At 42.8% G+C, this 143262-nt stretch overlaps 7 protein-coding genes across 13 annotated transcripts; 5 read left to right on the top strand and 2 right to left on the bottom strand.

Annotated features, from left to right (window-relative positions):
* Positions 1-11079: 11079 nt before the first annotated feature.
* onecutl (one cut domain, family member, like) lies at positions 11080-22438 on the top strand. Its single transcript, XM_046399613.1, has 3 exons — positions 11080-12402; positions 12845-14236; positions 21009-22438. The coding sequence occupies exons 2-3, from the start codon at positions 13195-13197 to the stop codon at positions 21317-21319; spliced, it is 1353 nt and encodes a 450-aa protein (XP_046255569.1). The 5' UTR covers positions 11080-12402; positions 12845-13194; the 3' UTR covers positions 21320-22438.
* Positions 22439-26337: 3899 nt separating this feature from the next.
* Positions 26338-36537, bottom strand: LOC124064821 (cathepsin S-like). The gene is made up of 8 exons (XM_046399614.1): positions 36387-36537; positions 33901-34025; positions 33658-33780; positions 31134-31286; positions 29823-30047; positions 28324-28489; positions 28041-28143; positions 26338-27267 (listed from the first exon to the last, which is right to left on the bottom strand). The coding sequence occupies exons 1-8, from the start codon at positions 36403-36405 to the stop codon at positions 27168-27170; spliced, it is 1014 nt and encodes a 337-aa protein (XP_046255570.1). The 5' UTR covers positions 36406-36537; the 3' UTR covers positions 26338-27167.
* A 1631-nt stretch (positions 36538-38168) lies between these two features.
* On the bottom strand, positions 38169-52318 carry ctsk (cathepsin K). The gene is made up of 8 exons (XM_046399841.1): positions 52162-52318; positions 50903-51026; positions 47851-47973; positions 45812-45964; positions 42188-42406; positions 40099-40264; positions 39215-39323; positions 38169-38997 (listed from the first exon to the last, which is right to left on the bottom strand). The coding sequence occupies exons 2-8, from the start codon at positions 51023-51025 to the stop codon at positions 38898-38900; spliced, it is 993 nt and encodes a 330-aa protein (XP_046255797.1). The 5' UTR covers position 51026; positions 52162-52318; the 3' UTR covers positions 38169-38897.
* Positions 52319-65665: 13347 nt separating this feature from the next.
* On the top strand, positions 65666-81179 carry lingo4b (leucine rich repeat and Ig domain containing 4b). Of its 2 annotated transcripts, none has more exons than XM_046398827.1 (3): positions 65666-66338; positions 77795-77910; positions 78047-81179. In XM_046398827.1, the coding sequence occupies exon 3, from the start codon at positions 78059-78061 to the stop codon at positions 79871-79873; it is 1815 nt and encodes a 604-aa protein (XP_046254783.1). In that variant the 5' UTR covers positions 65666-66338; positions 77795-77910; positions 78047-78058; the 3' UTR covers positions 79874-81179. The 2 variants fall into 2 exon arrangements, with proteins under 2 accessions (XP_046254783.1, XP_046254784.1); XM_046398828.1 differs by lacking the exon at positions 65666-66338 and adding an exon at positions 75701-76139.
* A 4240-nt stretch (positions 81180-85419) lies between these two features.
* On the top strand, positions 85420-117248 carry si:ch211-113g11.6 (uncharacterized protein LOC559008 homolog). 2 transcript variants are annotated; one of them, XM_046398825.1, is made up of 14 exons: positions 85420-85740; positions 91939-92078; positions 94106-94168; positions 96394-96489; positions 96811-96916; positions 99430-99537; positions 99886-100025; positions 100438-100616; positions 101511-101619; positions 101864-102071; positions 109832-109947; positions 110646-110818; positions 111359-111414; positions 112800-117248. In XM_046398825.1, the coding sequence occupies exons 1-14, from the start codon at positions 85662-85664 to the stop codon at positions 113144-113146; spliced, it is 1920 nt and encodes a 639-aa protein (XP_046254781.1). In that variant the 5' UTR covers positions 85420-85661; the 3' UTR covers positions 113147-117248. The 2 variants fall into 2 exon arrangements, with proteins under 2 accessions (XP_046254781.1, XP_046254782.1); XM_046398826.1 differs by lacking the exon at positions 85420-85740 and having other exon boundaries at positions 92024-92078; positions 94106-94298.
* A 2837-nt stretch (positions 117249-120085) lies between these two features.
* tlr18 (toll-like receptor 18) lies at positions 120086-135402 on the top strand. 5 transcript variants are annotated; one of them, XM_046398821.1, is made up of 5 exons: positions 120086-120829; positions 124147-124189; positions 130269-131265; positions 131583-132765; positions 133085-135402. In XM_046398821.1, exons 3-5 carry the CDS (start codon positions 130274-130276, stop codon positions 133526-133528), a joined length of 2619 nt encoding a protein of 872 aa, XP_046254777.1. In that variant the 5' UTR covers positions 120086-120829; positions 124147-124189; positions 130269-130273; the 3' UTR covers positions 133529-135402. The 5 variants fall into 5 exon arrangements, with proteins under 5 accessions (XP_046254777.1, XP_046254780.1, XP_046254779.1 ...); XM_046398823.1 differs by lacking the exon at positions 120086-120829 and adding an exon at positions 122145-123487; XM_046398824.1 differs by lacking the exon at positions 124147-124189 and having other exon boundaries at positions 130271-131265.
* A 2260-nt stretch (positions 135403-137662) lies between these two features.
* On the top strand, positions 137663-140740 carry LOC124064399 (protein S100-A1-like). The gene is made up of 3 exons (XM_046398829.1): positions 137663-137753; positions 139560-139725; positions 140436-140740. Exons 2-3 carry the CDS (start codon positions 139585-139587, stop codon positions 140616-140618), a joined length of 324 nt encoding a protein of 107 aa, XP_046254785.1. The 5' UTR covers positions 137663-137753; positions 139560-139584; the 3' UTR covers positions 140619-140740.
* The last annotated feature ends 2522 nt before the right edge of the window (positions 140741-143262 follow it).

A 143262-nucleotide genomic window follows, 5' to 3' on the forward strand; every position in this document is an offset into this window, starting at 1 on the left:
GTTGTTGGGTTTTTTTAGATTGGGCTTATAATTATTTTCAAACTGGGAGGTGCACTCCCCAGGAAGAATGGAAGTGAAAAACTATGACATTAGTTATCAAGAGACCAAATAAAATAGCCTAATCTGCATGATTTGGTTAAAGATAATCAGGAACTACTGATATAGCATATATAAATAGCATAATAATGGTCCCTTAGGTATCCAGGAATTGAGCGAAACAAAGAAAGTGAGTCTATGAGGGGATGTCCAAGCTTTCTCTGAGGGGAGGCCTCTCGGTCTCAGACTAATCTGTAGAAAATCTGATTTTCTCACAGTTTACAGGGACATCTTCAGGTGGCTTGTTTTGTCCAACCACAGTTCATTTACAATGATTTCAAAAAGACAAGCAACAAAATCCCACATTTGAAAACTCTCAGAGTGACTGGCAGTTTTGTATGACAGATGATGAAAACTGTTTTTCTGCCAGTCTGAATCAAATTGTTTACTTGACTAATCCTGGCTGCATTAGATCTGAAAATGCAAAAATAAGATGGCTGTAGTTTAATGTCTGTTGGACTTTACCACTGAAGTGGAATCCCTAAGAGGTTAAAGGTGTTTGTAAACAGAATTTCTCCTGTAAAGTGCAGAAGAGCACAGCAGGGTCACTCAGCAGTCCAGATGGACCACCAGATTCTCTTTCAGCTGAGCCGTTCAGTTTGATGGCTCTGATCGGAGAACAGATTAGCGCTGGTTTGTTGTCAGTGCTAACCTCACCCCTCCTTCTCCTCCTCCTCCTCCTCCTCCTCCTCCTCCTACTTACCCTCTTTCTTCTTCCTCCACCTTCTATCCTCCCCCATCCTTTCATCAGCCTCTGCTTCTCCCCGAGCCTTCTGTCTTAAACTGTTTAAGGTGATCAAATTTTGCCCATCCTCCCGATGTGGTCGGAGGGGATCAAAGGTTGCCGACCCCAGCCTGATTGTAAAGGTTGCAGAGGGGGACCTCCGTAATAAAAAGAGGTCCTGCTAAGCAGATCTGACCTTCGAGATGTTTCTATGGGCTTAAAAAAACCCCTCTGTCTTTATTTTTGGCGATTCTGTAATCCCTTTAACATGTATCATTGTTCTGCTAATGAAAGTGATCTTTGCGTCTATGTCTGATAGGTTTCTAATTAGATTCACATAGACCCATGTGGAAATAGTCCAAAGGATGAGCCAGGGGAGGACTGGAGAGGGGAAGTTATTGCTCTCAGAAATGCTCCAATGTGCTGAAAGAAATTCATAAATGTGGTGGAGGGATGGAGTGGGGTGGGCTGCAATCGCGCACCAGCGCAATCTTTGGTCAGCACTTCTTCATGGCCGATACCGTGATAGAAAAGAAATCCTCTTCTGAAATTTGATTAATTGCTGTCTCTCCGCCTCTCAATCCAAACATTGGTGAAAATGGAGGCCAGTTGACAGGACAGATACATCAGCCTGGAGCGCTGCAAGCCCCTGGCAAGCAGAGGCATTTCTTATCCTGTAACAGGATATCCACATACAGCGAGGTGTGGAAAAGTGAGAACTGCATCGTCTTCATTTGGCCATAACAAGGGAGAGGGGGAAGAGGAGTGTAAGGGGGATGGACGGGGAGGGGAGGAGGGGAGTCAGCCAGCCAGCCAGCCAGGCAGGCAGCTCGCTAGGTTGGGCCGAGGCGTATCGATTGATTTCCCAATAGCCTCTGGTCCATGAACGGCGAACCCTGGCCCTGGTTGCTAGGTGACCACACCATCCAAGATGGAGAGTGGGGTGATGAAGGGTGACAGCAGCTCTGAGGGTCAGCGGGGCCACTGGTCATTCTGCAGCCCCTCTGGGACACTCCGGACATGCAGATACTGCAATGAAACCGGACCTCAGCGTGCAGGGGAAGACAAGCGAAGCAGGAATACAGGAAGACAGTATCAGAGAGCAGAGTGTTTACCACCATCTTTGTTCTGCTCGGCTGAAATCAGTGCAGTCTGTGAATCTCGTTGTAGCTGTCTCTTTACGACATACATTATAGCAAAATGCAATTGGAAAGCAGCAGTTATATCAGTTTTATGGAGATCATGTGAGGCTTCAGGTCTCACATCGTCAACTTTTCTGCAAAACACAGATTCCTTGACAAATATTTATGACACCCGTGTGATTTCAAAGGGGCCGTTGACCATATATGAAAATATTGATTTGACAAACAAAGGGCTATTCAGTTAGTCACCGGCCAAAACATATTGCCTAAATTTGAAAATGAAGGATATTGTCTTTTCACAGCCACAGTAAAAAACACGCTGCTGGTTTCATCACGCGACCAAAGCAATTTACTCAAATGTGCAATTTACCAAATCGTAAAAAAGAGGTACACGAAATAAGTTCTGTCAAAATAAATATGCAGCACTGAGTTGTTGTGGTTCATAGCACAGAGAGAAAATGCCCATTGAAGTACTGTCACGTAAAATTAAATGCAGCGTATGAAATGAAGTGTTTGTAAATGAGATATCTACACATTTATAGAAATGGGTTACAAGCTGACTACAGCGATGTAAGCAGAACATTTTACAGCTTATGACTCATGACAAGATATCTCCTCATATTTATTTATATATACATATATTTCCTTATACAATCTTCTCTTTTAAATCATCAGCCAATGAAACCCGCGAATCCAAAAGCAGAATAAATGCAGGCTCGTCACAAACGAACAAAAGAAAAATACTGTAAACATGAACTGGCCATAATCTATATCACATATTCCACAATGATACATGATACCGTAGCGCTTTTCTACATATCGATTGTTCCAGTGTGCGAGTGAAAAATGATACGGATGGCAAAAGAGAAGAAGAAGAAGAAGCAGGAGGTGGAGGAGGAGGAGGAGGAAAGGAAGAAGAGGGGAGGGGAGTGGGTATAAACTGGGAGACAAATGTAAAAAGATCTACATCACACTGTAAGCTCTGCACTGAGAGGGAAGTTACCAGAAGGCAAAAGCAGTGCAGAAGGGGGTGGGAGGTTGTGTGTGTGTGTGTGTGTGTGTGTGTGCGAGCGTTGGGTGGAGGGTCACGGGGAGAAACCCATCCAGTCAGCCCTGAAAGGCCACCTTGCATTCTGGCTGTTGCCTGTGTTCTTCCTGTATGAAGGATTTCCCTTCATCCTGTGCCATGCCTCTCATGTCCTCCTCAGAAGGAGCCCGAGTGTTTTCATGTCTGTTGGAGTTCCATATCCCGAGGAGGGAGGACTTATGTGTCTCTGTGTGTGTGCGCTTGTGTATTTTCCTCCATTCCATCTATTAATAATATTGTCGAGAGAGAGAGAGACAGGGAGATAGAAGTGGATGTTTGCTTTGGTACAAGGCAAGATGTATCACTGTTTGCAGCCCTAAGCTGTGAGTATTCAGCTCTTAAATATTCCCTTTCCCCTGTGACTGCAAACTATCTCTTGCCCTAAAGGGCCGTATGGACCTCCCTGGCCAAACATCCATATACCTTTAACAGCAACTGGCAACCAAAATTTTCAAATGGGAGGATTTAGGGCCTGGATGGCTGGACAAAGAGTGAAAGAGGAGAAAGTGAACTGTGTCCCAGACATTTGGGAAAAGGTCATTTGGTACAAAAAATTACCATCTTTGGCCCACAAAACGCAAGCAGCTGAGTAACTAAAATCCTTGACAAGTTGGCTGAGTGTGTTAAAGGTTCTGCCAAAAATCTGTTGTCCTTTCTGATTCTGATCTCAACTTTGAGAAACAAATTGATTGTGATGGATCCAGTGTCCTTCAGCGGTGGAGAATTCCAAAATCAAGTCTTTCCTCTCCGCCCACAATCTGGAGAAAGTAATGCACACCAGTCCGTCTTATGGCCAAGAGTACTGCAGTAGTATTACAGTATATGTGGTGTTCCTTATATGTTGCTATTGGTCAGTCTTCCTTACTGCTACGCCTTGGTTTCTCCATGACCAAAAGGATAGCCTGCATTTCTTCTGTGCTGCCTTCATTTGCTCCCAGTTGGCTTGTTTTATATCAGTTTTTATATCTCTGATCTTCTGAACCTCTGAATTTCGTTTGGGTTTTGTCTTCGGATCTAAAACTGTTGGACGTTCAAGACTGAAACCAGAAAGTCCTTAATGAAACAAAACGAACAAAACTCGTCTGTCATTCCCTTTTAAAACTGCCGCAAATTAACTGAGCAAAACATTGATTCATAAGATCTGCTGGCTAAAAAACTACTCAGTTAAGGATGTGGACATGACACCAGCAGTCTCCAGCGTCAAAGCTTCGACTTCGACTCATCCGTCCACACCGAGTTCCCTGTTACAAGGTTTTGTGCCACCATGCTCACTTTGACCTTTGCTTCTGCCATAATTTGCATGGTCACAAGATGTCCTTGTCTGAAAAAGTCTTTTCAGGCGTTTGAACGAGCGATCGATGCTGTTGTTTCACTCTTGAGGACAGTCGAGCCTTTGCTGTCTCCTCGCCTGTTAGGCCCCACCAGCCGAAACCCGCCTCAAAGGCCTCTCTGAGTTTGGACCTGTGTCACTGTTTGAATCTCTGGATGCTTGGTTTGCTTGCTCTCAGATTTTCAATCTTACCTTGAAAATTGTTGGAAATTTTAGGTCACCCTGGTCGTGTTTTTGCTGCCTTAAATGTGCTTTCTAAATGAAGTGACTTGACTAAATTACCACCGAGGGCCCCTGAACCCAACACAGTCCTCCAGCTGTGTATTAGTGTGTGTGTGAGAGTGTGTCAGTCTGTATGCGTGTGTGTGTTTAAGCAGCAGAGAGCGAGGGGGAGGTGGACGGAGATGGTATCAATCGCCAAGCCAGGCCATTGAATGTATTGATTAGTTACCTTTCTTATTAACATGCTGATTAAAGAGAGACGGGAGAGAGAGAGAGAGAGCAGGGAGAGGGAGTGAAAGAGAGGCTGCACACACACACACACTCCTCACCTCGCCTCGGACGGACGGACGGAGAGGAAGCAGCAGCCGCCGCCAAGAACCAGGAAAAGATGCAGAGTGGATTTAACAGCCGAGCGGGGAAGGAAAATCAGGGAATAATTGGGAAGAGGAGGAGAGAAGGAAGCGAGACGCAAGTGGATGAGGAAGAAGAAGAAGAGGAGGAGGAGGAGCAGGAGGTGGTGTGTGTGTATGTGTGTGTGTGTGTGTGTGGGGGGGGGGAGTGATGCACAGGGGGGAGGGCAGGGAGCGAGGGGGGCAACTTGACTGGAAAACCAAGGAAGGAAAAGAGAGAAACCCTGCTGCCTTTGATCCCCCACCGAGTTATACTGGATGGAGAGACTGACACACACTTTTCGGCTGTGAGACATTTGCACACACTCACGAGCTCACACACACACACACCTGCACCCTCACTTAAGCACACACACACACGCACACACACGCACGCTGTGAGGCTGTCAGGCCGAGGCAACAGCATGCATTACCGTAGCAGAAAATAGCTCAGTGCTTGCCTGATCAATATGTAGCTTTTTAAACTGTATTTTTACCAGCAAGTGACCGTGTTAAGCAGCGTGCGTTGAGGGATCTCTTAAGATGCACGCCAAGGTTTTCCCAGAAAGGCGTCGTTTTTATTCTGAGATGGACCGGAAGGTGTGGAGGGCAGGATGGAAGGAGGGAGGGAGGGAGGGAGGGAGGAAGGGAGGCGAGAGCAGAGGATGCAGGAAGATGCAGACGTGTTGATTTGTGTGTTTGTGTCGAAGCGTTTTCAGTGGGTGTGTCTGCATGTTTGTCAGTGTTTTTTGCATGGAAGAAGAGGCGGGAAGTCGGAGTATTTCATGATCAGAATCACACCAGAAACTGACATGGCGTCTCGTCTGAGCAGAGGCAGCTTTCCCAGTCTGCTGTGGGGTTTGGTAGCAGTTGCAGTGGATCCTGCTGTGTTTGCTGAGACGATGAGGGAGTGTGAAGCCTGCAGGCCTGAGTGTGTGTGAGTGTGTGAGTGTGTGTGTGTGTGTGTGTGTTGCAGAGGCCTTGACTTGCTCGTGTTTATGGTTTTGTTGTGTGTTTTTAAATGTGAACTCTCCTTAAAACCGGCTCACTGGATGTCACTCTGCATGTTCACAGTCTTAAATTAGAAAACAGGAGAAAAGCCACAAAAATCCTCTTATTCATACAGAAAAAAGCTGCTTTCTCACTTTCTGTCCTGTTTATTTGTTTGCTCATTAGACGCACAATTTTTTATTTGAAATGAATAATCTTTCAAAATGACGTGGAAAGGCGACATGTCAGACTAATTTTCCTTTTAGAAGGACTCAAACAGGACATCATTTGGTAGACTGATGGGCTACGTGTTAACACCAAATTACACCAAAAATAAAATAGATTTATTACCACAAATTATTGAGCTTTCATCCGGCAGGGTGTTAAAACTGAAATCAATGAAAAATAAGACAAAAATGTATAAAACACCCTTCAGGGAAACAGCAGAATTCCTTTTGGCCCAGCAGAGTGGAAAACTTGCAGAAAATGTGTGACTGTGAGGAAGTGACGTCCGGATTTTCACATTAAAATCCCCTGTCAGAAGTTCTCCACCTGAAGCAAAACATCAGGACTTCACTTCACTTCAGCTAATTGTTTAACTTGTTTAAAAAACCTCCTAATGAGCGCTGACTCCGAGCTGAAAGAGAGAGCGAAAAGAAAAGAAACTCTGAGAAGTTGCAACTTATCGACCTTTGAGCCCCCTTGAGCTGCATTTTGCATAAATTAAACACTTTTCCTTCCCGCGCGGCTCGGGCCACCAGATAATTTCATTTGCATAAAGAAAGCGGAGCCAATTACACAAGCAGACATTTACATTTTATATGAAAAACAGTTGTAGGGCAAATAGGAGGCTCTTTAAAAATGCATGGATCGATGCTGGCCGGCCGCGCGCTCACACACACGCACACACACACACACACACACACACGCACGCAGGCATTTGTAAACGAAGAACTTCTTAAGAATAAAAAGCTTTTGTTTTTATAAAAGGCGAAAGATCCCCGCAGCGATATTTTACTCAATTTAATTTATTCCAAAGAAAACTATCACGGAGCAAATGAACAGCCATCACCTAAATATTCAGAAAGATTTCCCCTCGCGTGCTCCGGTTTGACTCTTGCAGGTGAAACTGGTTTCGAGTCGTTTCTCTGGCTGCTCTGTGGCGCATTATTGGCTCATCCGCACAGGAGGCGAATTAAACGAGTGAATTTGCATTAATCCACATATGATCGATAATAACATTATTCACGCTGCGAAGTCGAGTTCCACATCACGGCGTACACGATCATTACTGCAACTAAAGCTGACAATAAAAAGTTTTTATTTTTCTTTCCAGGGTGGAGCTGATGGGTTCAGAGTGTGTCGTTTTATTTCACATGCTCATCTTAACATGAGCGAATAATCGATTGTCCGCCACATGTGGAATATTCAGACAGAATATATGTTTGCTTTATGTCGTTTATGTTGCTATAATGTGAAGCTTGAAGCAAGCCTTTCAGTATTCAGGTGTGTGTGTGTGTGTGTGTGTGTGTGTGTGTGTGTGTGCAGCAGGCCACACGCTGTTCTTGCACACAAACTGACTGAACTGCAGGCCTTAACTGCAGACTCTTGGCTGCAGGTTTTTCCTGTTTGTGTGAAGTCCATTACGACAAGAGTTTTGAGGAAAAAGATGCGTTTGGGTCCTGCTGGTGGCTGTGATTTGTGTGTTTCCTGTCAGGTGAGAGCAGACTGATGAAGGACACATTTTAACCTCCTCCTCATCATCATCAGAGCTGCTGTTCACACTGATGTCACATGTGTCGGCTGCTCATTTCTGTTATTATTATTATTATTATTATTATTAATCATTCAGATCTAATCTCGTCAAATTAATTCACTTATTGATTATTCACATGGTGATCTGAGTAACGCCTCGCCTCGTGGTAATCATTGATTTTATCGATTGGTTAGAGGTGAGAGAGAAATAAACAAAAAGGGAGCTGACACCAAGCAAAGGAAGAGAAAAACAGCATCACAGTGTGAAGCTGGAAAAAGATTTATTTCAAATTTGATTTTTTTTTTAAATGTCAACAGGCTGCTTTCGATTCGTAATAAAATAATTCAAGGACACATTTTGTTTTTTTTCTATGAAAGCAGATTTTTAAAAATTCAAATTTTCTGATTTTTAAATTTTGTATTCATCACTTTAGTCTCTGCTGCAATAAAACGTACACACAACAGCCACAAAATGTTCAGAAAATATTATTTACATGAAGGCACGAGCTGTTCTTATTATTATTAATAAAATACTGTTTAATAACGACTAAATATGGATTTTAATGCTGAGCCATTTTCAGTAATGTGTAGCTGAAGAGCACTTAAATAAAAATAATTCCATTAATATCATGAAGTGTACAGATGTTGATAACATTTCAGGAGCAGATTTGCTGAGTTAAACTTCACGTCTGTAAAAATGAATTTTAAAGATTTAAAGCTTTAAATTTTCAAAAAAAATCCTTTTTGCCGTAAAACTTTTGTTTTTTAAACACACACACATCCACACACTCTGAACCCCAAAGCGAAGTCTACTTCATCAAATGAAAATAAATAAATCAAAGCTGGCAGATTTCAGATTTACTTAAATAAATAAAGCAGTTTCTGAGAGCTAAATTAATAAAAAGCACAATGATTATTTCACAGCAAACAAAAACGAGAAGGACACTTGAAAACTAGAACAAGAAGGCAGCGCGCGTGTTCTGAAAGGTGTGATCTGAAATCTGCAGCCCGCAGAAAACCAATTGGACCTGCTGAATACGAGTCAATCCCCACAACAAACAGGACACGAGCTCCAACAGGTGAGGCTCGCCGGAAGCCTGACGGCAGTAAAATTAAGAGCTCAGCAGTGGATGAACGTCAGTCATGAAGTCGTCATGAAAACCACATCGTGACTCAGGCTTCTCAGCGTGTGTGTTTGTGAAGACTTTGTCACAAAATAAAAACTTCTAGTCATTGATTTTAAACAGCATCAGCGTTCCTTTTCAAAATAAAAGACGGTCCAAAATTATTGTATGTTTTATTATTACATGACAATAAATAACCTGGTGAATTAACTGATGTTGTTTTGTGCATTATTTACTGTATGAGTGTGTGTGTGTGTGTGTGAGTGTGTGTGTGTAGTTAATACTACATAATGTTTACACACATACACACACATTGCAGTGACAGGCAGAGTGAACACACACGATTTTAGTTTCAGATATCACCTTTGCAGTGTGTGTGTGTGTGTGTGTGTGTGTGTGTGTGTGTGTGTGTGTGTGATTAATTCATGCATGTGATATCCAGGCTGGATGAAAACAAAACGACCCAGTAGGAGTGAGAATCAAAACCACACGATGATTTTTATTTTGTTTTGAAATGTAAAAATAATCAGACACATCTGGATGATTATGCACAGCTGGATTTTCTCCTTCTCATTTTAAACCATCAGAAAAAAGAAGGAAGCTCCTTTTAATCCCTCAGATTTGATTCTTCTGCTCCGGTGCGTAAAAACCGTCTTTTAGATTCTGTTTTTTTCCACGCTGCTGCAAACAGGAAGTCAATACTTCATTCAAAACTGGAGCCCCGCGCGTGCGTCCCATCTATTATCATTTACCAATAAATGATCACGTTTACTCGGTGATTAAACAGCAGATCTGGGGGGCGTAAAGTGGTCTAAAGTCCACGATGAAGAATGTTGTGTTTTTCTCTCCCATCCTGCGGACCAGCAGATCAACACCACGCACCTCTTTGATTTTTCATTTTTCTTTGAATAAAATATGGAATGTGAATTTTGACTCAGCCCTGCCTCACCTCGTGCACTGCGACACAAAACGACCCGTTCTCCTCGTCTCTTTTGGCCGATTCTGTTTTTCTGAATGGTCATTTTGAGGTCACAGCAGTGTCCCCTGACCCCCTGGCCTCGTTGCTATTGGCTGCTTGTAAGACCGGTGATGCAGGATTTGATGCAGCCACACACGTCCCTCAGGATGAGAGCATCAGCTAAGTGGTTAAAATCTAAACACGCTCAATATTGGCTTTAGATTAAAAGCTTATTCTGCTGCCACCATATTGAAAGTCACTCTGGATGAGAGCTGCGGCTAAATGGCTAACATGCGAGTATTCCTCAGCATATTTATGGCCTGTGCTGGTAATGGAGGGTTTGAAGCTCCCACTGTCGCTCTCACTGTAAGCCCCTCTGAGAGCATCAGCTAAATGTAAATGTTTCTGGCTGTAATGTCGCTGCTGCTCTCGCTGTGGGGAAAATGACTGTGGATGAGAGCAGAAGCTAAATGCTTGAGATGGAAATGACCTCCCCTGCGCTGATCGCGCAGTCGGAGCTTGTTGCGCAGTTAAATTCATCAGTTAGAGGTGGAATGTGAATGCATTTCCCTACGCAGGAAGATGTTTTTCTTTCCAGCGTTAGGTTATAAGCGGCTCTGGCGGGATGCAGAGCCCAGACCCCGCACACCCCGCCGGGTGTCAGTTTCCCCTCAGGTCCGCAGTGCACAAAAAGTTTGGGGGGGCCCTGCGGCTCGGGTGTCGGCCCTGCTTCTCGGATTCTCCAGCCCCAGAAGGTGAACTTTCACCCCGACTTCCAAAAGGGCCTTTTATTTTCGCTCTGTAGCCGTTGACCATTTTTACCTCCAGCTCGCCATCCATACGCGCATCCCTCCGTGCCGGCAGCGCGCGGGGCGGATCGATAGGGCAGCATCTGCTCCGGGAAGCCGGCGGTCCCACACCGCGCACCGCTCCGCTGTTTCCAAACGCCAGAACTGCTCATCTCTGAAAATTAAACTGACAGACAGATATGATTAGTATGCGCTCTGCCTCCCTGCTTCTGTCTCTCTGCGTGTTTCTCTCCGAGGCCAGCGCGCGCGCACGCACGCACGCACGCACAGGCCGAAGCCATGCAGGCCAGATGTATGTTCATGCTGCCAGTGCACGTGAATGGACGCCAATCTCGTGTGAACACGCGCACATACAAGCACGCACTCAAGAAAAAGTGCACACAAGTGCAGGGCCGCGTGCGCGCGCACACGCACGACAACACTGTGAAGTCTCATACACACACACACAAATTAGACACAAATTTAAGCACACGCGTGGCTGAGTGTCCACAGAATGACATTCAGGGGACGCAGGCGCACCGCAGTAGTTGCTCGGTGCTGCAGCAGGAGGTCGTGAGGGTCTTCTGGAAAAAAGGGGGTCACATTGATCCTGTTGAGGGACTTTCCAGACTGAAGTGTTGTCGGTTTGAGTGAACGAGCCGCGAGCTGAGAGCTGATTAAGAGCTAAAACACGAGCGTCACTTGACAGCGTTTATGCCTGAAAGGTTAAACAAGAGGAGTCAGAAAATAACACGAATGGGAAAACATTCTGTTTAGCACTTGAAAGGAAAACTAAAGGATGTGGCCTGGCGTGGAGACGGAGAGCGGAGTGTGAATGCATAGATTTTTTCTTCCTGGAGTCAATAACTTAGTGACTCCATTTACATAACTGAATATTCATCCTTAATTCGCCTTTTTTAATCATCTCAGGGTTTTCTGATCCAGTCCTGCGCTGATGGTAGAAATTAAAAATAAAACCAAAAGTCTTTATAAAATTATCATAATAATAAAATCACAAAAGAGTAAAATAAAAACCTGAAATATCTGAGTATTTTCCGGTTTTATTCCATTCTATCTCCAGATTGCAGATCTTTTTATTTCACACTGACAACAGCAGCAACAGCATCACTTGTTACATAAAAAAAAGACTAAACGACATTAGCTGCAGCTTGTGAACACCCACTGATCACATACAATAAACAGCCGAGCGCTGCAGGACGAGCAGGATGTGCGCACATAATTCATAAGTTGTGCATGCATCCAGCTGAAGAAGCCTTAACCTGTGGGGTTATGAGAAAGGGAGCATCTCCACCCCCCCGGAGAGAAAGGAAGGGTTAATTGGAGTAGGAATTTCATCGCACATCTGTCAGATTTTTAAGGCCGTGACGCACTGAAAGCAGAGAGTCAATGTGAGCAAGGGGGGAGGAGGAGGAGGAGGAGGAGGAGAAGGAGAAAGAGTTGGTGGTGAGATCGATGAAGTGGCAGGCAGAGGGAGGAGGAAAATCTCACGAGATAATGAAAGAAAAAGAGGAGAGCTGCTAGTGTAGAGAAAAAACGAGGCTGGACCCGGAGACTTTCCGGAGTGGCAAAACAAAGACTGAGAAACGGGAAGGAAGAGAGCGAGAGAGAGACTGGGCTTTAACCGCAGATGGGGTTTGCACTCTGGTTTTGGTGAATGTAGCACCCCGGGGCGCAGCGGACCAATTGTGTGAATCTGCAGGGCTGCTCGGCGACAGTCGGAGACATGCACAGGACGGACAACAGCCGCGGACGCGCTCTGAGACGTGGATGAGAAAGGTATGATTGTGGAGCTCTAGAAACGTGCACATGTCCATTATTTGTGTCTCTCAGTCGCCATCAGCTTTGGCAGTTTGTTAGCGCGGCGCTCAGATTGATTACATGTGATGCAAATATGCAAACGCGCCCGTTAATGTTGAGCGCCTCGCATGCGCGTTACGCCTGCATTTCTAACTTTGCATAAGGAGGAAAAATCCCACATTCCGTGATGAAATTTGGTTGAAGTGATTAAGACAGATATCGGTGTTTTTTTTACTGTATATTCCGCGTGATGTGTGACAAAAATATATTCAGATCTCTTAATTATTGCTATGTATGAGATGTACGAGAGTGAATTAGTGTCGAGCACCGAGGAGACGAGCGTTATTCGGTTGTTTTGCTTCTCTGTAACGATGAAAGTTTAAACACAGCGGAGTAACAGCGCCCGTCTTGTCTCACGCAGGCACAAAAGCGTCTGTCTTCTGCCGAGGAACACGGCTGAGTACCAAAGAGACAAGAGAGCCGAGTGCTGATGCTCAAGTGAGAATAAAATCACAGTTAAAGCTCCTGGTGCTGTTGCTGCCTCGTTTTCCGGGAGTTTGAGGGAGTTTGAAGACAGTACTTAACGTTATCAGATAATTAATTAGACACCCCATAAGCCCCGAAATCAATTAATTCACCAATCAATAAATCCATAGTCTGGTGTAACAAGAGACCGTCCAGACTGCTAGTCCGGCTGTGGAGCAACAATAACAAGAGAAGAGCAACAACACACAGGGACAAGAAATACAGATTTGTTTGCTGAAATTGAAGATGGATGGGGGTCTAGAGGAGATGTCCCTCCACAGCCACTCTGATCTGGCTCACAACCAGGACGGCAGGGCCATGCTGCACTCGCGGGACCTTTCAGCTGCTTTCCCCAGGCCTTCCCTTGGGGGTCCCTCCATGTCTCTGGAGCCCGAGCCCCGTCCGCCAGGCTTCGACCACTCCATGTCGGCACTGGGCTACAGCGGCGACTCCCCGTCCAGCTCCGGCAGCACCTACACCACCCTGACCCCCCTGCAGCCCTTCGACGACAAGTTCCACCACCACCATCACCATCACCACCCCTGCCTCCCCGTCAGCAACGTCATCGGCAGCTTCACCCTCATGCGTGAGGACCGAGCACACCTCAGCACCAATTTCTACAACCCCTATGGCAAGGACCTGGCCATGTCCCAGAGCCTGTCGCCCCCCTGCACGGGTTCAGGCCTGGGTTCCTCCATGCATGGCTATGGCAGCTTGGGCAGTAGCCCAAATGGCAATGGCGGCCAGATGCTTCACGGTGGCTATGACGTCCATGGGGGGAGCCTCTTCTGCCGGACATCGGATTTTGGCCGTGAGATGTCGCCGCCAGGCCTAGGAGGAGCCGATGTGTCAGTGGGGCATCAGCTGAACAAAATGGAGGCTCACCAGCATGGCCCCAGCCACCACCCTCACATCTACAGCCAGCACTACCAGCCCCACCATCACCCAAACCAGCAGGCCTCCAAGATGCCCGACCACCTGCACTCCTCGGCGTCCGCTTCGTCCTCGCCCGGCGAGGGCAAGCTGCCGGGCGGTGGAGGTGGTGCCGGGGAGGAAATCAACACAAGGGACGTGGCCCAGAGGATCATCACCGAGCTGAAGAGGTACAGCATCCCCCAGGCCATCTTCGCAGAGAGGGTTCTGTGTAGGTCACAGGGCACACTGTCTGACCTCCTGAGGAACCCCAAGCCCTGGGGCAAGCTCAAGTCTGGCCGCGAGACCTTTAAGAGGATGTCCCGCTGGCTCCAGGAGCCCGAGTTTCAAAGAATGGCCTCGCTCCGGCTGGAGGGTAAGATCTGGCTTTGCTCTCTATCTGCCTCACACACACACACACACACACACACACACACACATGCTCATGCAGAAACCTCCACAACAAACAGACACACTCTCTCCCTTGTTTTCCCCAAACACCTTCCTTTTCCATGTCTTCCAAAAAAAAAAATTCTCCTCTCCAGCCATCAGTATGCAGCTCAGGTTGAGACACGAGGAAAAGCAAAAGCATCACACTGATGTTTCCGTTCCTCACACGGCTGTGAATGTACTGCTGCTCTATTGTCTCAACAGCCTGGATAAGAAGAACTTAGCGGCACATTTAGGGCAGTTTGAGAAAGAAAGGGCCATATGTGCCGTTCCTTTGTTTACTTTGCTCCCAAACAGCTCCTATTGATTTGTACAGTAGCTACAATAAAAAAAGCCACAGACATTTGCCCTCCTCTTAAATGAACCATGAAGATCAGCGTGAGCAGCAGTTGGCAATTTAATCGCTTTTGAGCCCACAAAATAATTTGTGCAGATATGCCACTCTGGAGCGATTGATTAATTCGAGCAGTGATTTATATCTGCTCGCCGCGCGGCTGAAGTTGAGTTGGCAAGGTAGCTGATGCAAATTAGACTTGAGCTTTAGCCAGACGTCTTTTATCAAAGTCGTCAGCGAGGCAATTACTGCGAGACTAAATACAAATGTTGTTGTGCTCACAGGCAGCCGCTTTCGGGTTTCTGAGATTCTTCATATCTGAGAAACAAGAGGTTGCTACCTCACTGGAGGTGCATGTAGTCCTTAGTGCTGAATCGACTAGTCGATCAATAGAAAATTAATTGATATCTATTTTATAATCTGTTGATAAAATTCACCCAAAAATTCTAAACATTAACTGGTTCGAGATGTCTGATGTTTTTTCTTTAAATGTAAATTCAATTAATTCAATCATTTTTTGTGTTTTGGTCTCAGACAAGACAAGCAATGTGAAGATGTCAGTTTGGGCTTTTCATTTTTCACGATCTTCTGATGTTTTACTAAAAATTGATAAAGAAATCACAGTGAAAAAATGTTTATTGTAGGCTTAGTTGTGCCTATCCAGATTTCACAGGGTAAAGATTTTTTTTTTTGAAAGGCACACTGTAATCTGCTGCTTGACATTTAATATTCTTTGGGGATGTGGATTGAAGACACGACAGCATGCTGTACAGTGCCGTGTTACAGTGTTGTCCCTCCACAGGGACCGAGGGCCCATCTGATACACGGAGCACAGAGACAGATCCAAGTGAACACAGTAATATGAGACGAGCGTGGACGAGTGTGTGTGTGTGTGAGTGTGTGTGTGTGTGTGTGTGTGTGTGTGTGTGTGTGTGAGTGGCCTGCTCACTGCGGGGGTCTGTGAGCTGTACGTGTGTGTGAGCCTGCCCAGTTGATCACTGCTTTTCGCTCTCTGTCAGCACCTCGACTGATTAAGCCCAACAACACAATAGGGTTCATAGGTAATGATTGTGCACTCTTGCAATCCCTTCACAATTATTGATCTTTGATTGTTCGGCTCTGAGAGCACATGTGTACATCTTCCATTCAGCAAAACGTTACAGCAATCACACCCAAACCTCTTGTCTGAAGACGAGGCCTCCCCGGGTTTGTTCTGTAATTTGACAGAATTGTTGTTTGATGAATCCAATCCTGCGGCGTTTGAGTGCTTTGTATGCAAAACGCCTCTTCCTGTCACACCAAAACCTAATCCTCCTCGTGATAAAGCGGCCCTTTGTTCGTCTGAGCAGATTTCTTATCACCGATCATTCACTCCTTCTTTATTTCCAGCATCCTTCATCTTTACAAACAAACATTATTTTAACGAGTCGGTCCTCCAAGACAGAGCGGCCGATCAATCGGACTCATAAAAAATTTAAAGTCCCTTACACAGAGAAGTGTGCTAATGTCTGACAGTGTTCCTCCCTCTCTCTCTGCTCCCACACACTCTCATATTGCATATTTAGTTCTTGGCAAAGCCACAGTTTGGACAGCTCGGCACTTTTCTACATAACCTACTTTCTGAAGGGGGTTGTTGTCCCCCAGCCCAGCCCCCCACCTCTACCCCACCCAGCCAACCCCCTTTTGTTTAATTACAAGCCTCTATTGATTTCCATGGGAAAGAGCAGCACGCCTTGCCCACACACACCTCGGCCGCATCGGCGAATCGAGACTGGAATTAGAATGCGCGGTGCCCTGTGCTCCCCAGTCTGAAGATAGCTCAAGTGCTCTCTGCTTCACGCCTCAAGTTTTAAGATGATCCTCCTTAATGCAGCACTCGCTTAAATACATAGAAGGCCCTTCAGTGTCAGCCAGCAGCACTGTGTTATTTCCATAACTGTGTCTCTTGTATGTGGAGGGCTGCAGAGCTCTCTGCGAGTCTGGACGCACAGTAATCATGGAATGTAGTTGCTGCCATTTTGTCTTTTCAAATAATTGTCTTTCTGCAGAGACATTTTGCTAAACACGGAGGAGGTGATCCCTGGGATTTATCCGCAGTATCTTTGTGTGTGTGTGTGTGTGTGTGTGTGTATACTCTATGGATTACTGCGCTGTATATGAGATGCATCTCTAGCCCAACCTCAGCCTGTGGAGGAGGCAATCAGGATTTAGTCAGAGAAGAAGGCAGGATGAAGACTACACAGCCATGCTCTGACACTTAAAGTCGAGAAGGGGGGGATCAGAGACTATAACTTTAAAGATGATGGCCGAAGCCCTTGACTAAAGGTCTAAATGAATAAGAAAGGTCAATGCGGTTTACGTGTCGGCTCCAGTGCCTGCACCACCCCCACAGTACTGAAAGCCACAAAGCCTCGTCCACCTCTCGCTGCGTACAGTTCGCTTTCCACCAGCGAGGCTCAAAGGTCAGAGCCGATTCCATTTGCATATCAGGAATTGTAAACAGGCCGACGTGGCCTTAGCTGCGCAGCACCTAACAAACAGGGTTGTTTTTGTTTTTTTTCTTTTTTTTATCTGGCTCTTGCAGCTCCCCCCACTCTGGCGCTGAAGGGGTTAACCAGCCTCTGTGGGTCGAGGAGTCTGAGCTGCACAGATTTAATCAATAATTTCTATCAGCCCCTGGCCCAAGAAATCAGCAGGGGGTGGGCTGGGGGAGCTGGGGGTGGTGGGGGTGGTGGTGGTGGTGGGGGTGTGTTTTCTGGCTGGGAGGGGGGGTGTAGGCTGAGACGCCGGGGGGTAGGGAAAGGGCTTTCGATCACGTTTCAGCAACACGAGACAGGGGCATACATCATGATTAGGGGCTGTTCCCACGATCATAAGAAGCCTATAGGGGAATATTTATGTCTGCAGGAGTAGCCCCAGCATCGGGGATTTATAGCATGGTAATTGTGAGCCTTTTACACATGATTACAGCATAAGGAAGCATTTACTTAATGGTCGGCGTTATGATCGTCAGTGAGGGAGAGAGCTGAGGACGGGATGGAGGCGAGGAGGAGGAGGAGGAGGAGGAGGAGAGCAGCAGGACACCCTGACTCCTCCAACAAGCCATAAATCCGCGCTACAAGCAAGCTGGCCAGCACTATCATGTCATTTCTTTCATTACTACATGAGCTGAGAGTGCACCACTGTATATACCCCTCTATAGCTGCATCCCACCCCCCAGCCCCCTGCCCCCAGCCCCCAACCGTGAAATATCGATGGCAGGGATGGTGTGAAAAATGGAGCATTTCTTAAAAAAAATTATTTCACTTGTAGTGATATTGACGTGCTGCTGACATCTCGGCCTGTTCAGATTTTAATGAGACGTGGTTCGATAACTCTCAGAAATGCAAACGAGCTCTGGATGCCTAAAAGCTAACAGGCACCTGTAATCTCAAGCTGACAAGAGTGCATCCCCGAGTCAAAACATTTCCTTCTGATAATGACTGTAGAGGAGGATCAGGGCGAGATTTATTCATGTCCAGTCAAGTGCTTAAGTTTCACAAACTCAGCTGGACGTCAGAGCAATCACACACACACACACACACACACACACACACACACTGCCCTCATCATCCTGCTCTGTTGTGATGGCACTCGTGTGGAAAAGACAGCAGTAAGGTCACACTTATTTCTCAAGCGCTCCGCTAATGAGAGAAATTTGCCGCTGTGAGTGTGAGGTGTGAAGAGGCGGTCATACAGTAAACATCAGCAGCAGCCCTCGCTGTGTGAGATGCTTCTCAATGGGAACATGTAAGCCAATCAATTGGGCTTGTCAGCGCTGTTTTGAGAGCAAAAGGCAGCATCTGTGGTGTATATAATGTATGTTTGTAGCATGTGTGAGTCTGATTGCGTCTCTCTGTGTGTTAGGGTTTAAAATATTGGATTCCAAGGTTATTGCTGGCTGATATCTTCATCTAATCAAGTCATTTCTGTCAATGATAGAGTTCCACAAAGCCTGTTATCTTAAAACAAGGGAAGAAATTGTCCAGTGCCGCGAGATTATTGAAACCAGTCCTCACTAGAAAGCAGCTCATTTCAGGATTTTTTTCTCAAATGAGGTGTTATTTTTCTCAGTTGTTTTGCTCCTCTTTTTCCCGTCGTTTTCTTGTTTTTTTTGTTTTTTTTTAAGACATTAATTTCTGGAACATTTCTTAAACATATTTCAGTAGGAAACGTGTTCAGACTTATTATGACTTATTCACATTAAGTGCTTTGTGTGTGAAAGCTTCTGAAACAACACATGGACCTTGGAAGTCCTAATTTAACTCTTAATAACTAAATACTAAATAAAAGAATAGTTTTAATATTGAAAACATTATTAATTATGAAAAGAGAAACAAGCTTCTAGTCATCAAGGCCAGCATTCAGTCAGCAGCTCAGCCAGCGATCCACTGCTGCTCCATTAGTGTGTGTGTGTGTGTGTGTGTGTGTGTTTATTTGTGTGTGCATGCTTGTTGTGTTGTGTGCAGTGCTTACACTCTGAAATGCATTTGATACCATCAGCAAAACAGTCGCTCAACCACACAGTGCTGATTGAAACCTCTTAAAAGTGTGCATTTAGGTAATTGCACGACTCTCCCAAATATGTTTTAGTCCACTTAAGGCTTCTAAACACCCTGGGCAATGCCGACTCTGCTTGTTTCACTCACCCCTGACGTAACCCGCCTTTAATAGAAAATAAATTAGTTCCCCCTAAAGTGATTATTACTCACTCACTGCCGCCACATGTAAATGACTTTTATGTGAAACTAATGATGTTGAAGTGTCCACTAAGGGAAAGGGAAGAGATGAAGTGGAGGGAGATGGACGGAGAAAGAGAGGGAGCGAGAGAGAGAGAGAGGAGGGTGGGGTGAGGTGGGGTGAGGTGGGGTGGGGCGGTGGGGTGATGGGAAGTTGGCTCGGTACTCAACGGCAGAGGTTGGTGTTGTGTTTCCTGTAAACACAGAATTACAGCGTGTTTGAGGTGAAAGGTTCAGCGATGGATATGCAGAGGAACATGCAGCCTGAATTCAAAATGCTCGTCTGATTCTCCAAATGGATCTGAGCTCAGCCCACGCACAACAAGCTATTTTTCCTCTTCACTGAACAAAACAGGGGAATTTTTTATTTTTTTAAATTTCAGACTTTTCGTGAGGAAATATTGATTATATAATTGGGCTGGCTGCCGCAGTTACGGTGGTGTTTAACCCAGACACTTTTTATTTTGTGGTTGTTGTAAACAAGACATTAAAAAACAAAATGCCAGAAGACTTCATCACCTCCATCACCACTTAAAAGGTCTGAATACAGCCAGACATGGAACTAATTCAGCAAGGAATAATGACTGTTTATCTTTACTTTAGCTTTAGAAGAAGAAGAATCAGATTTATTGACAGTATATATATTTTTACATACACATACTGAATTTGACTACTGCATTTATCCCATCCTTAGTTGAACACACACATGCAACACCCGGCAAATTACATGCAGTGAAACACACACAGGAGCAGTGGGCAGCATCAAGCACCCGGGGAGCATATTGGGGGGTTAAATGCCGGCTAATGAAGGGGGGGAGCATTTTTTTGCATTAGTTTTTTATGCCCGTCCGGTGGGCAGTGTGATTAAATGTGGCAACTTCAGCAACCTCATTATTTCGGAAAACGGTTAAAAAACCTTTTAAAGTTTATGTTTTGAGTTTTGATGTTGTCGCCTTTCATGCCTCTGAATGTGGATTTCAGTCTAAATATGTAAAAAAGACATGGACAAGTTCTATCCAGTCTAATAAATTTAACTACCACCGAATTGCAGAATTTCCATTGTAGAAAAGAAGGTGAACGATTTTGGCTGAAAATGATGACCGTTTGGGTTCGTTCGACCTTTTGCAAAACAAATGTTTTACTGTGCGTCATGTCGTGTGTACGATTTGGACTGTGATTAATTTTCTGGAAGGCAGCCATCATCAGTGAATGACGACACCAGATTGTGCACTCTGTCTGGCCACATACATGTGAAAATGAACACGGTTTTCCGAACTGGAATGAGCATAATGAAAACCATGATGGGTTTTGGCCTGGATGTAGTTATCTGTTTCATCCCTGCAGCCTGCAGCAGCTCGCTGGCAGTAAGATGTGATGGGTTGAACATCTTGATTCCTTTACTGCACAATGAACAAGTTGCTGATTCATCTCTTTTAACTAATCAAAGTTGCTTAGCTAATCTGTTTTCTTTCAGCAAATCCACTTTCTCTCAGCTTAATCCATTTGTCCTAGTTAGTCAGCCGGTCTGTTAGCTAACCTGTTTTCCCTTTCCTTTTTTAATTTATCTTTTATCCGTCTGCCTGCAGCCTGTAAGCGGAAGGAGCAGGAGCAGAACAAGCTGGAGCGCAACCAGGGCCCGAAGCGCACCAGACTTGTGTTCACGGACCTGCAGCGGCGTACGCTCCTGGCCATCTTCAGGGAGAACCACCGCCCGACCAAAGAGCTGCAGGTCACCATCTCCCAGCAGCTGGGCCTTGAGCTCTCCACTGTCAGCAACTTCTTCATGAACGCACGCCGACGCAATCTCAACAAGTGGGCAGACGAGGGCCGTCCCTCCTCCACGGGTTCCTCGGGCTCCAGCGTTTCCTCCTCCGCAGTGTCCTGCAGCACAGCATGATGATGGACCGCTGAGGAGGTGCGGTGGGGAGGGCACTGAGGGAGCAAGGGGGCACATAGAGTGGTCTAGGCAGAGATCACGGTAATAAATGTCCTCCTCGTTATCAGAAGGAGTGACGGAGCCAGCTATTACAGATGATTTTATGAAGATGAAGCATTTTCCCAAACCAAAGTTGATCGCTCCCTTGAAATAGAAGGGGGCGATACCCAGAGTGATATGATCGCAGGACGTGAGGTCCTGCTTGTATAGTCAAGGGTGCAGAGATGATTTGACTTAAAGAAGAGTCACACCCTCACATAGACACCATCTCATTGTATTATTTTGATTAACTAGATTAGAGATAATGAGGGTATTGCAAATCAGGAGAAAGCATATTTTGGTGTACCTTCAAATCTATAGTCATCTCTCCAAACGTGAAGAATCAAGAGGTGCCGTTTGCTCACATCTGGAGAGCTCCATCGTGTAACTTCTTAATCAAAAGTGTTCGCCATCATCATCCAAAGACGTTAATCCTCCCCCGAGGTTCTGATGATCCTGTTTTTCCTCAAGAATCAAGGTGAAAGAGGAAGAAAAGGCTTTTTTTTTTAAAAAAATCCCCTCTCTTAGCATGTGTTTCCATGGTGATAGTTCCCAGGACTGTATGGCGTTGAGCCTGGAATTATCAAGAGGGCTCTGTAGCGTCCGTGACTCCCAGCTGTCAATCATAAACCCTCAACAGGAGCCTTTCCTGTATTTTGTGAAGATGGTGCTGCCTTGAATGAATCAGAGCTTTCAAGGGGGAACCGCAGCGCATCTCGCCAGTACGCCAGGACAGAATCAATAAACACAAGCAGGACGCAGAAACAGACTCGCTGGTGCAAATGTCTAGCTTTAAGACTCTCACTGAGCTTCCAAATGAAAGCTCCACAGCCATTTTTTTGACTCGAAATCATGCCAAAAAAAAAAAGGAAAAAAAAAGAAAAACATGAAAAACACCGTTTGAACACAAAGGCTCCATGGGGAAGGGATACAACTGACACAATGTATAGTGACATTGTAGTATTTTTTCCCACTCATTTCCAAACACGTGTACTCACCTCTGCTCCATTAGGAAATCTTTTCTTGTTTTTTTTGTTTTGTTTTTTTTGGGGTTTTTTTACAGATGTCTACAAAATGGAGGAATGTGATTCTTTCAACCCTTTTTGTACAGATTTCAAGCACATCGCTCTATTTATAGAAACACGTTGGAAGTGCGGGGCAGTTTGTTTCAGCCCTGCTGACGTACAAGGTCATTTTTTTGGTCCACAAAGGAAAGGCTTTAAGATGCCTCCTTATAGCCAATAGTTCAATCAAACCAAGAACATTTCAAATGCAATTGCTGATCTGATCAATGTATTTATTACTGCATTTGTGTATTTATTGTTTTATCTTTTTCTGTTCTCTCTCTATTTATTTGGTTATTTATTTATGCTATCTATAAGCTGTAAGTATTTATTTAACAATGCTCTGTATGTCTGTGTGAAACTGAAGACTTTTTCTGATGGGCACTTTTAGCTGTAGAATCCCATCGTAATACCAAAGATTTACATTGCCTCCCTGAATGTACGGCCTGAGTCCCCAAACCCAGTACCCGATCCCAACCCGATTCCAGCCCGATCCAGCCCAACCCACCCAGTGATGTTACGTATCTCTCTCCACCTTTAAGGCCTGGCCTTTGTTTTGTTTTTTGTTTGTTTTTATTTTTTGTAGAATGGGGATTTCTTTATTCTTGCAAATGTCTCTGCGGTCAGCTCTTAACGCCAAGGCCAAAGCTTGTTTGAATGTTGTGATAATATTTATAATTAATAACACTATGAATAATAACAATATTAATAATGATAATAATAGCGATTATGATGTGACATCCCATCGGTTCACAGGTTGCTTTTAAAGTTGTGTTCAGACCAATGCCATCTGGCCGAGTGTGTAAAGTGTCTGGGGACCCACTTAAAGCGCCATCTGAAGGCCCCATAGAGTGCGAGTCCTTCAGGGTCACATGCAAACATGCGTACTGTGTGTCTGCCTGGGGAAATGCATGGTTGTGAACCCCCCCACCCCACCCTTATCTCTGTCTCTTTTCCTCCTCCCCAGTGCAGTGCAGACACTCCTGTCTATGTCCAACTCAGTGTGATCTCACCATCATCCACATGCCAAGCCCCTCTGCCAGTTGTCTCAGTTCCAAGAGGATTCTTAGGGTTTGATCCTGAACCTTTTAAGGTTCCACAATTTCTAGGGATCTTGTGTCTTTGTTCCATTGGTTCTGAAGGTTTGTTCCTGGACTTCTGGGGTTGTTGAGGTGTGTTGGTCCTTTTCTGGGGATCTTGGGTTTATGTGCCCAGGGTTCTAAAGGTCTTGATGATTTGTTCCTGGCCTCTTAGGGTCTTAAGGTTTGTCCCTAGCCTTCTGTGTTTCTTGTGGATTATTCCTTGTCTTCTAAGGATCTCTGAAGTTTGTTGGCTTTGTCCCTGAACTTCTAAGAGTCTACAAGTTTGTTCCTCATTTTCATTATCTATTTATTTATTTATTTGCAAGACTTCTGGGGTTTGTGATTCGTGATCCTTTGGGGTTCTTGGATTTTGTTCCTGATCCTCTGTAGTTCTTAGGGTTCCCCAAACAGTGATTTGATTTGCCTACGTGATGCAAAAAAAGTCACCTTACATCTGATTCTCTGACCCCTGTGTAAGTGCTGCCAAAGAGTGGCAAGGATTGCTTGGCCATGTTCCACCCTCTCTCTTTTTCTCTCTCTTTCTGTCTTTAACGTTGGAAGGGGCGGATTGCCGGGGCCCCTTCACAGCGTGCACTTGAAAGACGGGCGGTCATGAAAGAGGCCATCGACTTTTTTACGGACTTCAAAGGGGAGGCTTTTTTCATCCCGTCTCCTCTCTGGGTATCTGGTCTGGGGTCCGCTCTTGGCCAGACCTGTGGGCTTTAGGGGGCATTCAAAGGGGGCGGAGTGGGGGGAGAGATCAGAGAGGAGGCTGAATCATCCAGAATGAGGATTGTGGTAGTGCTGTGTGTGTGTGTGTGGAGGAAAGGTCGGAGGGGGTTGTTAGAGGAGTAGGAGGTGTTGGAGTAGTGGGGCATGGAGCTGAATTAAACTTTAATGAGCAACAATTGTAAGCATGCTGAGAGTGAAGGGGGGCGATGGTGGGGTTGAGTTTGTACAGGGGAGAAAAAAAATAAAAAATAAAAGAGGTTGGAGGCTTCTCTGCCGACCCCTGCTCACTGCTGTCGTTGTATCAAAGCTGAGGTGACACCTTTCAGGTTTCTCTTTGTCTCTCTGACCAGGAGCCCAAAATGGAGACAGAGTTATTTGTATTGAGCCACCTTCTGCTCCGGTCAGGCAGGGAAGCTCTTCCCTCTCTGTACAGAGGTGAGGCGCGAAGGAGGGAGGAGTGAATCCAGTTGGCTGCTGCAGGTGATACGCATTTCCATCTTAGCCTGCGGCGCCCCCTAGTGGCTTTTCTAGAAACTTGACCCTGACATAAGCCTGGCAGTAAAGGCTGTTGCAGAGCAATTCTGAGGGCAGCGGAAATAATGACATAGTATGACTAAAAGCTAATATGTACTTTCAGAATAATAATTTTAAAAAAGTCCACAAAAAACTTCATTTTTTGATAGTGTTTAAACCATAAAAACAACCAAAGATTGATGGGCAACTGCTGAATCATTATGTATCATGGGTAGTTTTAGCAGTTCCCCATCAGAGCTACTGTAGCACTCAGAGGATTCAAAAAAGCACCAGTGGGATTCCGCGTGCTGATTATTTATGTTGCATTAAACAGTATTATGTTGAGCTGGAACTGAGAAACTGACATGAGGCAGTGTCTTCAGATGGAAGTCTTTTGACTCTGTAAACCCAGTGTCCCTCTGTCTGTCCCTGCCCTCTCCCTTGTGTGTACATGAAGACTTTACCCATCTACCTCAACTGTGTGAGATGTTGTGTGGCAACGATATTCCTTAACCAAAGAATCCATCCTGTCAGGGTGTCTGTCTCTCTATCTATCTATCTATCTTGTCCGTCCATCCGTCTCTTCTTCATGCCTTTTACTCCAAACCAAATGTGCTGGAATCAATCCGTAACAGGAGCCGAACGAGGCCCCCGTCCAGCCCAAGCTTAGATCCAGTATGCTAGAGTGGCCCATTGATCCATGTTCTGTATAGAAATAAAAATCATTCTCAAGACCAAAAAAGAAGGAGGTGACAATCCAAGCAAGGAGGATCTTGCTGTAATCAACGTTGCCTATTCCTTGTTTTCCGAAATCTAGAATCATGTGACTTGCTGTTACAGAAAAGCCCAAGAATCAAGCACTCATCCCCAACAAAAAAAAAAGGTCGGAGGAGACAGAAGCTATTTTTCCACATTTGTAAGCCACCCCTCCCACCCCTGTTTTTTCCAAAATGTTTAGTGTAGTTGAAATACTGTTTGATCCCACTGTTGTAAGTAGGAATTAAAGAAATCCATACAAAAAGCTTTAATCGAGGAAGAGCTGAGGGAAATATTATATTTGACTGAGTCTGACTTTCCTCAGCTTGGACTCGACCCACCATGCTTTATCGTGCCATTCTTGTCCATGTGTTAGACTTACTAATGAATGTGGCTAACCAACCAAAGGCTTTTAAAAAAAAAGATACACAACACTTTAAACGTCAATCATGGTGGGACATTTTGTATCAACAACTAAAGAAAATCCCTTTGAATACCTCATGTGAAAATTGTTTGTTGTGATGTTGCACTAAAAAAAAAAAATAAAAATGACTCATTTGTAACCCAGCTCTGTAATCTGTTGACTTTGTTCTGACCTTGTTGGGGGTGTGAGCAGAAAAGCTCTCTGGGTTTTTAAAGGCCAATATTTTATTTTATTTTTTTGTGATAATGCTGTTATTTAATGCACGGCGGCCGTATACTGTACTCTGAACTGAATTATATTCAAATTACCCTCATGATCCCTGATACTTACACTAAAGTTATCCCAAGGAAAACCCTGAAAATCTTGAAATTCTTGACACATTTTCATTTTTTTTATTTGTTCAACATTTTATTCAAATGAAAATGCCAATGTTCCGTATCCTGATCAATCAACTGACTGAAAAACATGCATCCATATCACTGACAGTCTTTGGTTAGCAGCTTTTCAAAATATAGTTCAAAATTCGCTTTCTTGCTGGGAAAGTCTGTTCTCTAAATATGAAATCACAGCAAACATCCAGTTAGCATAAAGGCTAGAAACAACAAAACACCTAAAATGGCCGCACCCAATGGTTAAAAAAAAAGTCACCCACCAGGCTTCTCTTTTTGATTAAAACGTCACTTGCCTGCAGGCATCTGGAACAGGATATGTTCTCACGTCAGCATGCACACAGAACAGAGATCTTTACCAGAGACACGAGTATTGATTTGGACGTTCCTTCTGTCCTAACACGTAAAAGCTAAATTGACCAACAAGAGATCATCACTTAACCTGAAACTGGTGATGCAAAATCAGATCTTCATTTTCATTGCATCGATGGCACAGAATTTACTGAAAGGCCGACACTGGACTGATCGATAAACTGATATATTGATCCAGAATTGGTATGTCCCACTGAAACTGAGCCTCAGTGAGGAGGTCATCGTCTTTTTTTGTTATAGTTTCAAACACACACACACACACACACACACACGCACACACACTCAAGACAAGATCTGTCCATCAGGTGAGTTAAAAGAAACTTCTAGAACAAATCAGAATGTTCTAATCAGTGTAGAATTTAAGTGTAAAAATATTTTATACATTTAAAAAAAGAGAGAGAAGTAGGGATGACAGATTCAATTCGATTGTATATGCAGCTACATGATGGGGTAGCAGGCGTACAGAGCAATGCCACACTGGTCGCCCTTGTTGCGTGCCATCCGGATGTAGCCCTGGTCGCCAAAACGGGTTCCCCAGCTGGACAAAAGAGCAGAAAAGCAGGTGAACATAACTAAAGGGGTACGTGATGCTGTGTAGTGGTGTGTACCACACCTGAATATTATATTGTGTGATTGTGTGTCACTCTTAAACTAATTCAACATCTCCAAATACTTTGACTTTATTTTTTCCAACACTTGTGTGACTGAAGGAGTGTAGACGTTAAGTCCTCGAGTCAGTCCCAACCCGTCTGTATTTATATGGCTGACCCCGCCCACCCTTTCACAGCTGCATGTCCTCAGTCATCAGGTGAGATTAAAGAAACTGCTGAGGTCAAGACTGCATCACAGCCGTTCCATTAAAGCATGGATGTTTTATGTTGTCATCACTTAACCTCTTAATTAAAACATTTATGCCCCAAACACTCACAGAATAAAATCGTTATGAAATGCAGAGTGGGGAGACCCACAGAGGGAGGATTATAACAATGACTGGAAGGCTGTCACGCTTTTCATGAAAAAAAGTGATAAGAAACGAAACTCTGTGAGCAAACAGACAAATGATTTCGTGACTCTGCCCAACTTATACTTTAAATCTATCACACCACTTCACTCATGTCAGCAAAAAAAACCGAATACTTAAACAGCTTGTCTTAGTCACAGCATACCTTCCTGCAGAACCCTGACTTCCCTGTTTCACTTCCTCTGTGTCAGCCAATGAGCAGCACACAGAAGACCAGATGGGAGAGGAACATTCACCACACATGAGCTCAGTATGTAAGCATGTTTGTCGGGACAGTCGAAATGTCTCACCTGTTCTTCACCAGCCAATAGTCTTGTCCGTTCAGTGTGCCGTAGCCCACAGCTAACACCCCATGGTTTACGTCCTGGCTGCAGGACGGGTCGTCATACACACCTGAAGTGTCAAAATAATGACAAAATTAGAAGAAATTATTCTCATATTCATGAAACATTGTTATTATTATCATGTTATTTTGATTCGCATGTTCTATCATCATTAGTGTATACAGACAGAGATACAGCTGCAGATATAGACAGAGATATAGATAGTTTAGAGTTAATTTTCAGAACATACCGCTCCTGTAGAAAGTAAATCTGGGCCGTGTGGCATCGATCGCCACTGAAATGGGTCCGACGGTGGCGAGCGCCTGCTTCAGAGCCCCTTCGTTCCCCTCAGGCAGGAAGCTGTAGCTCGAGCAGTTGGCGGCACGATACGCAGGGTTGTAGCGGCACGTTCCTGTCTGAAGTTAGAAGATAAACTGGTGTTAAAACTGTTGATTTACAAAGAATCTGTGCACTTATTGGTTTAGGGTGTTGGTATTAAACAGAAACACCAAAAAATGTGTTCCTGTGTTCTGTTATGGCACGAAGTTGGCCTGAGGCACAACTGAACTAACCAACAAGAGAGACGTCCACGCATCAAAAACATTAACTTATCATTCATTTTCTGAGCAGCTGATTTTTATATTTTGTAGCTCTTAGCATTTCACACACAGATGCTAATGGCTCTGAGAATATTGAAAGAATATTAAGAGAATATTTCCCATCGCAGATAGAGTTTTTGTTTATTTTTCCAGGTGAACTGGAGCAACAACATCTCTGCGAGGCTGGAACAGTCTGCTGGATCCACACAAACTGCCCTCCTCCTCCTCCACACCAACAACAGCGAATCAGATGAAGCCTGGAGGACAAACATGTTGTCCGCTCCGATTAATTTATTGTTGCTCCAAAGAGACATTAAGAGCAGACCACAGACAAGTGAGAAGAGTGTTGCTGTCTACAGCCCGAGGGATCGGACTTAACTTCCTGTACACCCACACAGTTGCCTCATACGGGAATCTCTTAACTGTAAACCTGAGCTTGCAACATGTTTTAATTTCTTGTAAGTAAGTAAATCCAATTCCCGATTTACTTAAGAAAACAACAATCTTCCTTTGATTAATCTGTCAGTAATTTTCTCGATTAACTGATTGTTTGTTCTTTAAATATCAGCAAATAGTGACAAAAATTCATCAGTTCATTCGTTTTGAACTTGAACACGTGAACTTTGACATTTTTGCTGAAACAATCATGGTACGTTAAAGCCTGGTGAGTGTTTCCGAGTTTGAGCAGTATTTGGCAGCCTGGGAGTGAGGCCAGGCTCAAAGAGGACATTCAAACACCTGTGAACACCTGTTGGTCGTTGAGGTCAGAGCCTCCCCTACACACCTGGGGCTCATTGTTTAATCAAAGGAAGATGGTGTCTGTCTGAGGTGCTCTGGTGGTGGCTTGTTTCTCTGAAAAAGGCAAACTGAGGCTGGAGAACTAAGATTTCATTCTTCTGAAGTGCTGTTGTTCAGACTTTCAGATTTAACTGTTAACTTACAACGACACACAGCTTTTTGGGTTGCAGATACAGAAACATGGGTGCTAAAGCTGACCTTTCATTGTTGTTTTTTACCAATTGTTTGCACAGCTCCAAGCTCAAAGTGGTCAAATTTGTTTCCCGCATATCCTGAACAGACTCTAGTCTTAGTTGGATGGATTTTTCCTTTCCGTCCCTTTGTTGCCTCTTGGATCGGCAGCATTACTCACCCGTCCTACGTAGGGGTACCCAACATTAGAGTCGATGCCCTGGTTGTCGATGACATACTGGAAGGCGTGGTGCATTAAGCCCCCATTGCAGCCGTGGTTGCCATATTTGGACGAACAGTCCACCAGGTTCTGGGGGCTGAGGTCCACCAGCTTCCCTGTTTTCTTGGCCAGCTGGCCCTCCAAGGCCCCTACAGCACTGAAGGCCCAGCAGGAGCCACAGGAGCCCTGGATTCAAACGAGCAGTGTTACTCTAAAGTCACATACATAATGCAAAACCACATTCTTCATAGGTCCACTGAAAAGCTGTTCACATTTCCATGTTTGGCAGCACAAATGAGTTTGCAGAGACAAAACAAGAGGAAGTCCTGCACAGTTTAAAAGGTTGGAGAACTTGACTGACTCTTTGGGAATCTTTCTTGTTTGTCAATTATATTTAACATGTTGCACAGAACAAAATCAATACTGTGTGTCTCCGGTTGAATGATACCCATCAGCACAACATGAGTTTGTGATAAACTGAAAATCTCTTTGAAAATCTTTTGTCCTCTCAAAACTCGGGAAGAAATCTGCCCTAAGAGTTTTTCATTCTGATGGTAAATAACCTTTACAACTCTGAAGAGTCTGAATTTTTGCAACAAGAACTTATACTGCAGGCCTAATTGAATTATATTGGTCCAAAAAATAGCTCTTTAAGTTTCTCATTTTTTTCTATTAAAGAAAAAATTTAACAAGTCATTTCTTCAGGATCAAACTATGAAAGCAGACCAGATATCACGTGAAAATGAAAGGTGTAAAGACAAACACAATAAAAAGTCAGACGGGCGCCAAAGCCTCTCCTACAAAAGTCCAGCTACGTTCATATAAAATGCATGTAACAGAGTAAAAAAGATAAAACTATCTAACTGAGTTGTGTGCTGGGTGTCAGAAATGTACTTTGTAATTACAGCTTAGAAACATGTAACCCTCAGTTCTGAAGAAGCATACGATGAGATGAATTCAACAGCAGTGGATATTTGTTGTTTAAGATGTCACCAAGGCTGCATACGCGTCCATCTTAGAAATGTAAGCACAGAAAAAGGTATTTAAACTGAAACTCTTTGGCGCTAATGCAGTGACGTCGCACTTCACACGAACAGATTTGATGAATGAGGAAGAGGAGGACTGAGACTGGTGAGCTGTTGACCGCGTTGATGTCTTCACTCTGAGGCGCCACTTACTTCTGCTTTCACTAACAGCTGTGACTGTGTTTTCACACCGACTTCTGCGAGTCACTGATGGAAACAGAACCACTCTGACTGTTTTCATTTCTACCTGCATCTTGACGCTGGTGACGCAGCCCTTGTCCCTCCAGTCCACGGTGTCGGGCGCATCAGCTCCTGTTGCCCCAGCGAAGGGGGATGGTGCCCTCTGGATGTCGGTGGGAGGAGCGAGTGTGGCGTACAGCTGCAGGATCTCCTCTGTTGTCTGAAAAGAAGCAGATTAAAAACTGTTGAAATGAGCCGCAATGAGTTCAGTTTCATTTAGCAGGTCGTAAATATAGCTTTTAAAGAACAATCTGTTTCTGATTCGGTCTGGAGTCTCATCCTTATTTACTGAAGTGACGTCTTCAGATGTGTTTTTTCTGTTCAATCAACAGTCCAAAACAAAAGATTATGACTTCATCTTTACAGTACGTTACATTATATATGGCATAACATAATTACATTTTCACTTTTGAAAGGATGGGAGGATTCAAACTGAATTGAACTGAATTGAAACAGAGAGAGATGATAACATTTGCAGACTCATTTTCTGCCAGTTCACACCTGACATACTCTGAAATCAGAATCAAAATCAATTTCACATTCTAGTAATCAGCTGTAAAACTGATTATTCTGCTTAATAAATTTGAATTTTCTAATGTGTATATGTGTATATATGTGTGTATGTAAAAATATATATACTGTCAACAAAGCTGATTCTTCTTCTTCTTCTTCTTCTTTTTCTCTTACTTTAGTTTTTTGGAAAGGGAAAAAGGGTTTGATGTCAAGGTTTATAGCAAATAAAAGACTTGGAAAGTGAAAATGGATCAAACACTCGCTCACAGAGCATCACCACCAAATGTGGAGTCTTTTAGCATCTTTCAGCTCAGCGTTTCGGTTTTGCAGCCTGTAACTTTACTGTGTTGCTTCATTTTCCTGTTACTGTGTCCCTTCAAGCTGCAGCGAGCATCTGTTTTCAAAGAGAAGCTACCTAGCAGGCACAAACATCAACCACTGAAGAAAAGGAGCTGAGGAGTTTGAACGTACGTGGACTCTAACCTGTGGGATCATAATGATGATGAGTTCATATCTAATGAGCCCTCTGGGGTAATAACAAACATGTAATATAACAGGAACAACAGGAAAAACATCAAACTTTTATGAGCACACATTTTATTGTCTCAGATAAGATCAGTACACAGAATAAAGCCAGTAAGTCGACCTGGTCTTTCATTCTGTACTTTATTGACTTTTTGATGTCACTGTGACACAGTTCAGGCACAGCAAGCAGCTGTTGTTGCTGTAAAAGCTCTAAAAACCCACCGAACACCACCTGCTCATCACAAAATGGCAGACAGACTCAGCTAGCAACTAACTGGCGAACACAGCGGCACATGTGGCGGCAAAAGAGGCGGATTTTTCCCTCAGGATTTGGTAGAAGCCCAAAACAGAGACAAAAGAATATTGGACAAAAAACATTTTTGGCTTCTTGCAGCTTGTGTTGGCATTTGTTGACTAAATAACGTGTCATTTTATTTGTTTAATATTCTTAGAGGCTGACTGTAACAAGTTGGGCTGCAGATATTAGCCTTTTTGGCTACGTGAAACATTTGCAGCAATGTGAAAGAATCCAGCAAACATTTAATTTTCTAAAATTGTGTGTTTTATGTGGCATCGCGCAAGTACAAAGTTTCAGATATTTTTTAAACCCGTCAGCTTTATTTCACCGGCAGTTGTTAAAAATTAGTTAGCTTACTTTCTTATTTTCTCTGTGCTGGTAAATTTGTTGTTATTAAGTTTCCTGGACTAAAAGATGATCAGAACACTGAAACTGATAACAATGAAAAGCCTGAAACTGACAAAACAAAGCTGTTCTTCACACCAGCTGCTGGTGTCAGCTGAACATGAATAAGAGTCGTAAAAGTCATAAAATCAACCAAGTCAGAAATGTGACTACATTACAGTATACAAAGACATATAAACCTTTCTAGACCTTCTCTGACCTCCAATCGGGTAGTAAAAAAAGCAAAAAAATCCTCTATTTTGATCCTTTCACACTAACCATTTGCTGAACCGTGTGTGTGTGTTTGTGTGTGTGTGTGTGTGTGTGCTGTCATAGCAACTAACGGCGACAAGCAAATGCTAACAACGTTGAAGACTTTAGTCCTTAAAAATGGGTCACACAAGCGTAGTTTCACTAAAGGTTTCTGAGGAGGGAGGAGTGACTGAGGGATTATTTCAGGATGCAGATTAAAACAGATGTGGTGCTCAAGTTAGTATTTACTGCCAGCTTTGGCCCACAAGTTAATACTGTACTGTAATGTTTCACATCCCCACACAAATCTGCACCACAGAGCCTTTGGGGCCTCTCGGGGGTCCAGTTGCCTGCAACCTTGTCAGCACTCCAGCATTTATAAAAATATACCCAACTAAACTTCATTACAGCGATTAGCTGTTGAGCTACAAAGTTCAGAGTAGTCGTACGATATCTCTGACCTTCCACCGTCATTAAGTCTGTGGTCATTAAAGAGAAAAAGTGATAATCATAAGTCAATAGTTTCTTCATTATAAAACAGTGCTGGAAGTGAGCTCACCAGGTCTCCCATGTGGTTCATGCCCAGTTCGTAGCTGTGAAGTCCCATTGAGGCCTCCAGGTTGTGCATGTTAATGAGCATCAGGTTTTTCTCCCACAATTCCCTGCGGCTCGCATCCTCCACCTCAAGACAAACAGACAGAGAGCACAAGGTCAACTACTGTATAACTTGCTGATACTGATGCATATGGAACAGAAAAGAAAACTTTTACATATTTACATCCACGCATTTCTCATCACGTACCTCACTTTGGTATTTCCTCTTGTGTGTCTTCTTCCACAGGTCCCAGTGGACATCCAGCCTGTTGTCAAACATGGCTGCTGCCCCGACACACAGGCTGAGGAGCAACAGGCTCCCCAACACCACACCTGTGAACACACACACAGAAACACGGACCACTTGACAAGTCAGGACCTCTGATGAGACGGCTGCTCGCCACACGCCGAGAAAGCCAAGCCTCGTGTCAGAAACATGCAAAACCACGCGCGACGGATCAGCGTCTCAGAGGCTGGTGGGCTGCCGGTGCCGCAATGTTTCCACGCTGCCTGATATGAACTTAGCGACTAAATTTAATGGGCAACCAGAGCAGGTCAAACACAAACTTCTCCAAACACAAGTCAGGTGACTGCAGAGCAACTGAACATGATGTTACTGATATATTATGACATTACTGTCGTGTTGTTGAAGTGGTTTCCATAAGTTGGCTGCAGGTACGTGCCTCTGCCCGTCTGCACACGAGAAATCAGCAGAAACTCAACAACAACAACTGATTTCAGACTGCGGGTTCGTGTGCAGCTTGTGCGTCGAGGGCCATGACACAAAGCCAGGACCCACAGTTAAAGGTGAAGACGCAAAGATGTCATAACTGCACTTGAGTTTTCACTTTTATGGCTTTAATTGAGTCTTTTCAGTGCAATCAAAATGGGAACCACAGAACTTTGTTTTTTAACCTGGAAACAAAGCCTACAGCAGTTCATGATATGCTGCAGAAATACACTAAATACAACAACCACCCAGCACACAAAACTCAGACATGCTCACAAATAACAAATGAGCACGCAGACACCAAACGGCTGTGAAGGTACAAGACTGTTTCAACACACCTGTACTCATTCTTACTGAGTCTACTTCCGTTGTGACATTTTTTGCCTGTTTTTCTGGTTTGTGTTTGGGCAACTCAAAGTGCTTGTTTTAAGACTTGGGAAAGATGTTGGCTTTGGTACATAAATGTGTTGTATCTTATCATCAACCTTCAGCTGAATCTTATCAACATGGTTTTGATTATTTGCGTGTTGTGGCCGTGTTATGACAACCACGTATGTCCAACATGTCAACTTCTCAACACGCGTTTCAGCTGCAGCTTCCACTCGTCCATCTCGACCTCGTCTGACAGAACAGACGCACCTGTCACCATTCGCAGTGGCACATTTTCAAGGTTCAATAGTTTAGGTTCATAATTTGAATCATGTGAATTACGCTGCTATTCTGCGAACTGCTCTGTGTGCACATGTGGTGCATTCAAGTGCCATTTTTCTACATGTACATACACTCATATCAATAATGGGAAATGTGCTTATCAGTTAATATTGTGCTCAGGCTTTCCCCGCTCTGTGTCTTACAGGTTTTTATCTTCTTACACCTGTCAGATCACACTGAGCAGTCTTAAGCATCACTTCCACAAACGCTATTGAAGTGCACATAAACACCCAAGTGAGGCAACTGTCACAAGACCAGAACCGAAACTAATGAACAAGCAAGAAATTTGTCGAAACACATCAACATCAACATGACTTACTGTTTAAGGACAAAGAACAGAGATGACCACTGCAGTGATTAAAATGTCAGGCCTTCTTGGGGAACACAGGAAATGAAAACGACAAAAACAAGGGAGCAAGAAACTCTAGAAACTCCACATGCAAAAGGCTGTCACAACAGTGAGGAGACTTAAAAATACTCTCATGTTTGGAGTGCCTGGATTGCCTTCTTGTTCTTAATTATGGCGTTCAAACAGCTTGAAGCGACTGGAGTGTTGCCAGGCAGAGAGGAGGAGCAGGACATAATGAAGGTTTAACATGAAAGGTGAGTCGTGTTTCAGCTGATCAGCACCCTCAGAGGATGAAAACACGAGACAAACGTCAGAACTGTGTGGATAAACACTCAAGGTTTCACTCTCCAGTTAACCCACATTTACTCTCTCACTTCAACACGAGTACGTGAACTTTTACCAGAACCTGAAAGCCCCTGATGCAAAGTGAGTCACCGGCCGAGGAAAACCGGACTTTACATTACAACATTTAACGGTCTCTTTGGTTATTATTATTTGGTCATTTGGCTTATTTCAGAAACACTCATGAAAATGAATTAAATCGGACAAATACCAAATGTTTTAAAGGCTTAAATGGCCCTACAGGCGCGTTTTCAGCTCCACAGAGTGACCGGATAAAATAGTAAAATACACTGAGATAAAGTCCTCACTGAGCAGCACAGGAACACCACACCGCAGTGGAACAGTGTCACAGAATAACAACGTTATTTTCCGTCTGTTGGGTAACTACACCTGAAGCGCAGGACCACAAAAGAGCCCCACAGTGAACACAGAAAAAACGAAACTAAAAGCGAGCACACTGCGAGTTAAAGCTTTTCTCTGACGGACTCTCCCTTCACGAATGTCCTGACATGAATATAAAATAAGAAAAGATTGAACTTGTGATGAAAAGACTTGAACTTGCCTTGATCTGCCGGACTCATCGTTGCCTCTGCGTTAAAAGCACACTGAGCTGCGTTTTCCTGCTTGATATTTAAGAAGGAAATGTCACATGATGTGTCGCACTTCTTCCTCTTTAGAAACAGAAAGCTAATGTGTTTGGTTATCACCTGAGCAGCGTTAACTAAATGTGTGGAAGAAAATAAGTCGACAAAAGTTGATCATTTATCCACTTTTAAGGCCTGATAGTCTAAAAACTGAACCAGAGAATCCGAGGTCACTTCCTGAGAGTAAGAGACACAGTATATTGTCTTATTTTAAGGTGTAAACACTTTAAAATAAGACGTTTTTGAATTAAGCCCCTAGTGGCTGTGATACGAATTGCACCGCCACCAAGTACTTTTCCAGCTGCCCATCACACCAACAGGGACTTTAATGACGTCTCATTGTAAACACTCAGACAGCTCAGCAGCTCTAACAGCTTCCACTCTTCTGTGAAGGCTTTCCACAACATGTTGGAGTGTTTCTGTGGGAATTTGTGCCCATTCATGCAGTAGAGCATTTGTGAGGTCACACACTGATGTTGGACCAAAAGGCCTGGCTCACAATCTCCGTTCCAGTTCATCCCAAAGGTGTTGGATGGGGTTGAGGTCAGGGCTCTGTGTGGGCCAGTCAAGTTCTTCCACACCAAACTCATCCAACCATGTCTTTATGGAGCTTTGCTTTGTGCACTGGGGCACAGTCATGCTGGAATAGAAAAGGGCCTTCAACAAACTGTTGCCACAAAGTTGGAAGCATAGCATTGTCCAAAATGTCTTGGTGTGCCGAAGCATTAAGGTTTCCCTTCACTGGAGGTCAGGGGCTGAGCCCAAATCCTTAACAACAGCCCAGTCCCAAAACTTTTTTTCTATTCTGTGTATTTGGATGAAGCCAACAGGAAATGGTTCATCATCAAAATCAAAGTCTCATCACTTTGGAAGCTTCGGTGTTTGGTTAATGCCGTGGCACCACAGAGAGATTATGAGATATCCTGTGTGCAAAGCTGACAATTTGTCCTGAGGCTGAAAAAACAAAAACAAAATGAAAAACATTCTTCAACTGGGGAGAATGAAAACGTTCAATAAATTTCATGACAAGCTCCTTTATAGATTTAGATATTTCCAGTGTAAAAGTGAAATTTTTGATATAATGGTGTCATAATAAGCGAAGGTCATGGAGGTTGCTAAAAAATGGTAGGATTCAGTGTCTGGGGACAATGAATGCAAATGTCTTGGAAGTGCAGCCAGTAGTTGCAGGGAGATGTGAGTTCTGGACCAAAGTGTGGGTCAAGGCGTAGTTTGACCAGTCATGAAGGGAGAGATGAGAGGTCAGGAGGTCACCATGTTTCATGGCAGGCTGCCAGATGTGTTCGAGGTCTCCGGACCAAAGTGTTGGATGGACGGATGGATGAACTCGTTCTCCTACTGGAGGGGCTCAGATCAATAAGATTCATATGAAATGTCTCTCAGCGACCTGTCCTACATGTTAAGTTAGAGTCTGTTACAGAAGTGATGTTCACACACAGACTTTATTAATTGGATTTTACAGGAATAAACATTGTGCTCTTTAAGTAGAAAAGCATTTTGTTGGCTGGTAGTGTGAAAAGGCTTGGTATCGTATCATGGCTGGTATCGAACCACTCACGTGTGCGGTATCAGTGTCACGCTGCAGTGAACACACAGTAAAGATCCAACAAAAGTGACTGAGCGCTCAACTTTGCAGCAGCTGTGCTCTTCTCACCTCGAGGATAAAGAATCCAAATGACACATTCCAAATGAAACCTTTATTCAGTTTTAATAGAAAACATCACTTTGCAGTTTGATCATCAGAAAAGTGCAGAACAACAACAAGAGTCGACATGATCAAGAGAAACGCTGATTACCATTTTAAAGGAAGTGACTGACAGGAGAGGACGAGCTCCCATTGCCCAGCAATGTTTCCCGTCACATTCGATTCAAACTTTACACAAACAGTATTAAAAATCTAAAACCAGGGACTAAAACCGTCACAGACTACTTGCAAAATACTGTGAAATGTTGATTGTACCTGGTGGCTTATTAACTTGCCCCAGACCGTCTGGGATTAGCGTCACCTGCACCAGGTCCTGGAGGTACTAAATGTGTGTGTGTGTTTCTGTACGGAGCAGAGCTCAGCTGAGGTCTGCTGGTGTGGAGATAAAACAGAAATAATTTCAGGGGTTCAAAGTGCTTCAGAAAATGCAAGTTAAACAAACACCCTCATCGCATGTGTTTAAGGACATCAGTCACACCCCACTGAGCCTTCTTCATTTTGGACAGTTTGCTCCCAAACACCACAAGTCCAACTGGACTTTCTTTTTATTGTACAGGAAATCAAAAATATGTTTGCTGTTTGAAAAATCTCAGTAAACAAAGTAAAACAATTTTTTTTTGTAGTGGTTGCTGACATGCTTGAATTTTTGTGAGTAGTAGTCTAAGCAAAGCCCCGTCGTCCTCCCTCGTCTTCCTCTGAGCTCTCTTCACATGATGGGGTAGCTGGCGAGGTTGGCGATGCCGCAGAGGTTGCCACGGTTGCGTGCCATCAGGATGTAGCCACCTTTGCCCCAGCTCTCGCCCCAGCTGTTGGGGAAAGAGACAAAAGATGACGACAGAGTTGGAAAGAATGAGAGTCGTAGAGCGTCGCCAGGAGTCAAACAGCATTTCAACCCATCAGGTTGTCACCAGCGCGGCCGACAGGAAGCATCAAATCAACGCCACACCAGCAAACAACCTCGCCTTTTCATTTTGGCGGCCTTATGAGCCACCTGATGCCATTCAGACAGCTGACGTGACCCACCTGTTCTTGACAATCCAGTACTTCTTCCCCCTGACACTCACTCCATATCCCACCGCCAGCACGGCGTGATTGATGTCGTCTTTGTTACAGCTGGGGTCGTAGTAAACACCTGGAGACACAGCAGAGAGGAAGAGCGAGTGAGGAGGAGATTGGCGAGGTGGAAGTCCATCAGTGAAGCAGCTAACAGCAAGCATTTCACTGTTAATGTCATCAGGTCAAAGCTCTCTGTGGTGATGAGTTCAGGGTGCGGCTGCGATTTGTGAGTTTTATTCATTTTTTACATTTAGGAGCTATCACTTAACGCTGTGTCAGAGCTGTATTAAGTTACTGCTAATACAAAGTGAACATCCTACTGCTGCTGTCAGATCAGTCCTTTTCCTGTCTCAGTGGCTCATCAGGGAGCAACAGAACAAGTTGAAGCCCCACAGTGATCAGCTGATCTGTTTTTTGATGAGGAACTGCAGGAGGCAGGCTGCACTGCTGTCACCAAATCAACCACTGAAATCTTCAGGATTATCATTATGTGTAATACGCAGGTTCTTAGACTGTACAACAAAAAGTTGCTGAAATCTTTGGATGCCTGATTTCTTCTACATTCTCTCTACAATTCCCTCTACAAGTTCACTGCAATGAAGCATTTCATTCGTGAACAAGTTTTTCTGAAAATCAAACTGACGAGACAAACAATAAGAAAGAAAAGGACATTAAGTTTGCTGCGTCAGCGAGGCTCCATGAACGCACCATCCACAGTCCCTGCTCGTCACAATGTGAAAATAACGCTGACCAAATGTTTGAAAAGTGAGTCATTAAAGTCTCCACAGTCACGGGGCTAAAGAGGAATAACATCAGTACATTTAGTGTCACATTCGACGCGGTTCTCTGACCTTTGCTGTAGAACTGAAAGCTGCTCAGTGTGGCGTCGATGCCCACAGAAACCGGACCCACTTTATAGAGCGCGACGGCCAGCGCGTGCTCGTCGCCCTCTGGGACCTCCTTGTAGCCTCTGCACTGGGCTGCCATGCCTGATGAATTGTAGCGGCACGTCTGGTCCTGCACGCAAACAAGGCATTTTTGAACTGTGATGGAAATTTTACTCGGTTTTGTTTGTTTTTCAGACCAAAGATTAATAAACTTACAAAAATAAAATGTCTGGATAAATAGTTCGTGGAATCATTATTGGCTGCATGCTGTGGTTGTGTTGCATTGCACACATTTCACATGACAGGTTGATTACAGCTGCAGTACATTCCCAGTGTACGAACAATGAGGAAATCACAGCTTTTAATAACTAACAAGCAGCTGAACTTCCTTGTTGGCCTAAAGAGGAAACTATTTCAGTATGACAATGGTTGCTGGAGTTTCTGCTGAGTCATTTATGCGAAATCACCTTCATTCAGTTACAGATTTGCTTCTGCTTTAAGGATAAAACAAACGATAACAGCTTATTTTTCTTTCTGTATGACATGTGACAGAAGCAAGTGTGACAGCCTGGCAGCCAAGTGAGGAAACACCAAACGCTTTGGTTTCAGTATGTGTTTGCAGCTCTGTTGTGGTAAGCGGCCATTTTCCAAAGGTTGCTCTCATTTAGATTTTTTGAGAGATTGCTGAGTATCAGCAGCTCTCTCATGCATGTAAACTGGGGCCAGAACAGCTTAGCTTAGCATAAAGACTGGAAACGGGGGGAAATAGCCAACCTGGCTCTCCAAAGGTTTGCAGAATTTTACAGGCAAAGCAATTCCAGTTGCATAAGTAATTTTAAGGACAATTTTTTTTACTTCCTTTTAGGTCAGGACGTTCGCATGTCAACCTACAGTGGAGGTCAGCATCAGACTTCACTGATTCTGGCATGAGAACAACATGGCAGGTCCTGACTGGTTCTCGGAACCAATGAACTCCTTCAGATCCAGATTCATGTTGAAATCTCAGTTTCAGTTCTTCTATCTTACTGTCACAAGTTATGTTACAGCGACAGGATTAATGCTGTGCTATAGTTGAAGTAGTTTGTAGCACTGCAATTTGTGGTAGACAAATAAGACTTGTGTAAAAGTTTGAGAGCTCTAAAACAAAAATCTGTGCTGAGTGCTGAGACACAAAGTGTGACAACACTAAGCTTTAAAGGTGCAGGGTTGGCCTTTCTGGCATTTTCTGCTTTGGGTTTGACCGTTCTGTGTTAAAGAAAATTGGTTTTAGTCGGATACTGAATTGCCGGAGAGTCCAGATCATCGTCACATGTAGTTGTTCACAGATTTATTCATCAGTAAGAATGTTGTCCAGTTATTTGTCCTAAATGACATGACAAACCTCTTTATATAAGTTTCTTGGCTTGGTTGAAAAACTTTATAATGCATTTAAAATGGGAGTGAACAACAAAAACAATTGAAATTTATATTTATTTTCACATTGCATGGGAGGCCCACAGCATCAGACTTTGAAAACCCAGAGGTTCTAGCTGTGGTTTAAAATCGGATGACACATCAACACTACAGAAACAAGTGCTAACACGTGACAGGAAAGAAAAACAAAATGTTGAAAAATGTGGTAACCTCGGTCAGCCCTGTTCATTAAGGCACTAAAACACTTGGTTAGGGTGAAGAAAAATTCATGTTTTGCTTTAAAGTATATGGTTTTGTCACTCTTAACGTGGTTAGAAACGCTCTGGTCTGGTCTGGTTGAAAATATCTGCTTTACTTGACACAAACACGAATGGAAAATTTCCAAAATGTCAAATTATTCACTGCTGGTGCCACGAAGACGGCAACAAAATGGACCAACAGTCACTAAAATGAGCCGGTTTGTCAAGGACGACCACCAACACCCTCCACATCCCAGTGACAAACTGAGCTCATACCCATGTGATCAGAGAGTGTTACAACACGTGTGTGAAATGTGTTCTAACCAACATTTCCTGGTTTGCAGAAACGTGCAGTTCTAGCATTTAATTACAGCTCAGAGGCGTGGCTCAGGTGTTCTTACCTCTCCGACGTACGGGTAGGCCACCTCAGAGTCGATGCCTCCGTTCATCTGCACGTACTTGAAGGCGTTGGTCATGTATCCTCCTCCGCAGCCGTCGTTCTCTGTGACGCAGTCCACCAGGTTCTGGGGACTGAGGTCCACCAGCTGACCTGTACTCTTGGCCAACTGGCCCTCCAGGGCCCCGGCTGAGCTGAAGGCCCAACAGGAGCCACAGGAACCCTGAGTGAATGAAAGACGGTACAGTGAGGGTTCAGCCTTCTCTTAAAGCCCTACTGACAGCAGGACCAAGCTGAGCAGACGAGTAAGAGATCTGATAAACGGAATGTGGGAAAAACCAGAGAAAATTGTTCCGAGTTTAAACGAGAAGGTTCACACGGTTGTTTAGAAGGTAGAAATAAACACCAATATGTACATACAGGTGTGCGTTTACCTAAAGAGAAGAAGAAAAAGAAGAGAAACAGGGATCTGAATGAGAAGGAAACCATAAAGGCCACAAATTAATCTGCAATTATTTCAATAATTCATCATTTTTCCCCAGAATTCCTGGATTTGGTGCTTTTACTCGGCTGATGTGACATTAAAGTGAGTGTCTTTCGGTTTTGAATTGTTCTTCAAAGCAAGCAACATGCAGTTTTTGTAATTTTTTTGTTAAACATTTTATAGACCAAACGATTGACTGATTAAACAAGAAAATAACTGGCAGACGAATCACTAATGCAAATCATCATGTTTACAGCCCACTGGCACCTCATCAGCTGATGAGGTTCTCTTGTTTGTCCACTGAGAGGCAGCATTTGGCAACTTTGATTCAAAAGACATGTCTGTTATTTTGAGAGGCATTTTGAGACGAGGAGGAGGAGGAGGAGGAGGAGGAGGAGGAGGAGTGTGTTTATGTGACACACTGAGAAATTCAGTGTTTTAATTGAACTTCCCTAAAATCTTTGCCTTTGTTCTTGCGAAATACTGGACAACACTGTGATGACCACGGGCTTGTCCTCTCTCTCTGTGTTTCAGGGTGCCTACAGGCCGAGCGAAGGCCTCACTTGTTAGGCGAGATGTGGCACACCTGTAACACCTGTATTTAAGATGGCTGCAGGCTTGTGCTCTGCTTCTCAATCTCTGTGTCCATGTCCCACTTCAGTTCTATGTTCTTAGTTCTTACTTTTGCACTCAGATGGAGAATCTTTCTACTTGTGCTTGTGTCAACTTCCTCTTTTGTTTTTAGACAAAGCCAACTCGTAACCTCTTGTATCTGGTTATGTTTAGCTGGACTGGTCTCAACCAGCAGCCTTTCGCAACCAGCAAAGGCAAACGACGAGTGCAGAGTCCACTTTGTTGTAAGCAGTCTTTGTTGGACACCAGTCAACAGTTTGAGGAAAGCTCTTTGCTGTTTCAACATGACGATTCCAGCTCCGTAAAGAAATAGCTTTAGCACGTTTATGTGTGCTATGAGAACTTGACTGGTCTGCACAAAGCCTGACCACAACCCTCGCTGGGATCAACTGGAATGTGAGGCCTTACTAAAGCTGTTGTGGCTGAATGGGAGAAAAATCCCAGTGAGCCAGGTTCAACCTCAATAATCACATGTCATGTGATGTCCAAGTGTTCACACACATTCAGCCATGAAGTCTGACACAAAGTGTCTCAGAGCAATATTTCAGCCCAGTTATTAGCAGCTATGAGCCTCATAAAAAAAACTCTGATCTAATTTCACATCTGATAAAAGGGGAGAAATCCTGTCCTTTTTAAGAACTGCATCCTGTGAACAGAGCTGCTGCGTTCAGGCTCTCCGTCATGAGGCTCCATCAGAGCTGTCGGCTGAATAAAAGCTCCTGCATGCCTTTGAACACCTCTGCTGTTCCTCCTCAAGGAAAACAGTCTGACAGCAGCTCTGCTGCTCCGAGTTGCTCCAATTAAAATCTTTGTAAATGTGTAATCACATCAGTTCACTGTGGGATGAACTGAATGTGGCTTTGAGATCTGGCTTGACTGAAATTTGCCTCAAACAAACAAAACATCAAAACACTATTCAGTCATCCTAAAAGGAGCAGGGGAGGAAGCAGCAGAGCTGTTGGTATGCAGAGAGTGCAGTCAGCCTGCTGCATAATTCATGAAGGGCGCAGAGCACAAGCTCAATAAATCAGTTTATAGCTGCAGGTTGAGTTTCATCCACCAGAGGGCGACAACAACTTCCTTATAAAGTGGGAACGTCTTCACAGGCATTAAATGAAAGTGAAAATCATTATTTAATTTTTCTGTGTACTTCTAAAACCATCTGAAATGAAAATGTTCTAAAGGTTAGAGTTCTCATGTGTGCACATGAGAAACAGAAAATTAATTTTAGTTTTTTAAATTTTTTTTAGATTTGACTAATTAGAGTGAATAAATCTTCCAAAGAATGTATGTATTAGTATTGGCATCATATTTTAGAACATATGACATATATGTCCTAAAATAACTCACTGTCCACAAACTATTGATAGAAATATAGAAAATAATGCATGTACTTACATCATGAGACTAAACAAATGAAAAATGACATAGAAAAGTAAGTTTTAACCCTGCTGAGGCTGCAGTGTGTCACTACTGGCTCTGATGTTCATTAGATTACATCAAATGGTTCTAATCTGCCTGTTGGCACAAAGCACAGATGTACGGCAGCTTTCAGACTTCCTGTTCTGCTCTTGTTTCCATAAACAAGGCCCGGCTGTCCGATCCACTCTTAATGACTAATTACATTTAATAATCAAACCATTGTTTTGCTTTCATCAGCACTCAGACTGGGATTGTTTGCTTTCTTTACTTTTGTGGAGCGAGAAGGAAGTTTGGGCCTAAAGCTAGTAAAGTTTAAATAAATGTTAAGTTTGAACATTTAAATAAAAAATGTATGTGAATTCAGATAGAATTTCTTTCTCTTTTCCCAGCTGATCATTGTTTTTATTGTGCCTGCAACAGCCACATCTCCCCACAGAAATCAATGAAGTTTTGTGTTTCCTTCTCAACATCCTGCCTGAAAACAGCCTGAGGAACTTGTTCTCTGTTTTCTCCAAACCCTCAAACAAACTGCATCACCTGCATAATCTTGTATCTCTCTTACCTGGAAAACGAAAAAGAATACGAGAAAAACACCCGCAGGTTCTCTCGTGGTTTTCGGTCGAGGTGTGGGATTCCAGCTAACATTAATCAGCGTGTGAAATTTCTTATCGTGGCTTTTTGTTTACAAATTCCTCCTTTTTACTGAGACAGAACAGCTGAAAACCTCTGAAATGCTCTTTGTGGAAGGAAACAGTCGTGCATTCAGCAAACCGAGTTTGTCTTCACCTCAGAAATGTTTTCTCTTGGAAAACCAGAACATGCTGTATGAAAATTGTATGAAACGTCTCAGCAATGCTTTCATCTCACTCTGCATTGTCTCACTTTGTTTCACTTGTCCAAGTATGATTTTTCACTTTTCATTCCGGCCTTGTGCTCAGAATGAGCTCCTTCCTCTCAGAAAAGCAGACTTGTGTGTGCGTCAAAGCCGACTGAACCCTAACCTCCCCTGAACTGGACACACACATAAGAAGAATCACTGCTGTGTGTGTGTTTTTACTACACATGCGACGGGTGGAGATGATCTCTGACCTGGTTCTTCACTGAGGTCACCATCCCCTTCTTGCGGTAGTCGACAGCTTTGGGAAGCCTGGACACGCTGTCGTCCAGAGCCATGGTGAAGCTGCGCTCGTGGGTCATGGGGACCTGCAGGCCGGTCATCTTCTCGGACACTTCCTCTGACGTCTGCACGAGCAGGGACACAGATGACGTTATGAGTGTAGCAGCGTTTCTGTTGCTCTCAGTCAGATGACGCAGTTTTTGGATTACTTCACTTTTACTCATGTTTAACTTAACGCTGCTCATGTGCACTCAGTGGTAATGAAAGTGCACAGCTTCACAATTTCCTGTCACTCAAACAGGTCTGCTCTGCTGAAGGCATAGCAACAAATTGCATCTCGAGTGCACGCAGAAACATTTTGTGTGGTGTTCAGTGTAGTGAATATACTTGTTTTCCCTCTATGAGGATCTGTCATTACAGGTTGTGTCAAAAAGACGGTATGAAACTTTCTTGGTTCCTGGTATAATTGTGAGAGATAAAAATCTTTTGGGACAGAGAAGAGAGGCAGAGAGGATGTATTTTTAGACTTAAGACAAGAACAAGTAAAAGAATATGTGAGAGATCGAGGATTTGCTTCAGCGGGGTGACAGAGGGTGAAAAGTATTTCATGAAGAGATGGATTTAGCAGAGTTTACTCCAAAGTGAAATGTCATTTTTCTGTCAAAAGGTGACGCTACAGAAGGGTCATAAAAGTGCACATTACAGGAATGAAAATGTAATTAAAATAAGTGACTTCTGTGCTGTCTGCTGCCTGTCACAAAGAAATTGCCAGGTATATGATATTTAGCATTTATTTTAAAAAATATGCTGCTGTTTACTGTTAGAATTCCCAGTGCAAGCAGGAAGATCATTAACAGAAGAAACACCGACCATCTGTTAGTTTCTTTCATTTCACCTAAGTGCTTCCAGTCAAAATGGAAAAAACGGAAACACATCCTTCATTTCCTGACCACCTGTTCCTACATAAACATCAAATTGGCAGTTTATCCAGAATTGGGATGAGTGTACATGATTTTGTCACTAATAAATGAGCCCGAGCTCTGGCGTGTGGTGTCTGATGCGTCTTTCCTTCCATTTTTGATGTACAGCTTGTTACAGCCAACATCTTAATGCAACAGCAGCCATCAGTCAGGACCTGCGTGTCAAGGATGCAGCTGATTTAAGGACACCAAACCCCCATCTTGGTTCACCTCAGCGGGCTGCAGCACTCATGAGTGAAGTAAAACAAGAGATGACAGGAGCTAAAAGCCAGAAGTGTTGATAAAATATGAATCTTTGTCCCTGACGAGCTGGTGGGAAAAAGAGCTTTCCACTAATGAATGCACTTAGCAGACAGATCAATTACCACAGAATACAGCTGCTCATGTGCATCCAGAGGGCAGCCAGACGGCTCAGAAACAGAAAGAAAGTGGCTCAGTGTTGACTGAGGAGAGCTGTAACAACAAACTAAGAGAAAATTAAATGGCAGCTACTTTACTCAGTTAGTTGTCGTAGTCATTTTTCAATCAAGATCGCTAAACGTTTGCTGGTTCCAGCATCTCACAGTGTAGTTTTGATGTTTTCTTTGTCAGAAACAGAAATTGACATGAGGGGTGCAGCTTAGGCCTGATCCATTTGACAAAATAACATGAATCATTTTCTGTCCACTGTGACTTAGCATTTTTATTGTTTCCCGAGAGGAGGTGAATTAACACCATCCCATCTCCCCAAAACCAGGACTCCCTCGAAAGCCAAAGAGTAATTCAGACACTGAATGTCAACCAATCACAGCTATTGGCTTTTCCCCAACTTGTAACGGTGAAAAGATAGGAGAGACTGAGAGCAGAAATGTCAGAGTACATAAGGGAAGGCAGCTTAACTAAAGCATTAGTCTCTCTGTTAGAGCCAGGACCTTTTGTCCTCCACGATGAGAACAGGATAAAACAAGCTAAGAAATGTGTCTGCTGGGTTGGGACGTTACTGGGCTGATATCATGATGTCTGGCGTCGCATGTGGTCGGCCTCAGACTCACCATGTCTCCCAGGTGGTTCATTGCCAGCTCGTAGGAGTGCATGCCCAGCGCGGCCTCCTGGTTGTGGGCTTCAATCATACGCATGTTCTTCTCCCAGACGGCCCTGCGAATCCCTTCTTCATCCTGAGAGGAACAAGTGCATGTGTCACTATGAGTCAAAACACCAGCAGTCACCAGACGTTTCACCAGACACTGATGGGCCTCATAACGAGGCCATAACAAACGTAGCTTCCTTCCTGCATTAAAACACCTGACAGCTAAAAGAAATGAATCTGGGCAAATAGGACGAATGAATGTTTTAATTATCTAAGACAAAAGCTTCTCTGTGTTACAGCCCCACTTCATTAATTAGGCCAATTAAACCAGTTCACATGATGTTCCCCAGCACAGCTAATAAAGCAACATAACTGTGCTATTAGCCGTGTTGTAGTTCGTGTTGAAATCTTACTTCATCCAAAATATCCAAAATGTGCGTCTCATCACAGCTCGGTGTGCCTTTTATGGAGCCTGACTTTCATTTATATGCAAGCTGTTGACGACTGTCACAAAATGGGGATAAGATACAGCAAAAACATCCCGTTCTACTTGGTATTCGAGGTCTTAACAAGCATTAGCATAAATATAATCACTATTTCTATCTTGATACCAACTGCAATAATGGAAAATGCAAATGATTCAAGGAGACTTTGATTCTGTTACACTGATGTCAGTTCAAGGAGGGTTGAATTAGAGGAACTGTTGGAGGAATACTGATTAAAATCACTGTGGGAGAGAGAGAGAGATGCACTCTTTCTGCTGACTACACACGAATGTAAATAACACAGCACTAATGATCATATGAATACACACACGCACGCACACACGCACACACACAGCTGTGGTGACCTCTAGCCGGAGGTGAAGTGCGGAGGGATAACAGATGCTAAGCGAGTCTGCGGTCGGATCTGATTTAACACCAACTAAACTGCATTTCCTCCTTTCCTCACAGCCAGGAACTAGAACAACAACAACAACAACAACAACAACAGAAACAAATAAATAGATAGAAGAAGGCTGGGAATTTTAGTGACATGCAAACCGAAAGACAAGACAGGAGTTTCCGCTGTTGGAAATTTCTGACACCTGCTAACTGGCTTCAGTGTCGACTTAACCTCAGCTGAACACTGAAATAGCATAAAGGATGAGACGTTTTGGTGATGTGATTTCAGTTGGTTAAATGTTTGCCCCACTGAACTGAAGTAAATAAAAGGACAGCTGGGGCAGAAGTGGGTCTGCAGCCTTTTGAAAATGAACTTTTTTGAATTACTGGCTGAGGATGAGAAAAGATTAAGTCGCTGTAAATTCTCATTGTGCATGTCCTGCTTTACTTTTGATTCTCTGTTTTCCAGCTCCATCTGTCTTGTTTTCTCCGGGCCAAAACACATAAGTAGAGCAACCAGTGCCGGACTGGCATTTCTTACTTTTCAGGATTGTTTTCTACTTACTTACTTACATCACAGATTCATTAGGCTCTGTGCTGTTAACACTCCAGGAAACAATCGGTTGCTCTGCTTATGTGTTCTGGCCCAGAACGTCACAGAGCCTGTTCTACGGTAAATGATAAACACAAGGAAGTGAGTGAGTTCACACCTGTGTCAAAGATTTACAGTTTAAAGTCTCTCACCACCAACAAAGAGGACGTCTCTTCTGTCCTGTCGGATGTGAGTGATGCGACAGGAGGATCAGGACGATCTGCTGTGTTTTAAATGTTCACAGCATGTCTGACCCTGCATACACATTTTGAAAGATCAGTAATGCTGGTTTACTTTGCAAACTGCTCATACAGAACATTATTTTTATTTCCTTCCGTATCATCTCTTGTAGCACAACTTAGCATCAAAGCGTTATTGGACTTTTTTGTTTATGTGGCAATAAAAGGAACTAATCAAAGATCCCCAGAGCTTTTGTGTAAAATTTTAGCCTCTTTGGCTCTGCAGCACATCCAAACACAAACACTTCAGATGTTCCAGCTGTTGCTAATAATCACAATAATCTGCCCATATGCTGATGATATGAGATTATCCACTTAAACATAACATGTAAAAGAAAATACAGCTCAATAATCTGAACAGTCTGACAAACTGGCGGCACCACATTTCTTAAAAATACTCCCAGGAGTCTGATCACAGTCGAACTCATCTTCTCTCCTCTCAAGGCTTGTTGTTGGCGAAACAACAGACCACAGCCAGCCAAATGGAGATTCGGTATTTGAGTCAAGTTAATTAGAACTCGTCAGAGAAACATCTGCTTCGTTTAATGTTCTCTCTCAAGAGCTGCGTCCACCAGACTGGCGACAGCACAAGCAGCTGAGGGACAGGAGCCTAACCGAGAACTGACGGGCAAATCATCAGCTGTAGCCACAGACAGATGGTGAGTCAAACACCAAGATGTCCACATGTTGAGCAGTTTACTTAAGCACAGACAGAAGAGCGAACACAAGCAACACAAAGACAGAAGTGAAAAGAGGAGCTTGACAAATACGCATCTAAACATACACACAGACTCAAATAAGGAGGTAAAGTCACTGACATTCAGTGTTACGATGGAAACAACAAGACCCCAAGACTCCAAGACTCGAGCTACAATCAAAATTTGACATCCGATCCCATTAACGTCACTCTGATCTTTCCTTCACTCTACTGCTTCCTGTTTCTTTCTCCTGACTTTTTGAAATTGCATCTCTGAACTTCTGAGTTTGAACGAATTCGTCTTGGGTTCAGAAGTGAATTGTTAAAAAAAATATGAGGCTTCACCACAAAAGCACTCAGTTTCAAAGTATGCACCTCATAAATGAGTTAGCGTTTTTGTCTGTGACCTTTATTCAGCTCGTTACAGAAAAGTAAGTTTTAAGAAGAAGAATTTTTGATTCAGTTTTAGATAAAGCGGCTAGCAGCAGTTACCTAAACTCAGCTGCAAAACATTGTGTTCAATTTCATCATTTTATAATTTAAATGAATGATTAGCTTAGTAGGTCCGTAGAGAAACCGCCGAGTTTCTCTACGTGATCTCTTACCAGGCCGTTGTACTCTTTCCTGTGTGTGACCTTCCACTGTTCCCATTGGCTGTCCAGCGATGTTTCGTCCAGGTGGCCCAGAGCTGAGGCTGCCAGCAACAACACGCAGACACACTGCAACATCCTGAAAGAACAGTAGCAGCACACACACACAAATAAAGACCTGCATTTGCTTTTCACTACAAGTTCAGAACTGCTGGAGTGAAGCATGAGAGTCAAACCCGCTACGATCAATAAAAGGAAACATCACTTTGCACAGGTTGTTTCCAAGGAAACCCTCCAGCAGCTGACTGGCCCAGTGTATAAAACTGTGCTGTTTGCAGAGGAACTGAAGGAAATGCTGAGCTTTTTTAAAAAATATTTTTTGGCATGTTTTGGTCACCATCGTGATCAGATTTGAGAATAAATGCGTCTCTTCGTGCTTCATTCTCAACAGGTGTACTTTTTGTGGTGGTGGAGAAGTTTCCGCGCTCGTCATCAGAGATTCAGACACTTCCTCAGTGCATTTTTGAAGTCCAGACATTCACTGCAGTCTGCAACCTTTACTTCTCTCTGCTTTCCTGCCTGGTCCTCTCTTGTTTAACTACATCCTGCTTCTAAACTGCATTAAAAGCCATCGAGCTGTCAAGTTTTTCCAAAGAAAAAGCAGAAAACACTCTGCGGCTGTGTGAACGCTGTCTGCTTCCTACACACATTGATTATACCTCGTATGTCTTCACCCTCGGATGAGTTTATGCAAATGCCATGATGTAAATAGCAGGGTTTTGTGCTCTATGCAAATAGTTTACTGTTACTCTGAAAAATATGTGCACTGTGCTCTGGCGCTGAATGAGTCACAAGAATGTTCCTGGTGATGGTTGCTGTTGCTCATAAAGCAGCAGTATTTGGAGCTGACCTCACATGTGAGCAAACATTAACTCTGCTCAGCTCCCACTAAAGACTGACTTCCAAAACTCTTTCTGTTAAGGTGCAACTAGGTCAAAATCATTCTCTAATCCTAATCCTATTAAGACTAATTACTTTCATAACTGGAAAAATTAGTATGAATTAATGCAAGTTGAAATTCAAAGGAAGGAACTTCAATGGGAAGTCATTTCCTGTAGCGAAGTGAACTCTGTATCGTGTTAGTGCAGTTCAGCTCAGTAACACACACTACCTTTAGTCTGTTCAAATCTCTTTAGGTAAAGTGAAAGTCATTCTAATTCACAGAGCTGAAAGTAAAACTCCTGGAAAATCACCTGGAAATCAACAAACTTTACCTTGAGTCCAAAAGGCAAAGAGTTCGGCGAAGTTTTCTGGGTCGAACTCCGTCTTCCTCTGCTGACAAAGTAGGTCAGTGTGTGTGTGTGTTTATATCGGTTGGCTTTTGAGGAAGTACGATGGGAGCTCCAGGTCTGGGGAGGAGTTTCTTTTTTTCCAGGCAGGGGAGTTACATCTGTTTTCACTCCGATGGCAAAAATGCCAGAACCAGATGATGTCAGGTGTCGAATTACATGGCATCTCTGGAAACTTCACAGGCGCGGACAGTGAACTCAGCATTCTGCTGCATTGAGGGGCACTCCCTGAAAAATGAAAAAGGCTCTTGGATTTTTAATAAAAATGTTTTGAAATAAACTGCAGTTCTTTGTTATGAAAAAATTAAGAAGTATTTTGCAGCTATGACATGAAAATGACGTGAAATGGATGGGCTGTGGGATCTTGGCAACATCTTCTGTGTGTGAAGTCTTCAGGTACTGGCAACAGAACTTTGGTTAAACGTTGCAAAGATCATGATTTTGGTTAAATGTTAATAAAGTAAGCATGTCTTGGCTCGTCTTCTGAGTACGGTGGCCCTGAGAGCTCAACACAAGAAAATTCCAGTCTCCACTAATTGCTCACCAATTACAAAAGGTCCTGTTAGCTGTGTGTCATGTTTTAGCTGCTAAAAGCAGATATTATCCTGGCTGGATCCTACTGAAAACCCAAAGACATGCGGTCGCAGCGACACCGTAGTGTTGCTTTAAAGCATACACTGCTTTATATCCTGTTTTATTCTAAATGGGACTATAATTTAGAAAATGAACATCATGCTGACCACAAAGCCTTCTGTTAGATATTCTTGGCCTTTACCTTAAACATTATTGCAAAGCGTTACTGACAGTCAAACATGCTGCATATTCCAGAGGAAGAGCAGGTAAGTTTTTAATAGTGCGTGACCACGATATATCAGACCCGATCACGAGGATTCGGTCAAGTAAACTTCCCAGGCCGGGTCCAAAATAGATCTTTACCATATTTATTTTCTCTGCCATGTTGTCTGGTTTTTGGTGGATACGTACTTCCTCGTGCTGTTAGTCAACAGCCTAATGTGTCACGTCTGTGTGTATATATGAACATGTCGTGTGACTCCTATAGTCATACAGTGGTCTAGCATATGTGGTCACTCGTCTAATTTTAAGAGCGTCCCGTGTACCTCATATGTCCAGTGATGCATGGCTGCGTTGCAGCAGGTTACTCACACATGTAATGAACAACGGGAAATCAGTTTTTTGAAATGATCAAAATGTTTAGTTTTCACACTTTTCACAAAGTTTACTTTTTTAGACAAGTACTTAGCACTTAACTAACAACATTACAGGTAAATTATTCATATTTACATGCACTGTAAGTATGTACTGCGTACAAGGGTTTTTTGGTTCTGATGCAGCATGCAAACTACAAACTGCACTAAAAAGTACAATATTTTGCTTCTGAATGCAGTGGAAAGGAAGTACAAAGCAGTATAAAAACATAAATACTCATGCAAAGTTAAGCACTTTAAGTGCAGACTTTATAACTCATCTGCCTCTGTCAGAGCCATAATTACACACCTGGACTAAATCTACCTCTCACCTTTTTGCACTCTGAAAAAATTGTATATTCTGATACTGTTTTTACTATTATTTATTTTCATACAAGTGCCCTTTAGTGTATTTTACTCTATTTTTATGCCCAGTATTTTGTGTCATTGTGTGTTTTACTGTACTGAAGTATACCGGACTGCTATGACAACCTAATTTCCCCTCGGGGATGAATAAAGTCATCTATCTATCTATCTATCTATCTATCTATCTATCTATCTATCTATCTATCTATCTATTCAGAAAACAGATTGAAGACAGCAGAAGTTGAGGCTGTGCAGACCCTCAGTGCATTCAGTTGTCTGAGGCTGCATTTTGATGTTATAGCTTTTAATTTCCAACAGAATTAATATGTCATTTCTTCTTTTAAAAGTTAAAGAGCCTTGTTTTAGTCTGCGCCAACATACAGCGATGAGGATTTCTTACAGAAATGCATCTTCCTGTAGCTTCAGCGCCCCTCAAGGTCAACAGCGATCAGATCTGCGCTGGGTTACGATCTCGGGTGTGTTAAGAGCAGTGCAGGTGAGCGGTTGCAGAGCAGGCCTCTCATCACTGACGGCTCACTATTTATCTGATCGATGGCAGCGTTTTTTCTACTCGCTGGATTTCACCAGGCAGCCGAGGGCGTTTTAAGCCCCTTTAAGGCTCTTCCTCCAGGTTCCTCCATGGCCACTTTAGATAATGAGTCTCATAGATGATAGTGTCGTGATTGATCTCCCATGTAGCACCCAACCCCCCTCAGCACCAACGAACAGGCAGCAGGTCATGACCAGTGTGTGTGTGTGTGTGTGTGGGCCACAGCTACAGCTCCTGATAGATTTATAATCCAATATTCCTTACTAAGGCGGTTACCAAGCAGTCGATGGCGCTATTTTTATCTGCAGTGTTAGAAAATCTATTAATAGCTCTATAAAGGCTGACGTTGAGAACGTATTTCTGTAATCCAAATGCTCTGCTGTGCGCGGCGGCGGCCATTATCTTAATGTTGTGATTGATTTTCTCTTTCACTCTGTGTCTTTATTGTGTGCACTGGACGGTAATCTGAGGGCTCAGTTTGACGGCAGGTTCCTGTTGTCTTCTCTCTTCCTCCCTCCATGAAGCAACATCTGTTCCACATCTTGGCTCTTATTGTCAGCAGCTGCCAAATAAACTGGAAACTGCTCAGTTCCCAGGATCCTCTGCTCCTGTCATATGATCAGCTCGCTGACTCAGACCATCACAGGATGTCCTCCTCTTGCTATTATAGAACCCACTTGGCTCTGTAATAGCAAGAAGTAATCTTACATCACAGCGGTGGGGCACTGCTGAGAAAACTGAATGACATCCCATTTTCTATATGCAGCCCTGATCCATATGACTCCCAGGCGGACGGATTACGTAACCCTATAATGCTGTCCCCGTGTTGATATGGCACCAGAACGCATCATTCAGATTCTTCTTCCCCACCAATCTACCGCGAGAGAGCCTGAGAGGGTTTAAATCCTGATCTGAACTGTGTGCAATTTTCACTGACCAGTTCAGAGATTAGGGCAGCAGACACCAAAGAGGTTTTAAAGGCTTGTTTTGATTCCAGCAGATTAGACGCTGTTGTCTTTTTTCATTCCGAGCTCAGATTGTTTGTCGAGGGAAAATCAGGAGGTGTGTGTGGTCCAAAATTTGCTCTCCTCTTTCGGAATCTGTGTGAATGTTTCAGTGCAAAAGTCAGCAGAAAAAAACCCAAGTTATGCACCAAAGTTGGCTTCATGTTGTTGTTTATTACTGCCAGATATTCTGCCATTAAAGACAAATGAAGTAAAAATGACTGCAGTTGAGACAAAAAAACTTCCTTTAAAAAATAAAAAGCAGACCATAAGTTTAATGAATTACGTTACTTACTTTTGGTATGTTAACATGGTTGTAGAAAGTTTGCAATTTTTGTGTTTTGTGTTAATGAATTGACTGAAACAATACTGCCCACTGCTGGAGGAGAGGAAACCTGAACATCAGGCTAATCCCTGTGTACGAAATAAAAGTTATGTTTTTGTATTTTCAGTATTTCAAAAAATTTGACAGAAGATTGAAATAGTCTGTCTTAAAGGACTAGTTCAACATTTTGGGGAAAAATGTTGACTGGCATTGCTGGTGAGTTTTTAAATGAAGCTGACTGGACAACAAGACTCAGAAGTGTGTGTGTGGCTGAGACATCGAGCAACACCCAGCAAAACCACAAATGATTGTTGTTACTCTTCTACACGCAAACAAGACACAACTTGCTCAGCGAGGACAGTGAGCTTTAGAGGTGATGGTAGGCAAATTTTTCCCGTCGCCTCTCATTTAACAGACAGACACAAGACTGAGAGCTACTGCTTCATCCCTCATCCTGAGGAGCTGCATCACAGCTTTGAACAGCTCTTACTTCCTGCCTCGGCTGAGACGACGCTCCGGTGATGGAGGCTTTGTGAGGGATGGAGGCTCCTTCAGCCAGGAGACTCCGCAGCTCCAGAAGAGGAGGTGGTCGGATGGATTCACCATCATCCTTTTGACCTCAGACACTTCAACAGCAGCATCAAATGACTGTCACTGTGTCTTCAATACGTAAAGCTGATTATTCTCAGAGAACTGCTTGTTCTGTCCTGGGACCAGTTCACATGAGAGCAGCAGACATCAGAAAACCTTTTAAACTGCTGTGCTCATCCGAACAGATTAGATCAAACTCAAAGCTTTTGATGCCAAGTGGAGACCGTGTACCGAAAAGATCATTTCAAATCTATTCTGGTAGAAAACAAGTTGCTTTATAATACTGTGGGACTTTGTTCCTGTTAGTGAACGCAGCGCAAATGCAGACTCCAGACGGCTAAATGTGGGAAAACTGTGACCTGATTTTTGTAGCTGAGCAATAACATTCAGATGGTCTGAGGTCGGTGCAGCCACCAGGTGAGTCAAGGTGCAGGAGAAAGCTGAAATTTGGGAGGCATCGCTGCTGTTCACAGTAAAAATACATTTGATATAATGTGGGTTAACAGGTTGAGAGAACTTGACCAGAATGTAAAACGAAGCTGAATTAGCTGTTTGTGTTCAGGGGAATTGGCCTTGAGGAGATCCATAAGTCCTCCTGGCCCAAAGTCACAGTGAAACGAAAAATAGACCAAACAAAGGAATACAGACGGCGACAAAACCAAGGACACACAACAGTGGACATGATAATGCACACAGTACACATGACTCTGAACCACAGGTACACCCATGGCGGTTTGGTTTTGGATTGAGGTTAGGAGGTCAGAGGAAGTTATTCATATTAACCCCCGAGGAAGTTACATTTGGTTGAGATGACCCCGATTCCAAAACAGTTGGAATGCTGTGCAAAACAGAGAACCAACAAAATCTTTGAGTTCATTGAAATTTGAACCAGTTTGAGATGTTTGGACTGACTGACAGACCGACAGACGTGTCCCGCCATGGGACTATGGGACTATGGGACCATGGGACCGGAAAAGACAAAAAGAAAAAAAGAATATAAGTAAAAAAGAACAACATGCGTGTGACGTTTCGGCTGAGCACATTGATCAGAGCACTGCAGTCCTCTTCAGGATTCATGCTTCAGGGGGTCCTTCTTTGCCTTGTGCCAAAATAAAAAAAACATTTCCGAGTGATTTATCTTGGATGGTGATGCGTGCTGTGTTCAGGTGTTATTTTTAACATCCACACTCGTGAGACAAACTGCACGAGCACCTGATCACTCGAGAGACAGTTGAGATGAAGCTTGAGAAAAGGCTTCATGTTTCGTTTATATTTTTCAAATAAAAATGGCTGGAATCTTTTTTATTTTAATTCCTTTTGGATTTTTTTAACAAGTCTGTCTTCAAGCCCCTCCCCCCATCTGTCAGCGTGGGCGTTTTAATGTCGAGCTCGCTGGTGGATCTGTGTCTAAAAGGGGCCGAGTAATACCTCTGGACTTTTAGCTGAAGTGAAGGTCCTGATTTTTCTTTTGTAGTACATCTCTTATTACATTAATGTTCTTCAGTCCTCTACTGGTTGATAAGCAGTTAAGCACAACTCCTCTCACTTATTATTATATTATTATTGGATTTTTCTTTCAACGTTGTGGTTCATTTGAAGGTATCATTTTATAAACTCCTTACTAAATGAAGTAATCAGTTTCGGTCTGAGGTCTGAACTCAACTTTCTACCACATTAGAGTTGGCTTCAAGTTTGTCTGAATCCAAAATGACTTGATTGAAATATGATGATATGATGTGGAAAAGTACATCAGGAAAAATAAGGCAAAATAAAATAATATTTTTCTGCAACTGTCCCTCAGTTTATAAGTGAGTATGTGAGTAAGTGTGTAAAATGACCAGTTCCCTTGTAGTACTTAATGCACTTCTTGCCACTAATGAGGGAAAATGGTTAACAAATAAATTATATAATGTAATATCATAGATTAAAAAAACTTTAATTAATTAAAGGACATTCACAAGATGCCAAGCAGACAGACTATAAAGCAGTTCAGCCACCTTTACCTTCAGCATTAATGTGATGAACAAATGAATACGTTAATAATCAGTATGTAGTATGCAGTATGTATCATTCTGAAAATATGCCATTCTGTGTGATCAGTACTTTTACTTTTGGTACTTACTACTTAAGGTGTACTTAAGTAAAAACTTAAATGCATGACTTTAATTTATTTTATTTCTACACCATCTTACTGCTGCTGTAACTGAAACACAAGCCCTGAGTGCTTCCTCCACTTCCACCAAGGGGACACTGTGACATTAGCGTCCACTTGAGGGACAACCTGAGGGACGTGTCACCTGTCAGGCAGGTGCGATGCACACGCAGGCAACCAATCACTGCACGTTTTGTTCAATAACAATGCACTGTAGTAAATAAAAAAAGATGATCACGTGAGCTCAGAATGCGTGACCGTGAGGACTGAATCCAGCTCTGACATCTGCCCAGTGTGTGCGTGAATCTGAGTCTTTGTCACGTGTCGATGTGGAAATTATCAACGAATCTGGTCAGAAACTGTCAGCAAAACAAAGTCATTCATGGTTCCTGGCATCTAATCTCTTCACATATCCTGCCTGCTGTGCATCTGTGCCTTTGGTTGATGTGCACATGTGCTGCGATGTTTAAGGGATTAGTATTTATTCTAAGCAGAGAGAGAAACCCCCCCATATATCACGCACGCTGAAGTGAAAGTCCAATTCACCAACACAAGCTGGCGGCACACATTCATAATTTTTCCGATGGTTGATCTGTCACGTGCTGATTCCTCTCCAAGTTCGCTCTTCAGGGATTAGTGGTCAACAGGAGATTTGTGCTGCAGGGCCTCACGCCTCGCTTCCTTAATTCATATTTTCAGACGAGGGTTACACAGCAATTGCTGACACTCGAAAAATAAATGAGCTGAAGGCTTGTAGCTTAAGTGACACTCTGTTTGTAGTGGTGCCAGTATTTTAACCCTGAAGAGCACTCGGCATTAGCTGGACCCTCATTAGAACATGCAACAGCTGAGACCTCGGCACGGATTTAAAAACTAAAAGGTCTATTTGTGCTTGTGTACTTTGGTCTGTAGCATTAGTGCGACCTTTGAAACCAGCTGATAGTCCAACTGCAGATTCCACTGATAAAGATTTAGATCAGCGGGTTTATGGATGTTTAATTGTCCGACGGCTTTGAAGATGTGCCATGTTGGAAAATGTTTAATAGAAAAAAACAATAAAAGTCGGACTAAAACTTTAATGAGCAATATGTTCTTGCTCACAGTTTGTTGTTGTAGGTTTGTTTGAATATACGATGAGGTCGTTTCAAGGAGCAGAATTCAACATTTTCCTCAGTTTCTATTCAGAAATAGTAAACCTGTAGCAAAGGTGCCCCCATTATGCAATCGCTGCAGCTTACATTTCTTCCTCCTCATCGTCTCGGTCTGAGGAACAGGGCCGACCGCTGCTTGTTTTCTCTCTTACTGCACAAAACAATGCAGAACAGACAGCTGAGGAAATAATCCCTGCATAATATTCATAGCTATAAGAACAGGCCCGATCTGTGGGTGGCAGCAGGATGACCAGATGTCATTGGCAGCCATTGCGAAAGGATGAGCACTTGAGAAGCCCCACCCCCACCCCCCAACCCCCCACGTACCTCCTCCTGAAGCATTTCCAGTTGGCTCACTCAGCTGAGGTGCATGCTGGGCGGACGCCAGTGTTGCTTTGCTGATTCAGACATTAACTTAAATATCATATCAGCCTGTCAGCATTGTGGCAGAGTTTTCCCTCCACCTTAATGGGTGCAGTGGGTTGATTTAAAGAAGTTTAATGTTTTTGGCTTTTAGTTTAAGTATGCGTGATGTCCTAAATTCTGAAGTGTTTTTTTTCACATTACAGTTTTCCAATTTAAGGCTGCAGTTTTTAATTCAAATGCAAATTACAAAGGACAGCTTCCATCACCAGATTAAACAGAACATTGCTGCTGTCTGCTGTTTTTCTAAAATTGATTGCATTGATTAATTTATGTAAATATGTAGTTGATCTTCCTCATTGGGTTCCTAAAGATTTTTTTTAAATTTATGGCTTTTGGGAGCAGCAAAACAAAGATGAAAAATGAAGCATCGGAAAAGGCCAGGCTGAGTGCTGAAGTCGGTCACGGTGGCTGATTGGCTTTAGCAAAGGGGTTTTCTAACTAGAAATGGTGGTGCGCTGACCAAGCGCGCTGATTTTTAATTTGTCAGAGTTTATACCTGCCACTGCTGATTGGGTAACAGCTCTGACACACCCACCAAATGAGAGGCAACGCCTTTTGCACGTGACTTTGCTCAACGTGGAAACCTTAGCAAAACGCTGCACACTGTCTTCAGACTGTCCCAGCTGTGTTCACAATCACTGGCTCATTCACAAAGTGTTCGCTTTGTAGCATTCAGTCGTGTTCAGGCACGACATTATAATCTCTCATGATCACTATAAGGGCGTCATCACTCGAGAAAATGAATACTGGCAAATATTCGACTCCCTTTCACTTCCATTTTTGTACAACCATTAGCATTTCCAGGAAATACATTGTGAAACTTCAAAACAACAGCTGAAGGAGGCTAAAAGCTAACACCAAATATGATGAATTGCAGACTAACTAAAGATTATATTGTCTGCTGCTTGGTTTATTTTGAAAATAACATTTTTGCTGTATTACAAGAGTACAAAAACAAGAATTTGAAAGTCTTTTCATCTTCATACACAAAAACAGAAAGGAAAGCAGACGAAGGCATTCAGAGGTAACCAACCCGCAAATTATTCTCCTCACATGCATATGGACCTGATGGACATCAGCTGTTTATTTTTGTCTAAAGCTGCCACATGCTGTTTAGAATCCGGCCACGTTGCAGCCTAATCATGCAGAACCTGCTCTCTACAAACTGCACAAATTTCAAGGATCGAGGGTGGAAGCAAATTAGGTTCATGGGTTCATTTTAATGCCAATAATACAATAACGTGTCTTTCCTAATCATACAGCTGCAGTGAAACTGTTTTTATTGACCATTTGCTCGTCTTTCTTTGTCAGTGCTGCTGTTAGTTTTAGGATTTCAGTCAGAGGTCCTCCTGAGGGCCAAAGGTCAGGCTTCAGGAGTCCTTGCTCCTAATTGGCTCCGGTTTCCCTTTGTTTATTTCAGGCAGTGCTGACCCCTCCCCGCGGGACCACATCTAATTAAACCCCTCTGGAATTTGCTGAGTGCTCTAGTGTCCACTGACCGATGCAGCTTCAAATGTAGATTACAATTTACCTTCAGGCTACGCGGTCGCTTCCATGTACAGCTATTGATGAGCTGTCTGCACCTCGTTTTCTCCAGGCCTTACTGCATTTGAACAACGTTTGAAATGCCAGGCACGTATCTAAAAACAGATTTATGCAATCGTGGAATTCTGCTTTTGTTGTTTTACAGTTTGGACGTTTTCTAGGGAAATTCTTTAATGTGAAAGCTGCCTCAAATATATTCCAACAAGCCCTAATTTAACACTCCTGCACGCTGACTTCGCAGTCTTTAGTGCCTTCCTGTGCATCAGCTCCGTCCTCTCGTCCGTCAAGAGCAGCTTCCTGCCTGGCAGATGCTTCATGTTCTGCTTCAGGGAAGAGAGGAAGCGCTAGGCTGCCCTGTTCTAATCAGAGAATCACAGGCAAATGGATGAGGATTAATTAAAATTGAACGTGAGGTTGATCCCCCCCAGTCCAGCCATCGCCTACTGGAAGCCAAAATGCAGAACTCAAAGCATCGTGAAAATCTGCTTACGGTATCAGAAAACAACCTCAGCATTGCAGGGAAAATCCCTAACTGCAAATGCCTTCTCATCAGGGTAGATATTTATTTTTTGCACAAGTTGTTGTTAAAGTAAGAATAAACGTGTCAATACCACATGTTTAAAACCTCAGCACAGATAAATCAATATGAACAAAACCCAAATCCCAGCGCAAAGACTGCTTATCAAATTGTTTATTGACGTCTATAATATAACAGTGTAGGCTGGAACTTGATAACTGTATTGCCTCACCAGTGGCATGTGGACAAACCTAAAAGTTGTCCAGAGTCACTGAGTGCCCACTTGGTTCATCCCACTGAGCAGTTACTTTCCTGTCAGGCTGCCCAACAGATTTGGGTATTTCTTGTGAAAATCTTGAATGTGTTTTTGTAATACCAAAGGAAGCAAGCGAACAAACAAACAAAACAAAGTCAGGTCATAAACATTATCAACTATCATCTGGGGACTATGAAAATCCAAATTTCTAGCAATATGGCCAGCAACTATGAAAATATCAGTGCCTTGATTTTTGATTAAATGCACTGTTACCTCCCACCCTCTAGGGGGTGTAGTAACGGCCAAGTCTGACCAAAGGCTATTTAAGCTCCTGTTAGTAGTCACAGATGGGAAACAGTTGATGACCGTGCTCAGATCAGGTCGTGGACTGTATGTGGAAACGTAAACATACCGCAGGTCATGTAAAGTGTCTGAACCACCGACTGCTGCTGACGTTTTGTCTGAAACCCAAACTGTCCCGATACAAACAACTTTCAGAAGCATCAAGAGTTTTGAACCCAACTTGTCTTTCATGAAGTCGGTTTAGTTTAAATTCTGTCCAAGCTCACAGATAGCCTCAGTTTTGGACGTCTGCTCTCACCTCGGTCTCCGTGCGCCTTTTCGAGGTGTACTCGTCTGTTCCTGCCGCTCATGAAGAATGGAGCTCTGACAGGCACACATGCCTGAATCCAGAGGGAAGGTCTCTTTGGATGGCTGACTTTGCATTTTCAGCTGGGATGCATTCACTGTGAAAATGTTTCTGCACAGTTTACAACAGCTGAATGCTTGAACAGCTCAGCGTAGTTCAGCAGCGGCCTTGGAGGTCTGTCTGCTCCTGTTCGGTGGGCGTGCTGTGACAAAAACCCAACAGAGCAGTGATGTTTAAAACACCAGGGTGTACCGAAAGGCCTTTAGTGCACGTGGAGAATTTTAAATCTTTTACCAAAACCTTCACGATGTTCCCTGAGATTTATTTGGAGCGCACGCGCATCAGGGGTCAGCTGTTCAGTAGATGCCAGCACTAACGCTTTGAAACAGCAGGTCTAATTCACGAGTTTATGTTCAAAATGTTTCATTTGGTTGGAATCCTGAGATTCTTATGAGTGTAAGTGAGACTTTATGAGGGGCAAGTAAAGCTATTTATAAAGTCCCTAAAGGAAAGTCTGCAGAGAGAATTGCAGACAGTGTGTTTCCGCTTGCTTCTACTGACTTCAGTTTTATACTTTTTACTTTATTGAGAGTAGGGACACTTTTGGACATGTGTACGCTGGGGACAGGCTAAAATTAGAATTAACTGAAATCCCTTTCCCCTCAAAACCCATTCAAGTTATTTATGTGGCAGCCCTGCTTCACACAACTGCTTCTGTCCATCCCGTAAAATGGAGTCCAACAAAATAAATACCTTTAAGGGGAGACTGTCTCATTGCATGTGCCCTTGTCCTTATTTGTTCAACTGGTGGCATTTAACCCATCTTCATGATGGCAGCCTCTCACAACATGCATGAACACTTGCTTGCTGAGCTGGCCAGAGAACAGTGTGTAACCAGGGCTCATAAGTACAGTAAGTGCAAACGTGCGTGAGGTCCATGTTAAGCAGGTGAGCTTTGAGCCTGCAGCAGGAAGCTTCTCTGTTGTTCTGACCGGAGAGAAAAGGTCAGTCGACTGGGAGAACAATGGGAGGGAGGCACCCTGTCCTGAACGGTTCCTCTGCTCAGATCTGCACTGCAGGCCGCCGGTCCGCTCACTTTTCGGTTGGAGCAAACAATGTCTGCCTGTTTGACTGTGATGATGGTGATTTAAAAGGATGATTCCGTCACGAGATGACTGACTGACCTGAACTGCGCTGAACTGGACTGAGAAGTATGATGGACTGACACCAAGGCCATTAAGGTTTTAAAACCAAGAATCCGAGTTGTTTTTTCAGGCTGCATCTGGAAGCTTCATTAAAAAGCACATGCAGTGTGTGTGTGTGTGTGTGTGTGTGTGCGTGTGTGTGTGTGTGTGCGTGTGTGTGAGGGGTGGGGTGGGGTGGGGTGTTCCCCACCTCTACTACAGAGTCGAGCCTACTCATCTTTATCGTATCCAGCTGTTGTTCAATCCGGAGATTTGGCTGACCCATGCATATCTGCCCAGCTCTCCCTCCAAGCTGTGATAGTAATGTACTGTGCTGGAAACATGCCAGCACTCACTCAGTGTGGTGGATAAAAAAGCAGAAACAGAAAGGGGGGGGGGCAGAAAACACAAATCCCCTCAGAGCTGACAGCTTGGGGATTTTTCCACCCATATTATGATTATTTGCACGTCTCCGGCACCCTGAATGTGTTCAAACACTTACTTTGTTGACAAAAAGCTGCTTTTATGTGCATCAGCCTGTTGGGATTGCAGCTGGGCTCATAATAAAGCACTTCTCTATTATTTTTCTCTACTTACTGACAGAGGTAAAACAATAACTCATCCAGCCTTACTGGGCTTATTTTCACAGCTTTGACCATCATCCCCACTGGCTGTGGTGACTTTCTGCTCAGCAAAGTAATTGCTAAGATTTGGGAAGATTGGGGAGGTGTCTCGTGATCAAACAGGCTGTAAACCTACTGTGTCATTATACTGACGTGGCAAAAACCTTAGGACCACAGGAAAACCTCGTTTCCCATTAATGGAAACTCCTGCTTTCAAATTCCGTTTACAGAAAAGATCAGAAAGGTGTTGGAAATGTTTAATTCCACAAAGTGCCAAATACTCCAAAATCCTCCAAATCCAAAAAATGACTCCCCACCTCCCAGAACTAAAAAGTAAAAACATTTTTAAAAAACACACTTTCAGTGTGAAATGTAAATGCAGTTATTATTAATCTGTGCGTTGTTTAGTTGTCCCTAAGATGCACTTTAATGGTGAACCTTCGAGAGTCTGTGAACCTTCGACCTGGTGATGGTGGACTTCACATGGACCATGACCATTTGTGAGGTGTGTCAGTCTGGGAGCAGGTGGTGGATGACTGCAGCTCTGGTGAAGATCAGCACACAGAAAGCAGAGAGAGAACTGCAGGCTGCAGGTGGTAAACTGATGTCTCTGCACTGTTGGCAGAAAGTTGGCAGAAATATTACGATGTGGTTCTGTAAAAGCTCTGTGAAAGTGTCTGGCCGCACTGCTCGGTCAGCTGCAGGCGGCTGTGCGTTCAGCTTTAGGAATAAATCCTAAAGGCATATTTTACCTGCAAAACTTTATGTTTTGCAAAGTGAAGTAAGTTATCAGTGAAGTGTGCGTGAAATCAAGAAAGTTTTCCATTTGTAAATTGAAAGTAAACATGCAAACTACAAAAGCAGTCTGCAGCAGTTGATTAGAAGTGGTTCAAGACTGTCAAGACTTCCGTTCTTATCACTGGAAGTGGTTTTATATCACATACTTGGATCTATTTCTGCTATTGAAACAAACACGTCCTCATACTGTCGCGCATTTACATGAACACAACGTAGTGGACATTTGTCCCCGGTTAAAACGACAGGGACGAGATTTCTCGGTTCTGGTGACAAAAGTAACGACGTTACATGTCCCACCACTCGTTCCACGGGGATTTAAGGCATTACGGCGCGACACATGGCGCAGATCCAGCCTTAAATCTGTGTGACTTCGGCTCCAGCTGAGCGGAGGGATGGAGGAGCGGAGGGCGCAGCATCAGCACATCGGCGGTCAGAGCGCAGCAGCTTCTCCTCATCACCAGCACGCACAACAAGACAGACGCGGACAGGGTCGACCTAAATTATATTAGTAGCGCAATTATCCCCAAATGTCCCCGAGGTATTCGGCAGTCGGAAAGGGAAATTAACGAAGAAGGAGGGCGAGGTGAATTGCGCGACACTGAAGTGACAGATGTTGGAAAAGTCTGGCTGAAGGTAGACAGAAGCGGAGGAAGGCGGGAGCGCAGGAGAGAAAGTGTCCTGAACAGAGATGAACACGTTTTTGTGCCGGAGACCAACGTTAGAAGAGATGGAAGCTCCGCTGCGCTGAACGCTTCACCTGGTGAGTTCAGGCCACTCGGCAATTCCTGACTTTCAAAGCAAAAAGAAAGAAAGCAAACAAAAAACTCCTGGTCAGGTTTTGATCGGCTGTTGTTGACGGTTCTGGATGCTCTCTGTGGTGTCACGAACTGAATCATCTCCTGTAGGTACCACCCTGATCTCTGTAACACTCCTGTAGAGCTCCGAACTGTGTCTGTGGTGCCTAATAACAACAAACTATTGACTTTAAGCTGTTCATCAGACCTCATTCAGTGCCAATACTTATGGAATCACAGAAATCCTCAATTGTGTGCTTCTTTAAGTGTGTCAGTGCAGCTGTGGTCATATGTTCACAGTTTATTCAAATTAGCTTTAATTTGGAAGAATTTTGTCATCCAAAATGGATCACAGGACTTCATTTTTCTTTGTCTTCCCTCAAATCAGATCTAAGGTGACTCAAAACAACAAAACTAAATCTTGAAAACAGGCTGAAAGGAAGCGGCTGGTGGTTGTGATTTATCTGAAGCAAAGTTTCCTGTTTACATGTTGCTGGCTGGTTTTGTAAGTTCTGTTGTTGTTGTTGGTTTTGTCCTCTTCCGACTGAGGATTGCGACCTATTTTCACCTTTAGGCTCATATTTTTTCAGGTATTTTCTAATGTTGTGCAGTGCAAGCTAAGCAATGACAAAGCTTATATAAATGCCCACAACACTGGTGTGATGTTAGTGTCTGGCACAACGGAGACTTTAAATGACCTACATTAATATTTTCACTCCCTATCGGTTTATCAATCGGTTAAATCTTTTCTAGAATCCGAGAAAAATGTGTCACTGCCACCTTACTACTCAGCCGCGTTGCTTTGCTTTGTTGTTTTTGTGGAGTTGCACTCTGTCCATGCGAACGGTAATCCTCAGAAGACTTTGTTCCATAAACCTAAAAAGGGCCACAGCAGACTGTGTTTTAACTGCGCTGCAGCAGGATTACACACAGCAGTAACTGCAGCCTCATTCCCCTCCCAGGGCAGTGTGAAGCGTGAGGGGGTGTTTCACATCAACACTGTTAGTCAAAAACCTCAGCGTCCCACCTGCAGGCGGACAGAAGGCAGGGTGAGCGTTTGAGAGGTGAGCTCGGACCGGCAGCCGTCCTCTCCTCCTGTCATAATGAGGACACGCATCACATCGGTCGCACTGTGGCTCAGGAGGAGCAGATCACCATCAAGGGAGAACCAAGGATTTGACGCTTGGGATTCTGCCAAATGGGCAATTTAATCAGAGGGCATTTTATTCACAGGAAGTATGTCAGTCTCCTTGTTAGGGAGTGATTTATCTGGACCGTTATATTGGGCAGCAGCTCCAGACCTCAATTGATTGCCGCAGGCAAAGAAGTTTATGACAAGTCTTTAACCAGTTTCAATTTGCTTTCCCTTTATGGCCTCGGTGGTAGAAACATGCAGCTGTCTTACACTGATGTACTGTGCTGGTAGACTGACCTCCACTGTTTTGTGTGACATCCTACAAAAAGCAAAGCATGTTTTTTTGTTTTTGCATCCCGGCAGACTTCCCAAATCTTAAAATTCCCTCATCCGTTAAAGTTCCTAAACACAGTGAGCTCACAAGACATTTTGGGGATTTCATACTATCATATGTAATATTTCTGCATGAACATGTGTCAAAACGACTTGACCTCTGTTATGTGTATTTTCACCAAATATTTTCAACAATTTTCAAACAAAGAGAAATTTTATTCAAACTAACAGTCCATTCAATCGCCTGTAGCTTTCACTTCCAGGAGAGTCAGAGTGAAAAGTCAGGTAACATGACTGACCCCTAGTGGCAGAAACGACATTAAATTAATGTTTAATTGCATTTGCATTTGAACGCTGTAACAAAATCAGGACGTGTACCTTAATATTTTTAGTCATGTTTGTGAATAAAGTTTGGCTAAATGATTTGGTCACGGATTCAGTTCATCTCATTGGATTCACTGAAAAGCCTCCCTGGTTGAGTGCAGGAGAAGCAAAAGGTTTTATAAATGCAGTTTGAGATCGGTATTTCAGTTTCACGTTTATTCACCCCTCTTTGTTTCACAAAAGACTCTCATCATCAAGTCCACCTGCAGTACTTGGTGTTTCCAAAGCCTTCAGTCAGATCACACACCCTCCCTCAGTGGACAACTGAAGAGCAAACACGCTTCATTTTATTTGAATTATCCTTTGTTTTAAAATGGTTTCACATTTGTTAAAGTATCGGCCACTGATGAGTGTACAGCTTGGAAATAATGTTTTAAAAATATCCGCCTCATGCTGCCTGCACACTGTGTCACTGCAGCTTTGATTTCTTTCCAGCTGCAGCACCTTATACCACACTTAGCCAAAGATGTTGGCAAGCTGTCTGGGAGAAGATGTATCTGAGCCTGAAACAATGCATCCACACATCAGCCCACCACGTCTTCAGTGCTAACAGCACTGGGATTACAGTTACGTTCAGCACAAAGGATAAAAGCCTTAGTTTTCACATCAAGTCTTTCTTGAGCCTTGTTGGCTGTCTTTTCCTTTGGGTCTCAAACAGAACTGCTTCGGAGGGTTTGCACATGAAAACATCTTTCCAGGGCAGAACATGTGGTGCACAGCATGTTTGAACCCACCGTGCACACAAGCAGTATTCAGGCCACGCACCCGTTTGAAGTCTTTTTTGTAGATGAATAGAAAGATCAGATGCTCAGTGCCAGTGGAGAAATGTTGTCAGGTCATGAATGAAGACCTGAATGGCACTGGCCTGGAGCTTGTGTCAGCAGCAGCCTTGTGTTGTGTGGACTTGAAAAAAGCATGCTTATGTTAGAAGGTTTCTTTCTTGCTGCACTTCCTGCACAAGACGCTCACGTCCTTTCCAGTTTCATTGCATTCATCTGTGCTCATTGTGTGTGGGCTCTCACGTGCCTTTTACAATCAGTTTGTCATGGCAGGCGTTTGTATGTGCTGAAGCATCCACCTGAAGTGCCACATATGTCAGCTCACAATGTCAGTGGTAAAGAATAATGTGTGTCTGAAGACTTCTGTTACCAGCGACATGAAGAGAACACAACAGATCTGATATTTAGCTGAAGCAGACACAGCAAGGCTGAGCAGGTTGAATTTAAAGAACTTTACATAACTGAACAGTCGGGAACGTGAAGAGCTGCAGCCAGGAGACGCTATGCAAACAACCCTGAAGCCTTTGGATATGCTTGGACAAAATAAGATGTGAGCTAGTTCTTCTCAAGCACACTTTGTTTAAATGCTTAAAACGATCTGTGTTCAAACAGAGAACTTATTAGCTGTTACAGATCTATTTAAAATAAAACAAATAGATCTACGCATGTATACGTCTTCTGTCTGCACAGTCTTGAGTGTTTTCTGTGGAAACCGATTGGAATGTGTAGCATGTGAAGCTTACACAGTGAATAATTGATAATTATTTTTGACAAAACCTCTTTGAAGGTAGCGGCTGCTCAAGGACACTTGGACAGCAGTGGACGCGTCAGTGGAGTCTGTGACCTGTCAGCTACAGGAAGCCTTTGCGCTGCTCCGGCCGATTGTGGACGAGCCTCCGTCAGATTAGCATGAGGGCCGGGTGGTGTGCCACAGGGGAAAAGCTCCACCTGGAGAGGGGAGATTATGGAGCTGATCGCTTTTCCGTGAAATATTACAGTAGTGATTTCTTTCCTCTTTTGTTCTCAAGCTTACCTCATTTACTCATAACCGGCAGAACAAAAATGACAAATGTGCACTCTAATTTGAGTACACTTGTACTTTCTGATACTTTGGCTTACATCACATTTTCCTTTTCTTCTGTTTCTTGTTTCCGTACTTGGTTGTTTTCCCTTAATGTTCTTACACCGTTTTTTTCATCTCTAAATGGCTTTACACCGTCCCTTTTCTCTTTTTAATCTCGTTTTTCCTCAGCGTGTCTCTTTATTGCCCATCCCCCAGTCTACCTCTAAGTCTTGCTTTGTTTCCCTCATTTTTCCACCTCACCATTATTTCTACTTTTCCTCCTCATCTCTGCCTCTTCTCTCCTCTCCTTTATCCTCATTGCTTTTCTCTCTCTTATTTGTTCCCTCTACTTAATATATCTTTGCTCTCAATGCTTTACTGTCATTGTTTCAGTAAAAATTGGCCATTTTCGGGTATGGATCTGAGCACTTCTTCTTCTCTCACTGTGCTGAGGGACGTGACCTGGATGATTGAGAATCCACACAGACGTGAGGGACTTTCAGTTTTTGTCAGAGTCGTTCTTTCAAAGAAACATGAAGCCACATGTTTGATATCTCTCAACAAACAGTGAAACGGCAGCAGCCTGCTGTCCCGCAGGAGACTCGAGTTGATTGTCTAAAGTCATGCAAGCCCTCCCGATGTAATCTGAGCAGTGTTTGACCTGTTCCAGGTTAACAGCCCTCTGTCTCTCATCAGTCAGCTCCTCTTTAATGCGTGACCTCCCTTCATCCCTCTGATGTACGTTGATGGATCCGATGCATCATCACTGTTAGCTGAGACGACCTAATTTGTCACATCACATAGGCGCTGCACTGAGACTAATTCCCTTCCCTCATTTATTTGTGCTATTATTAATATTGCAGACGGCGCACTTTGCGTGACGTCGCACAGTCTTAACTCTCTCCTCGTCAGAATGAGGAATTACAGCGGAGTGGCTTTACCCAACCCGCAGTCTGCAACAAGACCGATGTGAGCGGATCTGTCACTGTGACCCACTTCCACCACAAATTACATGGGTGTAAATACTCAAACACACCCGTACTTAATGCATCTGTCCCTCTGTCTCCCCGTCTATCTTTCTCTTGCAAGTATCTGTAGTTTTTGACATGCAAACAATCACATTTCTCCTCTTTTTTTAAAAATATCATTTTTACTACTTTTTTACTTGCATTGGTGCTCCATGTAAACAGCTGGGTTACTAAACTACATGACAAGAAAAGGGACAGTTCAAGAAATCAGAGAGAGAAGCAATGTACACTAAATAGACAAAAGTATTGGGACAGCTGTCCATCACACCAACAGGGACTTTAATGGCGTCTCATTGTAAACACACAGACAGCTTTGCAGCTCTGACAGCTTCCACTCTTCTGTGAAGGCTTTCCACAACATGTTGGAGTGTTTCTGTGGGAATTTGTGCCCATTCATGCAGTAGAGCATTTGTGAGGTCACACACTGATGTTGGACCAAAAGGCCTGGCTCACAATCTCCGTTCCAGTTCATCCCAAAGGTGTTGGATGGGGTTGAGGTCAGGGCTCTGTGTGGGCCAGTCAAGTTCTTCCACACCAAACTCATCCAACCATGTCTTTATGGAGCTTTGCTTTGTGCACTGGGGCACAGTCATGCTGGAATAGAAAAGGGCCTTCAACAAACTGTTGCCACAAAGTTGGAAGCATAGCATTGTCCAAAATGTCTTGGTGTGCCGAAGCATTAAGATTTCCCTTCACTGGAAGTCAGGGGCCGAGCCCAAACCCTGATAAACAGCCCCATAACACACATGAGTTTAATTATAAACACACACACAAACACAACTAATCATAAGCCAGAGAAAATCAAAATGTTGTCAGGTCTCTTCTGAATGTTGTGACAAACCTCGTGTCATCAGGCAGTTTGTTCTTGAGTAAAACCTTTACCATTTCAAAAGAGGCTACATAAGGACCAGCACAATCCATGATATTCAGATGAAATAAATCTGTTTCGATGTGTAGGCACAGAAGGCAAACAATTAATATAATCCCATTTGTCACACACACACACAAGCTCACAGCTGCGCTGACACACACTTTTCTTTATCTCCCCCCCACATGCCAATTTCAACGATGCAACCGGGAAAACACACCCTTCTGTGGCAACATTAGTATTCATGGGTCTGTATTTTCCTCACAGCCTTTTGGAAAAAATAGCAGATTAAAATGTCTGCTTGACCTCCACAAAGTCTTTAAAATGTTCTGCAATTAGCACTGATAATATAATGCAGACATGAATTACAGTACACTCCTCCACCACAGACTGGATTATGTGATCACAACAGACGCTCAGCTGTCACTTGTTCACCACTCAACAAGTTTAGCTAATAATGAAGTCATGAGTAAAAGTGGCAATTTGAAAATTTAACTCTGTGGTCAACATAACCAGTGAGTTTAATTACGCAGATATGAAAATGTTTAAATTAAAAATGCTCAGACAAAAATCAATGTTCAGTGAGAGAAAACTGCTTTTCTGCCTTACTTTTGTCGATAAATTTAAATAAATTATTTCTTGCCGCTTGCTGCTGAGTCCAGTCCATTAGAGTTTGCTTAGAAACTTGTGTTCATGATTGATTGTTGCATTAAATAAAATCTGAAACCAATAAACTATTTACTGTTAATATAAACATATTTTTCAATTCAATTCAGTTTATTTATACAGCACCAAATCACAGCAGTGTTGTCTCATTTCCCATTACAGCAGGTCTCTGAAATTTAGTTCTCAGTATTTTCACATCAGATCACATCTGAAGTTTGTATGCTACCATTTCATAGGAATCCTACGGGGTGGGAATGTAGCAGGGTATTAGTCAAACCCTCAGGAGTTACAGCTTTTGAAAAACTTCAAATTTGACTGCGAAATGCTTGAAAATATAAATGAATGGTCTTAATTTTTCCCCTTTGGTAAGTGACTGTGGTATAGGTGGGATAATGACTTCCGAGGTGTCCGTCATCAGTCCAGGATGGAAGCCTTCTGTTCCATCATGCTGTTTAGTTTGTATTACAGACTGAGAGCGAGTTAGAGATGTTACTTTCCGTTCATGACCTGCTGAGGCACAGGCAGCTTTGCACACTCAGTTCCATGTTTGTCCTGAATCAGGACGGGTCTGGCTTCAGCTGTGTCTCCGTCATGCATGGTTGAGCCTGCGTTGTTGCTGTCCATGTTTCAGCCTTCAACAGTTTCTACTCCTCTTGTAGTGGGAAATGTTTTCTGAGTCCTCTCTCTTGCATTTTAAACATTTTGTTGGACATAGATGTGGCTCCTGACATGTTCTTGTTTACAAGCCCTTTCCCCGACACACCCAAAGGGGAAAGACCAGGGGACTTTTGTTTTCCAGCTATGCACTCGACAGCTGTTCTGCCAGCAAACCTTTTAATATTTGCTGCTTGCATGCAGGAGGTCTCAGGGGCCGTCACACTGCAGCAGGTGCCAGAAGCTCATAAAAAAATGAAACAGACACACACACAAGCTCCACCACAGCCACCGTACAAACAAACTCAAATACACTTTCAACAGTTCGAGCACACAGACTCGTGCAGAAAACACACAACGGTGCAAAGACACAAGCCCACGGTCTGTGATCCCCGCACTGTTGTTCTGTTCCAGCCGCTTTAATTGGGGATTTGAGCCAGGCTCTTGTCTTTCTCACTGTGACGAACTAAAAATAGCTCGTTGACAAGTGTCAGAAAACCCAGGCGGGATCAGGCTGTGCATTCTCTGTCAGATGGGCTGGCTGGCACAGGGAGACAAACCTCCAAACCCTGAAAGGAAACAAAGCCTGTCACCCTGCGGCCCGTGTTAGATCACGTTCCCGTCTCATGCACCTGTTGCAAAGGGAGTTTCTGCCCCAAGTCTTCCACTCCGTAATTGCACGTTGTTTGTCCCAGTTTTCCACATTTTGCTGCAGGTCCCCAAGTGCCAGGCCGAGACCGAGTGTTGAACGGCAGAGAAGGTAATACTTAAAGAGCTGAGTTCAAAGTGAGAATTCCTTTTCAAAGCTAATGAAGGCGAGAAGAGGAGTTCAAGTCAATTGAGAATCGTTTCCTCTTCTTTGCTTCTGGCCTTTTTACAGCAAGATAATGATGTGTGTTGCTGTTCACTGCAGCACTGCACGGTGAATATGATCCTGAACAGAAATTCTCATGCTGGTAGTTTGGAGAACAAAATGAACACTTAAAATGTTCCTCCACAGCTGAATTCCTGAAGTGATAATAAAAACACTTTGGTGACCATCCTGCACAGCAAAGAAAAAATTTTGTTGTTTTTTAATTTCACCAGCAGTTTCATTAAAATAACCTTTTCATAATCTGAATCAGTGGGGAAACATGAAGCTACTGTGGAAAGCCAAATCTTCAGCTCTGTGCCGTTGGTAAAGAAAGTCCTAATTTTAACATGGGGTGGCAACGGTCCACAGATTGATGTAAGGCGATAAGGGCCTGAGCGGAGAGCCTTGATGAGTTTTGTCTGTCATCAGACAGAGAGGGTAAGCACAGTAAAGGAAGTCGAGAATTAAGCGATAGTGGGAGTTCACCCAAAAGGCGGGCTGGATGCTGCCAGAGGATTGTCTGAAGAGAGGTTCCATTTGATTGGCTTTAATTTTGTTTGCTCTTTGGCAACGTGGTGTTTTATTAGGTAAGAGTTGGCTCCTGCTTGGCTTTACGACAGTGGATGTTTTTGACTTTTGCAAAAAGGGTTTTTACATCAAATAGCAGCTTCACGTTAGTCAGTCAGGCTTTTATCTGCATGCAAATTCAAGCGGCCTTGTCGTGGTCTTTATAAAGTATTTTATTTTACAACTACTGGGCCATCAACAGACTTTCTGTTTCTGCTCAATAACCTCCTATTTACTGAACATCACACAGAACAAAGCAGATGAAGAGTAGACAGACGGAGGGAAATTGTGTCTTATTGGAAATGAAACAATATTGTTAAAGATTCCAGTTCATTTGACAGGAAGCAGTTCTGTATTATATTCCTGAAGGTACCACAGACTTGAGGTGTTTCGAGTTCTCTGTGTTTCGGGGAACGGCTCTTTAAGTGAGTGCTGTCTGCTCCAATTTGAAACTGCATCCTTAATGGAAACAGTCGGCGACTGTGTGTAATAGAAAATAGTTAGCGTAATTAGCTTTGTAACATGACACCCATGTGACTACACTCGCGAGGTGAGAAATAGATGTGAAAATTACAAATGCATTTATTCCCTCACTTTCTAATTTGACGGATGGGGTCAGTCCTGGCTGTGACTCCAGGGCCGCGACCTTTGGCAGGACTGTAGCTTTTATGATGCGTGCAGAGACGCAGAGGAGGCGTGATCCTGACTCCTGATTGGCTGGAAGGGCTAAGCAACTGACAGGCCACTCGCCTGAGATATCACACACCTGTCAGTCTGTGTCTCTCACAAGGTGGCTCGGGGGGATCAACATATTTATTGTGAGCCGCTCCCATGTATTACACACTGATAGGAGACCAGGGAGACAGATATGGATACTTGACGGCTAAAAACCAATATTTATTAAATATTTAAAGTTTGCATTCAAAGAAGAGGGAGCAAAAACTGCCTGAAAGAGCAGTCAGATTGTCATCAAACAATAAAATAATTTTTAAAATATCCTCTCAGCTCTATGAGGCACTACCACCTTTTTGTGTTAGAAAAAGAAAAATTGAGCTTTTAATTAAGAACTGCTTTGCATAAACAACAGAAATACATAAATGAAAGTTAGAGTTCGATATTTTTCACAGCTTGAATCCTTCCTCTGATCCACTGTAGTCCAACATCTGATAAGCAGCCAGTATCGGTGTGCGGCGCGTCTGCAGTCTGATATATCGGTCTTACAGGAGTCCTGGGAGCCTAAGAGCACAAGTGCTGGGCTGGGAGTCAGCTCTCCCAGCCAGCCAGTATAAGAGCTGTTTGCATGAAGAGCAGGGATGAGACAGAAAGGACAGTCGACCACTCTGACACTCAGAGGAGAGGCTGCAGCGAGGACGAGTCCACACTCTGGAGGCTGTCTGAGTGGAGAACGAGAGGCTGCTACAGGTTACACTCACTCTGGTAACTGAACTGTCTTTATTTTTGAAGTGTAAGATATTTCACCTCCAGGATTTGTGAGAAGCATTTTGGTTAGGAAACATAACTTTTGTAATAATTTTTGTGTGCAGTTCATGTTTTGCCATTGGAGTTTTCTGTGCAGTTGTGCGAGTTGATTTGTTTTGGGTTTTTTTTAAAGGTTGATTTTAATAAATGTTGCACGCCCCGGTCTCAGTGTTGGAAATACATAATTTATATCACATATTTCTCAGTACGGGTTCGTTCGACTGGCAAGGCCAGACGCTGGCAGAATAATGTAATTGTGTAATATTTCACCATGCAGCATCTCTTTTTGGACTCCATTCTTCAAAAGTGTGCAGGCTGCGTTTGCTTTTTACTAAATATTAACATTAATATTGTTCATTTTAAAATGTCTGTTTTGATCTGTTTCTTCATTATTTTTGATTTAATCTGGCTTCAAACACATATTTGTAAATCAGAAACTTCTCTCAGTGTGCTTTACAATCTTACAGCATACTTTACTTACAGGCTCATGATTCAGAAGGAAAAACTCAACAAAAACATCCTTAAACTGCACTAAACCTCAGCAGGAACAACAGAGTAAGGAAACAAACAGCATGCATGCAGTGGATCTTGTACAGACTTACTTACTGTCTCTGATTCTGACCCCCTCCCCCTCCGGCTATAGCTGCCGTGTCTAAATCCAGATGCCTGGCCCAGGGGGCAACACTCTCATCCCGCTGAGGCCTCATCGGCTCATCTGTGAGAGACGTCGAACATGAGACTGATCACATTAACACTTTTTTGTTTTTGTAATTTAGGACAGATCATATGTAGACACTTCCACTGGTGTTAAGTACTCTTAATGGTGCTTTTCGACTCTTTGGGAAGATAAAATGTCCAGAGTAGAAAGTGCGATGTATTCTTTGTTCATCAGTTAAGTGGGGATTTTGCTGGCTGCAGTACAGAGATGTAGGCCGGACTTATCTGCTGCAACATCTGCTTCACACTCGGCATCCTCTGCGACCCAAAATATGTAGTTTTTGTTGTTCTCGCCAGAATATTAAATGACAAGGGTAAAAACCCACACCAAGAGAGCACCAAAAATTAATTATGGGACACTGCCTGCAGTGGAAATGCTGACACTGTGCTTGGTCTTCATCATTATACACACTCGCACTAAAATGCACCAAAATATACTCAAGTTTTTGATTTATTCACATTAAGTACACATTACAGAAAGACACTGCTTTAAATGTGGTACTTTATTAAACTTCTGCAAATGAATTATATGGAAATTTTAGATTTAATTAAAATAGTTACATTCCGTGTTTCAGACATTTTTGAAGTGCACCTTCAAACTTTTGGGGTGGACAGGCTTGATTTGGCATCCACAGCTATAAACTGGGCTCAAAATGCAAGAAAAGATTTAAGAGCATTTGTCTTTGCTCCATTTGAGATCCAAATGGTAGAGGGACCCCAGTCACTTTTCTGCATGAGGCCAGCTGGCCCAAAATGAATCGTTTAAAAGCCATAATGCAGGTTTGTCCTGGTTTTCCATTAGTTGTAGCAACAAACTAATGAGAAGCTCATTCTTTTGGATGCCATCAAAACATTGTACAATATAGATATTGTGTTTCTGTCTGTGTTCTGTCCAGGCTGCTGCAAATGGCATGTTACTGAGGAGATCTGATTTCTGCAAAGGACTTAACTCAAGTCTGATTCCACCTTGACTGCCTCTGGTTATGAAAATCTGCACTCCGAGACTGAAACGGTAAGACATGTCTTCCCTGGGCTTTAATGCTGTTTTTCTTACTTCAAAGCATGACTTTAATCTGTTGTGTCAACATGGATATTTTTTTGCATTAGCTGTCAAAGACATCATAGCTAATGTCTTTGTCTCTTCTCAGGCTGGGGGTAAGATGTTTGTGGAGTCAGTTGTCCGATGGGGGGCATGGAGCATCCTGCTCCAGTTTGGAATGCATGTGTCTGCAGGAAGCTGTCCTCCACGCTGTGTGTGTCGACCTGAAGCTAAAGAAGTGATCTGCTCCAGCAAACATTTGAACTCTGTGCCAGAGGGCTTTTCCAGCGATGCCAGGCGTCTGGATTTATCCCACAATAAGATTAAGACTGTGGGGCGCCGCCAGTTCTCTGGCCTCCTGCAACTTCAAGAGTTGGATCTCAGTGATAATTTAATCTCCATGATTGAGGTGGAGGCTTTCCAGGGCCTACAGAATCTCAGGACGCTTCGTATTAACAATAACCGACTCAAAATCATCCCGGTTGGGGTGTTTTCTGGCCTGTCCGGTCTGCGCTTTCTGGATTTAAGCCAGAATGAGATTCTGGTCTTCTTGGACTACACCTTCAAAGAGATGGGGAACCTGCAAACACTGGATGCCGAGGAGAATGACTTGGTCTTCATCTCCCAGCGGGCCTTCTTTGGTCTGCAGAATCTGCAGGAGCTCAACATAGACCGCAGCAACCTGACCTCTGTTCCCACTGAGGCACTGTCCCAGCTCCAGAGCCTGACACGTCTTCGCATGCTACGTCTCACCATCTCTACACTGCCCAACAATGCTTTCCGACGACTCCACCGTCTGCGTAGCCTCCTGATTGCCAACTGGCCAGCACTGGACACGCTGGCTAGCAACAGCCTGATAGGTCTTAATCTGACCTCACTTGTCATCAGCAGCTGCAACCTAAGTGCTATTCCTTACTCAGCACTTCGTCACCTGGTGTATTTACGCTTCCTAGACCTGTCCTACAACCCCATCACTGTTATCCAAGGTAATATGCTAGGGGACCTTCTGAGACTCCAAGAGTTGCACCTGGCAGGAGGGAGCTTGCTACGAATAGAGCCGGGGGCCTTTAGGGGACTGGCCTACTTTCGCATGCTTAATGTCACATCCAATCAGCTCACTACTTTGGAGGAGAGTGTCTTCCACTCTGTGGGGAACCTTCAGGTGCTGCGGTTGGATGGGAATCCCCTAGCATGTGACTGCCGACTCATCTGGGTTGTCCGCCGCCGATTACGCTTGAACTTTGATGGACATCAGCCCACTTGTTCGTCTCCGGATGCAGTGAGACAACGCGAATTCAGAGACTTCTCGGAGAAGGAGCTCCCAAGGCTGTTTACCTGCCGGCCTGCCCGTATCATGGACCGCAGGCCACAGGAGGCAAGAGTAGAGGAGGGCACTACAGTTCTCTTCTCCTGTAAAGCTGATGGAGATCCATTGCCATCTATCACCTGGATCTCATCCCATAAGAATGTGGTTTCTCCAACTGGACGAATCAGAGTTTTGCCCAATGGTACTCTTGAAGTGCGGTTTGCCCAAGTTCAGGACAGTGGCACATATCAGTGCCTGGCGGGCAATGCGGCCGGCAATGACAGCCTGACTGTCGGTCTGTACGTGAAGGGGCTCCCTCGTAACCGAACCATCCCCTTTTTCTCAGAGGAGAGCTGGCCGGAGCCTTCAAATCCCCAAGCTGCCAACTCTTCTGCTCAAATGGCCAAGCCGTACCCATTTGATGCAAAGACCCTGATCATCGCCACCACAATGGGCTTCCTGTCTTTCCTCAGCTCGGTGGCCATCTGCTTTGTCTTCATGTTCTTCTGGAGCCAGAGCAAAGGTCAGATCAAACACACAGCAACTATTGACTTTGTTCCTCGATCTTCCATGGGTGGTGGAGGAGGCGACGGAGGTGATGGTGGCCGGTTCACCATGAAACTTATTTAAAATGCAAAGGAAAAGGTAAAGGGGGTCTTCATATCGACTGTGAGCTCTTCCACACTATGGACCCCCTATTGGCACACTCAAGGAGAGAGACCTCCATTTAAAGGCTCCTTTAGAAGGAAAATCAGAGGCAGAATGTTGAGCTTGTGCTCTTCTAATTTTAGAGTGGAAAGTTAACATTTCAGCTGCCACGTTGCTGTGTTATCTAACTGATGAATTTATCATGACCCTGGAATAGAAAGATGCTAACAGATTGTAGGCAGAGCTGTCTCATGGTTGCCGTGCATTTTCTTTTTCAACAACTTTTACTTTGAATAAGCAAATGACAACTTACTTACAGGTCTAATGTTTTTTATGTAGCATGTAATTATAACACATGAAACCAGTCAGGCACATCAGTCAAAGGTTTCTGCATTGACAAAATCAAGTGCTTGCTTGAACATCCACATTGTACAAGTCTGCTCAGCTTTGTGTCTTCACTTGTCAATACAAGCCAAGTAAACATTTGCCCTGCTGACCCTCCAGTTGCTATTTCTGTTTACCCACAGAGGATCATGTCAAAAGCTGCCAATTCAGCTTTGGCAGTGAGACTTTAACAATTGACTGTAAGAATTTTACATGTGAATATGTGACTACAGTGCTTTTGATACTTGCACTAAATAAGTGGAATAGGCTAGTAAGACTAATTCTGATTCTCAACTTTATGGTTACATTGTGGACAGCACTGCTTTCTGTCAAGGGCACAGCTTACTCATGTAATAGTGTAAAGACACTGATAGTATACCATATTGTACATAGGAATGTACCCTTTCCCATTTCATACTAACAGGTTTTTCAGGTCCGAACTGGATCACTGTCTTTCTTTTGTAACATATGATTTTATGATGTAATTACATTAGATGACTTTGTTCCATCAGAAGATGATTTCTCCTTTTTATATTTGAGAAACCACTTTTTTTTTATTTTTTACCCACACAAATCACTGAAAACAATGTGCCTCAGTAACATTCTCACCATCGACACGGAGAATGCTCACCTGATCATTGGTACCTTGTAAATATTTAGGTCAAGGGCGTTTGTGTGTGCTGGGTTTATTCTGTCATTTTATCTGGTTCGGGGGATTAGTGTCACTCTTGTACTTTATAAACATAACTGTGTAGATGCACTACGCACAAAGCAATGCTTTATTATGCCAGGAGAAAGAGGATGTAAATGAAACACACACAGCAACGACAGGTTTATTTGCTATGATGTTCATAAATGACTTTTTTTTTCACTTCACTTTATTAAATGCCTGTATTTAAACCAGTCTTGTGTGTCTGCATTGCTTTGATTGCTTTGATATTGTTAAAGTATTTTGGAATGTTATCAAATGGGAGGGGGGAAGCTGATCCAATCATCTTTAGACCAATCTCTCAGTGGATCTTCAGCTGAATTGAGTCCATTGTTAGGAAATTGGCAAGAGAAGGATGCGTTTTCTTGCATAACCAAAGCGCTTAATCTCTGTGCGCTGTGAGTCCATTGTGAGGACTACGTGTTCAGTTTGAAATAAAAAGTGGCCCTGTTGCCTCTTTGGAAGATAACAAAGCTCCAGCAGTTAGCCACACAAACATACGTTTGTCCTCTTTTCTTCCCCAAGTGAAGATGAAGAGGATTATGTGTGCAGAGGAAAACCGTCCCCCCCACGCTGAAATGAGTCTCCGTAGACATGAACGACATCTCCTGTCCCCTCTGCTGCACACCCTTCACTGCTCACTCCTCGTTAAAACAGAATATTGCACTTGAGAGTGAGACATTTTAGAGACTTGCAGTGCTCAGGGTGGATTTGCTGAAGAGAAAATGATTTTGTCCTTTTAATGCAGTTGCCCAATATAACCCAAAAAGAAGAAGAAGAAAAAAAAAATCCTGATAATCACGTGTATGAGCAGAGATTTAAACCCTTTTGGATTACCTCTGCATGTCTCAATCTGTTTTATAGGTCTGTCTGGCTATCCTCCGGCCCAGCTTGGCCTGTCATATTATCTATTTTAATACAACTATTTGCTCCCATTGGACAGAAAGCCAAAGGGGCAGATTAAAGTGGTGTTTATAAGCCACTCCTCCTCATGACTGGCGTGCACATACCCCACCACGAGAACATTATGGTCTCGTCACATCAGCTGTTTGGTTAGTTTCAGACTCCTCTTGTGACGAAGATGAGAGCATTTCTTTACAACCAAGAAAAACATTTTGCATTTGTGTCGCAGGCATTTGGCTGACGCTGTTATCCAGAGTGACAGGGGAACAGGCTTAAATGATTAGATCACCTAAATTAACAAGCGACTAAGAGCAAGAGTGGCGGAGCTCTGCATTTGTGTGGGTGCAGTTTATAAGAGTGCTGAAAACCACAAGAAGCAGGACTGTCGATTGCTTTAAAATGCACTTTTTTATGTAACTGACTAAATTTCCTGCATGAATACATAAACAAGTGAAAAATAAACATGTATGTCCAATAAAGAAATGTTATATAAGAGTTTTTCAGCCTGTACTGGATCTTATTCATCCTGGGACCTTAATCATTGTGTTAAATGTCTCAGTGAAGTCCTGCCTGCAGTCCTCACTGTCTCAGCCAGTGTTTCATCTGGTTCAGACTCACCTGGAATAAACCTGTCCTGCTTCTCTTTTGAATTACAGCGACCAAAGTGGACATGACTCCACATGTGAACTTGCGCTCTGAGTTCATATATATGCCTGGTGCAAAGAGAAAGATCATTTTGGTGCTTTCCCCAAAAGTATTTGTCCTCTGGCTCAGGTCTCATTCGTAGATAGATTTAATGTCATTTTCATGCCAGAGTTTCAGCCCTAACACGAGGTCTGTCGTTGAATCAAACCTCTGTAACGTTACGTACTCACTGCCGTAGCAGTCAGGAAGGTGGTGGTTTGTAGACATTTGTGTTTATTGTTCTTGTGTAGTTCAGTAGAAGTTTGTGCTTTGGGATGTTGATCAGTAGACGACCTGCTCTGCTCTGCCCACTCTGAAGCTTCTCTCTTCACTTACAGATTTTTAAAAACCACAAAGCAGCTGATTGTTCAGTCACTTTTCCTGCCTCTGCTGGTCATGTGATCCTTCAGGGTTGGTAAATACATTTGTTTTGGACCTTTTGATGGACATGAAGAAAAAGTCAGGGAATCACCCGGAAACAATTTGTGGAGTATCATGAAGCCATATCTGACTGTTAGCAGCAAGCTGGAAACAAGTGAGCCAATAGTTCATAATCTTGCATCTTAAAATCATTTCATATTTCCAGCAGTACGCTGCAGTTCACTTGCTTATATTGACTTTAACCAGCAAGTGGTGCTACGACCGCAGATTACATCCATTACATTTAACAAACAGAAACTAATTTGTATTAATTATCTTACACACACACACACTCACACACACACTCACTAACACATGCTCACACACAAACACACACACATGCTCTCTCTTACACACACACACACACACATACACACACACACTCACACTCACTAACACACGCTCACAATCACACACACACATGCTCACACACACACATGCTCACACACTCACCACACACAAACACACACACATGCTCACACACACACACACACACAGATGCTCTCTCTCACACACACACTTCTACTGATTTCAGTTTCAGCCTCTTTCATTTCCTCTGGTAGTTTAGCTGTCTGACCTCCTCTCATCATATCGCCTTGTTGTTTTCTGTTTTCTGTAATCGTCTTTTGTGCTTTTCCTCTTCACAGTTAAAGACTCAGTAACTCACTTGCGTTACAGGCCTGAGCTTAGGGTTGAGTCTCGGCTGCACAAACAGGTAATTCCAAGTTAGCTAAAGTCATCGTCATGAATCAGTTTTATCTAATACATTAATAATAACACACTGATATGTTACTTCATTGTCTCATCACTTTACTGATGTGAACAAACATTTAACAGCATGAGAAACACAGTAGTGGATTTAGCTGACTCGACTGGTCTTACTCTCGGCATTAAAGGACCAGTTTTTGATTTTGGTGGTGCTGTGATTGTTTCCATTTGAACCAAACCATTCAGAGAAAACACATGAGAAAATCCAACACACAGTTTGCTGATGCTGAAGTCTCATCCATGCAATCCACTTTTCAGTCTTGGTTGTTTGTGTCAGTTGTAAAAAGACAAGCAAATAAAAAGATTAATGATGAGGATAGATGAGTCACCTTCCTCCTCTACCACGGAGGGAAGAAAACAGCATGTTAGGAGCTTTCAGGAGAAAACCAGCTGATCAGTGCTCAGGAGACCCCTGCTGATGATTTAGGTGGCATCTTGGAGTGATGAAACATCCTGAAAATCCTGCTGTTGCTGCCATCTAGTGGTTGATATTTTCCCACCCGAGCATTACACTGACAGCATTAATGCAATATGACATCACTGCTGAGTGAGGTCATACTGTGCAGTAGACTTTAAAGATTTTAAAGATTTCTCCACCACTTAGGATGTGAACCCAGAGGAAGAAGCTCAGTGGCGGATAAATAAGATAAATTCTGTCCCTTAAAACATCTCATTTACGCTCTTAAACTGTAGTATAGCTGACCTTCCACATTCAAACTAGTCATATAAGTGTTTGATGCAGTGAGTAAGTTTAAAGAATAAACCAGCTGAACTTGAATCAAAGCACAGCTGGCTCAAAGCAAACGGTTACATCCCCGACTGAACTCAAAGTTCTTCTTTCACTGAGACACTGAGAGACGATTTGAGGCATTTGAAGGTGATGAAAAGGGAAAATTGCTCTCCTGGTGGATGGGTTTCTACAAGCTGTTCCTCACCAAGGAAGCACCTGTGTGTGCTGTGTAGTGCTTCATGAACTGAGGAAACACAGGAAGGTCTCTCCTCAGTTTTCAAAACAGCCTCATGCTGCTGTTTCTCTGCAAGAAGCTCGCTGCTCCCAGATTCCTCACAGAAGCGCAAATGAGGCTTCGGGTGGTGCTTAACGCAGAGCGCAAACAGCATCTTCACCATTTAGAGAGGTTCACTTTTTCAAATTTCACTCATCTAACTTCACAAATGCAAGCGCTGCAGAGCCAAACTGCTGATTCATTCCCATTCAGGCACTATTGACACAAATCGATTAGACCGCACAGTAGTAGCAGTTGCTGAGGCAATATCGTTATTGGCAGTTGGTGTGAGGGCTTGTGTGCACACATGAAACGGCCCTGAGAATGGGTGAGAATGGCCCCAGGCTCATCAGCCCGGAATTTAGAGTGAAATTACGAAACGTAGTTATTCTGCACACATGAGGTCGTGTTGTCTGTTCTTATATTTCTGTAAGAACAAGTGAAACCTTGATAGAAAATACAAACAAGATTAATAGAAAACAAGATGAGTGACATATTTTAAGGGGCAGTCAGATGCCAAACACCATCTGAAATTCATCTTTCACTCCCAGCAACAGGTATGACGCGCAATCCCACACGTCTGTAGTCAAAAACCAACAGTAATGTGCTCGTAGGCATTTTTGCAATCTCACTTTTCATCCCTGCGTCCCCGCTGAACGACTACACTCCCCCCTTTCGCCTTTTGTTTCCGAGGTGGAGCCTGATACCCCGACTTCTCCCAGCTGAACTGCCGGCGGAGCAGACGGACAAGATAGGACTGGGACCAGCAGTCGGTGGCACAGACCTGGGACGCAGTCGATCGGGGAGAGAGCATAAAGGCGGAAGAACAGGGATTTTGTGGAGCGCTTCGTGCGGTTCAGTCGTTTTACAAAGCGGGTACACACGGCAGAGCCCAAAGATGAATTCTCTCATCCTGCTGTCGCTTTTTGTCGCGGTTATCGCCGGAAAGTCGCCTCGGCTGAAATTTGTTGTGCACGGTAGGCAGTGCTGCATTTTCTGGCTATTGTTCGGATTGAAAACATCCAGCCAATTACTTATGTCGCCAAGCATGTTTTATTAATCTGCCGTATGTGTGTGTATGTGTGTGTGTGCGGTAGGTATAGTGGATGGGTGAATGGATACAGGGATGAACGGATGAGTGAATGGATGGATGGAGTGAGAGTTTAGTCACGAGGTGATGTCGCCAGTTATTTTCCAGTTCTTCTTATTAACCCATGTTGTTTTATCCCCTGTAAAAGCTGCACAAACAGCACCAATAAAAGCCATATTGACGAAGCGGCTACCTCTGGATTAATCTCTTAAAACACCGCCCTCCCCCCTCCAACTGACCGAGTGCTAAATTACGCGCTTCACCATTCAGGCCCCGCACACATGTTCAAAGACTGTAGCAGAAAGAGCATCCGCAGGAAAAAACAGATTCTGTTGTATGATGTTAATGTTAACAAGAGATCATGTGCAGAAAACGACTTTGGTGTTTTCTGAGCCAGTTTGGTCGTTTGTTTCCGTTAAATGTCCACGCTACGTTGTGTACACACTCGTTCAAAGGCACATTTGGATTGTCTGGATCTGATTTGTGCAACTTGTGGCTTCAGTTGGTCCGTTTAACTTCGCCGTATCTCAGTGCACTACAAGTTCCTTGTCTTAAAAACAAAAAGCAAAACACACCATGGCTGGTTGTGTTTCACCGGGCACCTCGGCTGTCATTGGAGACTGCCGTGCGCATCCTCACCTCTAGGCTCACCGAGCAGAACCAGACCAGGAGCGCTCAAAAACAAACCTCTCCTCTGCCGTTTGGAGGAACATGGCGCCAATTCGCCCCCAACACACCGCGAGGTTGCGCCTTTTAAACACCTGGCGGCCACCGCCGAAAGACATTACTGTGAAATATGACTCTTTTGGAGGCTGACACATTCACTGTAGCTCCCGCGTCCTTGCGGAGCTGCAATGCGGGACACGGCAGCTGCTTCACACTGCAGCAGAGGAGTCCCTGAATTGCTTTAGGGTAGCATCCGTTACACATACATAGGCTACATGTACAAATACACAGACATGAGCGGGAGACGGGGAGGGGGCAGCAATGAATGGAAAATTCCAAGCCTACTCAGTTATCTATTCCACTCACGCCTTTTTACACCTCACACAGTCCTCTAATGTATTCAGCAATCAGCGGAGATGGGGGCTGCGTGTCAAGTTATCTGTGTTAGTATCGCTCCCCTCCCCGCAGATGAGCGCAGCACAAAACGCACAAGACGACGATCCCGGACGTGCGTGTCATATCAATCAAATTCGTTGTTATGCAATTGCAGGATGAGCTATGAATGCTTGTCGTTTGGAACACACAAACACACACACACACACACACACACACACACACACACCGTGTACATGTAGGAAACTGCCCATCAAGGCGCAGTTTGAGCCTGAAGCATAAAACCTTCCCAAGGAGCTGGCGCCGTTTCAGCACCTCGGACAGCGCAGAGGTCCTCAGAGGGTAAAATGTCCTCACTTTGCATGTTGATGCCAAATGGGAACATTTGGCGGGTTCAAATACCTTGAAGGAACTGTTCAATGGCTACAGTCTGGTTTTAGGATTTAGGTGCAAAGTGGGTTTAGTTGCAGGAGTTTAAGGGTTAAGGGAGGCCTTGCTGTGGATTGACTGGAATTAATGTAGAGGGTTAGGAAATGCATTACATTGGATTCAACTGGCAGACACTTCAGTGCAGTAAACCTCAGTAGGAACAAGATGTCATTCACGACTGAGTGTGCATCCCTTAAAAAAGAATTAAAAGGACAGAATTATAATAATGTCTACCTTCAAGAGGGTTATAATTTTCTTTTCTTTTCTTAAACTATTTAGTCTGTCCTCAACTGTCTGTCCTTCTCAAAAAATACTGACTATTATAACCTTCATGATGTATTGTCAGTCTATTCTGCAGCGTCCAGAATTTAGCCTGAATTTAGCCTGATATGCTTGAATTGGAAACTGAATGTAGGCTTATGCGTTGTAAATGTAGGAAAAACAAATTTCATCATCAACATGAAATGGAAACATACCATAGACTAACAAATACCAATAATCAACACTAAGCAATAAAATAATATTAAAAATTGTTCATGCAGCGTTACTGTTTTGTCTGTGTGCTGTTTGGTTTTGGGCAGATAGATTTGAGTGGATTTATCAGGGCTTCTAATGGAGACCATGTGACTGTGAGACAGATAAAACAGTACAGTTGCAGGACAGAAAAAAACCAAACAAAGCAAAATGAAGCTGAGCTTAAGGGAGCTAAAAACTCAGTAGAGCTGAAGGGAACCGCAGATAATTCTCTGTGGTTTCATCAATACAAAAGACTCCTCTTACATCACACATACAAATAAATTTGAGCCAGTCATGAAATAATAAACTGCTGATTAGCTGCAGTTCCAATAAAAGACAACACAGTGACAGTAATGTATGGCAAAGTGGAACTGCTTTTTGCTTCTCCACACTTCTTCAAAGGACTGTATTAGGATTAGGTATAAGTAGGGTGAAAAAAAAATGATAGTTTGCCCTACTTTACTATACATTATGAGTACACACCTTCTACTGAATATGTCTGCTTGAGAGTGACAAGGATATCAAAAGGAAGAGGGAGACAAAATGGGACAGAAACATATAGTTCGAAAAAGAAGAGAGATATCGAGGCAAATGCAAAGCGAGGGAGTGAAGGACCGAAAAAGACAACAGCTCATCTCAAGGCTAATTTGACATCTAGAGCTGCATTCCAAATACCGGAACATTTTGCCAAAGTTCAGCCATCATTTGTGTTGACCTTTTCTACCAGCTGAATGCCTCTTCACCTCAGTACAAAAACCCTATAAACCGTGAGGCTGATAGATTTTCTTGTCAAGCTCATAATGGAGGACCTTGAGTTCCATCCACATGATAACTTTGCACTGAAAGATTCTATGCGAATAAAATAGCAGCTGTTACAGGATCTGCTGGTGGTAAACAGAAAAGCTTCAAAAGCTTCTTGATCAAATCCCATTTAATTTGTTGTTTTTTTGTTCTGATATGTAGATTGCTTTGTTCATGTAGTGGAAACTACTCTAAAAAATAACATCTGTGCTTTATTCTTCTTTAATTAGCACATTTCTTATTCCAATTAGGAATTTGTTTCTTTTGAAGTGACTCATTAATTTGAAAATGTTTCCCCCTTGAGTTTAATGAGGGCTTTTTAAAAAAAAATAAGTTGAAAACAAGGGTGTTTTTCTTGGTTCCTGAAAAGCTGACCTTTTAAAAATTCAATGCTTTTTACCCAGCAGCGATGGTTCAGCGTCTAAAGAAAAAAACAAAAAAGGAACACATGCTGACACATACGGATTATAAGAGAGAATGTGACATTTCAGTTGTATATGTGTGAACCTTTTGAAATTGTGTTAAGAAAGACATGGGATAAAATAATATAACAATGACTGTACATTGTGTTCCTTCTAAGTGTTTTCAGTTGTTTGAAGAGGTGGGATGGCAAGTCTCAGCTTACAGCTGTTACACTGTTTAATGCTCTCAACAGAACTTGCACACTGGTTTTATAATGTGAAATGCATACTGATTGTAAACTGGAAAGTTAAGGTTGGATGAAAATTTTGGCCATCAGTTCCATAGTTAATTTTGTCTCACACGGCAATCTGCTAGCTCTGTTGTCTATGGTCTTGTTGAATATCCATCCATCCATCTTTTATACCGCTTATCCGTCAGGGTCGCAGGGAAGCTGGAGCCTATCCCAGCTGACGATGGGCGAGAGACAGGGTTCACCCTGGACTGGTCGCCAGTCAGTCGCAGGGCCAACACACAAAGACAGACAACCACACACTCTCACACTCACACCTAGGGGCAATTTAGAGTAGCCAATTAACCTAATGTGCATGTTTTTGCCTGAGTACCCGGAGAAAACCCACGCAGGGACAGGGAGAACATGCAAACTCCACATAGAAGGGCCCAGACCGGGATTCGAACCTGGAACTCTTGCTATGAGGCAACAGTGCTAACCACTGCACCACCGTGCCGCTCCTTGTTGAATATGTGAAATTAAATTTTAAAAAGTAAGAAGAGGAAAAATTAAATCAAATGGTTGTCCTGAGGAATAAAAACATTATGAGTGACAGTTGGATTTTGGAGCTGCTACATTTCCATTTATGAACTCAGTGGGAGCTTTTACTGTCTCCAGTGTGACACCTAGTGGTAAGGTTTGGTATATTCTGGCTTCATGTCGAACCAGTTTGAAAACTTTTACACCAACGCAAATCTATTTAACAGTTTAGTCAAGTTACACTTTTGTTGTTGTTGTTTTTGTAATTCAAACCAAATAAATGTACATGGCTAAGGTTCACATGTGGCCTTTAGCATAAAGAGCTGCTGGTACAACTCCGGCCATTAATTTACATTTAGCTAGCTTTGGATTTTGACTTTCTTGAGCTTGATGTAACAAAAACCATTTGTTAGGCAGACCTTTTTTCTGTTGTTGAAGCCGGGCAGAGTTAACAGAAGCTATGATGTTTTGCTTGTTACCTTCTTAAAGAAATATTTATGCCAGTCTGTTGGTGTACTCTGTTGGTTGCTAGCTATGGGGTGTTTCTCTCAAGATTGTCAGACAGTAAAATTAATGTATGTATGTTCCCATTTAAGACATCAGTCACATTGGCTTTTGTTCTGTATTCCTCACTGCTTTTGAAGAACAGGCTTCATCAATTAGATTCCCGCCAATCAGAGAGGCCACTGTTTCCATAGAAACTTAGTTGGTTGGTTAGCAACCTGTATCACCACCACTTCATCCTGGCTTTGCTGTCAGACTGGATGTCTTTTTTATTACAGGAAGAAGAAGAAAATCATTACAAATGCAATGTAACCATGACCATATAATCTCCTGCTGTCATTATTAGTGTATCTGTTTATATTAAAATGCTGAGAAAAATGCATCATCAGTTTGGAATTAAATTTAGATTTTATTGCCTACTCATGAAATATGAGAAAATGAAAGCTCTGGAAAATAAGCATTCAATTCTTTGTGTTATTTTTTGTTTTGTCTTTTTTCTGGTCACGTCCCTGTTTGTAATAATGTCTGCCACTCAGATTTCATATCATATTTCATCCATCTATTATCAGAAGGGATCTATTGTCTAAAGAGGCAGCTGGTTTGTTTGCTGCAAAGCAAATGGAGGAATGTACTTTTGGAGCACAGTTCAAATGAAAGAAAGCTGGCAGTCCTATTAAAGGGTTTGAAACTGGTGTTTTATAAACCACTCTTTTAATTGCATGGCATTCATTATTACACTATGTAGTTTTTTTGGTGGGACTGTTTTATATCTTCAAGATGACAATTTAGAAATTGTTCCTCATGCCATGTCTTAAATAGTAGCAGTGATTTTAATCTATTTTTAAGTACAGGCCCTCTTGCAGTGTAGTTAAGTGTGAGTATGACTGGACGGATGAATCAGAAATGCCAAAATGAACTTGTGAGTTTTCTGGAGGTGTCCTGAGTGTAATTCAACCAAGCATCTGTGATGGTGTTTGCCCACATGATTATTTCAGTGATATTTATGCTCCCACCAAGTGCCCTTTTTCCTTGAACACCCAGGACTGTGGAGGCTCCCTGTCTAATGTAAAACCACAAAGGGCAGTAACATCAAATCGAATGTTTTGGTAAATCAAACCAGTTCATAGCCAGGGGTCCTCGAGCTGGCTCCTATATTGACGGCAGATTAAATGCAGCTTAAAATCCACAGGTTTGGCTCTGTGCCATCAGGGCTTCTAGACTGTGATTTGACCTGCCTGAGGAGCTTAAACCGGCTAAATCTGGATCATCTTTTTAAATAACTTCCTGAAACTCAATTTTGCTTTCATGCATCAACCTTTTGTTATTGTGTTTGACCTCCACTTTATGAATCTTTTTTTATTGTTTTTCTGCTTTAGCTGTTGGTTTTATTTATTTCCCTATCGTCCTTATCCTATTTCTCCACCTTTTCATTCTTAAATATTTAGTTTTATGGTATTAAAAATGAAATGGTTGCTGTTGTCGTTGATTTAGCTCAGTTAATTTGCATCAATTAAACTTTGCCACCACAGAGCATATTTTCATTGTACGAACAAAAATACATTTTACACATTTTAATACTTTTATAATATATATTGTTATCCACAGAGCCCTCCAGGTTCCACTTCAACAAACCAGAGAACTACATCAGTATGTACCACCAGGAAGGCAGCGACATTCTGTATGTGGGCGGCCAGGCGATGATCTACGTGCTGACGTTCACTAACAGAGGGGTCCGCGACCTACAGGTACATTTCACTGAGAGCTCATTTTGCTGACGTGCATGCAGACGCTGTGAAGGGATGTTTTAGGGGATTTGATCTCTTAGCTCCAGACAGTCTTTTGTAATGCAGAGCCTTTTTACTGCTGGGCTTTTAAGCCAGTTCATTTCAAAAGATGTTTTGGCAACCAATCGATGTTTGGAAAATGCTGGTCATACATAAGAGTTAAACATGAAAGCAGAGTACTAAAGGTGGAAGGATGGCACACTTAAAACAGAGTTAAAGGCCAGCTTACATACTCATGTTTTTGTCATGATGTTGATTAATCCTCTTATCAGGACTGTTTGAAGATGTACAGTGTGTGCAGGACTGACATTTTGCTTTCTCTCTTAGTTGTTAAGACAGGATTTACACTTTTCATTCCCAGCATAGAGAAGTGGTGAGAAGTGGTTCAGTCAGGCAGCCTAAATCCTGTGTGGGTGTGCAGGACCTTTAAGTCAAGTAAATTTTAGCTAGGCCAAACTTGCCAACTCGTCTCACAAGGTCCTGGTTTGATTCTCAGAGGGGCACTGCTGGAGGTCAGAAGAAGTAGTTGCAGTATGTAACTGGTTCTAACCAAATGTACATTTTTCCGAGTCTGTTTGTGTGAGATACAACAGATATAACAGAGTGATATTTATTAATTAGTGAGGCGTTACTAGTTCTATTCTAGCTTCCAGTCTTACATTCTCCTGGTTTCTGCTCTACACTTGACACACAAGACATGAGATCATCTAATGCTCAGCACCAAAATGAATAAGCATATTTTCCAAAATGTTGTATTGTTCCACTGAACAATGCAGTTAAAGTGACTGGTGTTTTTAAAAGCACTTTTTTGTGGTAAATAGCAACTCTTTCCTGGTGTAAATGACTTATTAATGGCTGGTTTTAAAGGAGACAATTGCAACAAGTAACTCAGTGAAAGTTTTTAACACAAGCAGGAAGTAAAACTCAATTGGTTACTTTGAAAGTATTCCCCTAACACTATTTGCCAGACTCTGCTGGATGACAACAAATATAGCTGCCCTCTTGTTGTGAGGGCGACGCAGTGGCCCAGAGAAGGCAGAGACGGAGCGATGAGAGAGCTGGCCTGCCGCTGACCCAGTTCAGCAGCTGAGGACTGAGGAAGTGGGGTCATGCATACATTAACGAGAGCTACACCTATCTCTCCCTGTGAGCAAAGACAACAGTACTGACCAGGCTAACAATGTCAACACAGGCTCAGGACGACACACTGTGTGGGCTGCAGTGTCAGCACTGACTCGCCTGACAAACTGAACGGGCTCTAAGCTCTGTGTTTCACCCAAATATGACTCTGTCCTATTTTTCAGAATGATCGCAGGCTTAGTGTCGGGTTTTCCTCAGTGGAAACAAAAAAGGGCAGATGGAAAAACAGTGATGGGTGATATGATTTTGATGGTGCATTTACTTAGATAACTAAGCAGCATCTTGTCAGGTTGAGTCACTACCAGTGCAGGTTAGTTTAATGGAGCATCACAGTGGAACAATAACAATTTTCAAAAAGTAAGCAACAACTCGTGGTGTCAGCAACAGAATAAAAGCGTGCAGACTTTGTTTCTGAGACTGAGCAATTGTAATGGGACATATTCACCATTGAAGAGTTAATTAACTCAGTTATCTTCTTCAGCAGTGAAGAAACAGTGTGTGTTTGTTTGGCTGAAGGGCACAACTCTCAGCGTTCCTCCTCTTTCTGTTGCTCCCTTAACCTACATGTGAGGAGTGCCAAGCGACAAGCTCCTGGCTATGCTTTTTGGGGTTGCTGGGAGTAAGTCTGGGAAATGTGAAAAGTACAAGTGGTAGGTAGGACATGTAGAACAAGAATGACAGAACAGGTTGGTGGATGCAGTGAGCGTCACAGAGTGGGGTTTGTTAATGAGGTGGATGTTTGCTGGGAGGATTGTGCTTCAGCAGCAGCAGCAGGGTTGCTGTTTGGTTGCTGAAGCTGCAGAGTGTGAAGGAATTTGGCACAAACTGAACAGTCCTTCCTCCCACAGATCCCAGCGGCATCTGATCAGACTGCAATTGATACCTGCAAGGCCAAGGCTGCACCACTCGAGGTAGAAGCTCGTCCTCCCTGTCAGCACCTCCGTCACTTCTGCAAAGCACTCCCTTCCTCCATCAGTGCATAATCATTGATATCATCCTCTCTTCACTACCATCCTCATCATCATCTGCTGTTGCTCTACAGTAAGGTTCATGCACAGTTAAATGAATATTAATGTTTTGCTATTGAAAAAGTTGAGTAACTTACGAAATAAAGAAAAATAAATACGTGAAAAAATGGTAATTTATACAGATAAGATAAAAGTACACAGGAGACAGCTTCACCTCAAAGCATGCAAACCAAACACTCAAATGAGTGAGCTGTGGGTAAGTGTGGTGACTAATTCCATGAGAATCCTCAGAGAGACTGAGAGAATACCAGGAGATTAATACAATATTCATCCTGAAGTAAGTATAAAAATCTGGGAATGCTTCGATTTAATATGAAATGTTTAGAGGCTAATTAATAATCGTAAGAGGCACAAAATGCAGTGCTGCCTAATGGTGTTTAAAGGTTGTACTTTAAATACTAAGATGATTTTTAACATTCTGCATCAACGAATAATTCCCACATCCATTTTGACACAGTTTATAATTACAGGAAATTAACAAGATCATCGAAAGTAATTTTCCATTTATATTCAGGGTCAAATTCCACATTTCCTTAATAGCAAAAAGGAGAGTTAATTTTGCCTCTCTACTTAGCCAAATTGAATACTTGAAATGCTTAAAGTAGCGCCTTGTTAAAACTCAAAGGTAAATGAATCTTTCAGCCAAATCCACCAGGGTGCACATGGTGTAAACTTCACTGACGCTCATGTCTGCAATGGATTGCTTCTGAATGTGTGTACAGAAGGAAATGTGGAGAGCATCAGGGGCATTAGAGAGCTGTGGGATCTCGGCCGACATTGCTGTCTTTAAGAGGCTGTGGTGCGCTCTTATTCTAGACAGTCTAATCTCCACTGGGGGTGGAGGGGGTGGGGGGTTAAACCAGTTATGGTTAAAGAGAAGAGAAATGTTAACTGCACCTCTGTGGTGAGCTCTGACATGCCACTTGTCTGCTCACTGCCTAACCTCCATACACTTAACACCTCAAAGGACACTCTGCTTTCTGCAGTGGCACTGAACATTGGCTCTGGACATTAATCTTGACTATGGTTAGACACATGCTGGGCTGATATTCCAGTGAGCGTTGTTTCTTAGCAGTGTAAGGAGTTTCTTTTAAAAGTGCAGTAAAATAAAATAACATGACATCTCACCACAATGTGAGATGAGCTCTAGCCTGATGAGAAATGAAGACATTGGTGTGAGGTTTGCATCAGCCAATGAGACCGTGAAAGTCACGTCAGCAGCACAAACTTGTCCGCTATTTTTCCAGACTCTAAATGTAAGCCAAAGCCTAACCGTCTTCAAACCCAATCCTGTTGTTATAACCTCAGTCCTAGATTTTTGTGCAGATCACAAAAATAAAACAACTCAAAGTATTTCCCTCAAGAACATAAGTACATAAAGTAAAAACATACTAAAGTTGCATACACTCAAACAGAAATTACGCACCCACCCGCCCTCCTACTCGTCCACCTACACACACTTACACAAGCTCTGGCCCTGTTTTCTGGACTTAGCGATGTACTTCCTCTGTCTCCAGTTTTTACTTACCTTGTTTCCATCAGAATTTGGGATATTATTGTTTTCTAAAAAGCAGTCGTTTGTTGAAGACAAACTCTAACAAACTTGACCACACATGAGTGACACTGCAACCTAAAACCAGACTTTAGCCTTTAAGGGAGAACTCTGTGTTCATTTTCATCCATCCAGTAATGTCTTGGAGTCAATTTTCTGTACTTAATGAATAAGTGATGCATATGGAGTATTGCAGTGGTGTACTGCAGGGCCAAGTCTCCTGTTTGCTGTCTGCCAAAAATGATCAGAGCATGGATTGCCTCCAGTTCCTTTAAAATCGCTCTCTCTGAGCAATCCGCTTTTGCTCTCGTAATCTGTTTTGTCTTTGTCTTTCTCTGTCCCTCTATTCCACCTTCCTCTCTTGCTCTGTTTGTTTTCCTCAGTCCTGTGGTCTCTCTTGTTTCCTTTCCCCCTTTGTGCTGCCTTTCCCTCTCTAATCACTTTTTCACATGCTGCATCTTTAATCCCCCTGCCAATCTGTGTGTTTTTCTCCCACTTGCTTCTCCCTCATTTTCTGCTTTTGTCTCACCTCCTTTACTGTGTTTTTCTCTTCCAGCTGGAGTGCGATAATTTCATCACCGTCATTCAGAAAGTAAATGACACAATGATAGTATGCGGGACAAATGCTGGGAGCCCCAGGTGCTGGATGCTGGTAAGAGATTCCTTAAAATGCTTAGAAATCCTTTTGCAGCTGCTCCTCAAGCCTAAACGGTCTCAAGATCGATTGCAATTCGTATTCATTTATTTGCTCATTTATTTCTTCCTGGTTAGATGAAAGCCAGGAGTTATTTATTGCCATGGGGGATGTTCTCATTTAGTAATGATTATGTACTCACATGAATAACTTAAAATTTCCTTAACCATGTGTGGACAACACGATAGAGAGTTTGTAAAAAACTGTAAGATGTGTAATGTGTGATGATACATTCATCAAACACCTCCAGGCTCAAACACCTCCTCCCTCTCCCGCCAGGTGAACGACACTGTGCTGACTGACGTCCAGGGCAGCGGGCAGATAGCGTCGGCCTCTGACATCTCACCACCCTACCCTTCACAGAGGTCCATCAGCTTGCCTGCAGGTAACAAACGCAAAAGGAAATTACAGGTCTGCATACAGGAGCTCATGATTCACTGGGAGGAAAAGAAACATTCTTGGTAAAGAGTAGTTTTATGGTTGGTAGCGAAGTTGATGAACATAAATAATCTTGAGTTGGAGGCAGATGTTAGTTAAAGAATGTCATAGTTTTTTTTCTGATGGAAGTCTCATTGATGTCCATTTTATAAGGGTAAATAAAAGTGTCACCGGTTCAAAAGTGTCACTTTTTTCAACCATCAACAGCTCTTCTGTTAGCTTTGCTCATTTGAGTCAGAAGCAGCAGAGCGACACTGGTGAGTCTGCAGCTCCCTGGGACAATCTGTCTCTTATTATCAATCTCTGTTCATAACATGCAAATGAGTAAATGCTTTTACCTAAAGTACCTTACAGTATTTCAAAGAGCTCCTACAAGACAGGTGTATCGGTCGATGTACCAGTAGATCACGTAGTACTTGGCCATAACATATGCACTCTGCCTAAAGCAAGATGTAATTTGGAATTTTTATTACTGAAAATAGTGCTAATTGGTCAATATCTGCAACAGGATTTCTTTCTCCTGTGCTTTTTCTCCTGGCATTTATAGGAAATGCTGAGCCACCTTGAAACTGTATTTTCTTTTTGTAGATCGCACAATTCTTCAGTTATAACAAACAGCTCTCAGTCTCTTACATGTAGGACTGTTTATCCATCTAGATTGTTCTGGTGTGAGTTGCACAGTCTTGGCAATTCTGGCTGTTAAATTAAATGGCACTTTGCTTATGGTGCTCAGAATGCCTCAAATTTCAGCAGCCGGGTCTCTTTCCAGAAAGCATGACCCACTTACTCGAGGTAATTCAAAGCCCATGTTGTGAATACAGCAGCACAGGCAGAAAAGTGCATGATGGATGAGAGGCTCATGCTCATGACAGGGCAGGATGTAAACATTAATGGCTCCCTCCTGGACTAAGCTGTAACATTAGCTAGCTTCGTTGTCTCGTCCATGAGTCAATGCAAGGATGTAATCTTCTTTGTGCAGTCGGCAGACAGTTTGGCAGAAAGAAAATAGGTCCTACGTGCAACTGTAAACATATGGAAAAACCCTTGTTTGTTGATTGTGAGGTGATTTTTTTTTTTGCTGGTCATATATGTAATTTGTAAAGCCAATGGAAAGAAATCATGGAAAGCATTGATAACATGACGTTGTTGTACAACTCACTGCACCAACAGATTCAGAGAGAATTCCGGCTGGAGTTTCCTGTTGGACGTTCAACAGAAAAGGTTGATTACTGCACAGTGGTAACTGACCAGGGAAATTGTTTTGGGAATGAAATGTAATAGAATCCATCTTGCCAACAGATAACGAATATCTGTAATAGACAAGAATATCCTTTGAAGTCTGAGTAGTTTTGACGGCTGACAAACCTTAATTGTTGGGCCTTGCACTTGTATAAATGCCCTGCAGGTTTTGTTTATTACCATTACTTCCCCAGAGTCGAGGTACATGCATATCTCAGGAAATTCAATATCGGACCCCATTTCGGCTTTCACAGACCACTGACTGTCTGGTAGGTTGTACCAATCATTGTCATAGCCAGTGGCAATCTTATCAAGGGTTTCATTGTTTTCCTCCCAGCGCCGTAACTCTCCTGTTCAAGCGACCGCAGTTTTACCACTCAGCAACAACAGAGAGAAACATGGCTCCTGTATCTCTGTGAAAATACAGGCCTGCTGATAAAATGTCACATTCTGCAAATTCAGCTCCATTAAACTGAGTAATTGTTTGGGTATAATTAATCCATTTCACAAGGTCACCCCATGGACTTGAGCATCTCGGACCTCTCTTCAGGGAACGGAGCTCCCAGTCATGTGATTATTGAGAAGTGCCAGGTCACATTAACTAAACATCGACGTTCTGAATGAAACTGACCTTCCAGTTGTTACGGCGCCTGATGAGGGACGGACAAATTGTCTGTTTTTCTTCCTAATGCAGATAGATTGTTTGTAGAGACACTCAGAAATTAGCGAGAGGTTAGCGTGCGCTGCTCCTCCAGATGGGCATCGATTGCTGAAGCAACAAGCCGGTCCTTTGCTTGATTTGAGCAACGTTCTAATAACGATCTGTCCTAATTAAGGCATTACTGCCACCATTTCAAATACCTCCCCTCTTCATTGCTATGGAGACAGAGCTCTAAGTGGGGTTTAAAGAATATGGTGATTGGTGGATGCTCATCAGTGCAGTCAGCTATCCTGCCTTGATGTCTTCTTTGCTCTTGCTCTCTTTTGTCTTAGATCCTGTTTTTTTATTCTGTCTCCTCCTGGGCCTCCTTTTTTCTGTCTCCACTCTCCCTCGCTGTGTTTAATGTTCTCTCTCGGTATCTTCCTTTCCCTTCAGCTTCAGTCAATCCCCTTATGTGTCGCTCCAAAGTCTCTTCCTCTCTCTTTGAACCTTGTATCTTCTCTTTTTTTTACCCACTATTCACCCTCTCTTTTCTCTGTCTTTTTTCCTCACTGTCTCAGATGGGAGTCTGTATTCTGCTATGTCGTCGGTGGCAGGTCACGCCGGCTCGATTCGGCGTACGTTTGGCTCCCAGAAACTCCTGAAGACGGAGAACGTTTGGCTGCTGAGTGAGTAGGAGGAGGGGAGTCATGCAGAAACTGTAGAGGTTTAGACTAATGAACATGGAGATTGTGGGTGGTACTCTCTAAATCCTCCACTATGATTCCCATGGGAAGAATAACATGTAGGTGTATTCACTGCCATTATGCTTATGGTTTGGGTCACATCATCAACAGCAGTAAAATCAGAAGCATATCCACTGAGAGCAGTCATTTACACTCCGCTTTATTCCCACACATCTTCGTTCTAGTTCGGTATTAGCAGCTTGCCCTTAAAAAGGTGATGTAATCATGATGTAAGACTACAAGCAGTCAAGGGACAAAATTTCATTGGACATGTTTAAATCTCTTCACCAGATCCGCAGTTTGCTGGTGCTGCCATCATCCCGTCTTCATTAAAGTACAAGGAGGAGATCTACTTCTTCTTCAGTGAGATCAACAAGACAGCCAGAGTGGACGAGGAGCCTTACAGGGCGCGCATTGGCCGCATCTGCACGGTAAAAACCCAGCTTATGTGCCTGTGTTTGGGCAAGTGTGGACAAATCCAGATCTTAGTGGCTCCCCAACGTTTTCTACTCTTGCAGCCTCCCCACATGTTGCCTTTATTTGAGCTGTGAGCTGTAGTCCAAGACTGGTTTGCCCTTTGCGTAAGAAAGCCACTGGTTTTAAGTGAATCACTAATTAAATGAACACAACACAACACAAGGTGATATAGTACCATTTGGAACTGATGCTGCTGAAACACTTTCCAGTCAGTCTTGTCAAACAGGTGTTTCCCAATCATCCATCAAAGGCAAAGCACCTGCTGCCCTGTGTGACTCCTGATTAAACTTCTGCTTTAATACCGACAGTTTATCTCAGATGTCAGATAAAGACAACCAAATCACAGCCCTTTTATGTTATTTTCAGGTGGATGAAGGGGGCATCAAAAACCTGCTGGCAGACTCTTGGACCACCTTCATGAAGGCCCGGGTGATGTGTGGTGCAGGGAACACTCAGCAGCAGTACAACAACATGAAGCAGGCGGTGGTGCTGACAGCACAGGACAAGAGAGCCGGAGTCATGTACGGCCTCTTTTCCAACGCATGGTGAGCTGGAACATATAACCGACCACAGTTTCACCAAATTTTTATCTAGAAGCACAGTGTGTAATGCAATGACCTAATATGACATAATTTTATAATTATATAATTGTAGTACTGATGAACTCAAAGGTGTAAATTCCTAAAGTTGTGAAGTACTTGACAGTATACCCACGGAGGAAGAGCAGACACAATCCAGGGTCAAAGTCCTGCTTTTCCAAACTGCAGTACACACATGCAGTTAGTTATTGCAGATTTTTATGACTATATGCATTTTAAATATCTGTGTGGCTTTGAATTGTTTGAAAATGTATTGTTACAGTTAATTTAAAACACATTTGTTATATCCAAGAGCAGTGAGCTAAACGCACTTCCACCAACGGATGACGCCAGAAGAGCTGGTCTTTGACGTTTATACATTACAGAAACTTGCATGCTCTATTAGCCACACATTCAGAGAGATAGTCATACGGCTAGCTTAGTTAGCAATCAACTGAACAAATTAACAAATGACAAATAGCTATAGACTAATTAAAACAGTGACTCAGTAAGCAGTAATTGGGGATTAGAAGATGCATCTAAACATTTGATTGGTCATAAAGGCAGTTTCAGTTAAATCAAATGAGCTTATGCTAACTGCTTGTTAAAAACAAAGTAAAATTCATAAGTTAGCAAGCAGCATGCCACTAGAAAAGGAAAAATCTAGAAAATAAATTGACTGGTGACAACGGATGGCAAGCTGACACTGATTCTTTCTGAGGGGTCCAGTGCCCTCGATCAAGCCAGGGATTGTATATATTCACTGATTCGGCTGTGAATTTTTAGCTGTGCCCTTTCGTGTCCACCACCTGCCCTACTTTTATTGTCAGTGTAATTACTCCTCCCTCTGCCTTTGTTCAGGGGCAGAACAGTGATCTGTGCTTACTCCATTGAAGATATCGACCAGGCTTTCTCCACATCCAAACTGAAGGGCTACAGCAGTCCAATCATCGGCAGTCGCCCCGGGATGGTAAGAAAAACCAACAAGCTTTTTATTTCTTTTGCTGTCACACCAATCTGTTGAAACAGCACTGAGAAAAAAAATGGTGCAATTGCATGAGTCATGCTTTATTTGAGTGGTGAAAAGACTGGTGCTATTTTTGAAAGTTGTGAGTTAATAAGAGAGAATCAATTTTGGACTCTTTGGCCAAGGACATTTTGTTTATTTAAGATTCCTGCCAAGACTGAATAGACTACATCACTTCTCCACTCAGTGTGTGCGCAAAAACCTGACAGCAGGAGGTCCCAATGACATCAAGAACCTCGGGGTGATCAGATACCACCCAGAAATCGAGGATGTGATCCGGCCTGTCGGCGTGGCTCCACTCGACCTGCCCACAGATGACCAGATCACACACACCGTGGCGGACATTGTCCTGGCAGTCAACGATGAGCACTACAGTGTGCTGTACCTCGGAACAGGTGTGTGTGTTTCAGCTGTTTGTTTTTAGATACAGCCATATTGTGCTTTACGTTTGTCAGTTATCGTCTCGGGTGGAGACGTCTTTGCTTGGATGTGCATAACAGAAAAGTAGCTTTTCCTCATCTAGCCTGATGGTGTCTTGACTCTTAACAATCTAGAAACTTAGAAACTTGTAGGAAAAAATAAAAGCACTTCTACACTTCTTGTGGCATCTCTGTAGAACATAGTCACCAGAATCAGAAAAAGCTCCCAGATGTTTGATTTTCAGCCTCAGGAAGGTCCTGACTTTGTTTGTCTGCAGTTTTGTGGTGGACAGGTAGTGTGCAGTTGGTTTATCAGAGCTCATTTGCTTCAAACAGCTGCCTGCTCCTGCTGGTGATGGAAATTGTGTTGACAGGTGAGACTGAATCAGACATTAAATCGGCTGTAAACCCAAAATGAGCTCAAAAGAGGCAAAAGGCTCTGAACAGCTGCAGTAATGGCAATAATCCTCTGTTGTTCTGTCCCAATTTGAACCACTTCCACAATACACATCATCCTGTGATTCGCTGTTAATATAAAAGTCACTGTGTCTCATTACAGAGACACAGGCCTCGAGTTACAGTTCAAAATGAAAGTCTTTACTGGGAAACCAGGCAGTGGTACACAGGTGATCAGTCTGAACAAAGCAAACAAGTCCAGACGGGGAGGAGGCAAAGCTCCAAAAACCAGAGAGCAAAGTCAAAAACCGTAGGAACTAACACGACTAAAAGGCAATGAACTCAGAAGGCAGAACAAAGACAAGCTGGCTGGGGAAAAGGCAGACCAGGAGAGTATCTGAGTGTTTTGTGCCAACCAGTGATTCCTCGCAACCTGCAGAAATTATTCCCCTGCCACCATCAAGGGGGATCTTCCAGTCCCTTAAATGCATGACAAGTAGTGAAGAGAGAGAAGCTTGAATGTTTTTATTGACTGATCAGCCGATCTGACAGCAGATCAGGAAAACTAAAGCAAAAAGGACTCTAATTTCTTCTGTTCCTTTTCGAGTAGACAAACTACGTCTCAGCTCCTCCAGGAAAATATGAGATGAGGGATATGAGGAGCAGAATAATGTGTTGTCACCTTGTGTGTGTGATAAATGCAACACTTAGGAAGATATATGGTAATGTAATTGCAAAGTGTTGTGGCATCACACAGAGCAGCGGTTTGTTTTATACCTTACAGCACAATCTACACACATACATTCTCGCACAGCTAATTGGTGCAGACAACAATAATGCAAGTAAACAGATGCTAAGCCTAAGTAATAAGGACAGAAAGCCCTGATTCACACATAACTCAGAAGATCTGAAAAAGAATCGCAAATGATTGTAATCAACAACAGTATGCTTCTAACAATCGGCTAAACAGGACTTTCAATGGGCGTGAAAGATTTTTCATATTTATCTATTTATCTGATAGATACGGTTTGGAAGTGATCGTTGGCTGTCAAAAGTGACACTGTGGAAAGAGTTGAAAAAGATTTAACATTTGGCAGTGTTGGCTGCTCTGTCCTCGTGTCTTTCTGTCTCTCCCGTTCTTGCTGGAAGGAGCTAAGATGTGAGGGACACAAGGAGACATGTTAGCATAATGACAAGCACCCTACAAGTATGAGGGTTGGCAGGTAGCAAGACCAGGAGCAAGCGAGTGATTGAGAGCAGGTGTGAACGATCAAGGTGACAGCAGACACGTGAGGGCGGCGACTGTGGCGACAAGACATGCTAGTAAAGAGAAAATAAAATAAATAAAAGTAAGTGTCACCGGTTCAAAAGTGTCACTAACCCTAACCCTAACCCTAACCCTACCCTAACCCTAACCCTACCCTAACCCTAACCCTCTTACTGCTCAGTGCTGCAACGATGCAATGAAAAACAGCAAAAAATGATATATGATGGCCATCACAAGCATTCAGTTAATGCTATTGCACTGTGAAAGAAAATAAAGCCCACAGCTGAGAGGTATGCTTCAATTCTGAATTCAAGCACTAAGATCTGGAAAGTGACACAAGGTCAAAATCTATTCAAATGACTCCTGGCCTTCGCACCATTCTTTCCATTTGGTCAAAGCAGCAACAATGACGCGCTGCTGTTGCCCATAGCAGTTACTCCAAAAACTGCCTCATGCCTCAGGGAGATTACTATGGCAACCATCACAAGTCATATGCTCGTGTGTGTGTGTGTGAGCTCAACACGCTGAAGTTCACTGAAAGATGGGAGAGTGTCACCACATCCACTGCAGCGAAATTCCTTGCTCCTGCACCAGATGAGTCCTTGCCATTCTTCAGGCATTTCTGGGTTAATTCTAATAATAGCACATCGAAAACAATGTTGTGTTAAAAAAGAAGAGATGATGGCCTCTCGCTGTGGGCTTTAATAACTGTGTCAGTCATAGGCAGGAAAGGATGGAGTGCTATGAACAGCTACGGGTCTCTGCCGTGGCCTAAAAAGAAACTGGAGCAGTTTGAGTCGCACTGGCATCTGAGGCCAGAGGAACAGGTTGTACTGGAGATCTGCTGTTCCACACTGAACGTTTCCTGTTTCTTCTTTTTTATTTCTGTTTTCGAAAGCGGACAGTTAGATGTGAAAGTACTGGCTGTTACTCCTGACTATTTCTGCTCCTGTGGTTTGTGAAAGGAAAAGGTTCCTCTGATCTCTTCCGAATTCCGTTTTTATCGCGCTCCTTTCCCCTCCTGTTCAATATTGCATCACCCTCACTTTAGGGCACTGGCAATAAATATTCACAGGCATGAATCTGCATAATTGATTTCAAACATGCTCACGTATCACTGCAAATGATGGAGAGAAGCTCCCTCCTTGAAATAATCCAATCTGTAGTGCGCGAGGCAGACAGACAGACAGCTCTGCCTGATGGATAGTTGAATTATAGCAGCTTAAAAGAATCAGGAGAGAAGAGACGAGCCAGGGTCCAGCTCTGGACCTGTGACAGTGAAATCGAAGCAGATGCATTTCGGGTTCCCGTGGGACATTAGTCTTCCCTTGTGATGGAAATTCCAATAAATATCCTTCACAATGATGAGCTCAGAGACACAAACCGCACCGGCAATTTTTGTGCGAGAAAAAAAGCGTTGGTTGATATTAGTGTGGTGGCCTGGAGGGCAAATATCACTGAGCATTCAAACAATAAATGTCTTTGAAAGGAAGGAGATCAACCTAAACAGGGCTCCCTCTGTTGAAAACCAGTTACCGTAGTTCACAAGTCACATATTTAAATGAACTCGGGTGCATTTTGTCTGTGTGGCGCAGTGAGAGCCCTGCGGAAGCAAATATCCGCCCAACTTTTCAGGTGCATCCGATGGGGTTGTTTGGTCTGCATCAGACAAACTGTGCTGTGTTTGTTTGAGAATGCAAAGCAGACCAGCCAGAGGACGACGCACTGGTCAGTGTGTGACATGTGCACGAATCAGAAGCAAAACCACTGCTCAAAACACTCCAAGACCTCCATGGGTTAAATAAATTTGATTGACAAATGGGTTCAGTCCAGTACATGCAAAAACATTACAAGTGGTACAAGTTAATGCTTCAGCATAATGTTTTGAAATGAGAGATATGGAAAGCAAATCAGAAGAACAATTTTTTTGATTTAATCTGGGGAGTTATTGAAATACCAAAACATTCTAAGTTTATCCAATTCACTGTTTTTAAATCATTCATTAAAATGTAACCTGTGGAGTTTTTGACCTCGTTTTCCTTCGGTTTGATTAAAGCAAACACTCGCTGGCTGCTCAACACTTCTCCAAGAATTTCCCTCCAGGGATTAATAAAGGAATTCTGATTCTGATTCTGATTCTGAACACTTGAGCTCAAGTGGAGTGACGAGACTGTGGGTGCCGGGCACAAGGGCACCTTGATGGGAGTGGAGAATATTACTCATCTAATTTCCTCTCATCTGATGTCCCCACCCACAGAGGCACACATCTTGTTTATTCTGGTCACAGTCGTCTGGCACAGAGATGTATTTGGACGAGGAATTCACTTTATAACGCTGGCGTAGACGAAGCTGACAGGGCGGTGCCGTGCAGTTTACCGAGTCCTAATGAGATAAATCGCTTAGCGTACACTCTGAGTTTTAGACCTGACTAACTGGTCTCAGTGGGACTTTGCCTGTGAGATACAGTCTGACAGAACGCTGCAGGATTTGACAAAGTTAATTTCGCTGTCTTTAGATCATCAGACAGCAAATAATTCAGTAGATTTTATGCATCTAATAACCAACCACTTCAATGTTTGTCATCTTGAAAACATGGCAGACAGGGATATTAACAGCAAGCGGATGGAAAAACTACCTTCACGCTCATAATAGACTCGAGACAGCGCAGTGGACGCCTCATGTTGCCTAAAAACATTTGATGATTTGAAAATCAAACTGACATAAAGTCTTTGATTGTTTAGTCCTAATTGTGACCTGATTTCTACAGATAACACTCAAGAAGAACTCAGTCCCAGTTCCTTTTCATCAGAAGTGCTTTCACTCCAGCTGATTCTGTAGCCATGGATACAGCTGGAAAACAAGGCTGGTGTATTTTAAATCAGTGTAGTCTGGGGCCCAAAGGCAGCTTTTGGGCTAATCTGAACCACAGGCAAGTTGGTAAAGTTACTGAGGTTTAGTAGGTAAGAGATGCTAAGGGAATGTGACGGGTACAGTGTCAAAAATAAGATTTACTTTATTGTTTACTTCATTTACTAAAACTAAGGTTAACAAAAATAAACAACTGAGGGTGAAGTTCAGCAATGAATGTAGTACATGGATGTGTACTGTGATGTGTGACGAGCTAAACAATGTGTTTGCAAAAACATCATGGACAAACAAACAAAACAAACTCGGGACATTTCACTGTCCAATATGTCCGGTGTCTCAGACTGTGATGTTTGGCTTGTGAAGGGAGAAAAGAGCCGGAGGTGAAAACCGACTTAAGGGGGCTAAAATAATTGATTCCCAAAGCTGAACTGCGAGTCACTTAGCGCTGCAGACAAGTGCCAGCTCCAACCAACAATGCTGGACACAGAGCAAAATCTACAGTCCAGTTCAGCCACCCAAAGACATCTGTCTGTTGTGTCAGGGCCCTAAAGAGCCACTTAGGAATAAAGCAGCAAAGGCGAGAGCCAGAGGAAAACTGGAGCAATTAGTCTCTGAGGCTGGCGATGGTTGGAAATGGAACAAAAAAGTGTGTGAGTGAAACATTTCTTCCCTTCAGTTAGTCAGTGACAGATTGACCACCAGAAGAAGTAAAGCTGCTTGGACCCTTTCAGTCATGGAGGCGCTACGGCAGAAAGCTCCCCTCAGGGACGGAGGAAATGTCGGAGCCTTACACTTGTTTCAAGTTGACTCTGTGTTTGAGATCAGAAGCTATTTTCTTTTTTTGCACAGTGTGACATTCGAGGTGGCAGTAGCTTAAAGGTTAGAAAGGCAGACCGAGGTGACTCCTGACCGGGACAAACGTGAGTTGGGAAGGTAAATGACAGCAGCTCAGTGTTATTGTGTACAGTTTGCACCATCGAGAGGAAGGAAACAAATCATGTTAGCAAAAGAGGAATCTTTAGCCCAGCTGGAAAAATGTGTACATAAACTTTACTGTTGGCCTTATGTCCAACAGTCAAAGCTTTTAGGGATAGTGTGCATAAAGGTAGTGTTGAAGTTTCTCACTGTAAAAGAACGTGCTCAGCAACCTGTCCCTGGACAAATAAAACTAAAAAGCAGATCCTCTCAGCAGATGTGGTATGAGTTTCGCATCGTCACCCTTTTCCCTCTCACAATGTCTTGCTGCTATTTTTGTGCTGATAAACTGTTTTGATTAAAGAGCTGAAAATAGCTGTAGACAGGATTAAAGAAGCATAAGAGAATAAACTGGTTGAAGATGGGGACAGTTATACCACTGACTACAGAGAAAGAAAAAAACAAAGACTTGAAGTTTCTGAAAAAGAGACAAAAAAGGTGCGAGTGACAGCAAGAGCCTGCCTGTCTACTCGCAAATGAGAAAGTGGCTCGTGGAGGGAGCATTCAGGAAATAAAGGTGCAAGATGAAAAGGTACCACTGTAATCACATTTTCACAGCGGGGAATGTAAAATAATTTTAGATATGACAAAAGACAAAATGAGCAAGAATGTCTGCAGGGGGCCTTTCAGTCTGTCAAGTCATAATTTGGAAAGGAAGGAGCAGTCGCCAGGACTCGTGCGTGAGGGAATGCAAATATTAAGAGCCCAGAGGAACATTTTGATTGGCTTTCAGTCCAGAGAAAATATCTCCATCATCAGCACCAAAACAGGTACAAGGTAATGAAGGAACACTGAGCAGAGCCTGAGAGTGTAAACAGCCTGTGAGTAGTGCTGCACTTAGCTGTCTGCTGGTGTAACAGTCAGGGTAATGCCTCCTCCATTTTCAAAATCAGGCTGCATGCAAGACAGCACGATTGAGTGCAAAATCGAACAAAGATCCCAGCAGGCCTGTGAGGCTGCTGGAATAACCACCAGCATTACTGCTACAATAAAAGATATGTGCATAAAATATCGTTGGCCAGTGTGCCTGATCTGTACAGGATGTTTCTGTGTATTGTGTATTGGCCCATGGGCTGCTTTCACTCTGTTTTATTTCATGTGGCTATTTGTCATTGTTGGCTGTGCGCTCCTCGTCTATCAGCAGTGAAGAGCTACTGCCCTGCTGTGCTCCTTTGTCTCTTAAAAATTAGATTTCAGAATTAAAATGATGTAAAAGAACAAGCTCCCACAGCCATTTTTCCACTCAGTTATGTTGAAACAGGAACAAATTAACAAGTGTCTCTTGTTTAGTCCAGTCCTTTTACAGTTTTTCTGTGCTGGAATTCTGCCAGCCTGAGTTTAGTCCTGGGAGCTAATTTGATTAAAAACAAAACACAAAGCTTCAAACTGCGATAAGGAAAGTCTTGTGTTTTTGTTGAAGTGCTAGAAGCGAAGGCAATCTCTCATTCAATCTCAGAACTGAGGAAGCCTTTCGGATGAGAGGGGAAGCCTCTTCAACAACCTAAAAGATATCCGGTTGCCTTCACTTCTAACACTTCAACTACCAGGACCCGGATGACTGAGAACTTTTGTGTTCTTCTGGTTGTTCCAAACCACCCACCGACGTGCAGCAGGCCTGGAAACTGCCATGTTGCCTGATGTTAAATTTGCTTAGTTCAGACTACAGTAATGACTCAAATTATTTTATGAGAAATCACGTTTTTCCTTCAGGCAGTCTTCTGCTGTTGCTATGGACAAAATAGAAGAAGTTCTTGGGCACTGGATGCTCCATTGTTTGTTGTTTTTAACTGATACAGAACAGAGCTCAACCCCTGAACTTTACCCTGGAATTAGCAGCCTGAGTAAAATACTGCTTCTGTTGTGTTACTGCAGCCAGCACTGTGGTTATGGATCCATACACTTGCACTCTTTCTCTTTGCCTTCACGAATGTCAGTTCAAAATAAATAAATAAATAAATAAAAATCTCTTAAGTCTGCCAGTTTGCCTTTGGCCCTCCAGCCTCCCCTCAGAGTGGAAGCTGTCCAAGTCTAATCCACGGATCTATAAAAGCCATTTTGGACAGCAGAACAGAAGGCTGCATCTCAGGCAAAAAGAGAAAACCAGAATGCAAAAAAAATGAACATATGACTCCATATCTTTCTGCATGTGTGCGCTGACAGAGTTGTGTAGAAGACTGCAGAGCTGCGATCCAACCCTCCATTTACAACCTGTTCTCCTTTATTTCCACAGAACAAGGCAAAGTTCTCAAAGTTCTTCACACCAGCGAGGGGGTCTTCATCATATCACAGTATTCTCTGTTTCACAACGAAGGCCCCGTTCTAAACATGGCCATCAACTCCCAAAAGGTATGAGGAAGAACAGTTCACTGTGTGGTAGAGGGTGACTTCAGCTGCATTCCTGCATTGCTGCACTGTTAAATATCTTCTTGTCATGTCATCTCCATAGAAAGTAGTAATTTGGGGGTTTAGTTGATTTATCCATCCATCCATCCATTTTCTAAACCGCTTATCCGAAGCTGGAGTCTATCCCAGCTGACTACGGGCGAGAGGCGGGGTTCACCCTGGACTGGTCGCCAGTCAATCGCAGGGCCAACACACAAAGACAGACAATCACACACTCTCACACTCACACCTAGGGGCAATTTAGAGTAGCCAATTAACCTAATGTGCATGTTTTTGGTATTGTGGGAGGAAGCCGGAGAACCCGGAGAAAACCCACGCAGGCACAGGGAGAACATGCAGACTCCACATAGAAGGGCCCAGACTGGGATTCGAACCTGGAACCCTCTTGCTATGAGGCGACAGTGCTATTAGTTGATTTAGTTGGTTTTAAATGTTGGTTTGAAAGCTGTTTCAGTGGCTCTGCTGCCCTAAAAGGAAATCAGGAAGACAATGACTGCTTATAATTATTTAAATATTTTGTTTTATTAAAGTGGTCAAACCTGCAGTTTTGAATAATGACACAACACTGGTTGACTTACTCCAGTAAATCTAGCACTGTTATTACACCAGAAACAAACATAACGCCGCTGTGCCTTCTTTAGGGACACCTCTATGTTGGTACAGCGATGGAGGTCCAGCGACTGCCGCTGGCTGACTGCGGTCGCTATGGCGACACATGCAGGGAGTGCATCCTTTCCCGGGATCCGTACTGCGGCTGGGACAGGGCCAGGAGGAAGTGCATCGCCATCCCGCCTGGATACAACGTCACCACTGGGTACGATTACACGTGACGTCACTGCTGCAGCGCTATGATCTGCTTTCTCACGATGAGATTAGAGAGGAGGAGGCCACTCTGAACGCACTTTCACAAAAGTCCATATCAGTGCTGTCACATCTAAAGCATGAAGCCGCAATTAAAGAAATAACGTCTTGTGCTCTGACTTACAATCGCTGACCCTGAGGTGATGAAACTTGCTTGTAACTTTGAAGAAACTTCAGTTCAAAGAAAAGCATGACATCACCAAAAACTGCATGCTGAACTACAACTGCTTTTCACTAAGTAAATTGGTTAGCAAAGGTTAGTAAATTGCTTTGGCTGGAATGGATCTTGTTCATTTTACAGTTTTGAGAGAGAATATGAAAATCAGTCATGTCTTGTAATAAGACTCTGACTGCTTTCTCCCTGACATTGTTCAATCATTTGTCTCCGCATGTTCTAATTTGCGAATAATAGTGGGTTGATGTGGAGGCTCTTAAGCCATTTGTGAAACTATTCAGTGCTGCTAATTTTTCATCTCTTATTATTTTCCAACAGGGCACTCATTCAGAATCTGGACCATTCGAACTCCTCGGTTTGTGGGGAAGCTGCTGGTGAGCCCTTATCTGCTGTCTCCCACTCTCTCTGTATCTTAATTAATCCAAAATAAGAACCTTTCTGAGCAGCTGCACTAAAAAGATGATTATCATATAATTGAACAGAGTACAAAACCCGCAGGAAAAGATTTTTTTAACACCATGGCTTGCCCTGTTTCAAAACTCAAAACCCAGTTATAACCCTGAATGATTATGACAACTACTCCCCTCTAAAGAAAAGGCTATCTCCTTAAGTAATCGGATTTTAACATTATATTTATTTCCAGTTGTGTCAGTGGTGCCACATGTCCTGCCCGTGGATACAAGAACGTTTCCCCAGAAAATTTTATTTAAGGATGACCTCAAACTGATATCTCAGAAAAAGAGAATTGCATACTGCAGAGTTTCATGCAATTCATCGTCTTTATTCTCTATTGTGCCATTTCATTATTCATACTTTCCATACTCATTACGCATTTTAAAAAAATTATCCTCAGGCAAAATAGTATTTAAATATATAATATATATATAATAAATAATATTTCATTAGTATATGAACTTTTTAGCATTTTTAACACAATTAATCCTTGACGTCTGTCAATGACAATCGATTTTCATGCTGAAATGACAAACGTATGGCGGAGCTTGAGAGAACTATACCAGCTTGAGAGCCAGAAAGATGAATATCCAGAAACTTACTGTAAATCAAGTCCAGAAAACAGGCAGGGTTGAAATGCCAGGCATGCTGGTATATCATGAAGACCAGAAAGATATGGAAAACAGATAAGAAGCTAGGAAAAGAGAATCCAACCGTATTTAAGAATAGGGCCATGAGGAATTGTGGGACGGCTTTGTCTCCTTCCTTTCCTAAAGGTTGCCCCAGTGTAGCCTGCATTTAAAGATATAAGAAAGGAAGCACTGAGGTTCAAGCATTTAAAGAATTCAACCTGTCATGGCTGACACTTAGCTGCTCCATCATTTCAGGGTGACTTCTGTGCCCTTGCAGAGATCGCAACTGGATAAACCCACTACGGGGCTCCAAACCAAAACTCTGCTGTGGGGTCCAGCTGACAAATTAGCACAATGCAGGTGATACTGCAGGACTTGACTTACTGCCTCTATTATTTCTGCTGATAATGAGCTGTCGTGGTGCATGTTCCCACATTAAATAGACACAATCAAAATATGGGGACTTTGGGTCCCTGAGGGTCAGGTCAGGAATACAGTCTTGCAAAAACCTGTAAAACAACTGGGGCAGCATGTACAAAGAACTGTGCTCAGCACGAGCTTAAGCACCATTGAGTTGTATCAGACTTTACAGAGAGAAGTACAAGCAGCATCTACAACTGTATGTGAAGGAGTTTCAGTCTGGTATAAAGCTCTTCACTACTGTGTCGCTACAGCTCTGAAGCAGCGTCGAACTTCTCCCAGAGAAGTTGTGGTGCAGTCCAACACCTCCGTGTTCCTCCCTTGCCCTGTGCGTTCCTTCCACGCCACCTACCGCTGGGAGAAGGACAACTGTGTCAAGAACTACCCCTGCATCTTCTCAGGGGACTTCTGCGTCCTGGGGCCAGTTGTTGACACGCCCCTGAAGGAAGGCGTCTTCCGCTGCATGGCCACTGAGGACGGATTCAAGGTGGAGGTTATCTCCTTCAGGCTGGTGAACAACGGCAGGCTCCTGGCCGCTTCTCTGGCCTCCACCGTGGGGCTGTCGCTTCTGCTCGCTGTGGCTACCCTCTGGCTTCATTAACTGCAGCTAACGCTAATGCTAATGCTAACCCCTCATCCTTACTGGCTCCCAATGACAGGAAAGACAAGGAGCCACTGTTAGCAGGACTGGTTCGCAGAGCATTGAAGTAAATGGTTGGGTTGAATGGCAGAAATCTTTTCAATAGCAATTTTTAGTGAAAGAATCCAGAAAATGTCTGTTGAATGAGAGATTAAATTCTTTTTTCATAATGCAGAAAATTTACAACTGTCTTAGTACGATCAGAACAGGAAAATATTAACATCCAGACTAAAGTGACTAGGGGTTGTTATCCATGAATTTGATCTAGATTCAACCACATTCATGTGCTGTGCGAACCTTTCCTCTCTGACACACAAACATATCGTATGAGTGGGGCAAAAAAAATAAAAGACCAATACCAGGCCAATTGTTTTTACCATTTCTCTACTTATTTTGAAATCGACTTGATTGTGCTTATTTGTGAATATATAGACCTTTAATACCACCCTTACATCCAGTCATTCATCTTGTTAAAGTTCATTGGTATAGCTCATTAGTACTTAGAAGTATGTCTGGTATTGAAATTTAAAAAGCCTTAACACTTCTGGGACATAAACTCCGAAGCACAATTTTGCAGTCGAGGCAGAATACTGCAGACTCGGTTGGACTTGGCGCTTTAATTAGTGCAGCTGAGTCTAACAACATCGCTGGGAGGAAGTGTCAGCTTTTTGACAGGAAGTAGGCGAATGGGCCAGAGCTCGTTCTCGAACATCACTGTGTCTCAGCACCTCCTCCTCAGATGAGGCAGTTTTCTTGCTTCTTTTTATCGGATGGTATCAGACATCGTTATTACGCCTTGTTCACAGCTTTGTCCGTTGTTTTCTCTTTTCACATGCCATCGTCTTTCCTCCTCCCCGGAGCATCAGAAACAAAACACTCGCTCTTACAGGATGTGAAAATCACGACATCACCTACAACTCTTTTGGAAAATAATGTTAGCAGTAAGGAACAAACTGCCCTCAGAAACATTCAACAGAAAAATCTTCAATCTAAAAACCATCGAATAATTCATCTCTATCAATCAAAACATACATTTTGGATGTTTCTTATTAGGTGTGCTGACCGTTTTGCTAACTCTGATTACGTTGGCGTGTCACTGGTGCAGAATCCTAAGTGTGCATCAGTTTTTAGGAAAAGAGAGGATCTAGAGGTCTGCAGCAAATGACATCCAGTTTCTGTCAACCCGACAATGTGTGAAGATGTGAACAAGGTGTTATGCTATAGCAACTTCAGTAAACACACACATTATCATAAGGGCAGATGAAGCTAATTGGAACTGCATACTAGGCTTGCATTTTATAGTTTGCTAGGAGGAAAAAAAAGGCTTGAACTAAAATCCGTGAAGTATGTTCTGTATTTCATAGCTCTCCAGATGCTGATTTCTACCATCGCTGCCTCCGTATGTGAAACTTTGTCTTGATCGTTTGGGCTTTGCCTCTTTCCCCAGGGACATCAGTGCAAATAGACAAGAAAATGGTTATTTTTTACTTCTGTGCTGTGAAACTAAGAGCTTGACAGATTCCATCGAGATGGTTCCCTGATGTACAGCAGCAACCACAACCAGCAGCAAAAGCTGTGGATTTGGGTGTCGGCATCACGCTAAGTCTGCAGCATCATCTTTTAAAACCTCTTTTCTAATAACGCAAAACATATTAAGATTAAGAACTCAGATCAATGCTGATTGTAAAAGGAAATATGATTTGGGAATGTAGCTGCAGTTCAACAGCACTGAAAAGGCAAAAACTAACGCCAAACCCTGTGAATACTGATCAGCTGATTGAAGGAGTAGGCTTGTGCGGTGATGAATTATGCAGTGGATTAGCATGTTCTCCAGAGCTTTGTGAATAATCATCCAGTAATGTTACATAAATCTGGCCATTTCGGCCTTCCACTGTGGCAGAGATGTCATTAATAGCTAATTAGACAATGGAGCCTGCTAGTCATGCACCATATTAAAGAATTTATTTTACACCGTCAGGGATATGAGCAGCTTGTTCTCGGCTGTGAAGTAGTGCCGTGTTTCTCACTCAGCTTAGTTGTGGTGTTGCTGCTCTGGGATCTTAGTGCTCTCTGCATTGCACTGAGGGCTACTAACTGTGCTCCCCCACCCCCCCATAAAAAAGACAAAACAAAGCCATGTTGAGCCACATCATTCACTTATTGATTATTGCTTACGTTTATTTGCGTGTGATTGGGAGTGTTGCTCATCAGTCGTCCCGTCTAAGATGTATTCATCGTCTTGGGTGGGAAATTAACACCAGCCACCAGCCAGCATTTCATGAAGGCTGTTAACAAAGTCCATGCTGCCAGAGACTTTTGGCAGGAAATTAACTCAGCATTCCTTATATGTGTCCTGTAACATAACTGCTGTGTGTGGGAAGTAGTGATTTGACTCCTGTTATCACAAGCCACTATGAGACAAAAGGCCTATACTCTGCTGGGCATTTGTTCAGTGCTACTGAAATAGCATGGCGATGGCATTGCTGCAAAATCTTTAAGATGACAGGTCTCAGTGGGTGGTTGGTCGATGGCACACAAAGCATGTGACTTTGGGAGAGGAGATCGGGAGTGGTTCACATCACGTTCCTTTAAACCAAGACTGTGACATTTTCCTAACCAAGTAAACAAGTAAATTAACAGCTAACAAGTAAATTTAGTTGTCTACACTTCACTAGACCTTAAGGACTGAGATGTGAGACACTTTCTCTTCCAGTCCATCGGGTCATCTTGGAAGGCACTGACCAGCATCAATTAATGGAAGAAGCTTAGTGAAAGTAAAATCAAGTAGTTCAAATCTTTATTTCATTGTATTCAGATATGTTCAATATACAGAGAGCATTCCCTTTCAAAAAAGTGTTAAATAATTGATGCAGGAAGTTTTTAATTATTGGTCTAGGTGGAGGTGACATCTGGCATTTTGGAATAAATGAGTTTTATCCAAATCATAATCAACAAAGTTAGTATTAACTACAGCCATCAGATACATGCTGTGACAGTGGAGGAAAGCAGACTGTCTCTAAAAATGGAAAACTGGAAATAAGAGAATTATGTCATTAATTGTATTCTCTGTATTTCTCAGAGGCTTTTGTCCAAAGTGACACATGGTACAATTCAAGTCACAGCAGATCAAGCAGAAGCCTTTCGAGAACATGTGCCAAAGCTACCACTGATAAACCATTTTGAGGGTTTACTTTCGCTTCACTGGAGCGATCACACCATCATCCAGTGTTATTTTATTTTATCTTTACATAGCCCTACAGCAATTTGAAGTTACAGTGTATTTTCATCATTTTCAGTGCTGTGCTCTTGTGTGGATTTGGAACACAGGGTTGTTTTCTCTGCAGGAGAGATGACCTTGTGTCCCTGGTTGTTAAACATGGGCAGCTAGTTGGAGAGTGCAGAGCTGATTGTATCTCCCTTCTTCATGAGGGGCAGTACTGATCCTCAGACAGGTGGAATCAGGCCTTCGTCGTTCAGAACTACCCAATCGTCACCCTCGACTCGACATGGCTTTGCTTTAATAGCAACACTTTCAAGATTTAGAGCATTTTAGCAACACTTGTCGTCTTCAAACCACATGTCCTCTGTGTTCGAGTCCTTGCTTTGATGTGGATATTCCCACGGCTGCTTAATACAAATTATCGCTCGCTCACATCCGTCATCGTCAGCCAGTCTGACAGACGCTAATCTCCTTCAAAGCAAGCTCTTCATTTGCCTTCAGGAAGCCATTTTAGTGGATCACGCTATCTGCTGTAAGCAAACCGATATCGATGAGTGGAGCGGGTTTTGTTAGCTCTGGGGTTTTGAGTGTCAAGTACTGTACATGATGTGTGCCCACGAATATGTGTCTTGATATAACTAATTTTAAAAGTAACATGCCAAACTCTTATTAAAAAAAGAGAGATATTTATATTGGTGCCATGCCAGTCTAATGCCATCTCATAACATGTATTTTTAAAAAAGAACAGATATCTATAGTGCAACAGATATTCATGTAACAAATCCATATTGACATGTGTTTCCCTGAACATGTGCGGTGAAAATTAATAAAATATAAGTATAAAGAAGGATTTATTGTGCTTATTTGAAAACACTGTGGAACTGAATCTCTTAATTTAAATTTCATTAATTTTGTCAATCAATAATGATGTAACCAATATTTCTAACAGAATGAATTCTAAGGTGATGATTAATGGTTTGTAGCATATTGAGGTATTTTCACACAGGTTTCTAAAGCTTAAGCCATCCCTTTAAATGTGTGCCAAGGGGTGCTTGTAATGTTATTTTGTCAATTTTAATGGCTGCATGTCCATTTAAAAAACAATTAATCCTCGCAGAAAAGCACTAAATTTTAATTTACTACTTTGTCCCATACCTGTGGGAAACCTATTAAACACATGAATACTGAAGTCTGTTGGTTTTGAAATGGATTGAATGAATTGGATTAAAACTGACAAAAAATGGATTTATTGTGTAAATAAAGGGAAATGTACCCCTTAAAATATTATTTGTTAATTGCAGGCTTTTGGCTTAGTGTTCACCTTTTTAAATTAATGGACAAAATGAAGGGCTTTCTTGCACCCTAAACATAATTTAGACAAATGTGTTTATTATGCTTTAAGGGGTAAGTCAAGGATTAATTAAGTGCTTATTAAATGGTTGATGATTCAAAGTGAAGGGAGTGGTGCCTGTGCGACATCTCATAGATAGATAGATGGATACTTTATTGATCTTGAGGGAAATTCAAGATGTCTAATGACAAAACCGATCTGTTTTATCGATAACTCGCCATACTGAGCTTGTTGTAAGTAGTGTCTTCCTTCCTGTTTTATTGTAAGAAATCTGGGATAAAGTTGGAGACCACAGCACACATTCTAATGTTTGTTTAGATGATAAGGAGGTGCATGTCGAAAATCTGCACACACCACCTCACAAAATGGATGACAGTCAGCTGAAGGTGCCTGTCAAGACAAGCATGTTTCATCACCATCTGCTGGCCATTATCTGGTGTACTAACAGGGATATTCAAAAGGACATACCGACTATTCAGTGTTTAAATCCACTGACATCATCTGCCTCTGCTGGTTGTTCCTTAAACTCGGCCCGATTCCAGCATATTTAACTGCTTCCAGGTTGGTCCGTTTACTTTTGCAGCTGGTCAGATGCATGCCAGCTTAGGCTTGTCAAGGAGGATGAACTTTCACCTTCGTGTAAGTTCTCTCAAACCCTTTCAGGACCACCTTTTGATGACTTCCTCAGTGACTACCCTGAACAGATCCTCTCTGGTGGTTGAATGGCTCCTTTAAAAGACAATGAAATGCACCCAAGAGAAAAGTCTGACAAAAGTAAATCAAACGAGTTGTCAAATCTGTTGCTGAAACCACATAAAATATTCACTGGAGGAGAAAGCATCTCATTGACATACCCAGCTTCTTTGCATGGCAGACTTCCAGACGGTCATGACTAACACAAAGCTCAGGAAAACCTGTGACTAAACCCAGACTCAGACACGAGCACAGCTGCTAGTTTTCACTGCGAAGCTGAAACGTTCCCACACATAACGTCAAAACAAAAACAATGTATTCTGAAATGTGTGCAACAAAATGAATCATACCACGAAAAAACAAAAAGTCAAGTGAGTCAGCCAGCAATGACTGTGCAAAAAAGCACAACATATGCCAAAAGCCATTAGAGAAAACTCACTTCATCCAGAGAAATATTTCAACAACTACTGAATGAATTGGCACCAAATCTTATGCAGACATGAATGGTTCCCCGGAAATGAAACCTAATGATATGGGATGAGCGAGCACACCATTATTTGTATCCTTATCTGTTCAACCAACTGGACTACCTGTTTCTGTGTGGGGCCTAAACTGGGAGTGTCTTTGACCAACTGGGTGCGAAATCGACACGTGTTGATCAGAAGTTGCAATGTTCGTTACGTAATGGAAAATTTACCCCAAACCCTGGTTACAAAACAAGTTATTTTTTTGGAAAAAATTTCTCAAGTTCTCACCTAATGAGGATTTCATTGTCAACATGACAATGAGATGACACTCGTATTCGTCAAAAAGTACATTATATGCAGTGGACACTCAGCAGATACTTTGGTGATGCCCTGAGGCCACTACGGCATTCACATCAGAGAGAAAACTGGCAAACATTTTCTCCAATTTCTACCAAATCAGTGACTTAGCTGATGGCGTGTGGTGTGCAGTGAAACGTTCTCACGAGATCCACCCAAACCATGTGACAGTGCAAAAACTCGGGGCACAGAGTGGGGATAAAAGAGGCGTAATTCTTGTTGTTGATTAAAGAGAATGTGTTTTAAATAACACCAAGGCCTTTCCTTTGGGGCCACACTCACAACAAGCTGTTTTCAGACATGTTGCTGGCATCATCAGAAGCCCCTTTTTTAAACTGAGGTTTTATTCTTAAGATCCTTCAGCGGTAAAAGCAGCCAGTCACTTCCTGAAGTTTCTGCACAATAACTAAATGGTGCTTTTGTCGAAGACCACATGAGTTCGAGCCTCTATCTTACTCTGCAAGCTTGCTGTTTACCTCTGAGTCTCCATTCACATTTCCTGGCTTGAATTAGGCAAGCATTAACACAAGGAGCCATTAAATATAAATCCTCTTTTCTTTTCAATTGGTTTGGCTCATCCATTCTTCTGCAGTTATCAGGAACACACACACACATGCAAACAGGGTCTCTCTTTTATGCGCACACAAACACACATCCAGCGAAGAAGCTCACATCAGTCTTCTCAGTGTTTGCAGCAGAAATAGATTTTAAACCCAAGCCCAGAAAATAAATAAAACCATATTCAGTTGTGATTGCTTCCAGATGTCATGTCTCTCCACACAGCGAGGAGCAAAGCTAGTTCAGTTCAGTGATGATCTGAGCATGACAAATTGTACTGCGTTTAAGGGTCGCTTCACCCAAATTATATTTTCTCACGTTTACTAGGGGTAAGAAAAAAAACAAAGAAAAGTCTTTGAATTGATAAGTTCAGGTGTATCTGCCCAACTCAACCCTGACAGGATCAGTAATCATGGAGTTTTGATCACCCCGACCTCACACTGCACACCAACACCTGCTGCACAACTGCTGCACAAGAGAAAATGAAAAAAAAGAAAAAGAAAATGCAGGAAATGTCTTTGTTTTGGATTCAGAGTGCCAAAGAAGAGGACGCTCTCTTTAAGTGATACACTGATGGAAATTGTTTAGCTTGCAGTGATTGGAATCCAGCTGCTTCGCTGCCAAATCCTGAGGCTGCAGTGCAAATCACACCAAGGCTGCAGGTGACTGCGCAGGCTCAGTTTTGCAATCCACCAACCTGCAATAAACCCTTGTGTCAAAATCTGTTTATCCTGTGCTACCCAGGCCTTAAAATGCCGAGATTAGATTAGAGTGGGTGGAGGTTGACGGTCTGAAAAATGACGAGGAGTTAGAGAGGAAAGTCAGATTTTTTTTTAAAAAAAAGAAAAAACCTCACATGAGTTTCCTCATTCCTGAGCAACACACACACTGTTTCCACAGGCTAACACATCCAGCGTCACTACTCATGAGTGTCTAACACACAGCACAGGTTAAAACGTGTTGTGAAGTCAAACTGACGAAGAGGAGTTGAATCTGAGGTGAGTTAAAAGACTTTTTTGCTCTTCCCTGTTTCAGATTTGTTTGGTTCATGATGACATCACTAAAGTTAACTGTTAATGAAGGTTGTGGATATGATAATGATAAAGCACTGCCACTATGTAAAAAGAGATATCAGACTGTGAACTCGTCAGATGCAGCCTTACAGTAAGAACGGCACAGCAGTCTGTCCAACACTGGGCTCAGATACAACAGCAATAAGTAATAATACAACAGCACAGAGTCAAGTGTTTTTCCCTCAGTATTGTGTCAAAGGGTTTTGGATCAACTGCAAACTGGGATCTTATCATCTGTAGTTTTATTGATACTTTAATTTCTGAGACCCGCACCACTAGTGATCTCAGCCTTTTTAAATCAAAACTTAAGACACACTTTTTTAGATTGGCCTTTTATTCCGACTAGGTATACACTTCATGTGTACTCACTCTGCCTGCTGCATCTTATACATTTCTGGAAGGTTTTTAACACTACAGCACTTTTATTTTCTTTATCTTATGTCTTATCTTATTATCTGCTATATAAATAAACTTGATTTGATTTGATTTGATTTGAGTGTGCAGGCCACCAAGCAAATTCACTGGTTGATTTAGTGGAAAGAAACAGAAGTAAGCGTGGCTTTTTCACTGTCTTTACTTTAATCTCGTCGGTCCGAGGATCAAACGGGAGACCTACGTCATGTCCATGAGACTCATGTCCATGAGACTCATGTCCATGAGACGTGTGGTTTGATAAACACTGAGGCAACAGCAGGGTCAGGCAGGTGCTGTTTTAGGGTTTTCTGTGCCGACTGTAGGGACGGCAGAGTTGGCTGGTTGAACATCTGGTCAGTTCACAACTTTACTCCAGAATGAAATAGCTTGACAAATATTGTACAGATTTAGTACAGACATTCATGTTCTGCACAGACTGAATTTGAGTAACTTGTGATTCCATGTTTTTTAATGTAGCATCGTCAACGGGTTACAAAAGTTTCAAGTAGTCCACTATTTCATTTTATGAGCTACTGTTACATTATATTATACCTGCTAAACGTCAGCAAGTTTACTTTGTCACGGTAATCATACTGACATTAATAACCTCATTGAACCACCGCCTTATCAAAAGTCTTATTTTTATTAACTAGTTCTCTGAAAAAGTTAAAAACAAAAAAACCCAACCCTAACCCTAACCCTACCATAACCCTAACCCTAACCCTAACATGTAGCCCATTTTGGTGTCCTAAAACTCCAGTGTTGTGCAGTATCACAGTGAATGGTGCCCAGAGTTTTTGGATGACAATGGAGCTCTTTCACGGAGGCACAACCTTTTTCAAGCTTTTGCAACACATGCAATACTTGTGCTTGGTTCCTTGTTGGTTTTGGTTTCATAATGTTGATGATGACTCAAAGTTAAACTGACACCCGACTTATCCTTTAAGACACTCGTCTCCTCGAGCAATCAGCCTCGTTAATTGTTGCCACCTGTGAAGCTGCAATGATGAACAAACTAATTTCAGGCAGTTTTGAGCAGCTGCTGGTGTCAGTACTGACTGGCTGATAATGTCTGTGATGTACACATATGTGTACTGATATTTTCTTGGATAAAGCCATTTTGAGAGGAAGTTAAGAAGAAGGCTCATGTGATTTCTTGGAATTTGCTTGTCATTGGCTCCATGCTGCTGTTTCACTATTTTTGATCTCGTTCAAGCTGTTTTCTTTTGAACAGCATTATTTATTTCAGCCTATGCTACTTCTGTTTTGTTCTAACTAAAGTTATTTTAAAAGGGTGTGTTGAACTTCTCCCTGATGCTCTGCAGGGTCAACTGCATATTTATGTATAACATTTATTATATGATCAATATAAATATTTTATACAGTGACCTGTGTGTGCACATGCATGAGGACAATAAAAAGAGAGAAGATAAATGAGAACAAGTCTGACGATCTGGCTTAGCTACTGCAGACTTCTACACCAGATTTATTTATTTTTACATTTTATCCAGACTTTATCTGTGCAGGAAGCTGCTTTTTTCACTTCCTATTTGACAAATTGCAGGATTGTTTTGCATTGTGTTTAAATGTTGTTACTTTGGTTACATGTCACACTACAGCAGCACTTTATCACAAGGAACACAATTTACAGATTGTCAGTTGGTGAGCGTCTGCCGCCGTCCAGCCTTGAGCAGACGTGCTCGCACGCCGTGTTGTGACATATACAGTATGTTGTTGACCCTGGAAGTGATCCATAGACTCCTTGGATGAGCTGAACCAATGAATGCTTTCTACTTAATTTTGAAAGCAGCTGAATCATTTCAGCAAGTGAGTCAAATTCCAGAACACAAAAAACTGCCTTGTGTGTAAGGGAGCTCAGTTAGTCTAACATTATATCACTTGGCCAGAAAAAATAAAACCCTCTGGCTCCACTTTTCCTGGAATCACTCACCCATTGTTTAGTCATGCTGAGGCCATGACACACAGCACAGCACAGCACAGCACAGAGGTATAAAGGTGGAGTCACATCGCACTCACACCATGCACCTTGTTCTGAACATTGTTCCCTTTTGGACGCCACACTGGGGAAAAGACTTTTATGACTCTGCAATGAAGCGGAACATTTCAGCCTTTTTATTTTGAAACCTTGGAGCTACCAAAACTGCGTTTGTAAGTACATTTTTTAAAAATTCCTGTACGATGAACAACTGACAAAAACATTAAGCTACAACACAAGAGCTCTAAAAAAGAATTTAAAGGTGATGATTTTACACCCGTTCCACCTGTCAAATGATAAATAACATCAGTGTTATTAGATAGACCGTCCTCCTGGAGAGACAAGTCAGAATCAGAAACAATTTTTGTTGTTGTTTTGTTTTTCTGTTGTTTTGCTTTATGCAGTTTCTTCGCTGTGAGACAGGCAGCATCACAATCACATGCAGACCAGAAGGGATTATGTAGCTTACACACGGTTGTGTTTGTCTGTATTTAGAGAAGAAAATCTTTACGGCTGTCATCAACCAAAGAAAATCTCAGTTGACTGCAAATTATAGTTATAAATTATAAAATTATAATTATAAAATTATAGGTGTGAAGTGTGGAAGGACAGGGACAATGTCCACACTATGTCCACACTGTATAGTCTGACAGCATCAGAGGTCAAACAGGACAGTGCAAGAGGAATGGATGCACAGAATGGAGCTGATGGAACAACAAACGCTTTTCTCCTTCTCTCTCAGCAGAGTTGGTTTCATGTTTTATTTTGTAGTTTACTTCTCTTGTGTCTTGCTTGCTTTTACATTTCCTGTCTTTGTCTGTTTTCCCTCCAGTTTTGATTGCCCTGATTGCTGTCACCTGCATCTCGTCTCCTTTGTGTATATAAGCTGTGCTGAGTCCTCCCTCTGTGCCACTTTGTTGTATCAGTTTTCCTGTGAAATTCTTTTGTGCGTTTTACATCTCATGTCTGCACTTTGGGTCCTGCCTTTGAAGCAAGCTTAACACTGACAAAGAAGAAATCAGTGCGAGAAATCTTGTGGGAATGAATGGGCAAAATAAAGCGAGTACTGAATATAAAACTAAATGTTGCTACTTAACAGACATCACACCGCATACAACCTCAAAGACACAAGAGATAATGTGTGCTGTGTAACTTGTGACCAGCTTCTTTTTTCTTTGCCAGACTGAACAGAATAACTGAATGGTGAATGGATGATTTGACAAGAGAATCAGGAAGTTACACTTTGACACTTCCTTTTTGTGAAATGATTTCCACTGTTGCTGAGAGATAAAGGAAATTCACTGAATTGCATGGCACCAGAAATCTCAACGACAGCCTGGACAAACAAGTGCAGTATCTGTATGGTGAAATGCCTCAGGTTCAGCTCAATTCAGTTTATTTATATAGCGCCAATTCACAACAAAAGTTATCTCATGGCACGTTCCAATTAGAGCAGGTCTAGACCAAACTCTTCAATTAAATTGTAATACAGAGAGCCCAACATTCCCCCTTGAGCAAGCACTTGGCAACAGTGGCGAGGAAAAACTGCCTTTTAGAAGGCAGAAACCTTGGAGCAGACCCCAGCTCAAGATGGGCGGCCATCTGCCTTGACCGGTTGGGTTGAGAGAGAGGGAGAGAGAGAGAGAGACAGACAAGGAGAGAGAGGGAGAGGGGGGTGGGGCGTGAGAGAAGGAGCACACAAGCAGATGCAATGCATACCAGCAATAATAATACTAGAAACACTTGAACTGTAGATAATGATAATGAAGTATACAGGAGGTACTACGGTGATTATGATAGTTTCAAGCAGGACCGCAGCAGGAGGTCCGACCACGATCCATGAGAACCGGAGAGATGAGAAAGCACAAGGACTTCAGGGAAGAAGTTGGGTTAGTGATATGCATTAACGGGACATAAATGTGTGCAGAAGGAGAAGGAGAGGAAGAAAGAGCTCAGTGTGTCATGGGAGGGCCCCCGGCAGTCTAAGTCTATAGCAACATAACCAGGGGCCGGCCTAGGGCAGCCCTAACTATAAGCTTTATCAAGGAGGAAAGTTTTTAGTCTACTCTTAAATGTAGAGAGGATGTCCACCTCCTCGACCGAAACTGAAAGATGGTTCCATAGTAGAGGAGCTTGATAACTAAAGGCTCTGGTTCCCAATCTACTTTTGAAGACTCTATGAACCACAAGTAGCCCTGCATTTTGGGAACGTAAAGTTCTGGTGTGATAATAGGGAACTATCAACTCTTTAAGATAGGATGGTGCCTGACCGTTCAGGACTTTATATGTGAGGAGGAGAATTTTAAAATCTATCCTGAATTTTACAGGTAGCCAATGTAGAGAAGCCAGTACAGGAGAAATATGATCTCTCATGCTGGTTCTTGTCAGTAATCTTGCTGCAGTGTTCTGGATTAGCTGGAGAGTCTTTATAGATATATTGGGGCAGCCTGATAGAAGGGAATTACAATAATCCAGTCTGGAGGTAATGAATGCATGGACTAATTTTTCTGCATCTTTCTGATTATTGCAGAGGTGAAAGAATGCAGTCTTTGAAATACTCGATATGTGTGTGTTAAAGGACATGTCCTGGTCAAAGATAATTCCTTCCTTACGGTGGAGCTTGAGGCCATGGCTAAGCCATCTAGCATTGCTATATCACTGGATAATTTGTTTCTAAGGTGTCCAGGGCCCAGAACAATAACTTCAGTTTTGTCTGAATTTAGAAGTAGGAAATTGTAAGTCATCCAGGTTTTTATGTCTTTAAGACATGCCTGTAGTTTGACTAGCTGATTTGCTTCGTCTGGTTTCATTGACAAGTACAATTGTGTGTCATCTGCATAACAACGAAAATGTATGGAGTGTTTCCTAATAATATCACCGATGGGGAGCATATAAAGGGTGAATAATAATGGCTCAAGGACAGAATCTTGGGGAACTCCGTGACTAACTTTTGTGAGTGTGGACGATGTATCATTAACATGAACAAATTGAGATCGATCTGATAAATAGGACTGAAACCAGCTCAATGTAGTTCTTTTGATGCCAATTAGGTGTTCCAATCTGTGCAATTGTCAAATGCAGCACTAAGGTCTAACAGTACAAGGACAGCGATAAGTTCCTTGTCTGATGTCATTAGGAGGTCATTTGTGACTTTGACCAATGCCGTTTCTGTGCTGTGATAAGCTCTAAAGCCAGATTGAAAATTCTCAAATAAGTTATTATTTTGAAGAAAGTCACATAACTGATTGGCGACTGTTCTTTCAAGGATCTTGGAAATAAATGGAAGGTTAGATATTGGTCTATAATTGCTTAAAACCTCTGGGTCAAGAGTGTGTTTTTTAAGGAGAGGTTTGACTACAGCTGCTTTAAAGGACTGGGGTACATAGCCTGTTATCAGGGACAGATTGATCATGTCTAACAGACAGGTGCTAAGTAAGGGTAAAGCTTCTTTGAGTAGCTTAGTAGGGATGGGGTCTAAGAGGCATGTTGTTGGCTTGGATGAATATATAAGTGAATGTAGCTGTTGAAGGTCAATAGGAGAAAAGCAGTCAAGATGATTATCTGTTTCTAAGGCACCAGTGTTTGATGGTAGGTCAGTACCAGCTGAGGTCAGTAGGTGTTGAATTTTGTCTCTAATATTTAAAATCACAGGGATACAAGGTTCGATAACACTATGGCTCTCTGTCAGCCTGGCTACAGTGCTGAAGAGAAACCTGGGATTATGCTTGTTCAATTAATTTTGAGTAATAGGCTGCTCTGGCAGTCCGTAGGGGCTTCCTACATAATCTAAGACTGTCTTCCAGATTGAGCGAGATTCAATAAGTTTGGAGAAACAGTAAAAATCACTCTTAACTTCCCTTATCATTCTGTTTCACTCCCCACTTGATTCTTTTAAGCAACAATTCGCTCCAACACAAACTGTTTACAAAAACCAAATACTTTTTTTTTTTCTTCTGGTTGCTCCAGCTTGCTAATGATTTTGGTTGAGGGATTTAAGGTTTTCATATCTTTTGATTTGTAAAAATTAGTATTTCAACTCGATAGGCTTTATTAGCGTGACATTTTTCATGTGTTGCCAAAACACATTTTTATCGCAGTGTACCTTTTGCTGTGATGTGTTCAGCAGCATCCAGATATGAATAACATTACTGTTCCCAACCTGCGTCAGTCTATACATTTTAAACATGGCTGGACATGTGAAATCTCTCATGTGCAGAAAAAAAAAAATATTTTCCTTCTTCAGGTGCTCTTGGGGGCTTTCCAGTTTACACTATATGAACCTGGCAGTGGGCCAACCTACACGTGAATAATATTGACCGGGAAAGGGTCCATATGTTTTGTATGTAAACACAATTAGCCGCATGTGTAGGTGGTTTACACTGTATGACCCAGAAACCTGTTAACTTACACGTGTGTCGACACTGAAATGATTGCACCACATTCCACACTGTGGAGAATGAACAGTCAGGGCTGACATGGAAAATGGCCTGCAGCATTGCCAACATATTTGTGTGCATTTCTTTCACAGATAAGGCTAGATGCACCACAGAACAGGAATGTTTTAGGAAGAATTAAATTCTCTACATTGGATCGTGACACCGAAACTCCTGCTGGGCGGTTAATGTCAAACCAGCTGGAGGTCATGAACTCAAATTGCACATAAGATATGTGGGTTGGAATGCACAGGTTTGATTGGCTTCCTTGGCCTTGTGAAGTGGAAAGAATTTTCCTGAGGCAGTTTTTTTTTTTAACGATCACAAGAATGGATGAAAAGCATTTCTCTGACTTTAATGTGTTCAGATCTCAAAGCCCTTACCCATGGTTGAAGGTTCACTGACAGGCAGCAAACAAGTGCTGGTGGCAAAAGGTTTGATTCTTCATCATGTCAGAATGATCATCTCTGTAGAGATGTAAATCTGAGAAGTAACCTTGAACCAGACTGCTGTTAGACTTAAGACTTTAAACAGTGAAGTTTAGGGCTGAAACATGGTGAAATATTTGGGCTGCAATCTGGAACAGTACAACACTAAACAAAGTTCTGACAATCACAGACATTGACGAGTGAATTATAAAAATGTGAATGGTGAACACACATTTAACACATTTAACAACAAAAACAATCTTTCCCTAACCTTAATCACAGTGATTTGGAATCAGAGTCTGGAACTGAACCGTGATTTCTGGTGTCAGAGTCTTGGACTTCATGCCTGCCGTTCAGCCCTCCTGGTAAATTTGGTGTGGTACATGAGCGTTTCATTCAGTGTGATAAAAGTTGTCTCTGAACTTCCTCCTGGCAGATTCCCGATTCTTTCCCTTTTCGTCTACAGGTGACAAACTCTTACATGTTCATTCTTTCCATGGGCAGTTCAAAACCAGTTGGTCTCATATTCAAAACTATGGAGAAAATTAAAGGGGCACAGTGAAGTGCAACTACTAGACAAATGTTTATGTTTTGTCTGTCAGTTTAGCATGGTGTGTGTGTGTGTGTGTGTGTGTGTGTGTGAAAGAACATGAACTCTGGTTGAGAACATTAGCTGAATGTCTCAGGCATTAATGCATTCTAAGTGGACTGAAAGTTGCATCGACTCCCAGAGCTTTATTTTGGCCAGGTGGCATTACAAGAGCATTTACAGCAGTGCCTTTCAAACAAGGAGTTTCAGCAAGTCAATATTATTGATGCTGATCTAATCTACTGTCAATTTCCAGGACCATCTGTCCACTGTTGACAAGATTAGACGGCTAAGGAGTGTTTCTCGTTTCCAGCTGCATCGGCTGCTGTTTTCAGTGTTTATATGTCAAGGAAGGAAGATGATGACCACATAGTAAACATAAGTGTGTTATTAATTCATTCAAACAATACTTTTATTGGCTATATGTTAATGAGTTATTCAGTTAACTGTTGACCTCCTATAGGAGTGAGCAGGGATTAACTAAGAATAAATGCTTTAGTTTAGATTCGACTTTTTTGTCATTGCAGTCATTGAGACAATGAAATGCAGTTTAGCATCTAACCAGTGTGAAAAGCCCTTAAAACTGCACAAAACATTGACACACTTTCTATGTCAAACATGGTATCGACATCACCCATATGTTGGGTGGCTCTGGCCATAGGCTTCTATGGGGACTGAGTCAATGGCAGCCTCAATGGGCCGTTCATGTGCCACCATCTCCACCTATTTTCATATTAGTGTTTTTTTTTTTCTTCTGCTGTAGACTGCAGTATAGTTCCCATATGCACACAGACATCAATATTTATTCAAGTCACTGGACTATATAAAACCAACACTGTTTAACAGGGCTATAAAGCTTTACGACTCCTTCACGTGAGGGTGTGCCAGCAATATAAATAAAGGTTTAGGAGAGGATTTGAAAGAATCTGCATTTGAAGGCTTAAACAGGAAACTACTCATAGGAGGGTAAGTGCAGTCAGGTGTGTTATTCTCAAAGTGCTGTTGTATAGTTAAAGTAGTGAGTATGTTGATGCATGCCTAAGCGTGACGTCCTTTTCATTGCAGACTGGCTTCCTGAAAGCCCATAATGACTGTAGAGTGATGTGTGTAGCCTGTTTGTTGTGCTTCTTCTTACTCTGCAGAAGAAACTAAATGTCAGTTCATTTTGCTAAGACACAATTATGATTTCATGGGAAGTAATTAATTGAAGATCATGTGTTCTCTGTCACATCATAGCTCTGTCATCATGATGGTTATAGCTTATTTCAGAGAACTGGTGTGTTAAGGAGATTCATACCCTCCTCCACTCTGCAAACTGTAACTTTTTTCTGGTGCACTGACAGGCCAGATCAAGATGTTACGCTATCACTAAGAAGGAATGTGCTACTTGCAATGACTTAAATCAAAAAAAGAGAGAGAAAAAAAGTCACTGTCCTGCCACTATTTCACTGGAATGAACAATAAATTATCAACAATCAATCTCTCCTTTTCTTGTTTTTTTAAGAGACCATGAAGATGATTTGGAAACTGGCTCATTTTAGTGCTGTCCTTCTTGGAGCCTTCTCTTCCCCAACTCCGTTTTCACCCCCCACCACTGACACTGACAAAGGACTCTGTCACATCTACAACTCTGGCCGCTCCGCAAACTGTCTGGGAAGACAGCTTGAAAGTGTCCCATGGAGACACTTTCCATCCACACTGGAGGACATAGATCTCTCCTACAATAGACTTCAAGCTGTCCATGCTGACGACTTCTTCCGCCTCCCTCGGCTTCGCATCCTTCAGCTGCAGTACAATAACATTTCACACATTGACAATGATGCCTTTAAAAACAACACACTGCTGGAACATCTTGACATCTTCAATAACTCCCTGCGAGAAATCCCTGCCACAGCTCTGACTCCTCTCTTGAATCTCAAAAAGCTCTACATGTCCAATAACCTTTACAAACACGCCACTTTAGCTGATAGCTTCTCCAAATTTGTTAAACTCCAGGTTCTGTCAATGGGTGGCCCTTTGGTGATGGGTCTAAAGAAAGTTGATTTTCAGCCGCTGAAACACATCATGTTACAAGGTTTTGCTATCAAATGTTCCTCCAATCTCAGTTACTACGAGCCTGGAAGTTTAGAAGTCATCCAGACAGCACAGATGGGATTTGATATGGCCATAGATCAACGGCCAGGTGCTCTCATCCACATGCTACGTGACCTGGCCAACAAGACCTTCAGCGTCATCCAGTTCCGCAACCTTTTTGAGTTCATGTACTACACGGGACAGGAGGACATTTTCCAGGGTTTGAAAGACATCACAGCAGGTCAGCTGATCTTCCACAGAGGTAAATTCAATGAGAATCTCCTGAGGATGGCTTTAATGAACTTACAAGACACCCCAATCAAAAGGTTGAGACTGCAGTACATCGACTTCGCCCGTTCACCCACATTTGTTGATAGTGGAGCAAGCTCCAGCATCACAGACCTGGACCTGGATAAACTGGATCTTTGGTGAGTATCCTCTCTTTTTGGTGCGCCAGTGTGAAATGTATTTCACTTGGTTTGAAATGTAACTCTTGCTTGTTATGCCATATATTTCTTGACTTGCTGCTGTTAAATGATATCTCACAATGCATTTTAGGAGTAGTTTAACAACAAATTAGAGTGTTGTTTTTAAAGAAGAAGCACACATGATATTAGTATTCATTTAGAACATAATTCTGCTGCTTTCACCCTCCCACAAAAAGGTGAAAGTGGACAAATGTCAAATAAAACTCATTACTGAACTTCCTTGTAAATATAGCACCACATATCTCTGTGTCTTCAAGGTATATCAGCAATCCTGATGTGCTGCGGTTTGACTGGCGTTTCACCTGGTTCAACAAAATCAAGGCACTGTCTATTCAGTACGTGTACTTCAACTCGGTACCTTGCGATGCCTGGGTTGAGATGGAAGGTGTGGAGTTTCTGGATGTCTCCAATAATCGACTACAGGATGAGTTCATTTTCAACCAGCGGTGTCATTACAAGGACACCATGCCAAATCTGCACACCTTCAACATGAACAACAATGACCTGACCAGCTTAAAAGATTTGTCATCGCTAACAAGGGAGTTCCAGCAGTTGCAGGTGCTGGATTTTAGCAACAACAAACTGGGTTCTGCTGAAAAAAGTCGGGACTGTGTTTGGCAAAAAAGCATAACTCGGCTTATCGCTCACCACAATCAATTCGAAGGTGAAGCCCTCCTTTGTTTGCCCACCACAGTGGTTTACTTGGATCTGTCCTACTGCAACCTGGACCAGCTGGACTTGACATACTTTAGAAAAGCCACTAACCTGAGAGAGCTCCTGCTGAGTGGGAATAAAATCAAGTTCATCCCATCTAAGTGGGAAAGTCCATCACTGCAGTTGCTCGCCTTGGATGGGAATTCGTTTGGTCTCATCAGCAAGGCTTCCTTCCGAGACATGCCTCAACTGTCTCACCTGAGGGCAGGGAACAATCCTTACCATTGCACTTGTGAGCTCCATGCTTTTGTCCAGGACACTATGTCAAAAGGAAAGGTTAATCTCACAGACTGGCCTTGGAACTACAAGTGTTACCACCCAGAGGCCTTGCTCAACACAGTCATATCCAAATATTTCCCAGGCGAGGTGGCCTGTGATATCAGATTAGTTATTATAATTAGTGTGGCAACCACTGCAGCAGTGATCTTGATATTGATGATGATTTGCTATATTTTTGATCTCCCGTGGTACACTAAAGTCACATATCAGATCATCAGGGCCAAATACAGAGCTCACAAGGAGAAAGCAGCAGGCGAACTGGGGACTTTCAGATTTCATGCCTTCATCTCCTACAGCCACTCTGACGCAGACTGGGTGAGGGACCAGCTCTTGCCCTGTTTGGAAAACAACAGGAACCCGTATCGTCTGTGTATTCATGAGCGGGATTTCATGCCTGGAAGGTGGATCATCGATAACATCATTGACAACATTGAAAGCAGTCATAAGGTACCAAAATGTAGTTTTGTATTGGACTTGCATGTGTCAGAATATACCATTACCAGTATGCATAACAACTACAGTATGCATCACATTTTATTTTTGAAAGTAAGTTCCAAAAAGGTATGAGACAAAATGTTCACAGAGAAATCTTCGAGCTGGTTGGGGCATGAAGCTTTTGAGGAATCTTGTTTTCAGTCAGCTGATTCATCAGTGCCAGAATCATATTATTTCCCACACATATACTATCACTCTGCCTAGCTCACTGTATAATATGTGGAAGAAAATATTCCTGGGCTAAAATTTCCTTATTTCTCTTCATCCTCAGGTCATTTTTGTCCTCTCCCGGCACTTTGTTAACAGCGAGTGGTGCAACTATGAGCTTTACTTCGCTCAGCAGAGAGCAATGGGAAAGACTTTTAGTGACGTCATATTAGTGGTGAAGGAGCCCATTGACCCCAGCTCCTTACCAAGCAAGTATTGCAAGCTTAAGAAGATGCTGAGCACCAAGACATATCTGGAGTGGCCCCTGCAGGTCAACCAGCAGGCTTTTTTTTGGGCACAGCTGAAGAGTGTTCTGGGCAAGCCAACGATGACCCGAGACAGAGCTCACAGTGTTAAGAGCAGAACTTCATCTGGAGGAGGCATTTCTGTCATTGGGCTCCCCCTGGGGGATGGGAGGCCAGAAGCCGTAACACCAAGTGCAGACAAAGAAACAGAACACAACAGTGAGCGGTCAAATCAGAGACAAATCCCTGTGGTGGCATTTTAACCAGGTTAGAAGATTGTATGACTGCTTACATACCTTTAGTATTGTCTCAATAAAAGCCCGAACTCGGGTGACCTCTTGGCTGCAGGGTATAGCAGACTGGAAGCAAAGGCCAACATCTCATTTTGATGACGGACATCAACTCGATCTCTCTCAGCCCATGGCACTCTGTTACGTTATCCCTGAGGGCTGAGCTGATGGGCTCTGCTCCACCGTCCACCTGAGCGTCTCAGGCTGGGTGCCCTGCTGACAGGCGCTGAAAGGCCACGAACTCAGCGGCTCAAATGAGATCTCCCATGTCGCACTCTGGATAACAAGCAAGGTGCCAGGAAGATGTGGTGACAGGAACCACAATGTGGCACAGGTCGTGCTCTGTTACATTCTTGGCCCTCAGAGGTATGAGATCATGGATGTTCCAAGGCCAAGTCAAAGGCCGTACAGGCTATCTAATACCAATACTTTAAAGAAACAAACTGTATTTTGTGAAAGATCCCAATTGCTGGGAAAATAAAAATCAAACCTACTCATGACTTTTTGGATTCGGCGCTGCATTCTAGCTCATGAGTATTGACAATGTGGTGTGACAGCTGGTTCTATGACAGAACTTAAGCATACATGTGACAATACAGAAACATGAAAGGAGTTTCTGATGCTCCAGCTCTTTCAGCATGTGTCATCATTTGAAGTGGTTCTCTATAAGTCTAGTCTTTCAAGTTGTTCCTGTAATAAACCATTACATGAATGGTGAGGCAACTACTACTGTTTGCTGTGTGCCTTAACTTGATTTGATTGTGCTGACTGAAGTCACCGTTATGTTGTTTGTTTGGATGTACTTTTTGTTTTTGACACTCGCTGTGAAGATATTGTGAAGATACAAAATGGCACCAAAGCATCTCAGTCGCCCCCTGGTGGCTGGCTGCAGTACGGCTCATAAACTCCTCCCTCTCCATGTTAGCAGATGGGACATGAGTCAAACTGAAAACACGGAGTACATGTCAAATAATTTTTTTCTGTACAACAGTTTTTTTAACTGCTGAAATTTGGTGCGTGCACACACACACACACACACACACACACACACACACACACACACACACACAGTGCAAGCCCAGTGCAATAAAAAGGCAGGTAGTGTAAACAAGTCATAAAAAGTTACATTTTGGGTATCTTTTCACACCTTATATAGAATGTTGAATTTTTCTCATGAAAGTGTTTTGTACCAGGGAAAATGTTCCGTGGTCGATATGTTGCATAATAGCAATAAAAATTAAGATACCTGGAAAATGTGACAAACTCTGATTCAACAATGGATTCTGGAAAGCACAGAGGAAGACATTAGAGATTTTTCAGCAGGAGAGTGTTATAAACAGGAAAGTATGGAAAGATGAGATAAGATGTTTTACAGTAAGGGGTGGGTGGCTACGAGGTGTAAATAGCATACTGTTCTGATATGTTCAGTTATTTTGCAAATGAACTCATTTCAATTCACACGTCCAGTGTCAGTTTTTTCTGTCAAATACCAACACGACATACGTGGCACTGTTGGTCGGGTTCAGAAGAAACAAAGGTAGGAGGGATTTTCCTTTTGTCGTGTGCACTGAGAAAAGCATAAGTTCTCCAAATAGAATCTGAAATTAATTGGAAACTTTTGAGATTGAAAGGATGATGTTATGCAAAGCCCTTTGAGACAAACTGCTTGTCTATTCCTAAATATTCCTTGTACAATGACAATAAAGGCTTCTGATTCTGATTTGTGGATGTGACTGTGAATGCATGCATGCATTAACAGCCTGTGCTTAGAATAAAGTTGAGAGTCTAGGGGAGCCCTGTAATAGGGATTACATGAGAACTGACTTCAGAGAACTGTGCTCACTGAGTAAAAGAGTTAAATGCTACAGAAGGTTGAGCTTCAAGAGAGGTTGTGGATAAGACCTTGATCAGGAGTTCCTCCACTGGGTTGCAACTTTTGTGCTCATAACTGTGAATTTGAGCCCAGGATGTTCATCAATGCAATTAGCTTGTTCATGACGACGAGTCCAATAACTCAAGTTTACACCTTCCCAGGAGTTCAGAGGGACTAGACGTAGGACAATAAAGGTCTTATCTCATAATTAACATGTGAGGCTGCTCATTAGACGAGGAGAAGGACGCTTAATAAAACACAGTGAACGACAATAAAGTTGTCACCATGTAATGTTGGTGTACGACTCTGAAAATACTGTGCAGGCTCTTGTGAGCAGGTCCAACGAATCTATCGTAGTATTAATGAGTAACAGTTAATATCATTGGAGGAGAATAGAGGAAATTAAAATGGAAATCAAAACGCATCCAAAATAATTAAATAACATCAAAATACATACACATTGATTGGAACATCTCTGTAATTTAACCTACACAACACTACAGAAAAATAAAAAATAAAACGATAATGGCAGAAGTGCTAAAAAATAAGTGTGTAGGTTGTTTTTGTAATATGTTTATGTTGATGACCGCAGCATACTACATACAATGAGCAAATATAAATAATTAATTATTGTTTATAAGCATTTTTATTGCATAACACTTACTTCAGTGCGGTCAGCTCTGTTGTGTTATTCATGAAGGAATCTGAGAGCAGTTTGGAAAGGAAAACTTTCTGAACTACTCTTCCAACTACTCTTCTTCTTTTACCTTCAGCCTTGAGTCAGCATTGTGCACCAGTTTAAAAACAGTCAACTTTCTTCAGAGTGTTAAGTCATCGGCAGAGTTTGGAAATGGCCAGCAGATGACACCCTTGAACTTACAGAGAGAGACGGAGTTTAAGTTTCAGTCGATGATCGTGACATCACATCACTCAGTGTTTTGTTGTCAGAAATCAATGGTGAATCGATATGTATTCGTTTCATTGGCGAGTAAAGCAGGCCGCTCAGTTCTCACTACTTCATATGTGGAATGGAAGAAATGCATTTTAAAAGAACAAACACAAAAAACGACAGACTTTTTTAAGGTGTTCAAAGTGTTCTGTGCAGAACCACACAAGCAAAATGAGCTCATTTTGCTGCAGTCTCATGTCTGAACTGTGGGCTCCTGGTGGATCTCAGGTTGTCGTGCACAAAGAAGAGATGAGAGGCGGTTTTGTTTGGGGGGGGGCACATATGAAGTCGGTCGTAGTTAATCAAGTCAACGAAATGGTTTCATCTTTAATTGTGATTTTTCCTCAAACCAACAGTGGAAAATTGGTTTCTGGTCTGACAAAATTTCAGGTTTTCTTTAAAGTCACCAAATATTAAATTGGAAAAGTTATTTCAAAGAATGTGTTTAAACACATTTTGCCAGGACACCGGGAATATTATGTCTGTTTCAATGAAATTTTCAAATATTATATATATCTATATATATATCTATATATATATAGATATATATATATCTATATATATTATGCTGTGCACATTCAGTACAAGCAAAATTTGAGCCTTGCCAGATTATCTCATGACTGCTGTCACTTTTTTTCTTTGCAGTCCTTCACCAAATGCACTCATGTTTCGATAAACAAGGCCCCAAATTAATTTTTAACCAGCCACATGCAAATATCCATAAAGCCTGTATTCAAGTCAAATGGAGATACTGATGTCAATCAACCCCAGTGGTTTGCATCCATGCATTTATTTGACTGGCTGACACTTAATTTGTATTGCTGCTCAAGCTGCACTGTCAGTCATTTCCGTAATTGCAAATGATCTGGCGGGAAAACATTAGTCACATACAATAAGCACAGGTGAGGCCAAATAAAGTAGACACAGGCAGTCAAGATGGAAGAGCTGTGCCCCAAAGAAGGAGGGAACAGCATCAGCTCATTTCTTGTCTTATTGGCCAATAGAAAATGAACGGCACTGAAGCAAATGGTAACATCTCTCTCTTTAATATACTCAGGTGAAGTACAAGTACAATCCAGTAAATGTACTTACTTACATCTCACCACTACTTAGCTGCAAGATTTTACATGGCTGTATAACCAGGCAAAATATCAGGAAGCAGAGAGGAGTGTTGTGCTGCCCATCGGCATAAACTGCCTGTGGCTGCCTTACATGGCCAGGTGGCTCACCTGTGCGGCAGGTGATGTGCCTGCTGTCCGAGGGGGAGGAGCCTATCTGATTTGCATTTACTTGCACACAGGTGACAGGAGCCCATATAACTGATGGGATGAGAGAAGAAGCCACTTCCATCCGCACCTGTTAGCGTCGCTGTTCAGGTGAGTCTCCCCTGGTTGCGTCCGATCTGCGAGGTGACAGGTTTTATTGCTATTTCATCTTATTATTACTATTTTATTTTCAAGTGGCATCTGCAGCCTGATGTTAGCGCTTCGAGAAATTCGTGCTTTGGTCTCCGCCTGAGTTAATTAACACCAGCTTTGCATGTGACATTCAAAGCCTGTTAATTAGCTCCCTGATCGCGGCGGGAATAAATGATTAACGGCAATCACCGAGTCTAATTAAGGGGATGTGGCGCCGCGTCATTCAGGAAAGTGATGCCGCTCAAACTGCTTTTTGAGAGTTTCAGTTATTCACACACTGTCACACAGATGGTGAAACATGACCAACCTGTACAGTTAATCCTCCGCGTGAAGGCATCCGGTAGTTTATGTAACATAATGCAAGCCACGATCTAAATCTATGTTATGGTCGGTGTGCGCTTTGTCCTCCGCCCTCCATGAACCGGTGGAGGGCGGAGGTGAAATGACTCGGGCCCCCTGTAGCAGCTTCTCAGGTGTCTCATGGTGAAGAGACAGGTGTAAAGTTAAACTGTTTTGTCGTTGCTGACCTCCTTCCACCTGCATTTTATATGGCCTCAAGGGTTTGATACAGATACCAGATTAGGTTTAGTTTGATGAATGTGTTCAGATAAACAAAGATTAGATTGATGTTTGCACTTGTTATTCAAAGCCAAGCTAACAGGCTACATGCTATATTTTCATCATTTTCATCAAAAAATGTCAAACTGTTTCTTCACAACTGAAAGCTCTGCAGTTACGGGTAAAGATATCTGCAGGCCTTGAACAAAAACGGAAAGTCAAGTAATTCAACTTCAGTATGCTTTCATTTTTCAAAAAGCTGTCAGAGGTGGGACCCTACAGAATCAAGCCGAGCGCGAGATGTGCTGAAGCGATTTGTTTTCACGCTTTGCAAAACTGCAGTCCATAATCTGACAGCTGATGAACCAGAAAGCTGGAACATAATTAAAATGAAGCCCTGGTGCAGCCTGCAGGGGAGCTTCAGAGATGAAAATGTTTGGAGGTGACGGTTGCTCAGGGCAAATCAAAACCCACAGAATGTCTTGTGGTGTTTTCCTTTTTCCCTTTCAAACTTCAGGAAAAGTTTGTATCTGTTGTGTGCCAGAGTATAAAAACCTCAGTGCACCAGCTCACCCTGTACACTTCAACGCCACGGCAAAGTAACGTCTTTGGTAACCTGATAACTGCAGTGATTTTTTTGCTCTCTCCTGCTGAACAAGTTATTTTATCCTCTGCACTCAAGGATTTCCTCTGCACTCCAGACGTTGGAGACGGATGGTTCTGTGCTTACAGATTTGAATCAAACTCAATCAAACTCCCTAATCTGATCTTGCCTCTCTTTCTCATTGATATCTTCCCCCCCTCTGTGTTGTCCTTGCCCAGAGGAAACTCAGCTGCCATTTTCAACCCAGTCAGCAGAACAAATGTTGGTCCATTTCTGCAAGCCAAACATATGCTGAAACTTCACATTTCAACTGTACACTCCAGTTTTATGTTGGAACAAAGCTGTGTAATGTCTGGTAATGTTCTGGCTGTCTTGACCAGGTCTGACAGCACCACCATCGCCGCCTCCTTATGAGAAGCTGCTCTTGTATGTTACATGACACATCATGTAGAAGTTCTGATGAACCACGTAACGTATCGGTGAATGCAGAAACGCACGGCGCCCACACCTCATTCAGGACACTGGGCTGCATTTGCTGTATGTCGACCATTTGGTAATAAATATTTGTTTTTTACGGTGACTCTCTTGATTTGTCCTTCCAGACATCAACTGTAGGACTACAAAAAAATGTGTTCCAAACTGCAAGCAGCCATGGAGGGCCTCATCACGGTGTTCCACTCCTATTCTGGAAAAGAAGGCGACAAGTACAAGCTGAGCACACCTGAGCTGAAGAACCTGATACAGGGAGAACTCTGTGAACTCCTGTCAGTGAGTATCTATACAGCTCGCCACTGCCATGCAAGAACATTTTCATATTTTTATCCTAATTCTCTTTTTTTTTTTTCTGACATTTTCTCATACAAGCGTTCAAACTCCAGTCTGTTGTGTTTCCTGTAGGCTGGGCTCATTCACAAAAGTAATTTCACACCGTAGAACTCAGTCAGTTGTCATGCTGAAGACCCAAAATGGAAAATTGGAAAATATTAATAAAGATGCCAATCATTAGAGCACTGCTGCATTGTGACTGAAATTATTTAGGAATCATTTTACTCGTTTGGCATTAGAAGTCAAAGCTGCCACTGACCAATGTGAGAAGTGGATGTGACAATTAGGAACATGTGAAACAGGTGAATATTGTGGTCTTCAGTAGGTGATGTCACAGTAACCTGCATGAAGACCTGAGGCAGCTGTCAAACTGAGGGCTTTCTAAGAGCTACTGAAAAATGTAAAAGCAGCTGTTCTAAAATAGTTAATCGGGGTCATTGATAATAGGAGTGTCATGACTGCCTAGATAAGCACATTCACAAACCAGGAGTGAGACACATGACTGCATAAATCCAACAGTTCTTTGAATGCCACAAAGTCGATTAAATCGCTCGTTCCACATAGCAGTCAGTGTGTTGGTACATGCGGTTCTGGCATGAAGCTCATTGTAGGATTTGTTATTTTGACTTTTCATTGCAATGTTTTTGTTGTAGGCCAGCAAAGACCCCATGGTGGTTGACAAGATTATGAAAGACCTGGATGAAAACCAGGACGGCCAAGTGGACTTCCAGGAGTTTGTCGTTCTGGTTGCTGCACTGACTGTCGCCTGCAACGAATTCTTCATAGACTACGATAGGAGCATCGAGGAGAACAAGTCTTCTTCTAAGACAAACTGAGGGTCTAAGATTTCCCATGAAATCACTAACCTTGTGATGTTGTATCACTGTGAACCAACTCAATGTTTTTCTTCTTTTTGTCTTTAAAGAGTCTTTCATCTTATTAAAGATTATATCCTGTTTTTACATGTCTCTTATTTTCAGAAGCTTGATGAACATATATTGACATTTGTTCATTGATGCCAGTTTGTAGCTTTTCAAACAAAAAGACTAAAAAAAAAATCATTCAGGTACATTTTTGATTCGTTGTGATGTACTTTGAAACCTGAGTAATAGAAGGTCGACTCACAAATGGACCTTGTACCTCGAGCACCACCCAGCGTCTGTTTGGGTGAACTCGTGTCAGCCAGCTGACGAGGTCCTGACGTCATCCCGTCCTCCCAGTCCAGCCATTCAGTGCTGCCCGAGCAGCTCTGCTCCTTTTGTTTTGTTCTGAAAGACAAACTCTGGCCAGGCTCATTAAGTGACGTCAGTCCCGGCTGTGCATTTCAAACAGAGACTTCTGTAAGGTCACTTTGACTCGCAGATAAAGCAGACACTTACTGAAGCTTTGTGCTGGAGGCAGCAGAGGCTTTATGCAGCTGTGAGAGCATTTGCAAACCATTTGAATTAGTCCCTGGTTTGCTTTTTGTGGAGATAAGGAAGTAAGTGCTTCATGACTCCAGGTTTGATCTTGTTTTCCAGTGTGATTCGATAATGCATTTCTTCTGAGCTGTCTGAATTATATTCATCATTAATCTTAGAGAAAAACACACTCGGCCCTTGGTCAAGCACGTGCTGACTCTGATATTCTTATATAATCCACTCATTTAAATTGCATCAAGCCTTAATGTCTGTGGCTGGTTTGAGCAAAGCGCTAGCTGCTGCCAGACTTCACGTCTGCTAATTGAGTCACCGAACCCGAGCCCTTGGCTGCGGTGGTTTTTTGGTTCATTTTGGATGTCATGCAAATATTGAAAAATCCCGTGGCTTCCTCCGTGGTTGTATGCTTCACCTCAAAACTGCCAGTTTTTGGATTAGCTGGACTTAGAGGTCATGCACTGCCAAGATGGCGACATCTGGAGCCACCTAACAATCCTATGAGTGACTTCATGGAGACAAAGTCCATGTTTCATATTAGTCATGGACAATATGAATCAAAAGTGACACCAAGGCTACTTACATTTCACCCCAGAAATGTCTAAAAATCCAATTACAGCATATGCAGACAGCTTGATAAAATGCTCAGTTTGACTGTGACACAGCCTGACAGCCTGACTGAGCTGACCTTACATCCTCCATTAACACAAGATGAGCAAAGACGACTCAGCAAAGGCCTTAATAGGGCTGCACACAATGCAGTCTGGAGAAACTCAATACAGGCCTTTACAATGTCGTGAGGCTTCATTAATTATGAAATAACAGCTTGTCTGACAGCCATTTATTCATAGAATCCTCAGAAACATAAGCTTTGCATGAACTAGTCCTTATTAGTCTCACAATGGTCTTAGATTTCCAGGTTAGACTGGTCTCAGTGAGCCTGTATGTTTCATAAATATTAAGACTGACATAAAATTAGCCACCTCTCCCTCCTGGCTATGCCTGAAGTGAGAGTTTTGTTGCCATGGCAACATTCAGTGAGAACATCGGTAAGAAAACAAAAAGACAAAGCCACATTTACCTTTTTTCCCCAACAAGAAAAGGTCAAGAGCGGAGCATTGCATTTGTGAGACTGCAGCTCTCCATGTTGAAGATGGCAGATAAGAAGAGACTTCAGTCTTCAAGAATACGAACAACCCTTTACAGCTTAACCAAACTGTGTTGTGTTTTTAAAGTCCTCACTCCTGCAACAAAAGGCAGGAAGAAAAAGGTTCTTTGATGTAATGCACAAGTGTTCAGTTTACAATGACAAATTTTTTTCTGAAAGTCACGAAGAGCACTGTGAAACCACGCAACATGTTTAGGCCTGAGCACCACCCTGTGTCTGACGGAGGAAACTCATGTCAGCCTGCTGGTCCTGACGTCATCCCCTCCTCCACCAGTGCGCTGCTCATCCAGCAGCTCCTGTGGCTCCGAGACGTCCACTCTTATTCATCAGACCCACTGTGGCTTTTCACATCGAAGACAGAAGGGCGTCACGTCACTCTGACTCCCAGACAAAACCACCTGCTGCAAGCAATTATGACGGCCTTTACAAACCACTTGTCTCTGAATTGGTAGGTCCAGTTTATGTATACATATGGTTGCATTACTGATAGATCTTGTGCTAAGTGACTCCTGATTTGACCTTGTTTTCCCCATACTTCAGTGATGCACTTCCTCAGAAATGGGACCCTGTGAATGCCTGTGAATTACATAAATCCACCTGCATTCCTGCATTCGACTCTTTTTGTGCTGAGAGGTAGAAATTATTTTTAATTTGGATAAAGATTCAAATGTGCAAATCTGAAAGATGAAAGTAAAATGGGAGTTTAAAGTATAATTAGCACACCAAAATCCTTCAAATGGCAGCTTTTCCTTGTCCCTCATTTAAACACAAGAAAACATGAATAAGCAAGAATTTTTCCTTTTCACAAGTTTAACTGCCGGACACAAGACGTCTCCTGCTGACTGTCCCTTCTCAGTGTGTGTGCACTGGAGGCTTCGGGTCACACTTGTGTATACT

Source organism: Scatophagus argus, chromosome 9, assembly GCF_020382885.2.
Source record: "Scatophagus argus isolate fScaArg1 chromosome 9, fScaArg1.pri, whole genome shotgun sequence".
In the NCBI taxonomy this organism is placed as follows: Eukaryota; Metazoa; Chordata; class Actinopteri; family Scatophagidae; genus Scatophagus; species Scatophagus argus.

Coding starts and splice junctions, on each gene's coding strand:
- onecutl (XM_046399613.1), top strand. CDS start 13,195: ATGGATGGGGGTCTAGAGGAGATGTCCCTCCACAGCCACTCTGATCTG. Junction 14,237..21,008: donor GGCCTCGCTCCGGCTGGAGG/GTAAGATCTGGC, acceptor GTCTGCCTGCAG/CCTGTAAGCGGAAGGAGCAG.
- LOC124064821 (XM_046399614.1), bottom strand. Junction 33,781..33,900: donor AGAGGAAATACCAAAGTGAG/GTACGTGATGAG, acceptor GTTTGTCTTGAG/GTGGAGGATGCGAGCCGCAG. Junction 28,490..29,822: donor GGTACCCCTACGTAGGACGG/GTGAGTAATGCT, acceptor TTCTAACTTCAG/ACAGGAACGTGCCGCTACAA.
- ctsk (XM_046399841.1), bottom strand. CDS start 51,025: ATGTTGCAGTGTGTCTGCGTGTTGTTGCTGGCAGCCTCAGCTCTGGGC. Junction 45,965..47,850: donor TGAACCACCTGGGAGACATG/GTGAGTCTGAGG, acceptor CTGCTCGTGCAG/ACGTCAGAGGAAGTGTCCGA. Junction 39,324..40,098: donor CTTTCAGTTCTACAGCAAAG/GTCAGAGAACCG, acceptor CTGTGTCTCCAG/GTGTTTACTACGACCCCAGC.
- lingo4b (XM_046398827.1), top strand. CDS start 78,059: ATGTTTGTGGAGTCAGTTGTCCGATGGGGGGCATGGAGCATCCTGCTC.
- si:ch211-113g11.6 (XM_046398825.1), top strand. CDS start 85,662: ATGAATTCTCTCATCCTGCTGTCGCTTTTTGTCGCGGTTATCGCCGGA. Junction 100,026..100,437: donor GCATTGGCCGCATCTGCACG/GTAAAAACCCAG, acceptor TGTTATTTTCAG/GTGGATGAAGGGGGCATCAA. Junction 110,819..111,358: donor GGATACAACGTCACCACTGG/GTACGATTACAC, acceptor ATTTTCCAACAG/GGCACTCATTCAGAATCTGG.
- tlr18 (XM_046398821.1), top strand. CDS start 130,274: ATGAAGATGATTTGGAAACTGGCTCATTTTAGTGCTGTCCTTCTTGGA. Junction 131,266..131,582: donor CTGGATAAACTGGATCTTTG/GTGAGTATCCTC, acceptor TGTGTCTTCAAG/GTATATCAGCAATCCTGATG. Junction 132,766..133,084: donor ACATTGAAAGCAGTCATAAG/GTACCAAAATGT, acceptor CTTCATCCTCAG/GTCATTTTTGTCCTCTCCCG.
- LOC124064399 (XM_046398829.1), top strand. CDS start 139,585: ATGTGTTCCAAACTGCAAGCAGCCATGGAGGGCCTCATCACGGTGTTC. Junction 139,726..140,435: donor AACTCTGTGAACTCCTGTCA/GTGAGTATCTAT, acceptor TTTTTGTTGTAG/GCCAGCAAAGACCCCATGGT.